The sequence below is a fragment of the Martes martes genome, assembly GCF_963455335.1.
Source record: "Martes martes genome assembly, chromosome: 14".
Taxonomy (NCBI): domain Eukaryota; kingdom Metazoa; phylum Chordata; class Mammalia; order Carnivora; family Mustelidae; genus Martes; species Martes martes.
In genome coordinates, this window is record NC_137902.1 from 78011688 (window position 1) to 78121396 (window position 109709).

At 40.9% G+C, this 109709-nt stretch overlaps 2 protein-coding genes and 1 pseudogene across 5 annotated transcripts; 2 read left to right on the top strand and 1 right to left on the bottom strand.

The window, feature by feature from the left end:
* Positions 1 to 2693: 2693 nt before the first annotated feature.
* On the top strand, positions 2694 to 3626 carry LOC308355041 (glyceraldehyde-3-phosphate dehydrogenase-like; annotated as a pseudogene). The gene has a single exon. The product of its transcript is annotated as a glyceraldehyde-3-phosphate dehydrogenase-like (transcript).
* A 7914-nt stretch (positions 3627 to 11540) lies between these two features.
* On the top strand, positions 11541 to 61810 carry HEATR1 (HEAT repeat containing 1). Its single transcript, XM_080823604.1, has 45 exons — positions 11541 to 11632; positions 11918 to 12091; positions 12641 to 12857; positions 15030 to 15171; positions 16448 to 16549; positions 16965 to 17105; positions 17866 to 18077; positions 18230 to 18363; positions 19766 to 19868; positions 21003 to 21113; positions 21525 to 21642; positions 22705 to 22809; positions 25627 to 25722; positions 26155 to 26243; positions 27143 to 27354; positions 28227 to 28348; positions 28817 to 29008; positions 31071 to 31254; positions 31396 to 31532; positions 32229 to 32421; positions 36852 to 37021; positions 37389 to 37547; positions 38823 to 39065; positions 39339 to 39470; positions 40257 to 40360; positions 40524 to 40667; positions 41312 to 41430; positions 41528 to 41649; positions 43197 to 43325; positions 44940 to 45170; positions 46544 to 46670; positions 48243 to 48403; positions 51484 to 51530; positions 51632 to 51755; positions 52573 to 52713; positions 53219 to 53508; positions 54219 to 54369; positions 55320 to 55478; positions 55637 to 55771; positions 55923 to 56027; positions 56117 to 56285; positions 56779 to 56933; positions 57474 to 57632; positions 59357 to 59465; positions 60432 to 61810. The coding sequence occupies exons 2-45, from the start codon at positions 11950 to 11952 to the stop codon at positions 60518 to 60520; spliced, it is 6426 nt and encodes a 2141-aa protein (XP_080679730.1). The 5' UTR covers positions 11541 to 11632; positions 11918 to 11949; the 3' UTR covers positions 60521 to 61810.
* Positions 61811 to 62650: 840 nt separating this feature from the next.
* LGALS8 (galectin 8) lies at positions 62651 to 101624 on the bottom strand. 3 transcript variants are annotated; one of them, XM_080823607.1, is made up of 11 exons: positions 101493 to 101624; positions 81091 to 81238; positions 72087 to 72175; positions 70952 to 71162; positions 69359 to 69478; positions 68607 to 68663; positions 67848 to 67874; positions 67599 to 67721; positions 67022 to 67110; positions 66113 to 66278; positions 62651 to 63543 (listed from the first exon to the last, which is right to left on the bottom strand). In XM_080823607.1, exons 2-11 carry the CDS (start codon positions 81130 to 81132, stop codon positions 63394 to 63396), a joined length of 1074 nt encoding a protein of 357 aa, XP_080679733.1. In that variant the 5' UTR covers positions 81133 to 81238; positions 101493 to 101624; the 3' UTR covers positions 62651 to 63393. The 3 variants fall into 3 exon arrangements, with proteins under 3 accessions (XP_080679733.1, XP_080679731.1, XP_080679732.1); XM_080823605.1 differs by lacking the exon at positions 67599 to 67721; XM_080823606.1 differs by lacking the exon at positions 67599 to 67721 and having other exon boundaries at positions 101376 to 101507.
* Positions 101625 to 109709: the final 8085 nt, after the last annotated feature.

Consider the following 109709-nt stretch of genomic DNA (forward strand, 5'->3'; position numbering starts at 1 on the left):
GGGTCTGTTTCAATTGATGTTTCTTCATTATGTGTCCTATTTTCTTCCATTTTTGTGGGCCTCATCATTTTTTTTTTCAATACCAGGTATTGTGAAAATTACCTTGTTGGGTGGTGGATATTTTTGTATTCCTTTAGACATTATTGAGTTTTACTCTGGAATGTAGCTAGGTCACTTGCCAACAGTTCTCTCTGTCATGTCTTGCTGTGTTGGGTGGCGCTGGGCAGTGCTTACGTCCAGCCAATTGCTCCAATTACGCCACTTCTGAGGCAAGACTCTCCTGTGAACTCTATCCAGTCACGAGGCTTTCATCTCACTGGGAGGAACAGGCTCTATTCTTGGTGCTGTGTGAATGTGGGCAGTGTTCCCTCTAATCCCTTCAGATGGTTCTTTCTTCATCTTTAGCACACTCTGACCAGGACTCAAGGAGGAATCCCTGCAGATCTCCACAGCTCTCTCACTCTCTCTCTCTCCCTTCTCTCTCTCTGAGGGGCTCTCTCCGTCAGTACTCTGTCCTGCAAACTTTAGCCACCTCGTTCTCCTGGACTCTTAGCTCCTCGTCTTCAACTCAGAGAATCCACTGTGCTCTGCCTGGGTTTCACCTCCCAGGTTTCCTGTCCTCAGTCTCTGGCCAGGAAACTCTCCCAAGATGGTACATATTCACGTCTCTCTGGGATCACTGGTGACTTAGTTGCCTGATGCACAGTGTTTTTAAAACCATTGTTTTGCATGGAGCACTGGGTGTGGTGCATAAACAACGAATTCTGGAACACTGAAAAGAAATTTAAAAAAATAAATAAAAATTTTAAAAAGCCAAAAACATTGTTTCTTACATTTTGTCCATGCTTTGGTTGTTTCCAGCGGGAGTGTTACCATGGTCCCTGATTACTCCATTCTGTTCAGAACTATGATTTCTTTAGGTGTTCTGCAATTCATTCTTGTGTATGGATTGAGGTGAATATCTATTTTGATTTTTTTTACTCCACCCAAATTACCTACCCTAACATCAACTCTAGTGAATATTTTCTTCCTTCTCTTTGATATTTACCTTGTGCTATATATTGGGGTACATTTCTGGATTAGCTCTTTGGTACTGTGGGTCTATTACTCATTTTTGCCCCAGAGCTATACTCTTTTACCTGGAGCTTCTTTGTCATATATTTTTAATACCTGATAACGCTAATCTACCTTATTATATTTTTCCATTAAATTTCCCCCTGAGAATTTTTATTTTATTTTTTTAAGTTTTTTTTTAAAGATCTTATTTATTTATTTGACAGACAGAGATCACAAGTAGGCAGAGAGGCAGTCAGAGAGAGAGAGAGAGAGAGAGGAGGAATCAGGCTCCCTGCTAAGCAGAGAGCCCGATGTGGGGCTCGATCCCAGGACCCTGGGATCATGACCTGAGCCGAAGGCAGAGGCTTAACCCACTGAGCCATCCAGGCGCCCCACCCTCTGGGAACTTTTAAATGTATTCTGTTATACTTATTCTTTTACATCCATTTGGGAAACATTTTGTCAAATCTTTAAAACCATTCTGGGATTTTTCTTAAAACTGAATTATATATGTAAATTAACTTGGAGATGACACATAGACATTTTATATAATATTTGTCTTCTTATCCAGGAGTGTAATATACCTATCAATCTTTACTACTCACTCAAATGAGTTAATTTTTCAGAAGTTTTTATTGTTTCTTCACAAAGATCTTATATATTTCTCTCTCAAGTAACTTAGTGTGTGTGTGTTGTTACTGGAAATGGGCCTTTATTTTGTCAGTTTGCTTTCCTACAATTACAGATAAAAAGCTATGGACAGGGGTGCCTGGGTGGCTCAGTGGGTTGGGCCTCTGCCTTTGCTCAGGTCATGATCTCAGGGTACTGGGATCAAGCCCCGAGTCAGGCTCTCTGCTCAGCAGGGAGCCTGCTTCCCCCCTCTCTCTGCCTGCGTCTCTGCCTACTTGTGATTTTTCGCTCTGTCAAACATATAAAATCTTAAAAAATAAAAAAAAGCTACGGATATCACATGCATGTACATGTGTGTCTGTGTGCTTATACTCGTGCCTATTTAGTTTCCTATATTCCATACTATATCCATGTGTCTCCAGAACTGAGTCCTTGGCTTTTCTAAGTATTTAATCATGTTACTGGGAAATAATGGTATTTTCATTTCTTTATTTGCAATACTTAAATAACCCACATTAAACTAAACTGGTTTATTGAGTCTTGAAACTAGATACAGCATAGTTATACTACAAAAAAATATTAGTCCGGCTCCCGTATAGAACTGAAAATAAACTGAAATCTTTAGAGAAGTCTTTTAAGAATATCAAAGGGAGGAGGGGCGCCTCGGTGGCTCAGTGGGCTAAAGCCTCTGCCTTTGGCTCAGGTCATGATCCCAGGGTCCTGGGATTGAGCCCCACATCTGGCTCTCTGCTCAGCAGGGAGCCTGCTTCCCCCTCTCTCTCTGCCTGCCTCTCTGCCTACTTGTGATCTCTCTCTCTCTCTCTCTCTCTCTCTCTGTCAAATAAATAAATAAAGTCTTAAAAAAAAAAAAAAGAATACCAAAGGGAGGCTCTCTGCTCCTCCCCATTGGACAAATAGGGGCATCTTCTGACACAGTGCCAGCCACCTCCCCGAGACACGATGGTGAGGGTTGGAGTAAACGGATTTGGCTATGTCAAATGATGACCATGTCATCAGGGCTGCTTTTTATTCAGGCAAAAGTGGATATTGTCACCACCAATGACCCCTTCATTAACCTCAACATATTCCAATATGATTCCACCCATGGCAAGTTCAATGGCACAGTCAAGACTGAGAACGGGGAAACTTGTCCTCAACAGAAACTCCAATTCCAACTTCTAGGAGTGAGATCTCGCCGACATCAAATGGAGTGATGCTGGTGCTGAGTGTTTTGTGGAGTCCACTGTGGTCTTCACCACCATGGAGAACGCTGGGGCTCACTTGAAGGGTGGGGCCAACAGGGTCATCATCTCTGCCCCTTCTGCTGATGCCCCCATGTTTGTGATGGGCATGAACCATGAGAAGTATGACAACTCCCTCAAGGTTGTTAGCAACGTCTCCTGCACCACCAACTCCTTGGCCTCTCTGGCCAAGGTCAACCATGACAATTTTGGCATCATGGAAGGACTCATGCTACAGTCCATGCCGTCACTGCCACTCAGATGACCATGGATGGCCCCTCTGGGAAGTTCAAAGGGCTGTCCAGAGCATCATCCCTGTTTCTACTGACACCAAGGAGGTAGATGAGGTCATCTGTAAGCTGAATGGGAAGCTCACTAGCATGGCCCCTGTGTCCCCACCCCTGACCTGTCAGTGGTGGATCTGACCTGCCTCCTGGATAAAGCTGCCATGTACGATGACATCAAGAAGGTGGTGAAGCAGGCATCAGAGAGTCCCCTCAAGGGCACACTGGGCTCCACTGAGGACCAGGCTTGTCTCCTGTGACTTCAAGAGGGGCCCCCTACTCTTCCACCTTCAGTGCTAGGGCTGGCATTGCTCTCAGCGACCACTGTGTCAAGCTCGTTTCCCAGTACGACAATTACTTTGGCTACAGCAACAGGGTGGTAGACCTTCTGTTTCACGTGGCCTCCAAGGAGTAAGCCTGGACCACCAGCCCCAGTGAGAGCAAGAGGAAGAGAGGGGCCCTCAGCTGCTGGAGAGTTCTCACCCCAACTCATACCTAACATGCTGAGAATCTCCTGACCTCTACTACACAGTTTTCTCCCCAGATCCCCGAAGAAGGGCGGCGGTCGGGGGGGGTGGTGTCTCAGAGAGCCCTACCTTGTCATGTACCATCAATAAAGTATATTTTACCCAGCCAAAAAAAGAAGAATACCAAAAGGAGAATACAAATGTAACACAAAGAAAATGTCTAAAAAATTTTTTCTCTGTTTACTTCCTATGCAATACAATCTCACACATGGAGCTGCTCTTTTCTTCAATTTATCACCCAACCTCTTCTCTACCCTCTAATTCTCCAAAGCCAACTCACAGAGAGCTGAATCCTTCCCCTTCATACCAATCATCTAAACTTTCCTGGATTTTCCTGTAACTCTTTGTCATTATGTTTCTATTAATTTCTCCTTGCTGGTTTTCCAGATCTCTACTTCACCACCTGGTTCTCTACTTCTCTGGGACCCTACTCAACACAAGAATCTCCCCCTAGCAAACATTCAAGGGAAATTAACTTAGAATGTGGTGGGGTGGGAGAAAGGGAGTCAAGACATCCATACCTACAGTTTCGTGTGTTTATTAAACAGATGACTGAATAATTCTCATTTACTACGAAAATCTAAACGTTTTCAAATCCTGTGGGTCTCTAAATGTTTGAAGGCCTTCCTTTTATTGCCTTTAATAATATATCGAAAATTACATGAACCAGTGTTTATATAATTTTATACAATTTTCAAATTCAAAAAGTTCGAAAGCTGCTGCTTCACGTTTCCTGGGGATACTGTTTAATGCCTTCTGGGGTCAGGAAAATGCTTCAGTGCCATCTACTGGTTCCTAGAGCTATATCAGGTACTTATTCTAATTGCTTGCCAAATCCTTTTTTTTTTTTTTTTCCTTTAAATTCCCGGTTCTCCTCAACTGTATTTCAAAATAACCAGAAAAATAATTGCCATTTCTGGTGACAGGACCACGAGTAATCAAATTAATAATAATGTAATAACCTTGCCTGGGACAAAATATGGAGAACAAATATTTAACTTCTTGGTTTATGGAACTAATCATGTATTTGTTGCCACTAGACTAAAGTGTAAATTTCACATGCTGAATTGACATCGCTCATTACATACATCTTATTTCATTTCTCACCAATGGATATATTTTCAGGTAGATAGTGTCTCATGTGTTGTGATATATGATGCAAATAATGTACAAACAAAAAAAAAATTGGAAGCTTCTGAATAACTTACTTTTATTACTTTTAGAATATTCTTAAGTCATTCCTATAACAATACTACTTTCATTTACTTACATTCTGATATACATTTCTTGAACAGGAAGGAGATACATACAGAGACAGTTTACATATATTTGTTCAGCCAATAAATATTTACTGTCAACCACACCCGAGGCATGTTACTTCACAGCAGGGATTTAGAAGTAAGCATGAGAACGCCCTGATTTCAAGACCACCCTTGGACCGGGGTAAGATCTGCACCCCACATATCACAAACACATTTTAAAAATTTGCTTAAAAATATGGGAGGTGGGGCACCTGGGTGGCTTAGTGGGTTAAGCCTCTGCCTTCTGCTCAGGTCATGATCTTAGGGTCCTGGGATCAAGCCCCAGAGTTGGGCTCTTTGCTCAGCAGGGAGTCTGCTTCCCTCTCTCTCTCTGCCTGCCTCTCTGCCTACTTGTGATCTCTGTGTGTGTGTGTCAAATAAATTAATAAAATCTTGAAAAAAAGTGTGGGAGGCTGGGACGCCTGGATGGCTCGGTCATTAAATGGCTGCCTTCGGCTCAGGTCATGATCCTAGGGTCCTGGAATTGAGTCCTGCATCGGGCTCACTGATCAGCGGAAAGACTGTTTGTCCCTCCCCCACTCCCCCTGCTTGTATTCCCTCTCTCATTGTCTCTTTCTCTCTCTCTCTCTGTCAAATAAGTAAATAAAATCTTTAAAAAAAAAAAATGTGGGAGGCTGTCTCTCAAAATCTGCCTTTTAGCCCTGCTGTGGCATAACCTGTGAGCCTGAAAATCTATTCTCTGATTTGTGTGTTTAAGCGTCAGGGAAACAGGTCTTTTGTCCTGTGTCCCCAACTAAAAGAAAACCCTGTTTGAATGCAGGGAAGACTTATGAATTGTACTGCTTCTGGACCCTGTGTCATAGTGTAAGGAAGATTTGTATGTAAAAGGGCTTAGGCAAGAAAGGAAAGACAAAGTAATTAACTTGTCACATTCTTCCTTTCAGACTGCATGAACACAATAGACTTCTGCATAATGAAGTGTTATTTCTAAGTAGTTCCAAACGTACCTTGTTGTTTCCTTTTGTTTTCCACTTCATGGGTCTGGATGTACTCATGAACCAGCAAAGTATTCTTAACAATTGGATATGGTAGCTCAAGACTGTTTACAATATTAAATAATTCATATGACACATAAATTTGAAAAAAGGTAGAAATAAATGTAACATGAATGAAGGGTAATACAGATTCTATACATTGGCAACTAGAGGGACATTGAATAACAAGCTTCTGAATAATCAACTCACAATTTTTTGTGCAAAAAATTTATCTATTTAATTATTTATTTATTTGACACAGAGAGAGAGAGAGAGAAAGAGAGAACACGAGCAGGGGAAGGGGAAGAGGGAGAGAGAGAGGCACAAGTAGACTGCCCACTGAGCAGGGAGCACAAGAGGGGGCTCCATCCTAGGACCCTGAGATCAGGACCTGAGCTGAAGTCAGGCACTTACTTTACTGACGGAGCCACCCAGGTGCCCCTTGGGAAAATATTTAATAAGGTAATAATATTTACAAAAAATTTTAAAACTTCAACTTTATTTAATCTTATTTAAAAATTTGTCATTAATTATAATATATTTTGCCTTCTTAAAAGAAAGATAACTGTTGGGGTGCCTGGGTGGCTCAGTTGGTTAGGCATCTGCCTTTGGCTTGGGTAATGATCCCAGGGTCCTGGGTCTGAGCCCCACATGGGGCTCCCTGTTCAGCCAGGAGCCTGCTTCTCCCTCTCCCTCTGTCACTCCTTCTGCTTGTGCTCTCTCTCACGTGTGCTCTCTCTCGCCCTCAAATAAATAAATAAAATCTTAAAAAAAAAAAGAAAAGAAAAAAGATAACTGTTGAAAACAAACGAAAAATAAAATGCATTGGCTTTTTACTTAATTTATATTTTTATGAAAATATATTCAATTTTTGTATACTTGGAATAGAATGAAATTTTATTTTTTAATCTTTTTGATCATTTTTGTCAATAGAACACAATTTATGAAAATTTGGGTGAAATAACGTGATTGGTAATTTTGCTGAAATGAAGGCAAAATTTTATGGAATAAATATATATGGAATGCATTAACTCTACAAGTCTTTTTTTCTTCTTTTTAGCTCTATATGTCCTTATTACTCATTCAAAATCGTCAGCCAATCAACATTATACCCAGATAGATACAATAATTAAGTACTGTCATCTTTTATATTTTGTCATCTTTCATTTATATACAAACATTTTTATTTTGTCATTATAAATGTTTACTTGTCAAAAATAATGGTTGTAACAGTTAACAGTGGAGGAGTTAACAGTGTATTAGGTTGACTTATAACTTTTTTTTTAAGATTTTACTTATTTATTTATCTGGCAGACAGAGATCACAAGTAGTCAGAAAGGCAGGCAGAGAGAGAGGGGGAAGCAGGCTCCCCGCTGAGCAGAGAGCCTGATGCGGGGCTCGATCCTATGACCCTAGGATCATGACCTGAGCCGAAGGCAGAGGCTTTAACCCACTGAGCCACCCAGGTGCCCCTAACTTTTAAATAATTAGGGGCACCTGGATGGCTCAGTCAGCTGAGCATCTCCCTTTGGCTCCGGTCATGATCCCAGGGTCCTGGATCAAGCCCCACATGGGGCTTCTTGCTCATCAGGGGAGTCTGCTTCTCCCTCTTTCTCTGCCTGCCACTCCCCCTGCTTGTGCGCGCTCTCTCTCTCTCTCTCTCTCTCTCTCTCTGTCAAATAAATAAATAAAATCTTTTAAAAAATAAATATTTAGACCAATGCTAGGCGGGTCTCTATTTGCACACTTGCCCAGCTTCCACAATCTGAGGAGCAGATTTAATGTCAGCCTGTATGAAGATAGTATTCAAGAGAGGGGACACAAGAAATAAATAGGCAAACAAATCAGATTGTTCTAGGTAGTCATAAGCCATGGAGAAAATACAAGCTTGGTCTGTTTGATGGATAGAAAGATGCTCTGTTGTGACCAGAGTGGAGTGAAGGTCAAGATCAGTCCTATCTGAGGTGATCTCCATTTTCTCAAGACTTCTCATTCAGGTCTCTGCTTAAATGTCGCCTCCTCAGAGGGTCCTTCTCCAACCACTCAAACTAATGATGCCTTTTCTCAGTCACCCCTAACATATGGCTTTGTAGTAGTGTCATTATAGTACTTACCACATAACTTGACGCTTTTCTGGTTTATCAATTTGCTTACTGCTAGTCTCTTCCTGGTGGAATGTGGGTTCCATGTTCACTACTATATGCCTAGCCTGGCATAAAGTACACATGGAATGAATCAAAGTATTAATACTGGGGATTAAAAGGGGTAGGGTGAAGGAGGGAGGATAGCCTTTAAAAAACAACTTATCCAGGATGCCTGGGTGGCTCAGTGGGTTAAGCCTCTGCCTTCGGCTCGGGTCATAATCTTAGGGTCCTGTGATTGAGCCCCACATCGGGCTCTCTGCTCGGGGGGGATCCTGCTTCCCCTTCTCTCTCTGCCTGCCTCTCTGCCTACTTGTGATCTCTCTCTCTGTCAAATAAATAAATAAATAAAATCTTAAAAACAAAACAAAACAAACAAAAAAACAACTTATTCATTTAAATCACTCTTAGAAACTGTGGGGTGGAATAGAGTCCTTGCCTCAAACAGAATTCATCACTCTACTGTAATGACATCCCTCATCAGATGAAAGAGCATATGGTGAAAATACCGTCTCTGAAAACCATGTTTATCCTTGCATCAAGAAATATTTATCAGCTACAGCTGAAGTTGTGGATTTAATGAATGTAAAGTAGCGAAAGCCATGAAAAGGATTCTTAGACAACTGATATTTTAAATTCAAATAACAACTGAGAAAGTAAGTTTGCTCTGGTCCTCAACTGAATAATCAAACCAGGAGATAGGCATATAATCACAAAAACCAAGGAAGAGATAATCGAAACACAATCAGGAATATATCTAAAAATTATTCTAAAATGGAGGAAAAGATGTAATTCAAGATCATGGTATTTTAAAAAATAAACCCATATTTTATATATATTTTATATTATATATATTTAAATAAACCCATATTTTATATATATTATATATATAAAATGCCTATACATACACATAAATATATGTATATATAAAATGAGTCTCTGACTTGTTTTCTTTCCCAGTTTACTTTCAAAATAAAATTCAACATGGCACCGTGTACCATTGGAGCTGACATAGAAAGGCATAAAATATTTCAAAATGGAACAAGCAAGACTAGCTAAGCCTAGTTCTTTTAAATAGGGTGGAAACACCATGAAGGAGGAGACATTTATGAACATCCTCAATGGAGGAACCATGAACTTTTTTTTTTTTTTTTTTTTGACAGAGAGAGATCACAAGCAGGCCGCTGGGGGGCGGGGTGGGGGAGGGGAAACAGGCTCCCCGCCCAGCAGAGAGCCCGATGCGGGACTCGATCCCAGAACCCCGAGATCATGACCTGAGCCGAAGGCAGAGGCTGTAACCCACTGAGCCACCCAGGTGCCCAGGAACCACGAACTTTTTGCCAGCTGCAAGCCCTCAGCCTGGACTTAATTCCCTCATCATCATGACACCTGAATCTTTCAAATTCTTCACTTTGAAAGGAGGCAACTTGATTTGACAAATTTCAACCCTTCATTTATCTATCTTCATTTATCTATTACTCCAATCAAGCCCAATTAATATACTTTCAATTCCTATTTTGCATAGAGGATCTAAAGGATAAGAGCACTCATGACCTTTCAACTTTACATCTCTCTCCCCTCCTTGTCTTCCTCGGAGCACGTTCAAGTTCCTACCTGAATCCGTCTCCCGAATTGCAATTCTCATTGCCCAAATAAATGCCTGTTTGCTCGAATTCTCAGTGAATAATTTCTTGGTTGACAAAGAGTTGAACCAAACACCTGTAGCACTTTTCTTTTTATTTTCATTTTTATAAAGCTTTAAAATATATATTCAGGGGGCGCCTGGGTGGCTCAGTGGGTTAAAGCCTCTGCCTTCGGCTCAGGTCATGATCCCAGGGTCCTAGGATCAAGCCCCATATTGGGCTCTCTGCTCAGCGGGGAGCCTGCTTCCCTTCCTCTCTCTCTGCCTGCCTCTCTGCCTACTTGTGATCTCTGTCTGTCAAATAAATAAATAAAATCCTTTAAAATATACATATATATTTTCAGGATTTTTAAGTGAAAAAGCAAATTTGTCTTGTGGATAAAATAGTACTGATTTTTCATTTCTTACTACTCTTTAACTTCTCCCTAAGCTGATTGCTCTTATAAAGGTAAAATTCCCTTAACACATAAGGACAAAACAATCTGAGAGATGTGTTTGTGTGGGTAAAGTAGATACCACCAGAATTTTAAACAATCCTGTTATCCTCTTAAGGCAATTAACACCACATGAAAAAGGAGATTATTAACTATCTGTAGGAATAACTGAAGAGATTTTTAGGTTCTTCTGAATGTTGCTGAAGTAAAACAAGAACAAAAGACTGTGTTAAAAGCAGAGAATATGCATTGAGTATAGAAGCAGAGAGCCCCCAAATCTGTAACTGTTTCCAACAAGCTGCAGGGAAGAGGGTTATTGAAAGACTAACACCCGGGCACCGAAAAGTTTCATTTTCTGAGAGAAATGAATGCATCCAACACTTGGGTATATAGGATATCCAACACTTCTGCGCCCGGGGTAGCTTCTTGGAGAGAAGCCCCCATCTGTAGCACATACCACACTGCTTTGGAAATAGACGGTGGTATACCCATATGGGACACTCTTCAGCAACATTAATCTTTAATGATGCCAAGACCCAGCGGTTGCCTGGGGCCTGGAGTGGGAATGGGTATTACAGCGAAGGGGCAAGTGGGAACTTTCAGGGGCCATGGAAACTCTTTGTGTCTGTGTCTTGACTGGGGAGATAGTTAGTTACATCTTCATTTGTTAAAACTCGTAGAACTGTTGAACTGAGGTGATTAGTTCGATTGGTAAGTTGTATCTCAACAGGGTTAACTTTAAAAGAAAAAAAAAAAAATTCAGTATGCGCTCTCCAGGAACGCAAAGTGGTGACAAGCAGGCGCGCACTGCGCGATCTGATCTCCTGAAATCCCCCGCCTTTCCCCAGTTTATTAAGAAGGTAACAGACTCAGAGAGCTGAAGTAATTCGGTGGAGCTCACACAGCACCGGGGCGCCAGCGCCGCGATTTGAGCCCAGCCAACGTGACTTCGCAGCTCACATTTTTAACCCCAGGCGAATCTGCCGGTGCACAGTAAAGGCTGGAAAAATGTATGTCTAATAAATGCTTCCAGTTACAGATCCTTAATGCTCCCAAAAGGCTCGCCCTGAGACTGAACCCTTCAGGCGCAATCCGCGCAGTACGGACGGATAACCCGCAGCTGGGGAGCCCAACGCGACCAGGAACCGCAGCCAGAGCCGGAGCCCGTACGGCGAAGGGGTGGGGCTTCGACGCAGGGAGGTGGAGTCATCGTATCGCCTTTCTGGTAAGCTTGAACCTCTGCTCTTGCCGTAGTGCCTGAAACCGGAAGCTCTCCTTAAGCTTGTTCTGGATTTCCGGGCGAGAGCCGGCCGCTTGGGTACCATGTGCGGACTGCTGTGAAGACCGGTTACTCTGTACGCGCCTCCCGCAGTGATTGCTGGTGAGCAGGAGCTGTAGGGGAGTAGACGATATACCAGCGGAGGGGGAGGTGACCGCGGGTTTTCGAGTGTCGCGGAATCAGGGCTGAAAAAGCGGTAGCGCGGCCCCAAGAGCTTTAACTGTGGTGTCTACACCTTGGAGTCTGAGAGCCAACGGGGCAGGCGGTGTGTGTCCGGGACAGCGCTGAGTGCGAGGAAAGTTACTTGTATGTGAGGCATTAGGGGCTTGTAGTTAACCCACTCTGTAGTTTTTCCTGGAGACTTCTCACGGTGGCTTTGTTTCCTAGCCTGTGTTTCTAGGAATCCGCCGGCGTGAGAGATGACGTCCCTGGCCCAGCAACTCCAGCGCCTCGCCCTCCCTCAGAGTGACCGCAGTCTGTTATCGAGAGATGAAGTTGCTTCTTTGTTGTTTGACCCCAAGGAAGCGGCCACCGTCGACAGGGACACCGCCTTCGCGATCGGTGAGTTACCCGTTAACTAAGAAAAGCTCTGAAGCATTTGTTTTGTAGATGTTGGTGTATCGTTTTTTCTTCTGACTCTTCCTCTTTCTTAGCAGTTTCTAAGAACAGTTTCTGTTCAGGGGTAGAGAATAACAAATAACTATGTGCTAGATGCTTGAAATGTATGTAGGTAGCGGCTTCCTGAATTTCACAGGTTGAAGAAACAAGGAGGTTGACTAATGGGTAAAGTGAAGAACCGCTGAAAAAAGTCTGGAGGCAGTGACGGGGTTCCAGGAGGAATCCTCCTAATCCCTAGGAGGACTGGCCTAGTTACTGAGAGGTGTTTGCTTGTTTTTAAAGGAGTGGCTTCTGCCCTGCAGAACTTTCCTGTTTTTAGTGAGGGAGATAGGATTTATTTTTTATGTTGAAAATTAGAAATCTATGTTTGGGACTATATTACAATTATACCTGCTAAAAGAATACAGAGATTTTGGGGGTAAGTGAAATTGTAAAGGGAGGTAAGATGAGTTTGCTTGCAGATAATTGTTAAATCAGCTGGCCTTTTCCTAGGATGCACTGGCCTGGAAGAGCTACTGGGGATCGACCCTTCCTTTGAGCAGTTTGAGGCACCGTTGTTCAGCCAGCTAGCAAAAACACTGGAGCGCAGCGTTCAGACCAAAGCAGTGAACAAACAGTTGGATGAAAACATTTCATTATTTCTTATTCACTTGTCTCCTTACTTCCTACTGAAGCCAGCACAGAAGTGTCTGGAGTGGTTGATTCACAGGTAACAAATAAAATTACAGAAATAATTATGAGGTAACAGCTTTGATCTTTTAAAAAAAAAAAGTATTGAGAGCACTTAAACATTTTAAAGCTGAGAAATTAGATATATTAAGAGATTAACACCATGTCTGTTGGATAAGATAAGCATGTCTCCGTTAAACTCACTTTTTTTTTTTTTTTTTTTTTAAACTCACTTCTTTTGATAGAACTAGAACTCCTGGAGATCTTGAGTTAGTAGGCCAACTTCAGGGGCACCTGCATGGCTCAGTCATTGATTGTCTGCCTTCAGCTGGGGTCACGATCCCCGGATCCTGAGATTGAACCCCACATTAGGCTCCCTGCTCCACGGGGAGCCTGCTTCTCCCTCTCCTTTTGCTTGCTGCTCCGCCTGTTTGTGCTCCTTCTCGCTAATTAAAAAAAAAAAAAAAGAAAGAAAAGAAAATAGGCCAACTTCATTTGTTGTAAGGAGCTCATGTTACTTCGCCGTTACAAATTATTACTGTATATTTGGAGCAAAGGTGTTCTTAACTACTTTGTTGCTGAAATAACAAAACCAATGCTTGGAGAAGAGGAAACTAGTATCCTCTAAAATACTGTAACTTAAGAAAAATAATAATAGATAATGTGTATTGAACATTTTTGTACAAGGTGCTGTGGTAAGCACTTTGCGTGCACTCAGTGCTTAGAGCATTCCTATGGAAAGATAGTTGTGCTGTCCCCATTTTACAATATACAGAGTTGAGGTATAGTTAAGTTACCTATGTCATGTAACTAGTAAGCTGAGACACAAAATTGTTTCTAGGGTTTAATCTTTTATCCACTCTGGAAATTGTCTTGGTAAGTATACTCAGTTTATATTCCCACTTTATTTCCATCACATAACAGCTTAGACAGTTTTGTTTATTCTGCCATGTGTTATATGTTTTATTTGTTAATTTGTTTATTTAATTCTATTTATTTGACAGAGAGACAGCAAGAGAGGGAACACAAGTAGGGGAAGCAGGCTTCCCATTGAGCAGGGAGTCAGGGCTTGATCCCAGAAACCTGGGATCACAACCTGAGCCGAAGGCAGACGCTTAACAACTGAGCCACCCAGGTGCCCCGTGTAATATGTTTTAAAAGTAGAAAGACCTGCATGTCATTAATTGGAGACATGGGGATAAAGCGATTTCCCTTCTGAAAGCAGTTGAGTCATTGGGAAAACATAAGTTTTACCTGGGTCTTCTGATTATCAGAACATTAGAGTCATCAGATGTAAAACAGTAAGTCTGTAATATTTTCCTCTTTCTTCTAGCATTTAATCTCCCCTCTCCAATAGATCATTAGTGTAAAGAATACTTGTATTTGTGTAACTTATTTACTAAGCAAACATTAAGTTCGATACAAGATGAGTAGGCCGCCCTTGGTTATTGTTTTAAAATAAAGGTGTAGGCAAAGATTGGGGCGTGTTGTGCTACCTGAGGTAGAGAGAAGCTTCATGGAGAAGGTAGCATCTTTGCTAGTAAGTTTATAGAGTTTAGATAGACATGAGGGATCACTTCGCTGGGAGAATTAGGAAAAGCATTCTGAAAAAGGAGGTATTTGAGCTAGGTCTTCAAGGCTAGAAAGGATTTAATGTATCTGATGTAATTAATGAATCACTTATTATGGTAGAGGAGCCAGTACATAGTTCTGTGAAGTTCAGGGACAAATTATGTATGGTTGTAATTTAACAGGTTTTTTTTTAATTCAAAGAAAGTAATGTGATTTTCATCAGTCTTCTGGTTTTAGAATTCTGATAATTAGGGAAGCTGAGGAAGCTGTGGAAGGTGAACTTTAGAGCATGGAAAGGAGCCAAGCTTTGCTGCCTAGTTGACCAGTTGCTTTTCTGTTGGTTTGACCACAGTGATCACATGGTTTTATTAATTTAATAATAGGTTTAAAAAAAAAGCTGAAAGTGAATGGCATGTAAATTTTGGTATTGAATATTAAAAATACTACTGCGTAAGAGTTGACCAAATCCTGCAAAATAGAGAGTTACCATTTAATGCCCTTTATCTTATAGCTATGTGCTTGTTTACACTGATATTTATTCTTAGTAGTTTTAATTCATTGATAAACAATTTGGACATGTAAGGAAATATGTGCTTGTAAGTTTTGTGTCAGTTTGAATTGTTTGCTTTTCTCCCCCCAGGTTCCATATCCATCTTTATAATCAGGATAGCCTCATTGCTTGTGTTCTACCATACCATGAGACAAGAATATTTGTACGGGTTATACAGCTCCTAAAAATTAATAATCCAAAACACAAATGGTTTTGGTTGTCACCAGTTAAGGTATGATTATTGAATGACACATGTTTTACTGAATATTGAGCGTGGCAATTCAGGCTAGGAGGAGGACAAATGGGGACAAAAGTAGACTAACAGGGGCGCCTGGGTGGCTCAGTGGGTTAAAGCCTCTGCCTTCGGCTCAGGTCATGATTCCAGGGTCCTGGGATCGAGTCCCGCATCAGGCTCTCTGCTCAGCAGGGAGCCTGCTTCCCCCCTCTCTCTGACTGCCTCTCTGCCTACTTGTGATCTCTGTCTGTCAAATAAATAAATAAAATCTTTAAAAAAAAAAAAAAAAAAAAAAAAAAAGTAGACTAACAAACTGTAGGACCATGGAAAAAGTTAACCTTATGCATGATATGAGGTCAGTGATCAGAAATACAGTTTAAGAGTTTGAATGTAAAGCACTTGAACTAGAGGGTGTTGAAGAAGAGAAAGCCAAGCATGATAAAGCTTATCACATTACTTCCTCTGCTAATAACATGAAGACCATTTTTGCCCCTACTCTACACACAGACAGTGATGCTCTCTAGACACAGTTGTTTCAGGTATGCAAACCCCACTCACTATTAAAGTTCATTTTAGATTCTCCTTTCTTTGATTTATTCAGTATTTATTAAGCACCCAGTACATGCCATGCATGATGCTAATAAGCAGTACATGCCATGCATGATGCTAATAAGTTTAAGTTTTCTGTGTTTGTTGTCTATTTCTGTTACTAGTGTTGTTGTAAAGTGGAGAGAGCCTGTCACATTGGCTGAAAAAAACGAATCTAACTAGGGGAGGTATTAAGAATCTGGAGAATACAGGGGCGCCTGGGTGGCTCAGTAGGTTAAAGCCTCTGCCTTTGGCTCAGGTCGTGATCCCAGAGTCCTGGGATCGAGCCCTGCATTGGACTCTCTGCTCAGCGGGGAGCCTGCTTCTACCTCTCTCTCTGCCTGCCTCTCTGTCTGCTTGTGATTTCTGTCTGTCAAATAAATAAAGAAAATCTTTAAAAAAAAAAAAGAATCTGGAGAATACAGACAGGTAAATACATAATCAAAATGCAAAACATAAGTAGGCAGTATTCGCTGAGTGTCTGCACCTTTGCTGCTCACCTGGATTTCTAAACTTTGCACAGTTTTATATGTTAATCTCCTATCTACCACAAGCTGTATGGAGAGACTGTATATTTTGTATTTATGAACCGAACCAGTAGGAAGTTGTTACTATGGTAGGTACTTTAAAAAATAATCGTTGATGGATGTCCTTAACAATAGTTGGTTCTTTCTGTCTGTAACAGCAACATGGAGTGCCCTTAGCTAGGGGAACTTTGATTACCCACTGCTACAAAGATCTTGGATTCATGGATTTCATTTGTAGTCTGGTGACAAAATCTGTGAAGGTGAGTAGTATCTTGTTTCATGACTATATAGTTCCATTAAAAGGTTGCTTGTTTGGATTGGGGAAAGCCTGCTAAGGCATTTCCTAATTACTGTACTTTGAAGAAGTTCCTTTTAAGTGAAAGAGCATGAGCAGTTTGATCAGTCTTGCATCACTAAAGGTGTTTTCCTACAAAAACTATTCTGTTTCCTGCCAAATTCTCTTTATAGTGACTGTTTAAATAAAGAAATGGTCTAAAAATGTCAGGATTGTTCATTCTTGTCATATTTAATTGAACTGTTGCATTTGTGTATTTAATGTATGTGGTAAAAATAAACATGTCAGCCTGAAGTAGTTGAGGAGAGCTGTAAATATTCTTACACTTTTATCTAATTGGGCTTCCACTTTTATATGTGCTTTGTGTTTTTTTGTTCTAGGTGTTTGCTGAGTATCCTGGGAGTTCAGCTCAGTTGAGGGTGCTCTTAACTTTTTATGCTTCTACCATAGTGTCTGCTCTAGTGACTGCTGAGGACAAATTGGATAATATAGTTGCCAAGCTGTTTCCATACATCCAAAAGGTTGGTCTTGCTCATATGTAAAGTAGATTATTTTGTACTTGAAGGAATTTCCTGGCTTTTAAAAATTTCACTTGACCATAAATATTTTAAAATTGGTCGTTGGTAAGATTTAATTTTTTGATTAAAAAAAAATTGACTTGTCTTAAAAAGTAACCAAAGTGGGATCTTAATAAGGGTTCCTTAAGAATTAATGTTGGCTATTTGGCCCTGCCGCTGTCTTCCAGATCTGGTTTTTTAGCAGTCATGTTAATTCACTGGAAAAGGAATGGATTTAAAAATCTCATCAAGGCATAGGCTCTTTTATTCTTTTTGCAATGACTGACTTATACTTCTCAATGTTTCTTCTTCTCAAGTGCCTTGTTGCCTATCACCCTTCCAAATCCCTCATGGATTTACTGCTTTCACTTCCTACCGGTGTCCCAAAATTATTACCTTTAATCAGACACTGTTTTGTTTCTGAAGTCTCCTTTACAGTGGTGGGTGTTTGCCTTTAGAAGAGCCTGTTGCCTGGCCCCTGTTATCATAAATAGTGGATGTTTGAGTTGGGATACCTTCTGAGATCCCTCCCTTCATCCAGGAGACTTATCTCTATGTGCTCAGGAAAGGAGGTTGATTTCTGAGGAGTGGTTGACTCTGTTTGTGTTAGGTAGTATTAATCTCTAATTTATGGCATTTTCAATTTGTCAAGGTAAAGTGACATTTTAAGTAGAATTCAATGCTATAGTTTATAATTTTTCCTTGTATCTTAAAAATTATTTAGGGATTGAAATCATCTTTACCAGATTACAGAGCTGCCACATATATGATAATATGTCAGATTTCTGTGAAAGTGACAATGGAAGATACCTTCGTTAATTCGTTGGCCTCACAGATCATCAAAACACTGACCAAAATTCCCTCTTTGATCAAGGATGGATTAGGTTGCTTGATAGTGCTCATGCAGAGACAGAAGCCAGAGAGCCTTGGAAAGAAGTATGTACAATTGAATTGAAAAATGATAGTAATTAAAGGAGAAAGAAGTTATTTTGAATAATTCTTTCAAAGATAAATTTTATACTGGGTTGTTTTTCTTTAAATTGCCGTATATTTGACTTCTGAAGTTAACATGTACTTATTTCTCAAAGGCCATTTCCTCACTTGTGCAATATTCCTGATCTCATTACAATACTTCATGGGATTTCTGAAATATATGACATCAGTCCTCTTCTGCGTTACATGCTTCCCCATCTGGTTGTCTCCATTGTTAATCATGTTTCAGGTATGTGGTTTTACATTTTGTGTTGAGAAACTTAGTGTCTAAGATCTGACTCTCTTAAAATAGGAATAACATTCATGTTATTATCTTTAAGATATTTAAAGGTTCTAATTGTTCTGTGTCATTTATTGTTCTGTGTAAATTATTCTTATGTGAAAAACATTTGAGGTGGGGAGTAGGTTGGTTGACGGGAGAGCCTTCCTTGTTCATTGAAGGATATACTCAGAATTCTGTTTTTGTTTTTTAATGTGTGTTGTGTTTTGTTTTTTACCAATCTGTACGTGAAGACGACTATGGAATTATTTTAAAATGATTAATGTATGTTGCCAAGTAAAACTTTCCTTTCTCATTTAGATATTTAATGAACTTCAGTGACTCATTTATAATAAATACTCAGTTGCCAAAAAAGTTTTTCTCCTTTGAGTCTTTGACCATAGACCAAGAAAATCTCATACATAAAAATCCAAATTTTAAAAAAGCCTTTAAAGTAATTAAAAGTGATTATTTCCGGGGCACCTGGGTGGCTCAGTTGGTTGGGCGACTGCCTTCAGCTCAGGTCATGATCCCAGAGTCGTGGGATCGAGTCCCACATCAGGCTCCCAGCTCTATGGGAAGTCTGCTTCTCCCTCTGACCTCCCCTCTCATGCTCTCTCACTCTGTCTCTCTCTCAAATAAATAAATAAAATTAAATTTAAAAAAAAAAAAAAAGTGATTATTTCCATTGTGTGCTTTTTATCCTTCAATAAATACAGAAAGACAAGAAGAAATGCTTGGTCCTATTACCACTTAGGCTAAGAAAGACATACTAAGAAAGACATCTCTAAATTATGGCAGTCTGTTGAAAATTAAGTTTGCTTACCCAGATCTTGGTTTACATATGTGTTTCAGAAACATGACTAACATGTATAAAAGTATATTTTCCTATTTTGGTGGTGATGAGTAATGTCCCAATCTTTGAAGGCCAGCATCTGATTCATAATACATCTATGGTCAGTCTGGAATATTAGATGACAGCTCTTGGTTCAGTAAGGTGTATCAAGATGATGATTGAGCTTATTTTCAGAGCTTTAAGACCTAGGCTTGGGTCCCAACTTCAGCCCCTTCTAATATGACCTGGAATGACTGTTTTTTGGACTTCTGTTTTAGTAAGATAGGCATGAAAAACTTGTTAAAAATAAAGAGAATTTCAGGTAAAGCATAAGTGAGGGTAATGTATACAAAAATGTAAAAATATATAAATGGCTAAATAGGTAAAATACACTTTTATAAACAGGTAAAAAGCTGGTTTCAGATGAATATGGTTTAAAGTTATTCCTATAGGAGGGTTTTCTGCTGTAAATAAATTTAATAATGTAAGTGCAAAAAACTTTTCCCAATCAATTTTAATTTATGTTGTACACTAAAGGAGAAGAAACCGAAGGGATGGATGGTCAAATCTACAGGAGACATTTAGAAGCTATACTTACAAATATTTCACTGAAGAACAACTTAGACCATTTGTTGGCTAGGTAAGAAGGTATTATTTCTGACATGCTTTTGATTTGTATTTTTGTGGTTTTGTATACTTTTTAGAATTGCCTAGCTGTTTTCCAGTATGTCTTTATGATGTGCTTCTTGATTTGCTAGTATCATTTCACTAATTAAAAGTACTTTAGTGCAATAATGGTGACACTAGAAGGAAAAAGTAATTTTTCTGTAGTGCTTATGTGTGATCATGGAAAGTTAATAGTTAAGCTAAATTTGGGTTATAGCTACATGTAACTAGTGACTGTTTAGAGTTTCCTATTAATAAATGATCAAAATGGGCGCCTGGGTGGCTCAGTGGGTTGAGCCCCTGCCTTCGGCTCAGGTTGTGATCTCAGGGGTCCTGGGATCGAGTCCTGTGTCGGGCTCTCTGCTCGGCGGGGAGCCTGCTTCCCTCCCTCTCTTCCTCTCTCTGCCTGCCTCTCTGCCTACTTGTGATCTCTCTCTGTCAAATAAATCAATAAAATCTTTTTAAAAAATAAAAATAAAACAAAAATAAATGATCAAAATGCCTGAAGCAATACCTCACAGTTGGCATTTAGTAAATATCAATTAGAAACTTAATACTGAGGGTTGGTGTGAAGTGAGGATTATTTCTTATTTTTCTGTAAAGATAGTTGTTTCCCATTTTCTTTTTCTACTTAAAGGGCAACTTGATATAAATGCAAAGAATGTAGGCATTGCATTCAGACATGGGCTTGAATCCTGCCTCTCTCATTTCCAGGAGAGTAGAGTAGTAAGTTCTGAAAGTTAGACTGCCTGGATCTGGTTTTGCTGTTGTGTAACATTGGCTTGTCTGCTGGTGTGTGTCATTCGTGCCCCTTGCTCACACAGTTGTCTTATGAATTACATGATAGTATACATGGGAAGTACTGTGGAGAGTTTGGCCCCCGGATCAGACGGGTTGAAAATACACAGTAGGGCTCACTAAGTGTTGGCCATGGTGCTTCTCCTCCTTCGATCGCAGGCAAATTACAAGAATTCTTAGCCCTGGTTTTTGTCTAAAGTAAGAATGACTTCCACCTTGTGGAAGTGTGGCAGATAATATCTCTAAAGCATCTAGAACATAATGGGTACTCAGTAAATAGCTCTCATGTCTGCTGGTACTTGTTTTGCAGCCTTCTTTTTGAAGAGTATATTTCATATAGTTCACAGGAAGAAATCGATCCTGATAAAGTATCTTTGCTTAATGAACAGTTTCTTCCACTTATCAGACTTCTAGAAAGCAAGTAAGTTGTGTGTTTGTGCTGTTCTCTGATGTGCGCCTCTTGATTTATAAAAAGATTCACAGGTCACGTTGAAAGAAAGTGAATGAATTCTAAAGAGGCTGTCCTTTTTTTCCCCCTTGAGGAAGAGGTGAGGGATTTAGGTATATTTGAAATTTGACTTTCATATAGGGAATAGGGGCTATGTGGAGACTATAGAGAGTATAATTTTTTTTTACAGAGAGACTTTGTTGCAAGAGCCATAGTTACAAACTTGATTAACATCACTGGATTTTACGTATACCATTTTATGTATACCATTTATTAAAATTATAAGTAACCAGTAATTTTTGAAGTTTTATTTTTTTTTTATGTGTAAGGTGCATGTGGTCAGTAACTTTACCAAGAATAATTAACTCATTACTTTCTTCCTAGATATCCCAGAACATTAGATGTTGTACTAGAGGAACGCCTAAAAGAAATTACAGATCTAAAAAAACAAGAACTTTTTCATCAGTTTATCTCTCTTTCCACAAGTGGAGGAAAGTATCAGGTAAGTTTTTTTTTTTTTTTCCCAGAGAAATTACTACAATTATGGGTATATTTGTGTGGTTCTTTGAAGAGCTCTGGAAGGAAGTTTGCTGCTTCATGCCTTTCTTTGGAAAATTTTATGGACAGGTGAGATTTAATACAATTTACCTAGTTCCCTGAAGTAAGGCGTGAGGCGGGGGTTGAATCATTGGAAAAGGCACAGTAATTTAAATAACTGAAGGGATATGTATTTCAGGAAGAGTATTGTTTGGAAATGTTACAAATGATCATCAGCAATCACTGAAAGGTGGCTTCACTTAGTTTCCAGCATGTTCTTATTTTTGTCCCATATCTGTACTTTCCAGTGCAATACCCACTAGCTGTATATGGCTATTTAAGTCATTGATTTAGAAAAAGGGAGGTAGATTTTAATTTCATGAGCATGTTAGAACTTAGAAATCTCCGGTTGAGTCACCCTAAATCTTTCTACTAAAAGTTAGGCAGTTCTTACAGTTAGCCTTGAAAATAAATATGAAGAAAAACTTGATTGTTTTTTTTTCTCTTCCAATAATTAGACTTTCATCTTTAATGTCATTTCATTTCCAAATCTTAGAATGATAGATTTCCTTCTTAGTCTGATTACATAAGTGAAGTAAGTTGTCATAAATCTGTCACTGTTGTATCATTTAGATGAATTGCTTTCTGTCTTCAGTGACCAATTTTTTAAATTTCTATTTTCATTTAGGTGCTACTACAATGATTTATTTTAGGTACTTCTCAGTCTGGAGTCAGATCTACATAAAGAATGCAAAGTTACTTCATAGAATTGCTTCACTAAATAAACCTACCCATAGACATGAGGGTACTCAAAATCACATTAACAATATACATTTTGTTCATCTATTGTAACTCATACCCTGTTCTAGAGACAAAGATTTTACTTTATTTCATGGTGTCTGAAGTTAGATGGTTGTTATCAAATATGTTGGGCATTTTGGGATGGTTTTCTCTAGTTTTTATTCTTGATCAGATGCTGTTCATATTTAATGGTGAAATAATTTGGTGATTGTGATGAATCCTATAGTTTCTAGCAGATTCCGATACCTCCTTGATGCTCAGTCTGAATCATCCACTTGCTCCTGTGAGACTTCTGGCCACTAATCATCTGAAAAATATGAAAACATCAGAGGTTTGTATCAAATAGCTTCATTTGTGATATTTTTATCCTTATGGTGAACAGTGTCATTCTAGAATAAGAAATTGAAGTTACCAACTATAATATTGTGTAATTACAGACATAAGATGAATAAAGTAGAGAAGAGTGTACAGGACAAAGATTTAGGACCATACATGCCAGCAGGCAGCACTTTTAACTTGCATATGCTCTAATAACAAATGTCTTCACATGTTTCCACGTTGCAGATTATTATTTAGCTTAGTGTATTTCAGACTAGAATTTCTAGATTATTTACAGAGGCTCACAAATTATCTGAGAATGTTTTAGTTTTGAAATTTGACTTTGGTAGTCTCAAGTTCAACATGAGTGTATTTGGGGACATGGGAATGAGAGCTTTTGGGACACCGTTCATGATCTCAGTACCTGCAGTTGTATTTGTGTTTCACATTTTGGTGACTGAGAGAAGTAAGTACAAAGGCTGACTTACTTTGTAAGTAATGTCTTTATACCAAAATGGTATTTTAGAAGACTTTGTAATGATTCAAATGAAGCAGTATTTTTCAGACGTCAGCCATTCAAACAATACCGTCACGATTTTTGCTTTGTTTGCTTACTGTTGATACTATGTTCTTAAAATTTTTCTCCCACTTTTAAATGGACTCATTTTTACATAGCCATCAAATCATGGGTTTGAAGAGCTAATTGGTATAGATATTTTAGTGTAGTTACTATAATTGAAATGGGAGTGTTCATCGCTGTGATATCTGAAATCCTCTTGTATATGTACTACTATTAGCATATTTGGAAAATTTCTGGAATAAAAAAAGTGGTCCTAGAGTTGTTTCCCCATGGCATGTAGTAATACAAACATGCGGAACTCAAACTTGTGTCATGGTTGGTAGATCCAGATTCATGTCACAAGTAGAATTTAATTTTAGCTAATCATAATTACCCTAATAAATACATTTCAATTTGAGTTTTATTGGTTTTATAGGGTTTTTAAATATTGGACTTCAAATTTTTTGTTTTATATTTTTGAGTTATTTAATTTTAAAATGATCTGTAAATAATAAAAGTATTAGGATCTGTGAGACTGTTTCTTTAAAAATGGTTGATGTAGTATTCAGTTTTATAATCTATTGATTTTGATTCATTTCTGATCTGGCATAAGGTTATGTTTCACAAACGGCTGATAAGTATGTGCTATTGATTTTCTTTTTTTTTTTTTTAATTAAACTACTGAATTCTGGTCTTTGTTTTGATGGGAAGATTCCAGTGTCTAGAATGAAAAAGGGATTCCTGGAAGCTCCTAATACTCCTGAAGCTGTTCTCAGCCTTCTTTTACTCTTAATCCCTACCTCCCCTGTCCTTTTCTGGATCTGGTTAGATTTTCAGTAAAAGGCACTGTATACATCTGCCTTTTAGGTTCAAGTATTATCATTATAGTTACTGTCTTTCTCTGTATGCTTTGATTTCACTTTCCCTTCTCCATCAGTGACAGAACATAGATCCTATTCTAGAATTTCAGATTGGGATATTTGGCTACTTGTTAGCTCGAGAGAAAATTTTGGTAACATTTGGTACATGAGATTTGAACTTCAGTTTTGTGAGTTCTAGGGATTTGGGTTTTATCTCCCAACAGAGAGCCCTGTTACTTTTTTAAAACATTATAAAAAATGCCACCTACAGGTAGGGATATATTTAGGTTGGCTTGTAGTCTTACTTTTCTGTTACTTTGAATGATTATATGCTTTATTTTTTTTTGTTAAGAAAAATAGGATCTCTTTTGACAGACTGGCAACTAGCTTCTCAGCAGATGTCCTTATCCTTATAAAAATCTTGATAATGATAGCTAACTTTTAACAGTACTTACATTGTGTAAGGCCTTGTTCTATGCACTGACAGGTATTGTTTCATTTTGTGGCAGTCCTTTGAGATAGGTGATATTATTAGCTGTCTTTGATAGATGAGAACAGTGAGACCTGGAAAGGTTAAGTAACTTGCTACAGGTCACACAGTTGGTAAGTGGTCGAGCTAGGATTTAAACCAGACGTTCTGGTTCTTTAGTCTATGCACTCTTGATATCTGGGCTCTTGTTTAACAAGATGAACTTCTTTTTTTTTTTTTTTTTAATGTATTTATTTGTTAGAGAGCGAGCAAGCACAGGCAGACAGAGTGGTAGGCAGAGGCAGAGGCAGAGGGAGAAGCAGGCTCCCCGCCGAGCAAGGAGCCCGATGTGGGACGCGATCCCAGGACGCTGGGATCATGACCTGAGCCAAAGGCAGAGGCTTAACCAACTGAGCCACCCAGGCGTCCCATAACAAGATGAACTTCTTTTTTTTTTTTTTTTTTTAAAGATTTTATTTATTTGACAGAGAGAGAGAGGGAGAGATGACAAGTAGGAAGAGAGGCAAGCAGAGAGAGGAGGAAGCAGGCTCCCCACTGAGCAGAGAGCCCGATGTGGGGCTCGATCCCAGGACCCTGGGACCGTGACCTGAGCCGAAGGCAGAGGCTTTAACCTGCTGAGCCACCCAGGCGCCCCCAAGATGAACTTCTTAATGCAAAAATTACATTTGGATTATACATATTCTATGGTTTTTCAGTAGAAACTGGGAAAAGTTTGTGCCAAATAATTACTCATCTAAAAAGACCCTTTAGAGATTATCAAGTTCAGTGCAAGTATGCTTAGAGTGTTTGAGTTTGTGTCTAGGGTAGAGCCTTTATTTCTTGACTGATAATGAGTGCTTTTCATAAAACTCTTTCTTTTTAGTGTAAACTCTTAGGAGGCTTTAGCAACAACCAAATTTATGTATTTTTTCTCTTGCTTAGGAGAGTGTTGATGAGTCTTTCATAAAAGAAGCTGTTTTAACCCGATTAGGTGATGATAGCATAGATGTTGTTTTGTCAGCTATAAATGCATTTAAGGTGAGTGAATTTGTTTGTTGAAATACACAATTTGTAAGTATTTTCTTTTCGTTCCCAGGTGATTCTCTGCTCTAGGCAGGAACATATTTGGAAATTATTCCTTCATTGGGAATATGTTCTCCTGAGAGCATAGACTTAAGCCTGATTAAGGAAAGCTCATGGGAAAAACTAGACTGCAGAGTTTTATGTATATGGAAGTTCTTCAAGAGGGAAACGTGCTTTGTGAATTTTTATCAATAGTAAATACCGTGGGATCATGGAAGATTGTCTCTTAAATGCCACTTTTGAGAAACTGTTCTCATAAAGCTTTGAAATTATATGAGGACTGTTGGGAGATAAATTCTTTATAATTCATTATTTTTTTAAAGTTCATTTAACAAGCACCATATGTATCTGAAGCAAGTGAAAATTTACCTATGTATGTTTCTTTAGATTTTCAAACAATATTTTAGTTCAGAAGTGACGGTTTCAAATCTTCTCAACCTCTTTCGAAGAGCAGAACTTTCAAAAAATAGGGAATGGTATGTATTCATTTCTCCTGTTTTGAATTGACAGAATTCTACATCAGTTTCAATTCTTTTTTTTTTTTAAAGATTTTATTTATTTATTTGACAGGCAGAGATCACAAGTAGACAGAGAGGCAGACAGAGAGAGAGGAAGGGAAGCAGGCTCCCCAGACGTGGGGCTCCATCCCAGGACCCTGAGATCATGACCTGAGCCGAAGGCAGAGGCTTTAACCCACTGAGCCACCCAGGCGCCCCCAAAAAACAGACTCTTAACTACAGAGAACAAACAGATGGTTACCAGAGGGGAAGGGCTGGAATATGGGTTAAAGAAGTAGTAGTTGAATTTTCTGTTTTATGTAATTCTATTTGATTTTATAAGGATAGTATATTACTTTATAATTAAAAGTGAACATATTAAAATAAGCTCAGAGGCACATGGTCACCTTCTGTAGTGTTTGATGCGCTTTAGTTAGTTCATTTTTTGCATCTAAGCTTTTCGCACTGAAAAAAATGACCTAAGCTCCTGGGGGGAGGAAAGCATGTCTTACAGATTTGTGTATCTGTCATATTTAGTTCTTAGCACATAGTATGTGTTTAGATATTTTTTTAACCTATGAGTGAATCCTTCATTTCTAGTGGAGTTGAGATACATTGTGAGATACATATTTTATGTTATAGATAACCTAGTGATTTCTCAAAAAAAAAAAAAAAATTTGATAGAGTTAGCAGTTTACTGTCCTAAATAGCTCCCTATTAGCATGGATTTTGAGTGATTGTCTAGGTCTCTCTGAATAACGTGTTTGGTGAGGAGATCAGGATAGTGTCAGTTGAGTGGGAACAATGTAATAATTTTTTTTTTTTTCCTGAATTTAAGTTTCTAATGGGTCCCTCAACCAAATGTGTTTGTGTTTCAGGTACAAGGTACTTGAGGTAGCAGCAGACATATTAATTAAGGAAGAGATACTGAGTGAAAATGATCCATTGTCAAATCAGGTAATGGTGCATCTGCTGCCATTTATGATTATTGTCAATGATGATATGGAATCTGCTGATACAAAGATCGCTATATATTTATCGAAATCCGGAATTTGCTCTCTGCACCCTGTATTAAGAGGCTGGAAAGAAGGTAAGAAATTTGGTTGCCTTTGGAGGTGGGGGGGACCAAAAACACTTTAAATACTTTTTAAAAAGAGGGGCATCTGAGTGGCCCCGGGGGTTAAGCCTCTGCCTTCAGCTCAGGTCATGATCTTAGGGTCCTGGGATCGAATTCCACGTCGGGCTCTCTGCTCAGCAGGGAGCCTGCTTTCCCTTCTCTCTCTGCCTGCAGCTCTGCCTACTTGTGATCTCTCTCTCTGTCAAATAAAAATCTTTTAAAAATAAATAAATAAATACTTTAAAAAGAAAAGTACAATTAAAAGTTGGTTCTAATCATTATTCAAATCATGTTTGCTATAATCTTGTCAGCAAGATTTTTTAAGAATTTTTGCCAAGGTCAAAAACCTATGGTTGACTCTTGAACAGCATAGGGTTGAATGACATGAATTCACTTAAATGCAGGTATTTTTTGATAAATATAATACTCTAAATACATTTTCTTTTCTTTATGATTATTTAAATGCTACTATTTTTTTTTCTGTACTACAGTATTATAAGAATACGGTATATGACACATATAACATTAAAGGTGTGTTAACTGTTATGTGAAGGCTTCTGGTCCATAGTAGGCTATTAGTAGTTAAGTTTTTGAGGATATATGCAGATTTTCTCCTGTGTTAGAGAGGGGCATTGGCAACCCTGTTCCTCACGTTTTTCGATAGTCAACGACAGTGAAAATGAAGCTGACCCAGAGATAGATTCAGAATTGGATAAAAGGAAAAATACAGAGCAAACCTTCATAGGAAAACTGAAACTTTTGCCTAAATTTCTTACTCTACAGAATTCTTGAGGCAAGTATTGGTGATACAAGGGTCCTCTGTGTTCGTGTTTTTTTTTTAACAGTTCTTGAAAATGTGATTAAAAGCACAGAGTCAGGAAAACTAATTGGTGTAGCAAATCAGAAGATGATTGCATTATTGGCTGACAATATAAGTTCAGGGGATCCTTCTTCAATGTTAAAGATGGTATGTATGCTGTCAAAGACCACCTCTGGACTTCCTAAAATTTTATTAGGTTCTCAGTGTTTGGTTTACTAGATTTTTAAAAATAACTTTTGCATTTTTTACTACTTTGTTATGCTTTAGACATGTATAGTGTTACACAGTATGTTCTGCAGAGTGTTTGAAATCTTCTACATTTTATATAATTTTTTGTGGTTTTACATTGGACTATAAGAATAGTGTGTACTTTTTTGCTTTCCTGTTTCATTTAAAATATAAAGTCATATTTTTTTGAATAACAATCTCTAAAAGGATTTTTTTTCTATTTTGCTTTAGTAAGTAAACCTTTGTCAAGGTTTTAGTATAATTTTAAAGCATTTATCCAGTTGCCAGATGCAATTATGTTCATTATAATTCTGAAATTATTTAATTTTATTATTACTTAGAAATCAGTGAAGAGCTACCAGTAATGGAGTATGTTTATTTTTCAAGGTGGAGGATTTAATAAGCATTGGGGAGAAGGAGTGCTTTAGCCTGAAGCAGAAAGTGACATTTCACATGATCATGGCTGTGCTTGTTTCTTGCTGTTCATCTTTAAAAGAAACTCACTTCCCGTTTGCGATCAGAGTCTTCAGTTTGTTGCAGAAAAAAATAAAGAAGCTTGAGAGTGTGATTACTGCAGTGGTAAGGAGTGCAAAGTTTTTGGAACATTGAGTAAAGTGGCAGCCCGGCTTGTTAATCAGGGCAGCACTGAAAATTGGGGGCTGAAATGATATGAAATGATATGATATATGATATGATATGAGTCTTTGGATATGAGGGATGAATGTAAAGCAGCCTTGGGTAGCAATAGGTAGAGAGTTAGAAAATTTAATTGAATTATAGAATTTCGGGGTTGTGATGTTCTGTACCTGATAGTTGACTCTTCCCTGTATTATCTTTATTAATTACTGGAGTTATACTTAACTACTCCTTGTGATAAAGAATTCACAAGGCATGTTATTGCTTGAACAAAATATTTACTTCATTCTGTTGTTTACTAAGAATTGATTTTTTTTAAAGGATTTTTTAAATTTATTTGACAGAGATTACAAGTAGGCAGAGAGGCAGGCAGAGAGAGAGGGCGAAGCAGGCTCCCCGCTGAGCAGAGAGCATGACACGGGGCTCGATCCTAGGACCCCAAGATCATGACATGAGCCAAAGCCTGAGACTTAACCCACTGAGCCACCCAGGTGCCCCAAGTATTGATTATTTTTAAAATAATTTGAGAGAGAGAATACACTTGAGAGGGGCATGAAGGGAGAGGGAGAGGGAAAGAATTTCAAGCAGACTCCCTGAAAAGCACAGAGCCCTACGTGGCATGGTCGTACAATCCTGTAGTCATGACCTGAGCCGAAACCAAGAGTCAGACGTTTAACTGAGCCACCCAGGTGCCCCAGGAATTGATCTTTTGTTTTATTTTAATATTACATCAGATTTAGATCTCACCAGCTTACTATTATCTTTGACAGTATTGGCTAAAGAGCATGTTTCAGTTGTATTTTTACCTAGTATCACATCTTGAGATAATAAGATGATTTCTTTTAATATTTTTAATAGTATTTTGTTTTTATTTGTCTTCCAACAATCAGAGGGCTCCTCATTTTAGGGTTCGCTGAAATGAATCACATCTTTCTTACATTTACATATACCCTGAGGATTTTACAAGTTCTAGCCTAGTCATTGTTACCTAAAATTATGTAAACTTGAAAAGCATGAATTTTTCAGACCTTCTGGATGGCTCATTCAGTCAAGCATCTGGCTCTTGGTTTTGTCTCAGGTCACGATCTCAGGTCATGGGATCGAGCCCCACCTCGGCTTCTATTCTCAGTGCGGAGTCTGCTTAGATTCTGTCTGCCTCCCTCTTGCTCACGTGTGCTCTCTTTCTCTCTCACTCCCAAATACATAAATAAAAATCATAGAAAAAAATAGAAGAGTGGTGGATCTTTATATTTTAAAAAGTAGCCCAGATAAGCCCTTCTTAATTTCTTTCTTTTGTAGACTGTAATAACCTGAATGGTGTTTGCCCTTGGTGTTAAAAGTATGGACAAATGGATTGTTTTTTATATGTGCAGATAACATGCTGTTTTATATCTAGTACTGAGTCCTGAGTCTCTTTCTGGCTGCAGCAGCACACTGAGCCAATGAAATCCCTCACTAGAGACATTTTCTCAAAAGTCTGACTTTGGGTTATTTTCCTTCTAAGTTACTACTTTGCACTCTTCTGTACAAGGTCTTGTTTATCATTTTTCTTCATGTTTTCTCATGCTGCTTTTTAGTATCTGCTGTATAATTTTTAAACACCCTCACATTTTGCTACTTGTGTAGACCTATTTGCACCCCATTAGAAGTATGCGACATGAGAAAGCTCCCTTTAAGGGTCTCCTGGAAATCCAACTCCTTTCTCTATAGAAGTGTGCCATTTAATAAACATAATTTATATGGATAACATTTGTTTTTAGATATGTGTTTCAAGAAAATACAGATAAAATGAAGCTGTGGATAACTTAATCTTTCTGTTGTAAATAGTGGTGGTTAAACCTCCTTACAAATTTGGTTAAAACTATTAATCCTGTCCTCACTTAAATGCTCATAGAGACGAAATTTTGCATATTACCCAATCATATATCCATTGCAGTTCCCCTGTGTATAACCCATGTTCAGAACTCCTTCATATTTATGCTCTTTGTTTCCTTTACTATTTCAGGAAATCCCCTCTGAATGGCATTTTGAGCTGATGATAGACAGAGAGATACCAGTGGAACTGTGGGCCCATTACATAAAGCAGCTCAATATGGCCCAGCGTGTTGCTGTGGAGGACTCTGTTTTACTCATATTTGCACTGAAAAATTTCATTCATGCACTGAAGGGTCCTAAATCTTTTCCTAAAGGTAGGACAAAGTGTGACTTTTGAATGTGATACTCAAGAAAACAATTATTTTCTCCACAACTATTCTTTGTTTTGAGTGAAAAGTTCCAGCATGTGTTCACATAAGTTTATTCACTGTTTCTCTCTCTTCATGTCCATGTAGATGATATATGGTGGAATCCCGAGCAGCTGAAAGAAGACAGCAGAGCCTATCTGCGCTTGCTTATTGGGCTCTTTGAGATGATACTCAGTGGTACTGATGCCACTCATTTTAGGGTTCTGATGAAACTTTTCATAAAGGTACTAGGCTCATCTTTTTCAGGCATACTCTTCCCTTTCAGAAGATACAGCAGAGCATTTTAATTATGACAGTTTTTTAATGAAAACGAAAGTAGATTTTTGAACAGTGCAGAGTATGGGGTAATATACACGGGCCCTGTGAGGAAGTGGTATCATCATGACACCAGTCAGTAGGCCAGAGACTAACATTGCTGCATGCCTAGTAGTGTGTTAGGCCTGTCATGTATTTACTAATCACAGTTCATTACCAGTGAGAAACTGCTGTTCAATGAGGTAAGTTAGCTTGTGCAATTTAGTTAAGAAATTTCATGGACCTCCGTGTTGCTAGGTCCAGCAGTTAAGTCTCTGTTCTTGTCTTAACCCTTTCAGCAGCATTTGGCACCACTGGTGACACTTACTCCATCTTGGAATTCCTTCTTAACAAGGCTTCCCCCTCATCACGAGTCTTGGTTTTCTGCTTGTTTTCACATGTTGTTACTATTGTCCAGTGTGTTCAGAGGCAAAGTTATAGCAAGTCCTTTGGATTCATTTACATACTTCTCATTGATTAAAATAAGTATGGAAAAGTTTAAGTCATGGGACAGGGCAAATCATTGCAACAAAGTGTTTTCTGTAATTGTACACTAGTGAAAAGAGGATTTGGAACCAACTAAATGTGAGTAAAAATTAAACTTCACTGTTGTTTATTTAATTTAGGTGCATCTAGAAGATATTTTTCAGTTATTCAAGTTCTTCTCTGTTTTATGGACATATGGGTCTAGCCTTTCAAATCCACTTAACTGCAGCGTGAAAGCAGCACTGCAGACTCAAGCTCTTTATATAGGTTGTGAGATGCTCTCTGCTCAGAAGGCACAGGATAAACATCAGCTGGCATCTGTATCTTCCCCAGGTATCGTGAGTAGCGTGTTATGTTCTGTCATGACCAACTTTAATGCTTTCTCTATATGTAGTTTATGTGGGTTATAGTTGGGAGAATTTCTTTTTAACTTTTTTTTCTAAAGAGTACTCACAGTGTGTGCACTCTCTCTGCTCTCTACATGTATGTGTAAATTAAGTGTATACATATAAGTTATTATGTATAAACTGTATATACATATATATAAATTATTATTTTTTTTTAGATTTCACTTATTTGAGAAAGAGGGCGTGCACACCAGCAGGTGGGGAAGAGCAGAGGGAAGGGAGCCCGACATAGGAATCGATCCCAGGACCCTGAGATCATGACCCAAGCTGAAGGCAGACACTTAACTGAGGCACCCAGGAGCCCCTATATAAACTACTTTTAATCACCAAAATGGGTTGTTAATATCCAGCTATTTATGTTCTACTTTTCATCAGTAAAGGGTTACATGGAGAAGCCACGCCATTTAATACAGTTCTGTATTCATCTGACTACTTAGAAAATGGGTCTCCAGTCAGACAACCTTTCTGGATTTGTCTCTTTTATCATGTGTAACTCATTTTCAGGTTGGGCACTACTAATAAAACACCCCAAGTTTAAGTTTATTTATTGTTTATTTTTTGATAAAATGAAATTTGCAAATTTCATGAAGTTGATGAACGTGATACTGGAAAATAGGTACTTAAAAGCTGCTGACCAAAAAAAAAAAAAAAGCTACTGACAAATGAGAGGATCTGGCAGAATTAGACCCTTTAGTGATTAAAGATGAGAGAGCTGATAAGGATGATGGATATGATTGATACTTCAAATTGGAATGATTTTAATGTCAAAGGAATAAGAGTGGCCCTTAGGAAATTTGAGGCTTTTCTAGATTTTTTTTTTTAATTCTAAAATTGCCTTTTTTTTTTTTTTTAAAGATTTATTTATTTGACAGAGAGAGACAGTGAGAGAGGGAAAACAAGCTGGGGGAGTGGGGAGGGAGAAGCAGGCTTCCCACAGAGCAGGGAGCCGGATGTGGGGCTTGATCCCAGAACCCCAGGATCACAACCCGAGCCGAAGGCAGATGCTTAACGACTGAGCCACCCAGGCACCCCCTAAAATTGCTTTCTATAAATGTTCTGTGAGGGGCGCCTGGGTGGCTCAGTGGGTTAAGCCTCTGCCTTCGGCTCGGGTCATGATCCCAGGGTCCTGGGATCAAGCCCCGCATCGGGCTCTCTGCTCAGCGGGGAGCCTGCTTCCCTCCCTCTCTCTGCCTGCTAGTGATCTCTCTCTCTGTGTCAAATAAATAAATAAAATCTTAAAAAAAAAAAAAATGTTCTGTGAAAGTAAAGTGAATGATCGTATGTTTTTCCCAAAATAATTTCTGTGTTTATCTTTCATTAGCTCTGTGAAAGAGCACATAATTACAATTGTAACCAAAATTTTGTTAAATACAAGGTAATGTACATACATAGATTTCAAGTTTTACTTACAAAATAAAATCCCATGAATATAATTTCTTTACCACTCACTGTAAAATTGCCTTCCCTTTTTTTAGATAGACTTACTTTAAGAAGGTGGTTTGTTTTTGTTTTTGTTTTTGTTTTTCCAGTTTTTTTTTTTCTGCTTTGGATGAGAAGACTCTCCTGAACATTTTTTTAAACTCTAATTCTTTAATAAAGTATTAAGTATTATAAGTATTCTGTAGTAGTACTTTATATAAGAATTTATTTTAAAATGTCTGCAAATTATTCCATTGTATGGAAGTAGCATGATTTATTAAAATGGATATTTTTGTTAAATTTGGGAGTTTTCATAAAGGTTTGTGTATTTTATTTAGAGGTCATAACTATTTGGATTTCCTCATTAAGTGTGAAATGTCTGTTATCTTTTGGTATCAAAGGCAGTAGTTTCTGAGGAATGGATATCTCCAGGACCCAGAGACTTAACTTTTCCTCAGTTTTGCTGCAAGATAGGCTCCCTGTCTACCCCTGACTTGTCATCTGTCACTTTCCTTCTTCCTAAAGTACTTTTGCATTTATGCTGCTAGAAATGTCACAGTACTCCACTGAAAACAGGAGAGATGCACCTTGTTCTACTGGGAAGCTCAAGGACTGCACACTGGAGTCCCAGGGGGCCTAAAGTGGAAGGTCATTTAGCCATTGCACCTGTCCTCCGTGCTCTCCTCTTTGAGTACACAGTGAGCTTCTATGCATAGCTTGTCTGTGAGGAGTCCAGGAAGTGTTGGCTGATACTTCTTTTAATCTGTTTACAAAAAACGTTATGCCTTTCAAAAGAAAAAGGTATTGGCATATTAATATAGTATGCTGTTATATGAATTAAGTCTTTGTCAGTGGCTTGGGAATCTAACCACCATTTATTACTTTCTGTCCAGATACTTACTCAGTTCAAAATTTGCTTACATACAGCAAATTTTGTTAGATGAATAAATATTTAACTTCATTTGTAAAAAGATGTAGAACTGCCTTTGTTTTTTTAATACCTGATCAATGTAGTAAATTCATTTATATATTTAAAACCAAAGCTCAGTATTTTTTTTTCAATTTCTGTGTAAAATAACTATTTTAAATCTAAGTAAAATTATTCGGGAGAATATAGTCACAGAGATTTTAAATGAAAGAACATTCCTAAAAGCTGATTGTTTAAGGTAGTTTTTGCTTACCTTGAGTTCCAGTATGTTACTGGAACATGGTAACTGTAGTACTTTGTTCTTTGAATTCGTTTTTGAATGATAACAGGGAATTTTAGCAAATAGTATCTTGGCCTGATGCTGCCCCTTGCGTGAATTCTTCTTTTGAGCTGTTTGTTTCTGACTTTATGAGTTAACATTACAGAGACCAGGAAAGATTTCCAGCTTTCAGTTTATCTTCTCAGATTCAAAAGTTTGTTGAGCTGTTTCTTAGCATTCCAGAAATGGAATATATGGAATGGATCATTACTACCAAAATAAAAGTTGGCACAACTCGCCTCAGTAGATAGCACAGAATAAAGCTTAAATAACTAATTACCATAAAAGGATTTTAGGTATTGTTTTATCCCAAAGATATTTTTTCAAAAAACCTCAATCCACTTGAGCTTACAGATACTCTACCAGATTTTTGAAGTTGGTTTTCCAGTGCTGTTGAACTGAGCAGGGCATAGAATGAAGAAAATCTTCCAGGTGCTTTGTCTAAAACAAGTGTAACATTGAAAACTGACAGTTCTTCCAAACAAAAAGAAAACAGTAGGCCATGTTTCTTTGAATAATAATGCAGATTTCTAAAGTATTTGCAAATTGAGTCCAGTATATTTTTAAAAAGCACGTATTTACCCAAATAGAGTTCTTCCAATAATATAAAATTGGTTCAAAATAATGAACTCTTAATATAATTAGCCATATCAATTTGAAAGGAGAAAACCCATATCATTTAAAAAAAAAAAACTGGAAAGGCATTAGATAAAAATCAGTAATTCTAATTAAGTGGCAGCAAAATAAGAGTGATGTAATAAAAATACTTCTCAAATCAAAAGCTAGCATTCTTAACTGCAGAGTTAGGGAAACAAAAGCATTCCTTCTAAATTCATTACATTACTGGGCTTGGTTCTAGAAGTAGTAGTTGGCAGCAGTAGCTGTTTCAGATACTGGCGGAATGTATGAATAATAAAGCTCTAGAATTCTTAGGTGAATTATTAAATGGGACATCTGGCTTGCCATTTGGAGACATTAAAAGTTTGATTCCAATCTTACTCCTTAGAAATTTCATGTGAACTAAAGATTTCACATTAAAAAAACAACACACAACTTAGCTCTAGCGATAGAAGAGAACATGTGGTTCACGTGGCCTCTCAGAATATGGAGATAGACACTTGAACAACTGACTCAGTGTGGGGAGGGCCTCTCTAAGCAATGTATAACACTAGAAGAAAAATTAGACTAATTTCTGCTTTAGAAACTCAAATGTCCACTAAGGACAAAATATTTGCAAAGCCTGATACACAATGGGTAGTTTACTCTGCGTACTTGCAAGGATGTATGTAAAGAGATATTTGTGTTAGCAGTTGTAGTGCTGAGAGATAAGGAACAACTGAGTGACCAGCAAGGTACTGGTTTAAAAAATACAGAAAATACAATGGAGAACCATACAGTTTTAAAGAATGATTTAATTTAGAGACACACACTTATGTAGAAAACACTTCAAAATAAATTGATGTAATCATTCTGTGTGTGTGTATGTACATTGTGTGCTCTGCTCTCATTTGTGTGTTTTCAAAAGGATATAGTAGCATATAGCTAACATTTTGCTAGAATAGTAAACAGTGAATGGTCTTCAGAGAGAATTTCAGTGAGGAGGAAAACTTCGACATACCCTCTGGTACTATTTAAGTTTTGTACTCTTTCAATTCTTTAAATTGCTAAATATTTTCCCCTTTGGTTTTAGTGGTGATATCTCTACTCATTAATCTGGGAAGCCCCATAAAAGAAGTACGAAGGGCCTCCATTCTTTGTCTCCAGGCCCTCAGTGGAGTGGTGTCTCAGTTCCACCTGGTAATAGATCATTTGGTTCCTAAAATAGAGGAGATCACCTCAGATGCCACCTACGTTGCTCAGGTAAACTCATCATCAAAGAAGATTGATCGTGTGCACATGCCTGAGTATACCTGTGAACAGTTTTGTCCTCTTTTGACATTTTGCTTTGTAGGGATTTTGATTGAGTCAAGTCACTGAAATTTGGAAATTGATGTCAATATCTGCACGACTTTTTCTTCCCATTTTTAAAAAAGATAGCATACAGTGTTTCAGTATGTGGCTTTTGACAGTACTTAGAGGTATTCTGCCATTTCCTGTTAAGATTTCAACGGGAAATGAAAAATGATTCACTGTCACGTGATTTGGAAAAGACTCTTCTATGATTAGCACATTTAGCCTTTATAGTTTCTTAACCCTTTTTTATCTGATTTTCTTTTTGGTGTGCTAGGATTTAGCTACTTTATTTGAGGAACTACAGAGAGAAAAGAAGCTGAAATCTCATCAGAAGTTATCTGAAACTTTGAAAAACTTACTCAATTGTGTATATAGTTGTCCATCTTACATTGCAAAAGATTTGGTGAAAGTACTTCAGGAAGTCAACAATGAGGTATGTGCAATTCAGGTGGCTTACACATTCCATGTAATGTTACTAAACACTATTGTATCCGCTCACAAGTGAGGAAGTGTTTGCAGGAGTTACAGATGTGCACTCAGAAGTGAAAATTTTCTTTCTAATTTGGGAGAGGGAAGTGAGATGTAGAAACAGAGGACACAAAAAGCAAGTATTGGTGGTTTTTTTTCTGTTTTAAAATTGTGTGTTATCCCTACTTAATCATTTACTTGAAGTGAATTTAAAAAAGAAAAAACATGGGGAAAAACACTGAAGATGCACTGCTGAGAAAACTGTTGGTTTGTGTCTTCTGGTGGAAGTCCTGCACAAGATAATGTATTTGGACATAGGCATGAACATTCCAGAATCCTTTGTTCATTCATAAAATGTGTGTGTTTGAACATTAATTCTGGGGGAAAATCCGTAGCTTTCATTATGTTGTCAGGGAGGCCTTGGCACAAAGGAGGTTGTGAATCACTGGTTTTTGTGATGGCACGTGTGATCAGACTGTTCCAAAGTGCATGGATGCTTCACCAGTCTCAGTCTGACTGCAACGTGGAGAACTAAAGCAGGGGTCAGTGGAGTGAAAACCACGTGATCAGATTTTCCTGGTGGCAGCCAACAGATGGCATTGAGCAGCTTTGTGTTATCCCTTGTAGTTTAAACTAGGAATTGACTGTCTTGTTCTGTGAAAGACCAAATAGTAAATATTTGTTCTGTGGGCTCCACAGTCTTTCTTCTTGCAGGTGCTTGGCTCTGCCATTGTATTGTGAAAGCTGGAGCCAGTTATGTAAACATGAGCTTGGCTCTATTTCAGTAAATAAAATTTACCAAAACAGGTGGACCTCTGCATTTGGCCCACGAGCCATAATGTGCTGGCATTTGGTTTAGTTGTTAAAGACCTCACATACATAATTTGGAAGTTCTGTTTGAGGAAATATGCAGTGTTTGCTAAAATTTATTTTTGTGGTCGAAAACTTTAGTTTGTGTTTCTTGTTGTCAGAAAATCTTGGGGTACCCACAAATTACTCCTCATTTCTGAAGGGTTTAGAGCTTTTGACCATTATAAACTGAACCATCAGAGGGAACCTGAGTGCTTATTAATTGGATTAAATAGCCTTGCTCCTGTCCAAGAGATCATCTTTAATTGGGTTTTTTCTCCAGGCTAAGCTCCCAGGCTTGCAACATTGTATCTTTGCATGTCTCTGTAAAGCAAGCAAAAATAGGTGTCAGTATAGATAACTGTTTGCTAATAACTTTCTCGAACTTTAGATGGTGCTTTCTCAGCTGTTGCCTATGGCTGAACAACTGTTAGAAAAAATCCAGAAGGAGCCGACAGCTGTCCTAAAAGATGAGGCCTTTATTTTACATCTCACTCTGGGAAAATATAATGAATATTCAGCTTCCCTTTTACATAAGGACCCAAAGAGTCTAGATATATTTATAAAAGCTGTACATACAACAAAGGAACTTTGCACAGGAATGCCAACCATTCAGATAACAGCTCTTGAAAAGGTCAGTGACTTTTTTTCAAAGATTAAAGTATGTTCAAGCTCTTAAAATTGTGTAATGTTTTACTTGGAGAAGCTAAAGTAGACTGGACATGTTTTAAAATGGATATGATCTGTTTGGCCTGCTTTTGCAAAATTGAGTGATACATATGTATGATAAAGCCGCATTTTAGCTGACAAAATGGGAGTAATATTACATCATAAGAAAGAACTGTTTAAAGCTCATTTTTAGGATTCACGTTGTTGAGCTCAATTGCCTTTTTTCTACCTCCTCTAGATTACAAAGCCTTTTTTTGCAGCTATATCAGATGAAAAAGTTCAACAGAAGCTTTTGCACGTGTTGTTTGATTTATTGGTGAACTGTAAAAATTCACATTGTGCTCAGACTGTTAGCAGTGTTTTTAAAGGGGTAAGTTACGCAGTTTCTATAATTTGTTTCTTATTGTTCTCTTCCAAGTACACCATGTTTAACCAACCTCTGATACCCAGTGCTTTTAGAATGTCAGATGTTAGCATTAATAAGAATCATGGACAAGTAGCTTATAGAGAAGTGCAGAGTCAAAATTATAAGTCTTCACCATGATTTTTATTTTGTGAAATATTTATATTTTAACAAGGTTGGGTATAGTGTTAGTTTGGCTCTTACATTAGATGGGATCTGTCTGTTTTATGCAAGGATTTTCAACGGAGTACAGGTTCTACTTAAATAGTTGTTTGATGACATGTATATAATGGAATTGAGCATGTGCTCATTGGTTTGTATGTGTACTAAAATATAGCTGTACATCAGAACAACCACTTAGTTACTTTGTTTTGTTGTTAAAAAAAAAAAAACACAGAAAACAAGTTCACAAAAATAGGTACTAGTACGGGGAAGTCCTAGTATCCAGATTCACCAGCTCTCAGTATATATCATATTTTCTTAGATTTCTAAGATGCAGATTTCTAAGTGAAACAAATTAAGGTACGAGCAGTGTGTATACTACACTCCTGTTTGTGTGTTGTTTTTGTCTTTATACAGCTCTTAGGACATGGAAAAGAATATGGTGGCATTTGCCTTTGGGGTTTGGGATTGGTTTGGGCTCTAAAGTCCTAGGAAAATGTGAAAGTGGACATGGACATTTAAGTCAACATCTGTTTCTCTAATTTTATCCCACGGAAGTGTATCATCAGTCATTCTTCCTTCATATTTCAGATTTCTGTTAATGCTGAACAAATCAGAATAGAACTGGAGCCACCAGACAAAGCAAAGTCCTTGGGCACAATTCAGCAAACGAGAAGACAAAAAATGCAGCAGAAGTAAGAGCTAGGAGTGCAGTGAAAACACGCTGTTTATTCCCCAGGCCTTGAATGTTATGAAACCATTATAAATTTTTGATGCCCATTAATTTGGCATACATAGTATGATAATTTTTACTTCGCATTGATAATGTTTGCTTTTCAAATATTTTCTGTTTCCCAGAAAATCACAAGATCTAGAATCTGTTCAGGAACTCGGAGGTTCTTACTGGCAAAGAGTAACCCTCATCCTAGAATTACTGCAGCACAAAAAGAAACTCAAAAATCCTCAGATACTGATACCAACTCTTTTTAACCTGCTGTCAAGGTACTGACACTTGCCTTTGCATTTGATCTACGAGAGAATAGGATTCTAATTCATACACATCTTATTTAACATTCTTTTTTTAAATATAGTCTTTTCTTAACTAGTCTGTAAAATAAAGCAAGTTAAGTACTGTAGTTGAAAGGTTAAAAGAAAGGTGTTAGGTACCCATTGTTAATGCCCAAATTGATCATCCTCTTGTGTTGAATAGTGAATGACCATTCCCCTTATAGCCTGCTTCTTAACTTTCAGCATTGAGTTCTTGGTGCATCCTTACTTTAAAGATAAAGGGAGAAACCCACTATTTTTTTAGGTATAAATTACCAGATAGCTGTAGTGTTTGCCATTGTATTGTAGATAAAACTTATTTTTGTCTGAAAAGAATGTAATTCTCAAGGTGGTTCTCTAAGATTTCAAATAGGTTGATGGAGAGTGCAACAGAGGAGAGAGATAAAATTTGACATAAAGCACCTACCCATATGAGAAAAAAAATCAGTTAGAATCTTGTTTGTTTTTTATAGGCTGTGTTTAATGTGAATATTTTAGTTATTCCTAATTAAATATGTATGCTGGAGAGTGGTCATTAATGCATAACTGAAATTGTGTAACTTCATTTCCCATTATGTCTTTTCCGGGGGGTCCTGAAGGAGTTTAGAACCTCTGCCACCGGAGCAGGGAAATATGGAATACACCAAACAATTAATTCTTAGTTGTTTGCTCAACATCTGCCAAAAACTCTCTCCAGATGGTAGCAAAATACCAAAGGGTATGTACTTTGTTGCAAAGAAACAATGGAAGGATTACTTGCTTTGTGTGCATATGTACCTACCACTTAAGAGTTTTTTTTTTTCTCCTCACTCTAGATGTTCTGGATGAAGAAAAGTTCAATGTGGAATTGATCGTTCAGTGCATCCGTGTTTCAGAGATGCCGCAGACCCATCACCATGCCCTTTTACTTTTGGGTACTGTTGCTGGAATATTTCCTGTAAGTACTAATGATTTGAGACTTAAGCAGATATTTTGATATTTTCTTTCTTCAGTGGAAATGCTTAAGTGCTCACTGGTCTGAATTCAGTCAACTTTGGGTCTTATTGGTGGGATTCTTAGCCCTGTCTCTTAACAATTGTGGCATTGTAGCTGGTTGATCTTGCTAAGCTTCAGGTTCTCTTCTTGTAAAATGGCAATAATAGTAACCTTTGTAGGATTATTGTGAGGATGTGACTGGGTAGTTTATGGTTTGCACTTAGCACAGAGCCTGGCACCATGTAACTTATAAGCAGTTGTGTTGGTGTTCCTTGACAAAAATTACCATCCCATTGTCTTCAGACAGCTTTCATCCAGTGAGTTGAGAAAAAGTACTTTGATTATAAACTACCTCGGTTAGAGAAATCATGTTCCTTATAGAAGTACATCTTTTGAAGGTAATTGAGATTTTTTTTCCTGTCGGGGATTTAGGTCACAGGTTCTTAACCTGGGGTTCTCTGAGAGCTTTAGCAGTCTTTCAGTATACTAAACATCATGTAGATTTTATGCATATAGGACTTTTTTCCTTGGAAGAGAATCAGTAGCTCTCAGAGGAGTTGATAACTAGAAACAATTAAGAATCACTGATATTTTTTCTTTGCTTTAATTGAAATACAGTTCATATACAATAAAATTCATCCATTTAAATAGGTTCTACTATTCACTGGTTTCAGTATGTTGACAGAGTTGTATAAATATCACCATTCTCTACTTCGAAAACATTTTCATCACCCCCAGAAGAAACCCCATACTCATTAGCCGTCGCTTTTTATTCCCTCTATCACTATAATTTCCACCCCTGGCAAACACTGATCTTCTTTCTCTCTCTGGGTTTACCTGTTCTGGACATTTCATGTTTGTGGAATCCTATTACACGTGTGCTTTTTAATGCTTGACTTTTTTCACTTAGCACAATGTTGTCAAGATCATGAATGTTGAAGCTTGAATCAGTATTTCTTTTTTTTTATGGCCAAATAATATTCCAGTGTATGTATGTGCCAGATTTTGCTTATTTGTTGGTCAGTTGACAGACATTTGTTTCTACGTTCGGGGTATTGTGAATTATGCACCGTGAACATTTATATATGAGGTTTTGTATAAATATGTTTTGGGTTCTCTGGTATATACCGAGGAGTGGAATCTTTGAGTCAGAAGTTAACTTTAATTTTCTTAGAAACAGCCAAACTGTTTTCCAAATCATCTATATAATTTTGTACCCACCAGCAGTTATGAGAATTCTAATTTCTCTAAACCCTCACTGCTAGCTGATTTTTTTTTTTTTAAGTCATCGTAGGGTGTGTGAAGTTTCTTAGGATTTGGATTTTGCATTTCCCTAAATGCCTAATGTTGAGCATCTTTTCATGTGCTCATTGACCATTTCTTTGTCTTTGGGAATCCTTCGCCCATTTTTAAATGGGGTTATGTCTTCTTTTATTGCTAGACTATAATGAATCAGTGATATTTGGTGTGCTTAAAATAGAAAATGTTGAAAAATGTATTTTCTTTCAGGATAAAGTTCTACACAACATCATGTCTATTTTTACATTTATGGGAGCCAATGTCATGCGTCTAGATGATACTTACAGTTTTCAGGTTATTAACAAGACTGTGAAGATGGTTATTCCAGCACTTATTCAGGTAAGCTGTCTTTATACCATCAGTAGTTTTTTATTGTTTAAGTGTGCTCCATACCCAACATGGAGCCCACCACAAGGCTTGAACTCATGTACCTGAGATCAAGACCCAAGCTAGTAAAATCAAGAGTCGGACACTTAACTGACTGAGCCACCAGGTGCCCCAGGTTTGTTTGTTTGTTTGTTTTTGGTCTTTAAATTTTTACATAGTATGAAAGTAGAAGTAAATAAGTGACATTAAAAGCCTTTATGAAATGCTCAGGTATTTGTGCTTCTTACATTTCAAAATGCTGAAGCTAATAATTAGTTTTAGTAACAATGTCTGTTCCAAAAATACGAGTAAACATGCATAACTGGTTTGCTCTGCTAAAAGGGTAGAACTATACCTGGGGCTTAATGTTACTCTGACAAAGTGAATTTAAATTTGCTGTATATTTCAGGACGTTGAACTTGGATAATACCATTATGCAGGTTAGTGGAGGTAGGACATTTTAGAACTACAGTGGCAAATTTGTTCACTCAACAAACATTTTCCAAGTGTTCTCTAAGAGCCATGTATTCAGAGGTGATTGAGTCTCTGCCAGGAAGGATGAACCATTTGAAACTAAAAATCAGCCTTAAAAATGAAAGAGCTAGATCATCTGCATGAATTTTGTTTACCCCCACCTGTTGTTAATGTCTTCTTCACATTATTGGCCATTCCAGGGATGACCATATTCAGCATCCATCTTCTTTTAATCTTGGTATTAGGTGATACTCTCTATGTCCAACAAGTTGGCAAGTACAGGACACAGATGCTAAAAGAAAAATAACTGTATGCATCAGCATCATATATGCCAGTTGAATAGGTCAGTGCTGAAAGAGTTCAGAATAAAAGACAGCACCCATGAGCCAGGAAGACCACAGAGTTTCATTAAGAAATACAATTTGAACTGATAGGAATGAAGGACAGGATTTGCTTTATGAAATGACAAGGTCCGGGAATGTGTACTGTGTGTGTGTGTGTGTGTGTGTGTGTGTGTGTGTGTGTGTGAAGAATGTAAGTTAAGAGTGATGTGTGGAGTGCAGAGTGTTGAGACAGGGAGAAGTGAGGGCATTGGTTCATTCATTCTTGCATTCAACAACCGTATTTGGAGTATCAGTTCCAGAGTTCAGTGGTTTGAACATTAGTCTGAAAGCAACAGGGAGTTGTTGGCCTTTTCTGTGTTCTGCTTGTGTAGGTTAAACCCATTCTTCTCCGGGCAGAACACATATCCTTCTTGTTGCGTGCAGGCTCCCAGTTGGCCTGAGAGCAGACTTGTTCTGAGTGCCACATACTTGGGATCTGTCATTCAATACCTCCAGTTGGTATCTTTCCCCATGTGAATCTTGTTCATACAGATGATAAATCTTCTTTGCGGCGGGGCTCACATCCTACACGTTTTATTCCCCTCAGGGCCATGCAGTCCATGGTATGTAATCTGTACGCACTGAATATTTACTAATAGGTCCTTGATTATTCATGTTCTTTTGATCATTTTTGGGGGGGTACATCTGAAGGCCTTCCCAGGTCTACCTGAAAACTTCCTTGTGAAGGGTTATTTGCTTCTACTCATTGTCTCTGCTTGTTGTTCTGCAGTCCGATGGTGGAGACTCTGTAGAAGTCACGAGAAATGTGGAAGGAATCGTGGTGAAAATCATTAACGTGTTTGTGGACGCGCTGCCGCACGTTCCAGAGCACAGGCGCCTGCCCATCCTTGTTCAGCTTGTCGATACATTAGGTGCAGAAAGATTCCTCTGGGTTCTCCTCCTCCTGCTCTTTGAACAGTATGTCACTAAAACAGTGCTGGTGGCTGCCTATGGAGAAAAGGTCAGAGTACAGGGCGGGGTGACAAAGGAAATGTTGATGTTTCACACACACTTTGTGATACTTTCCAGTTTATGTGTAGGACTGATGATGCTTATGTCTGTTATTTACTTATTTATTTATTTGTTTATTTTTTAAAGATTTTGTTTATTTATTTGATAGAGATCACAAGTAGGCAGAGAGGCAGGCAGAGAGAGAGGGGGAAGCAGGCTCCTGCTGAGCAGAGAGCCTGATGCGGGGCTCGATCCCAGGACTCTGAGATCATGACCTGAGCCGAAGGCAGAGGCTTAACCCACTGAGCCACCCAGGTGCCCTTACTTATTTATTTATTAAAAATTTTTATTTATCCATTTGACAACACAAGCAGGCAGAGTGGCAGGCAGAGGGAGAGAGAGAAGCAGGCTCCCCGCTGAGCAGGGAGCCTGATGTGGGACTCGATCCCAGGACTCGGATCATGACCTGAGCCAAAGGCAGATGCTTAACCGACTGAGCCACCCAGGCGTCCCACTTATGGCCGTTATTTAACAGTACTTGCTCAGAGCTGTTTTAAAAGATGTTTTTGACTTTTTTTTTTTAAGATTTTATTTATTTATCTGACAGACAGAGATCACAAGTAGGCAGAGAGGCAGGCGGAGGGCGGGGGGTTGGGGAGCAGGCTCCCTGCTGAGCAGAGAGCCCAGTGCGGGGCTCAATCCCAAGACCATGACCTGAGCTGAAGGCAGAGGCTTTAAACCACTGAGCCACCTGGTGCCCTGTTTTTGACATTCTTTACAATTGCTTTCAGAGTCTGTGGCACTGCGAATACCCTCAGTAGCAACGGATTATTTGCTGTGGGTGATTGGACTTTCCTGAGAACTGGTCTGTAGTGCCATGCTAGGTGGTTCTGTTTTAAGCCTAACAGAGTACAGCTATAAAGTAATTAAACTGTGTCTCTTGAAAATGGTTTTGAAGGCATTTCATGGGGAAGGGGAGGAGTGTCAGGATCATCAAAATTGTCACACCACTGATGATTATTTTTAAGAGCCCTGTTTGCATAGATGAGGGTAGAACTTCTAGGTCAAGGCTAGGCTTTTAAATGATTTTTTAGACAGAGGATCTGGGATAGGTCTAGACCTACCCTAAGTAAAGGAACATATTCTGTTCTGCTAGAAATCACAATGCAGATTTTCCTGCAATTAGGCCCAATTAATTCTCATAAATTGGCTTTTTTATGTAGGACACTTTGTAACTCATTCATCTGGGATACACATGACCGTAAGGAACAATATGTAATGCCTTTGCATGCTAAGAAATATTTTTAAAACATTTCCCTAACGTGTACTTACTAACAAAGTGGATAGGTATAGTTTTATTACCTATTTCTCTTCTTTGTACAGGATGCTATTTTAGAGGCAGACACTGAATTTTGGATTGCAGTCTGTTGTGAATTTAGTGTCCAACATCAGATACAAAGCTTGATGAATATTCTTCAGTACTTAATAAAGTTGCCAGAAGAAAAAGAAGGTAAGCGTTAAGTGTTACTGTTCCATCTAAAAGAGCAAGAGAAGCAGAAGTCCATGCACATTATCCTTAGAGCACATAGTACGTCTTTAGAAGGGTTTTTGCAAGTAACTTAATAATTTTTATTTTTTTTTTTTTAAGATTTTTTTTATTTATTTGACAGAAATCAGAGCTAGGCAGAGAGGCAGACAGAGAGAGGGGGAAGCAGGCTCCTGCTGAGCAGAGAGCCTGATGCGGGGCTCAATCCCAGGACCCTGAGATCATGACCTGAGCTGAAGGCAGAGGCTTAAACCACTGAGCCACCCAGGCGCCCCAAGTAACTTAATAATTTTTAACTTAAGTATATGATTGTGTGTCTTCTCAAATCCTTGTGGAAAATAGAAAGTAGGACTTCAGCTCACCTCTCCTCACACACTGGCTTTTTTACTGCTGTGCTTCTGCGGATGTGTTGGCTGTGGAGTGTTACCAGGGGCACAGGATGCGTTATGGTAAAATGACAGCAGGTTAGCAGGGACTTATTAGCTGTCTCTTGTCTTCCCATTAAAATATTTGTGAAGAGACGGGAAGAAGAAAAACAACACAACTTTAGTAACTAGGGGCACCTCAGTGGCCGTTGGTTAAGCATCTGGCTTTGACTCAGGTCATGATCCCAGGGTCCTGGGATCAAACCCCATGTCGGGCTCTTGGCTCACTGGGGAGCCTGCTTTTCTCTGTTCCTCTGCCTGCCATGCCTCCTGCTTGTGCGTGCTCTCTCTTACTCTCTGTCAAGTAAATAAATAAGATCTTTAAAAATAAATAAATATTAAAATTTTACTGTATATGTGAGTCTTGAAAAAAATTCCACGGATTGCAGCATCAGTGAGACTGGTTTAAGAAAGGGTTTGATGTGTTCTTCATTCTCTGCCCTTTGAAGCAGAGCAGCAAGGAGTCCATAGGGACTATTTTCTGTATAGCTAGCTGTTTTGGCCCTGCAGCGGCTTGTCTGATCCTTCAGTCTGCTTAGGTCTGGCAGGGACAGACCAGCCTGGAGAGCTGTATATAGTAACCTGTTTATGGAAGAAGTCTTCAAATTGAGTCACTCTAGGACAGTGTTTTCTAAGTGGCCCATTGTGGACTCCCACTTACTGTATCTTCAAACCCTTCTATATTAGATAAATTTGGATATGGGATTCTACAAAGTTTTAGGAGACACATCTGTGAACTTTTAGAATTAAACGTTGAAGCTAGAGGGACCTTTCCTTTTTTCTATCCGGGGCCACTAAGTAAAGCCTCTGTGGCTTCAGCATTGGGAACAGATGCAATACTAAAAGACACATTTTGTAGTGCTTTTGTCTTTCATTTGCTTGTCTCAGTTGCCCTCGGTTTTTTGTTTGTTTTTGTCTTACTCCCAGGGCTCTTGGATATATTAATAAATATACATCTTTCACTAATTCAGAAGATGAAAAACTGGGTGTGACAGATTCACAAATTCCAATCAGAAAATTATATCCCATGTACCGTGCTCCTTATATCCATATCTTTCTAAAGATTTCCATGAGGATGAGTGAGGTCACTTGTCGTCTCATTCTTTTTCAGAAGCTGTTCCCAAAGCTGCATCAACTAAAAGTGAATCACAAGAAGAAATGCTACAGATTTTTAATGTAGACACTCACACTAGCAAGCAACTGCGGCATTTTAAGTTCTTGTCAGTGTCCTTCATGTCTCAGCTCCTGGCTTCCAGCCATTTTATCAGAAAGGTGATGTGTTTTTTAAATGTATTTATGAAAAAATTATTTTTTTGAAGGAACTATTTTGAAAAAAAATTTTTTTTTGAAGGAACTATCATTTAAACAAGTAAAAAGAGATTGGCAAATATAAAAACACGAGGCAGCCCTTAAAGATAATAGAAAAATCAGTAGACTTTACCATAAACTGTTGGGCGTGATCTGTTACGGCTGTACACATGTAAACCCTGCCACTCTGTAGTTCCATTCTCAAGTGGTACACAGGCATACCTCGTTTTACTGTGCTTCACAGGTGCTATGTGTATTTTTTTTTTTTTTTAACAAATTGTAGGCTTGTGGCCTCAAGCAAGTCTTTCAGCACCAGTTTTCCAACAGCAATCGATCACCTCAAACGTTTTCATTTTATTTGGTACAGTGACCTGTGATAAATGATGATGACTTGCTGAGAGCTCAGGGGATGGTTAGCATTTTTTAGCAATAGGGTATTTCTACGGTATGTACATTGTTTTTTTTTTAGATACAACACTATTGCACATGTGATAGACTACAGTTAGCATGAATATAACTTCTATGCCCAGGGAAACTTATATGCCCAGAAAGTTCATTCGACTCACTTTACTGTGATGACTTTATTGTGCTGGTCAGGACCTGAACCTACAGAATCTCTGAGGTACGCCTGTGCACCCAGCAGAAACATACATATGAGCCAACATTTAGCATACTTGCTACAACACATTGAGAAGAACTCTCGTGAGAGCAGTAGCTGTGGTAGCCCAGAACTGGCAGCAAGCCAGGTGTGTGTCAACAATAGATGAAGTGTCCGTCATCATAAATGGACACGAGTGAATCTCAGAAAGGTAATAGTAAAAGCAAGTAGGCAGATAGACAAGAATACGCCCTAATTCCAGTTGTGTAAAGTTCAGAAACAAGCACAACAAAACTGTGGTATTAGAAGTAAGGACAGTGTTTACCTTTGGGAAGGAGGGAAAGGGCAGTAATGAGATCAGGTAGAGGAAGGATTCTGAAGTGCTTCGAATTATAGGCTCTTTCTTGATCTGCATACCGCAAGCTCTGTACCTGTGATTTATATGTCTTCCTGTTTGTGTATTAAACTTTACACACAGGAAGAAGGAAATACAGAAACAAAATGAAGAGAAGGAAGGATTGGGAACATCAGAGTGGTTGAACATTAGAAAGTCTGTTCTGTGTCTACTGCATGAGCAGGTCAACAGGGGAAAACCATATGACAATTGAAGCATTTATAGAGAAATCATTTGATAAATTCAGTACTTATCATGGTTTAAGAAAAATCCTTCTAGCCTCCAACATGGATGGGGACTTCCTTGGCCTAATGAAGATACCAGAAACTGGTTTATATCACTCTTCTTAAGGAAACAGACATTGTAAAGTCTGGAACAAGGTTGTCCTGTCCTGTCCCATTGCCGTTTCTATTCTGCAAAAGAATGGAGCCTAAGAATCAGAATCAGAAAACATGGTCACCAAACTCCTAGAACGAATAATTCCTTTTGCAGGCTTGCTTGATAGGGTTTAGTGTGGACACTCCTGCAGATCCGCTTGCCGAGGACAGTGGTGGTGCACGAGCAGTTGGAGGGGGCACACCCGTGCAAAAGCAAGGGAGGTGATGATGTGGCGGGAGCTTGCGAAGTAGGTGGGGAAAGAGAACTGTCCTGTAACTAGAGCCACCGAGGTTTGTTTTCCATTTGGGGAAGGAAGATTGATCTCATGCTGTATACAAAAGATAATTTTTTTTTTTTAAAGATTTTATTTATTTATTTATTTATTTGACAGACAGAGATCACAAGCAGGCAGAGAGGCAGGCGGGGGGTGGGGGAAGCAGGCTCCCCGTTGAGCAGAGAGCCCAATGCGGGGTTCGATCCCAGGACCCTGAGATTATGACCTGAGCCGAAGGCAGAGGCTTAACGCACTGAGCCACCCAGGTGCCCCTACAAAAGATAATTTTAAGTAGAATGTGAAAAGGAACACTTAGAAGAAAATTGAGAACAGTGTGACCAGAGGATGGAGAATTTTAAAAATTCAGTTCAACAAAAGGCCACCATAAACAAAATGAAAAGAAAGCCACAGATAAAAAGTTCATAAATTCAGTTCCCCTAAGAACATTTGGCAGAGAATATGAATTCACTAAAAAGGGAATAGAAATGGCCAATTAATATGCAACAGAATAACGTTCCTAATAGGGAGGAAATTGCAGATTAAATGGTAATGCCACTCTGATGTCCATCAGATTGGCAAAAATTTAAAAGCTCTTACTACCAAGAAGTGGCAAGGCTGTGGGGACACCGTTATTTGTGTCCACAGTGATGGGTAAGGTCTCTGAACAGGGACTTCAGAAAGCACGCGGCAGTCTCCAGGTTGGAGATGCGCATCTCCTCTGATCTAGCCATTCCCTTTCTTGGGTATGTGCCCTACAGAAAGGGGCCTGCTTGTTCAGGGAGATAAACAAAAATGTTCTTTTCTAACATTCTTACCAGCAGAAAACATGGACATAGACCACAATGTCCGTGGTAAACAGAGGTGGACAAGCAGATATGGCATGGTGTGTCCTGTTGTGTATGCAGGGAGCACCGTGTGCCGTTAAGTGAGCACTAGGATGACAGGAGTTCTCCTAGACAGATCCCAGAATTCCCATATTCCCAGAAAAGCACATTGCTAACTGCTGTGTACTCTGACTGCATTTAACGGCAGGTTCAAGTTTGGTGGGGCTGGGGGTATTGGGAGAAGGGAAGAGGGAGCAGTACACGGGACTACACCTGTATCTGTAGTGTTCAGTGTCTTAAAATCAGCTAAGAGCTAAGGAAAGCATTTCATAAAATTTCATAAAATTAGTATAAAATATAATAAAATATGCACAGAATAGCTAAAGTAAGGGGAACCAGAGTTATTACAGTATGATGGGGATAATCTGAACCTGATTAAATTGCAATGTCAGAAAACAGCCCCTGGGAAGTTTGAATTGAATAGTCTTAGATAGCTGAGTTTTACTACACCTACCTCAAATGATGTTATTGCTAACGTCCAGACTGTTCTGATGATATGTTTTCTTTAAAAATTAGGTAGTTGAAAGTGGTGGTCCTCAGGTTTTAAAAGGCCTTGAACAGAGGTATGTTACTTTTTTTTTTTTAATTGGAAATAATTTCCAACCTTCTATCAAAAAGCCGGGAGTCGTGCACAAAATTCTCCTATGAGTCTCCTTTGTTTTAGGTTGCTGGAAACAGTTCTTGGCTATATTAATGCTGTAGCACAATCCATGGAGAAAAATGCAGACAAACTAACTGTGAAATTTTGGCGGGCACTGCTGAGCAAAGCTTACGACATGTTAGATAAGGTAGGTTTTCATTTCTCCCCATCTGCTGTGTTTTGTTGACTGTGTTTATGTCATCGTGAAATGATCTGACATACAAAGTTTTACTTAAAAAATAAACTTAGCGATAGACTTAATATACTGCAGCTCACATTTTTCTTAAAAAAAAGAATCCCTTGGGGCACCTGGGTGGCTCAGTTGGTTAAGCGACTGCCTTCGGCTCAGGTCATGATCCTGGAGTCCTGGGATCAAGTCCTGCATTGGGCTCCCTGCTCGGCAGGGAGTCTGCTTCTCCCTCTGACCCTTTCCCCTCTCATGCTCTCTCACTCTCTCTCTCCTCTCTCAAGTAAATAAATAAAAATCTTTAAAAAAAAAAAGAAAAAAAAAAAAGAATCCCTTGATGGCTAGAAAGAAATTCATCTGTAAAAGGATTGTTTCCCTACCAATTATGAGAACATGTGTCTCAGTAAATATGCTTTGAATATTCAGTCATCTAATACTATATTATGTTCCACTTTATTCAAATGAAATAGAAAAATACCTCTTTAGGTAGAGTGTTGGGGGGGTACTAGAAATATCACTGGCCTTGACATTAGGATCACTGTTCAAAATCTAACTACAAGGCTTTGAGCAGTTCACTTACTCTTAGCATCAACTTTTTTTCCTTTTTTAAATAAACATGGTTAGTAATGCCTCCCTGAAAGGTTAGTCTAAGAAATAAGAAAAAGGATTTCTAAGTGCCTGGAACCTAGAAGCTCTGCAGTGAATAGAAGTCTTTCTTAATCTGAGTGGATCTTCCTTTTTAAGAAATTTTTTTGTTCATTGTGAAACTGCCGTCTAGGTCAATGCCTTGCTGCCCACAGAGACATTCATTGCTGTGATCAGGGGGCTGCTGGATAACCCATTGCCATCTGTCCGCCGGAAAGCACTGGATCTTTTGAATAATAAGCTACAGCAGAATACGTCCTGGAAAAGGAAAATTGTAAGTGGAGACCATACGCCGGACCCATTTACCATTCTTGGCTTTATCAGAGCACTGCATTTAACTCCCCAAGTTCATCCAGTGGTACAGTTTAAATAAGTGTATCATTATCTGAACATAATGCCGTGAGGTGTGTTTCTAACATGTGATGTTAATAGGAATTGTGATAAGAGTTTTTAGAATGGAATCTCAGCCTAGTGGAATTCTTGGTAATACAGACCAGATGTTGTGGTTTAGCATACTGCTTTAGCATAATTTTAATCCTTTTTTGCTCCAGACGGGTAGGGTGCTTTAGATAAGTATGTCCGAAATTGGTCACAAGCACATTCACTGGCTCAGTGGTAAATAAAGCAGGTGGGGAAACAGTTGCTTGTGTAGAATTGTTTGCCATAGGACCTCCTGGTCTGATTTCCATAGACGGTCTCAAACAGTAAAAGTGGAAAAATGGACTAGTGTTTTATTTTGCAGCTTTTAATTATATGAAAATCTTGGCTGACCTCTTCAGGTTTATCGTTTCCTCAAACTGGTTCCAGTCCTTTTGGCCATTGTGCAGCATAAAAAAAAGACAGTAGAAGAACAAGCAATAAACAGACAGACAGCATTGTATACTCTGAAGCTTCTATGCAAGAATTTTGGTGCAAAAAATCCAGAACATTTTGTCCCAGTGCTGAACACTGCAGTGAAACTGATTGCACCAGAAATGAAAGAAGAGAAGAATGTCTTGGGGAGTGCTCTGCTGTGTGTGGCCGAGGTGGCCTCCACCCTGGAAGCACTGGCCATCCCCCAGCTTCCCAGGTGGGCTGACTGGGACCTGGGACAGGAACCGTCACTTTGGGTTTCTGGTACATGTTGAAAAATACTACGTTAGTGGCTTTTTTGCCTCTAAGTAAAAGTTACATAACATTAGTTACAGACGTGATCTTTGCTTCAAGCTAAAACCTACAGCATTATCATATCATATCATATCATAACATAACATTATCATGTCCCTTGTCCCCTGCTTTTCATTCCCCTTTGGCCTGCTGTAACTAGGAAGTGTAGGGGGTAAAGTCCCTCTAGAGGGCCCCATGTCTTTGGGCAAAAGCTGCATCCTGCTGCCCACATTCTGAAGTTGGATGCTCCTGACTTTGTCCTTGGCTTTGGTATTTCTAGTTGCGCAGCCCTGGGCAGCCCTGCGCAGCCTTAGTCTATTAGAGCTTTGCCATGTCTAAAACCAAGATTGTACCTACCACATGGGATTCTGGTGGGGCCATGAGTGTAAGGGTTTTCACACTGTGCCTGACACATAGCAAATGTTAAATTGAGAGACCCCATTATTTTTAAAAATGACTGCGTAACCATGGGTACTGGGAGATCTCTTGCTCTTGGGCTCATAACGTGCAGTTGCCGTTTTGTGGACTGTGTGGTGAGGTGATGTAGCAGGCCCAGTTTGGGTTTTTTCATGACTTCTACTCCATTCTGTTTTTTCTTAAAGTTACTCTGCAACTCTTGTTTTCTCATTTTAGCCTGATGCCATCATTGTTGACAACAATGAAAAACACCGGCGAACTGGTCTCTGGCGAGGTCTACCTGCTCAGTGCTTTGGCGGCCCTGCAGAAGGTTGTGGAGACCCTCCCACACTTCATCAGCCCTTACCTAGAAGGGGTCCTGTCACAGGTGAGCTACAGTGACCTCAACATGTTGTCTGAGATGGCAGGGGCGGGAGAAGGGGGCAAATTACAAATCTAACGATTTTGTTTATTCTTTAAGTTTTTAGTTTCTGTTTCGTGGAAGGCTCTTATTTCTGAAAGCTGTCTTGCTTTTTTAGTAAAAGTTCCCTTTTTCTCTCCCATTGTCCCACCTGCTTGATTGTGACAGTGATAATGCTTATTGCTGTCTTGTAAGGCTCATCTCTCTTGATTTTGCAGAATGTGTTTTATTGCCTTTCTTCTGCCTCCCCACCATGAGGTTTTTGGCATTAGGCTGGTAGAGCTGCATTTTATTACTTCTTGCAGAAACTAGTGTGCCCTGTTTCTAACATGAAGGACTTTTTAATCGTAAGGTATCTTTCAGAGCAGAATTCCTCTGTCGTAGTTCCCTGCATACTTGGCAGACAGGCAGTGGGCAAGTGACATTTCTAACTGAAAATGCCCCCAAATGATCCTTGTTCTGTTCTGTCATTTGCCATCTATGAGGTTAGGAACCTTAACTGCCATGGTGAAAATTATTTAGCTGATTCACACACTCTGTAGCCAAGATGTAAATTACAGAAAGGGACCACTGCATCTGAGGAGCTTTCTAGATCTCTTTAGTAAGGAAGAACTGGACGTTCTCATGGTCTCTGCATTCCTGTCCTCTAAAAAAAACAGAAACAGAAACAAAAAACACTGGGCGTGTTCTGTGTCCTTCTGCCTTCCCACCATGTACCTACATCCCTGACTCCCACCTGGGAAAGAGGCATCTATTCATTTTTCCCTACAGATGTTCAGGGCTGGCTTTAAAAGGAATTCTGTGTGAAGCGCACTGAGCTTTCAGCAACCACTGGCATCTGAACTGAGTTCTGTAAGTGTGCAGACATTGTCAGTGAGTTCTAATATTGGCTTTGATCACTTTTTGTATTCCTATAGGTGGTTCATTTGGAGAAAATCACTAGTGAAATGGGTTCTGCCTCACAAGCTAATGTCCGTGTCACGTCCCTTAAGACGACACTGGCTACCACACTCTCACCCCGAGTCTTACTGCCAGCAGTCAACAGAACGTACAAGCAAATTGAGAAGAACTGGAAGGTTAGATCATACCGAGTATTAGACTTTGGAGAAGGGAGATACAGTACTAAAATTCTTTAAGTTTTCCCTTAAAGAAGAAGATTAATTCCTTAATGAATGCATTAATGAACTCTGAGAATATTAAAAATTGGCACATCTCTTTACTCTGTTACTGGTAGAACCACATGGGTCCATTTATGAGCATCCTGCAAGAGCACATTGGGGTCATGAAGAAGGAAGAGCTCACCTCCCATCAGTCTCAGCTGACCACGTTTTTCTTGGAAGCCCTGGACTTCCGAGCACAACACCCTGAAGTAAGCTTATTTCCACTTCCTCAAATCCTAAAGTTATCTGCCTGTTTAAGAGCTAGAGAAAAATCTAGCTGTGTAACCTGTCTTATTTGTGGAAGTTATTGAGAGCCAGATGTTAGTAATCTGGCTAATAGATCAGCTCTTTTGTTTTCAGAATGATCTGGAGGAAGTTGGAAAAACAGAAAATTGTATCATTGACTGTCTAGTAGCCATGGTTGTAAAACTTTCTGAAGTCACGTTCAGGCCGCTATTCTTCAAGGTAAGCTTTCTTCTCCCACGTCTCCTTTGTATTCAGATATAAACGGTACAAGATAAATAGAATAAAGTAATCCTACTTTATCTTTTTAGCTGTTTGATTGGGCTAAAACAGAGGATGCCCCAAAGGACAGACTGTTGACATTTTACAACTTGGCGGATTGCATTGCTGAAAAGCTGAAAGGGCTTTTTACTCTGTTTGCTGGCCACTTGGTAAAGCCTTTCGCTGACACCTTGAACCAAGTGAACATCTCCAAAACAGGTTGGTAGCGGACTCTAGTTCAGTGGACACCTTTACTCTTGCTACGTTACACACGGTACAGTAAGTGTAAGTGTAAGGAAGGTGAAGTTTTTACTTCATGGTCAGTTGACAGGCATTGAAGTGTTTGTTTCAGGGTAACAAAAGTGTGTTTTGGTCAACTGACGCACTTGGGGGAGAGAATAAAGCACATGGGCGCTAACTGTAAGTTCCTGAAAGGAACTGTAAGATGTTCAGACTGGTGCACTGCGCACTGCCCAGTGACCCACCTGACAGCTGCTAATTGAACTCGCCAAACTAAGTGATCTCAGCTGAGAATCTTCTCCAGAAGAAGTTATGTATCTGGAGCCATTCATATTGTGCCCTCATCCTGATTGATTTATCATTTTAGAAATACCACTCTGTTTGTGGTGTTAATAGTGATTTGAATTTAAACATTGGAGATTAAATTGTGAAGAAAAATTTTTTTTTCACTTTTATTCTTTCCTATCTACAGATGAAGCGTTTTTTGACTCTGACAAGGACCCTGAAAAGTGTTGCTTGCTCTTACAGTTTATTTTGAACTGTTTATATAAAATCTTCCTTTTTGATACTCAGCATTTTATCAGTAAAGAGAGAGCAGAGGCCTTGATGATGCCCCTGGTGGACCAGGTAACCAAATAGAACCATCTCTTTTTGACAAATGATGAGGAAGCCGCCATCCCTGTTAAAGTGTTACTAGATTTTAACACCTACTAAAAATTACAGCTGCTGGGTTTTAATCTCCAGACTTTTTAATGAAATTTTTATTTCAAAATTGATTTTCATTTTGAATGGAAGGAACTTCTCTTCACAGTGGTGTGTACTAAGTTTTACTTTTGAATTTTTCAAATGAAAGGCATGATATAAGGCATCATGGTTAGATTTTTAATTTTCTAAACTTGAATTTATTGAGAATGTTTTAGGACTTGCTGCTCTCTGGAAGAACTCCTGTCAGCTGTTCTGCTGGAGGGAAAAGAGTGATGCTAAGGGCTAGGAGAGTCTGAGCTCCAAAAGGTGGTAAATTTGTTCTAGAGAGAGTACTAGAATTACACCTGGTTTTTGAGCCTGCTGCCATCATGAGAGAGAGTGAAAAATTACTTATACATTGGGTATTTTTTTAAACAGAAAGGAGACTCGTTGCTCAAAGTCCTTGTCTCTCCCTCTTCATAGCTAGAAAACAAGCTGGGAGGGGACGCACGCTTCCAGGAGCGGGTGACGAAGCACCTGATCCCCTGTATCGCGCAGTTCTCCGTGGCCATGGCAGATGACTCCCTTTGGAAACCACTGAACTACCAGATTCTGCTCAAGACCAGAGACTCCTCACCCAAGGTAGGAACCGTGGTTGACAAGCATTGAAGCTGTGTGTGTTCACCATACAGTCTGAACCACCTTAAAGCAGTCAAGGATATTAGGACCCTGGTAAATCTGCAGGGACACAGCTTGTCTTGTAGAACTAGAGGGTGCTTGTGAGGCAGAAGTTTGAGCCTCACAAATTTTTGGTTTTTACTTAAACACTACTTACAAATAACAGAAGTCCTCTCCCCACCGCAATGTGTTAGACCCAAGTACTAACATTTTGTAAATACTTCTAAATTTTGAGAAAACCTGAATTCCTTTGTGTTTCTTAAGCACTGTTTAAGTGTCTTTGTGTTCCCAGAGACAGTCTTTCAGTTTGCCACGGAACATTCCTTTGAGTTAGAGCAGTGTATTATCTCCACTGTAATTTATCAGGCTTAGGATTTTGTGGAATCATGAAAGGTAAGCAGCTCACTGACCTGCGCGAGGATGAGTGGAAATTAAAATCCCATGTCTGAGTGTCAGTGTTTTCAAACTGGTTAGCAGAGAATCACCATTTCTCTAATTATCATACAGGAGTCTCAGTGAATAAAACAGACCAAAGCAAATTTTATTGAAAGGTTTTGTACTTGAAATTCATAATATTCATTTATTAGAACAAAGAGAGAACAATGAAGCTATTTTCTTGAGCCCCCAGATTTTAAATTGCAGCTTCTTACAAAGTTGCAGCATGAAATTTATTTTAATGTTTTGACTGTATAATACCAAGAAAGTCTGGTTTGAACGTAGGTGGTTACAGATGCTTAAGTCATTTTGCTGTATCCAAATATTTTTTTAAATGATCCAAAACTAGAAAGAGGACTAGTATAGCTTTAATTTTAAGCTGAATCACTGGAGCACCTGGTTGGTGCTCAGTCCATTAAACATGCTTTTGGCCCCTGCATTGGGCTCCCAGCCCAGCAGAGAACCTGCTTTTCCCTCTCCCTCCACCTAGGCAACCCCCCCCCCGGGGGGGGGGGAGGGGGCTGGTGCTCTTGCTCATGCAATAATTAATTAGTTAACAAATCTATTTATCTAATCTTTTGTTTTTTAAAGGTAAATCACTAAGAGTGCCTGACAACCACTTGCATTACTTCTCATAGACCAGTCATGTGAGACACCCAAACTTTAAGTTCCCAGACCAGAACATCGTAATACATTGTTTTTTAATTCTGTGCTGAGCATGAGACCAGAGCCAGTGCCCAGCCCCTCCCACAACTATAGTGGTGACCCAGGGTTCTGAGGGAGGGGCCCTGCCTAAGGTGACCAGGGATGCTCTTCAGCCAGGCCAGCATCATCTCCAACAGCCAGGCGAGCCATTGAGTTCCAGCATACATAAATTTGGGATGACACTCTTGAGTTTGTGTGTAGCATTTTGTTTTTAAAGGAAAATGTGGGGGTGCCTGGGTGGTGCAGTCAGTTAAGCGTCTGACTCGGTTTCAGGTCAGGTCTTGATCTGAAGGTCATGAGACGAGCCCCACGTCAGGCACCCTGCTCAGCACGGAGTCTGCTTAAGATTCTCTTTCTCTACCCCAGCCTCCCACCACCTGCGCTCACACACATGTTCTCTCTCTCTCTCTCCAGTGGGAGGGGGTGGGGAGAAAATGTTATAAAAACAAATTCGCATTGGGCCCTGCAGCACTGGAAGACACTTATAAAACACTGGTTTGTAGAAGGTTGCTCATGTTAAATCATCATTCTTTACCTCTATCCCTCAGGTTCGATTTGCTGCTCTGATTACCGTGTTAGCGCTGGCTGAGAAACTAAAGGAGAATTATATTGTCTTGCTACCGGAGTCCATTCCTTTCTTAGCTGAATTGATGGAAGGTAATTCCTAAACTACTTAAGAAATAATTAGAGTAAAATTCTGTGAAAATGTGCTGAGTGATAATGGGAATGTAGATAGAATGGGATGAGCCCTTGGCTCCCATCTTCCTCCTACACCACATCTCCCGCTGCAGACGCTGGAGGCGGGGTTCCTGTTTTGAGTAGGGTGAGGGAGCGCGTTAGGGGACCACCAGGTGTTCATAAGAAGCTTCGTTTACACTGTAATCACTACCTGTACTTTGGTGTTATGATGGTAAAAACGTCCTAAATGGTTTTTCATCAACCCTTGGATATTTATATCCTTGAGTATCCTGGTCCCCAGACATAAGGCTATTGTAGCAGAGTGTCTAGTGCCATTAAGCTGGCAGTAGATGAGCTGCCTGTTAGTAATAACCATTTACTTCATGCTCTGCATGCAGGATCTCATTTAATCCTCATGATGGGCTATATGCCATTATCCCTGTTCTCATAAAGGAAGAAACTAGAGGCTTTATAAGAATCTGATAAAGTGGGACAGGTAGAAGTAGGGTTGGAATCCAGCTGTGTGCCCTTGTGGACATACGGCACTCGTGCCACCACGCAGCCCGAGAGAGAAGCGTTCAGGTCTTACTCAGCAGGGCCGACAGAGCCAAGTAGACAGATACTTTTTCATGTTAGTGGTTTGCTACTTTTCTAAAAATACATTCACCTCTGTTTCTTATGTACTGGATGAGGGGCATCACTAGGAATTGGGGATTTTCATCAGTGTACCACTACCTTGAGGGCTCCACGTTACTCAGCTTCCAGGTCCAAAACCAAGAAGGGAACAAAGGCAAGAAGGGGGCATGCGGAGGAGGGGTTCCACGATGCTCTCTGCTGCATTTCCCTCTGGTGACTAAACGGTGGCCACAGAATGCAACACCTGAAGTATTAGACGAGTGGTTATTGAAGCAGAAGATTGGTTCAGTTTTTGTTTTTGTTTTTTAGATGAATGTGAAGAAGTAGAACATCAGTGCCAAAAGACTATTCAGCAACTGGAAGCAATACTGGGAGAGCCGCTCCAGAGCTACTTCTAAACTTGAGGCTTTTTGGTGTTTTCTTCTTTCTTCCTCTGTTCAGAGGTCAGATTTATTTTTCATATTTTTTTTTTCATATTTTTATTTTTGGGTGTTTGGTACCATATTACTTTTGGTACCCTGACCCCTATGCGGACTCCTTTATAAAATTCCGGTGCTCCCATAGAGCCTCTCCCACCCCCTGTACAGAATGGCTGTGAGAGTAAATGGTACCCGGTGTTTGTATGCAGTCTGTGTTTCTTTAAACATTTGTTGGAGTCTTCTGATTGAAGTTATTGAAGTTATTGATACTATGGCTGTGTTTAAGTTGGGCACTCAGAGGTGAAAGTACCTCATTTAGACAGTAAAACCTTAACTCTTTCCAGAAAGGGAAGTCCTATGTACATGTGTGCATGTTGTGATCTCACTTACGGTAGCTCTTCAAGAAAAGGACACGCACTCAGCGGCACTTCGGACTGGAAGCTATTTGGAATACTTTTCATTTTGGGTAGATGACACTTCAGCCCTAATTTTTGTGTGTGTGGCCACAGAGGGAATTAGTTCTGGAATGCATTTCCCACTTAGGACTGGGATTGTCTTCTTTACCCTTCAGTCTTTGGGGTGCCGCAGCAATGGGCTGTGGAGGCAGGGCCCAGAAACACTAGGTGGCATGGCTCCTCCAGGATTAGAAGTGATCGCGTTTCCACTGGTGGTGATCCAAGAATTACTTGTATGAGAAAGTATCATTTGTTTCAAAGTTTTGAAGTTTTCTGATCTCTGATGTCATGTGAAGCAAAGGCTTAAAAAAATTAAACCTGCCTTTATTTAAGGCATTTTATTTACTTGTGCCTTTTTTAAAAATTTTTATTTATTTATTTGTTTGACAGACAGAGATCACAAGTAGGCAGAGAGAGAGGAGGAAGCAGACTCCCCGCTGAGGAGAGAGCCCGATGCGGGGCTCGATCCCAGGACCCTGGGATCATGACCTGAGCCGAAGGCAGAGGCTTTAACCCACTAAGCCACCCAGGTCCCCCTTTTTTAAAAAATTTAAAGCATCTAAGAACTTCCCATAGAATGTTTAGTTTGAAAGCCTTTGTTACAGAAATTTAGTGAGGAACTGAGAGAAGCAAAAGGCTGAAATGCAGCTTCAGAGAGATGGCTCGGGAGGACTGGGCACTCCCAACTAAGAAATGTCTTGGTAAGATTAATTTATAAGTGCTAACAGCTTCCTCTTAAAATACTGATTTTCTTTTTCCTGTCACAGAACTTGTCTTATGGCTTAATACCTTGATGTGTAACAAAAGAGCAAACATAAGTATGCTTGGGTATTAGAGAAAACAATATAGGGGCTTTTATTTTTCTCTGAGTGGCCTGTAGTCTGCATATCTTAGTCATACCCTCTGATGTTCTTTTTAAAGGGGGAAAAAAAAAAAAAAAAAAACCCTGGGGGATTCCTTCTACAACTTTCCCAGTGAAAGTCTGGCAAGAGGCAACATAATTAACATGAATAGAAAAGAATTAAGTGTCAGAAACTTCTAAAAAAAAAAAAATCAGATTGCTAGTTTTAGTCTTTTTGGTATATGGGTACAAATAATATCTAACCAAAACCTGTAACGAAAATATTTCTAAATGCTGGCAGCATATTCAGCCCAGCAACTTAACATGATAAAATGATCAAACTGATTCAGCGTTTTTACCTCCTTACGCCCAAGCCTTTGAAATTCCCTGTAACAAGATCTGACCTGTAAGAATTGTACAAAGAACTTCTGCCAACTCACTTCAAAGAATAGAAAAAAAATTACAGAAATGGAATAATTTAACCTGCTGATACAAGTCTGATTTTAATCACTTACAGTGGAACAGTGTTTGGATCTGTCGCTAATGATGAGGGACTAACCTTTACAGGAGCAGAAAGGCAGGGTTCGTTTGCCCGGGGACAAGCAACAGATTGTTACACCCCCTCTCTGCCCCAGTGGTCTCTCTGTATTTACCCTCTGATAATGCCTATTTTATCAAGTCATATCTAATCTTGACTTTGTTTGGTTTAAGTCCTGTCCCTTAAATTTTCTGTTGGGGTATGTGCAGACCTCGGACTCATCCTGAATTCAGGTACGCTAAGCATTTACTGATAGGGACATCATTGGCCTTGAGACTGATATCAAGTTAATTTTAATACGACTGGTTTTGTTTTGCTGCATTTTTTGCCTTAATCTTTGTGCTGTGTTCAGATTTTGTAATGTTAAATTATTTGGCAATCCTTACAGCTAGTAAAGCTAGGTATTTAACATGCTAAAGGAAACTGCGAGATGGAGGGCAACATCAGTCCTTTCCATTATGGGATGTGATTGAACTTTAGGTATGCAAGCGATCGCTGGAGAAGTAGTGTTTCATAAGTTAGTTTATATAGGTGACTTCACAGCTGAGTAATTATCTCTGGGTTACTTTATGTGACTAATTCCTGTGGGAAAAGCAGTGGCATGATGTCAGAGCACAGAAGATTCTGAACTCAAGAACAGGGAATATTGTGCTCCACTGTATACTTCTGTCCCCACACAGTCAGCACAGTGCTTACAGAAAATAAGTACTCCCTGTATGTCAGCTTCTGTACCAACAGATACTTGTTGAATGTGAAGATTTTAAAAAGAAGAGGTCAGGGTGGGAGAGAGAATAGAAAGACCTGAATAATGACTGTACGTAGCTGTTGCCTCAAATTTCCTTATTCTGTGCTAGACAAAGCCACACTGTGTGGCAAGGACTGAGAACACCTAGTAGGACTTCACATTATACAAGCTCATCTTAATATATATATATATACAAATATAACAGATGCATTTTAACAAGGCCAGTGTTACATAAGCCATTTTGTATTTCAGTTTTTGTAGCAAGCAAATCAGCTACCAGCTCCTTACTTCCAGTAAGTGAATATCTCCATCAATTTCCAGTGTGTCGATATCGCTAAGCTCTTTAAATCTGTGTTTGTACTCCAGGCTGTGTACACCATTTACCGCAACCTTGAATTCTCTAGCGTCACAATAAATTATCATCTGGAAGGAAAGTACACACAACATCAGTGGCTCCCCTTGGGTTTGCTTTATACAGATGTTCTCCCAGCCTGCTGCTGTTAAACTTCAGCGTCTTAGAAGTTATCTGGTAGTAGCACCTTCTGCTTTGTCCCACTCAGGGAACTGAGTATGCTTGGAGCTTCACACTGTCCCCAGGGCCTCAGGCCTTCCTTCCCTCAGCACATTACCTCTGCTGTCCCCTTTCCTGCCTGTTGTCTCCCCTTCCCTACCAGTGTTTGGTTACTACTGTAATGACGTAGGAAACTGCCGCCACATTGGCACTCAGAGAAGCAGATTCCAGCTTACAGATGAAAACCAAGGGACCTGAATTAGGACTTTTCTGCCTTAAAGTCTAGGGTCTTAGACAAATCATATAATCAAAAACCAAGTTTTTGCACTCTATAGGATTGCACAGCTGCCTCGTGGCCCTGACTTCCCTCCCAGTTCAGCACCTCTTGGTCTCCATCTGTTTCCCAAAAGCTTAGGCTTCTGTGAATCCATGAAGGAATTCGCATTCCGACAAAGATTCAGTTCCGATTTATGACTAGTGTGAGTCTTTCAGAGACATCTTTGCCTAAAACTCAAAACAGTGAAAACCAAAAGAAACTCCAATCCCTTTAATTCACTTTCACACCTAAAATTCCTACTTCTGATAAGACATTCCTGCTGCCAGTCAGCCACAATTCTGCCATTTGTTCTCCACTCCCACTAAAAGGACCCGTGTGGTGAACCTGCACTATGTTCTCCCGACTGTGTCTTCCCTCTGTCAAGGCTTCAGCAGGGCGGAAAGGAGCAGCCCTGCTGCTAACCCGGCTCCATCCCCAGGGGCCAGGCTGAGGCAAAACCTAAATCTGCAAAGAAGCAAAGAGTGTATTTATTCTTCTGCTCTGACTAGTGCAAAGGTACCTTTGACAAAATCTCAACACAAAATACAGCCTCGTGCCCGGAAGGGGCAGTAGAGGGGTATAGTGGGAAGAGTCCATCAGTCACCACATCGTACCAGAGCATGTGGCACACCGCTGCCTTACCGACAGGCGGGACAAGTCTGCGGCCCGGGGAACACACTGCCGCTACACAAGTACACAACATGCAAAGACAGACCCACAACCTCCAAGAAAACGGAACAACAGAATCCCTCACAACCATTGGATGTTCTAGAACAGTTCATACCAACGTGATTTGATGATTTAAAAAAAAAAATTTACAGAACTGAAATATTTTTTTAAAGACTGTAGTAGTTAGAGTGAATAAATGGATTTTAAACAATGAGGAACAGAAGATACTGGTTAAAATCAAACTAATGACATAATGGAATAATCCGAGAATCTTAAAAAAGGCAGTCATTTGAAGCAGAGAAAAACCAATCACTATAGAAAATTAACAACAGTGGTCTAAGAGGAGGGTAATTACTGTTCCTGAGATACAGAACAAAAGGAAAAAATGGTTATTTAAAAGAATTCTTGTCCTTTTCCATTTTATTACAGAACCAAACTTGGGGTCAGTTCAAAGAACAAGTTACGTCACTGGTTTCCTGTCACCAACCCCAGGTGTCCACTTCCTTCTGGAGCAGTCACCTCTGTGTCCTCCTAGTGAGCCCCCTGTTACCTTTTATACCTGGACTCCTGCCAAGCCAAGAAAACCCCTGTGCTACACTCTCCCCTCCCCATCTTGTTCAAATCATCCCCTCAATCTGGAAAAGCCACCTTTCACTTCACCCTCCTACATCCTCTGAGTTCCAAACCAATATCCACACCTTCCAGGGAACCTCCTACAACTACTTCACATTTCTCACAGCACGCACCGGAAACTTACGAATACATATGAATGTCTGACTGCCGTCTTCTATTCAGCCTTGACGTTCCTGCTGTTAACAGCTACTTTTGATGAGTCCTTAAGAACTCCATGTAATGGTCCAGAGCATGTGACAGTTTGTAGGATGTAGAAGCATGACCTAAATCAGTGACCCTGAATGACCATGTAAGGCAGTGCTTCACCTAAGCTGGTGAGCGGACCTAGCCAGCCACCCAGCATCCACGTCTCATCTGCTCAGCATCCAGAAGCATTTTGGGAATGGCTGTTTGACCATAATATTCACATACTTGGGGGACTCAGGACCGTATATCTTTAAGTTCTAAGGGTCTAAACCTCTTTTCCTCGAATATATATGAACAGGACTAACCTGGAAGAAAGGACTGCCACCTAAAGCTACATATAACCAAGATGGCAGGTGACAGAGCAGACAATTTCATGGTTCCTGTGTCCTCAGGTTCACTTAGCATTAGCCTAAATCTGTCTTGAGGCACAAGGTTCCTGTTAAAATTCCTACAAACTAATACGGCACCACATAGTAATAATTCAATGCAAACAATGTGCTATTCTACTGGCTATGCCATTTATGCCAATCAAAATACTGACTGTATTTTGAATGCCTTTTATATGCAGTCTCCAAATAAAAGCCAAATGCAGTCTCCACATGGACTTGATTTTAAAAGACCATTTATCCTATCCCTCCTCCCAGGGTTCCTTGCCCTGTCCCATAATGTAATCTTACCTCAAAGTACATCCCAGGACTAAATGGGAAACAGGTAATATTTCTCTCTTCTTCTCCCCAGGCGTCGTGAAGAAAAGAATTTCTTACAAATGCTTTAATATTCAGGCGTGGGTTCAAGTGAAGAGCAATATCCTTTGATTTTCCCGATACGAGGTTAACATTAAAGCTTTTGAGAGAATAAAGACAATTAACCGGTAGAAGTCAGCATTGCTCTTCCTATAATTTTAACAATCAGAACTGAGCTCTCTTCACAACTACACAAAACGTGCACACACAGACCCAGGAATGCAGATGAAGGTAGCGTTTTAAATTCGGAGTTAGCATTCCACTGATGTAAATATGCTTTTTGCAAAATAAAAACCTAAAAAACTTGAACATCAGATTTGAAGCTACAGATCTGGGTGGGAAGCAACTGAAGGGTTAGAGCAAGTAACCGAAATGCTTGCTTCAGACTGCGGCCCTCTCAAGTAATGTTCTCGGTCAATGTTTACAGCTGTTCTGTTCTTCAGTCTATGCTTTCTAGGAAATTCAAGCTTTTGAATGCCTCTAGAAAAGGTTCTTCAGAAATTCTACCAAGTCACATGACGTAAGGGGCCCTAACAAGTCAGCGGACCTCCTGGCTGCCCTCAAGTCTTCAAGGCACGGGTGGGCTTCCCGGACAAAAAGGCCACCCTCCTGTGTGGCCACAAAAAGCCTAGCTCAAAACACTGGCCTTCAGTCCCTGATTCTGCCACCAGCTCATTAGCAGTCTTGCTGGCAGCCTGACCTCTCGCTCCTTCGACAACCTCACCTTTCCGGTGAGGATCAGGACAGTAGGCCTGTGCCCGTCTCCCAAGACTGTTAGGGAAAGAAGGCAGGAAGAGACGTGCGTGGAAAGTGTTTGCACTCGTCCTGGTAACTGGTACTGACCCTTTGGCAGTTTTATTCACTTCTCCTTTAATGAAGACGGTTCGTCCAGGGCCCATCGAGGAGTTCAGCCTCGCAGTGAACGGCAGAGTCTGAAGAGAAACCACAGTGAGCACTAGGAAGACTGCAGAAAGCGACCTCATGGGAGAAAACTGCCCGAAGACACGGGGCCATGGTTGAAGGCAGTAAAGGCCTTGCCCCTGTAAGCCCCAGCGGTCAGCACCACCTGGCTCACAGCCAACACTCAAGGAAAGCGTCTCAGAGGAGGAAATGAATAAACATGAAGCGGGGCCTGAAATCCCTCGTGTGAGTCAAACACACTCTGAGAAAGTCGCCTACACTCGGGGCCTGCAGCCGTGCTCCACGTTCTGCCTGAGGGAAGCGGCCCAGGTGGGAGCATTACAGAAACGCACACTCAGCCCAGAGACTCGATGCTCAGCTGACTCTCCTCTGTCCGGGGTCTGCGCGGAAAGGCAGATCGGCTGCTCTGGGCTTCTACTGAGGGCAGAAGTTACACATTACCAGCTAATTCAAACTTAATTGGTTATACAAAATTAAGAAAATTTTTGGTTCTTCAAACCTTTGACAAACAGCTGGTAGGTAGTATTTTGGCGCAAGTCAAAGTGTGATGGGCAGTCGAACCTTTGCTCTTGGTGTAGACAGTTCTGGGTACGATTTTAGAAATGTCTCCTCTATTACTAGGCTGTTGGGGAAAGAGTTCTGCAGTAAGGTGGGGAAGGAATGAAGCTGTCTTCTAAGGTTTAAACTATTCACGTCCTGGGCGATTTTAGAAAATGTTCCCTGTTATAACCTGGGCAGAAATACTTACAAAATGTGGCGTGTCGGACTTCAGTACCTATTGGAAGAGAAAGTCAAAGTGAAGACATTTGAAAGGGAAAAATGCATTTTCTAACATGAGCAGTCAGAGCCTAGTGCTTATAATGGCCAGAGCCGGCTCTTCCTGACGGTGTGGTGCGGAGCTCTGAGCGACAGGCTGCTCAGGCTGGGGGTACAGCCTCATGGCCCTGGTCATCTGAAGCCTGTATCCTCTGGCATAAACTGTTTTGTAGGACTACACGTGAACTTCAGACATATTTTACTTATTCTTTCCAAGGTGCTCCCAAGATGCTGAGCTATTGTATTCCATCTATTAGGTCACACGTTCCGAGACCACTAAGGCATCACTTTGTCCATTAATAACAAAGACTGTACTTGTTCCTACCAGGGAGAAGATACATGTGGGAGTTCATGTGCCAATGCACTGTGTTCAGTATTTATAAATACCGTGTGACAGTTCTCTTCAACAGTTAAGAGTGAGAGGGGTTTTTTGTTGGTTTTTTTTTTTTTTACGTAAGAATGGCAGCTAGTGGGCAGATGCACTGAGAGCTCAAGCATCTGCACAACTAACAGGGCCTGGGACAGAAGGAAATGCCTTAATTTTCAAATGCTTACTTCAAACCTATTAATATTAAAAATAATTTTTCACATTAAAAACATAATTTAAAAAAACTCAGCCTACCACCTGATTTACATGGCAACTAAAAGAACATTTTCAAACTGGTAGTTCATTAAAAGATGTAATATTTACATTTTCTTTACTTATCTCTGTCAGTTCCAGAGTAGATGCTTGGGTACTTCTGAAATCCTGAAGATAAGATTAATTTTTAACATCCATCAGAATTCTAAATACAACCCTCCCTGACATATCAAAAACAATTATAAATAGTACTAAACATGAAAATACACTTGAAAATTACAATCCAAAAATGTACTTAACATAAGGGTCCCCTCCCCCGCCCCCCGCCGCCTCCCACCAATCAGACTGGCAAGCATTAGAGAGACTAAGAATGAGCATCGAGAAGAATGTGAGCGAGCGGGCATGGCTGCTGAGACTGTTACGTTCCTGGAAAGCTTTCTGGAGGGTGAACTCTGAGCTCGCCAGCCCTCCAGCTGCTGTCAGTTGTAACTTAAAATGCAAATACCTTTGACTCAGACTTTCTACTTCTAGGAACTGATCTTTGACAAATCCTCCATTGTATTCCTGTGTCAAGGAATTTGCCCCTTTTAAAAAGGGGTTTTGTTTTGTTTTGTAGTCACTGTTTTGGGTTTTTGGTTTTGTTGTTGTCAGAGCCATACAAGATTTGAGATCCTATAGACACTGAAGCCCTGGCCGGGACACAGCAAACTACCAGTCTGAAAGATTCACTTCCAAGAAATTAATACACTAATGATGGAAACATTTACAGAATTTTTACCTTAACAGAAGACATGAAAGATATTTCCTACCGTTTCATCAGAAGACATCAGCGAAGAAGAGCCCAGCGGTGGAAGGGTACTCACCGAGCTGAAGCTATAACCAACTGAGTGGACATTCACTTTGCCATAAATGCCCAGAGTGTCTACTTTCCCTGGGCTAATCCTGTGGGCATAGAGCAGTATGTGTTTCCCATTTACAGCCACCTACATGGACAGAGAAGACAGCCCAGCACCCCCGGAAAAAAACAACAAAAAACCCAATTAATACATTTACTAACGCATCCAAATTTAAATCATGTTTACTTGGGTTTAGTGTCTTCTCTCATAGGTCTGCACATTCCATGTCTGACCAAACTGACTGGAAGCATCCATAATATTAGCAGTGTTTCTTAACTTCCTCTGAGGAACAACCATGGACCCTCCCCGCCCACCGACAAATTACATATTCATGAATACAGATGTGCATACGCATGTGTGTCCCCATGCATGTATATGAGATACTGGGCTTCAAAGTCGCCCGATCCCCTCGTCCTGCAAGCCTGCCACCCTGCCAGCTGTCCTAGAGGACCACACTCTAAGGAAGACCACCCTGCACACCACAGGGGTTCAGTAAATCTTGTATCTGCTGAATGAACACACATGGGCCAGCTACTCAGTTCAGCTTCAATTCCTACTGTAAGGGGGAAAAGGCTCACCCTCAAGGCAAGGGCTGCTGTTGGGAGGAGACCAGAAAGTCACTCCTGAGCATCCTGCAGCACCGGGCCTGCCAGCAGGGACCCACTCCACTCGGCTCCCCGGCCCTCCCTCCCATACAGGGGATGTCGGGAGAACACGGGCCACATGCAAACCATTCCCCGAACTCCAGGAGCTTAAAATCCCACTGGCAGGTAAAATAAACCCAGAAGAAGGCACCGCAATACAGGAAGGAGTGTTTTGAAGAATGCTGTAGACACCAGTGCTCAGAAAGCCAGGCAAGGGAGGGATAAATGGCGACTGGGCGATTCAGGGGTGGTGTCTTGGTGGGAGCATATCCCAAAGGACAGAAAGGACCTGCACCAGAGATGGGGAATCTTCCCTCTAAGGCGAGCGGATCTCGGGTCTGGGAGGTTCGAGGCTCCATGGGGCTTGCGGGCCAGTGCGCCCTGTCCAAAGCCTCCAGGGCCACCTTCTGCCTCACCCCTACATGCTAGTGCGGGCAGGGTCTTTACCGCTTGAAGCCAGCGCTGGTATTTACTATGCGTAGGACTTCTACGAACTCCTCTGCATCTAAAATCTCATGATCCTAAAGAACTTGTGGCGGGACTTAACTCTGATTCCCTATCCATCTGTGAGTTCCGGAAGCCCCCACATTTGGGTCACATTGATCACGGTTTACTATCCCAGTTAGAGGATGCTGTGCTGATTCGGATCTAAGCTCAGCCATGCTAGCAGAAATAGGATCGAATAAAAAGGTCTGGCTGCCCTGGACCCATATTCTGGATGAAACACCAGAGGCAGACACAGGTGTGCCCCACCTCACATTCAGGTACTCCCCTGGCCCCTGCTTTCGAGCCAAAGGATGGAGCTGCTCTTTTTCTCTGAGTTAAAATAACAAAGGATGAGTTCATGGACGTACAGAGCTGCCCTGGGCGCTTATGGTCATTAGTGAGGATTCCACCTTCTTTCTCCAAAACCTACCTGGAATTTATCTTTCAACACCATAATCACAATTTCAAAAGATTTTTCTTTTTTGAAAGGCACATCATAGGTGATCTCTTCCCATCCCCATTTTTCATTTTTCAGAGTATTGCACACGATGCAGTCAGACCACTTGAAGCGCGGATTGAAATGAAAGGCCACATCGGCGCGCGGCTTCACACTGCTCCCACACTGCAGATCGACCTGGAACCTGCAAGAGCAAGGAGCGAGGGGCCGCGTGGGAGCCCAGACGGAGGCTGCAGGGCAAAGCCCAGCAAGCACAGAACTCCAGCCTCAGAGACCTAGGACTGATCCTCTGTTCACTCACCCAGGTGGCCTAAAACCTTCTTACAGAATCTCCCTTTCCTTCCTCAGTGCAGAGCTCTGAGCTGGGGCTGGGCCCTGTCTATGCAGAGCAAGAGCCCACATTTTCCAGCCTCCCTGGAAGGCAGGTGGCCTCCGGTGCCGGAGGTTCTACTGAGGTGGAGGTGCTCAGGGAAGACTCCTGAGAATGGCCTCAATAAGCCGGCATCTGTCTTTTGTCCACTCCCCTCCCCTGCCCACTCCCCCCAAACCCCACAGGCACCCACCCAGCCACCCAAAATACGGTGTGAGGGCTAGGTTTCTAGCTGCCACGAGCCATGAGAAAAAGGACCCAACCCAAGGAACAGCAGAACCATGAGCTGGGAGAGGCCTGCTTCTCTAGAATCTACGGAACTCCCTAGAAACATGTGGGCTATCTTCTTCAGACTTGACTTTCACTTCTTTCTTAAACCGCTGTCATCTGGGCCTCAGAGCTGGCCCAAGTCGAACTCAAGACAGCCTCATCCAGTTTGTACCAGAGCAAGCACCAGATGACTCGGCCGGAACGGATCATAAGCAATGCTGTGGGAATGTTACACTGCAACTCGACCTTGTCCCTGGGGTCTGACCACGATTCCCATCGTTAACGAGATCTCTAATCCTTTAGAGCAGTAAAATAAAACATCCAAGTGAACTTTATCTCAGCTGCTCATTCCCATCTCCTCAGCACCTGGGCTGTCCATGAAAGCAAAACCAGGCCTCAAAGTACCAAAACAGTCTCCCCACAAAAAGTTCAATCTTGTTCCTTTTTCATCTAACACGATGACTTTACCTGTCCGAATCACAGGGAACATGCCCACGTATTACAATCAAAGTTCCAGGCTCCAACTGCCCAGGAATGGTCCCAACATAGGGGATTACCTAGGAAAAAATAATTTTAACAAGTGGATGTTTACAGATAACAAAAACTTTTGAAAGGATGCATGTAAATCTCAGAATCTAGCATTTCCCAAGTCACTATTCAAACAGGATAGTGACAGGATCTGAAATATCTTGGAGTTCTTTAGAGAAAGACACAGCTGGAAGTTCATAGAACTTTTTATTTGGCTGGGGGTTTTGTGAAATAAAATGTCTACTTAATAGGATAATTCTGCTAACAGAAGAAACAACTTGCTGGAAGTCCTCTCCCTTTCTGCCTCCCTTTCCCCTAAAGTTCCACTAATGATCCGAATGTGGGACTGAGACCACGCAAGGCCCCAAGCCCATGTTGATGGAGGCAGCAACATTCACGTTCTGCCTGGGGAGGGGGCTCCAAACATAGCCCCTTCTCCACGCCTGGGATCCGAGCGTCTAATCTTCCCTGCCAGGCTTCCAGACCCTTGCTGGAAATCAGAACCACGTGATCTTAGGGTGCCTATGGTCTCTCAAGGCCTAGCACCCGCCTGGCCTGGCCTGGTCCAGTCTGCAGACTTAGGTTGTACCACAGTATCCAGGTCTCTGCCTGCCCCCTTATCACCTGGAACTCAGCCTTTCTGTCTGGGTTGGGACATACTATCAGATCTTGTCACTCCCTTTCCCCAGAGCTGACTCCACCATCCTCCCCACCCACTGGCTGTGTCTCCTGCATCACGACCATCACCCCTTCCACTCAGGGGTATCTGAGCAAGACAAGCAGGCCAGACGCCATCATGCCCTACACCAAGCTCACTTCAGTTATGATAAAAATGCTAAAGTCTATCCAAGGTAGCCCTGATCATCAAGAAATAAGACCTATAATGAGAGGGCACATAAAAGTAGTTGTAGAGGGGCACCTGGGTGGCTCAGTAGGTTGGGCCTCTGCCTTTGGCTCAGGTCATGGTCCAAGGGTCTTGGGATCGAGCCCCCGCATCGGGCTCTCTGCTCGGCGGGGAGCCTGCTTCCCCCTCTCTCTCTGCCTGCTTCTCTGCCTACTTGTGATCTCTCTCTGTGTCAAATAAATAAATAAATAAAATCTTTAAAAAAAAAAAAAAAAAGGTAGTTGTAGATTGGTTGCTCTTAAACAGAAAATCTCAGCTCAAGGGCCATCTCTTCCATGAAGCTTTTTTCAGACTCCATGGGCCAACAGACTTAACCCCTCTCCAAGGACCCCTCACAGCACGAGACGCTGCCTCGATTTTAAGCTGCGCAGGGCAGGCCTCAGTCGGCACCTTTAGGCGCCCACAACTGGGGTCAGGAGATGATCAGCGGTTACATGGTGAGGAGTGAGCGCTCGTCAGCCCAGAAACTGGGTTCCGGCAAGCCACACATATGCAGCGGAGCGGCAGCAGCTCAAAAAGCGTGCTGCTGCCTTGACCAGTGAGCCGAGCACAGCAGTAAATGACTGAAGCCAGCTGTCACCTAGTGTCGTGACAACTGCTGAGAGCAAGGTGGGTGGGAGGAACAGAGCCCATCACACCAGAAAACACAACACACGCACAGAAGGAGGCTACTGCCACACACCAGAGTTGCTGGGTTTTCCGTGGAGAGGATACGGAAGGAATTACACTTCCACACTGATCTGGGCCACAGCCAATTCCAGGAACAGCCAACAGCACCCTTCGCAAGGGTCAATCTCTTAATTAACTGAACAGTCTTCGTGACTTCGAATTTTATATACATTTCAACTGTATTTATGCAGAATGATGCAAAAAGGCGGGGATATAAATATTAGTAAGAAAAGAGCCTGTAGAACTAGACTGTCGTATGATCTTAACTAAGTTAATGATAAACATAAAAAAAAACACTGTAATGAAAGAAACCAAGAATGTTAACAATAGTTTTCTTAAGGAATGGGATATTAATTTTCTTCATATATTTTTATATTTTGCAGATCTATATGATAAACATTTATATTTTTATAACAAGTTTTTATTACATATTTAACTTTAGGTTTGGAGACTTTCTGAGACCAGTAATCTATTCCCATCACCGCTAATAAGTTCTCCCCAATTGTTAATAAATTATTCCAGTGTGAGAAACAACAGTGCTGAACACCTTCGTCATCTGCTGTTTCAGCTGCCTGCATGAACGCTTTCTACATAGGAAAGCGCCCTCCACGGTGTCAGTCATACTCAGATGACTGGGACCGTGTGAGTGACACAAAAGGCTCTGCAGCCCACTCCTTGAACTCAGCACTCTGCAGAAAGGGAGAAAGGGATTGTTTTGCAGGCAAATGTCAGGCTTCGGATGTTTCATGAATAATTTATGTAAAAAAATTAAAAGCCAGTTCTGATCACACTGGAGACGATACCGTAAGCCGAAGCCATACTTGGGTTTAGTGTTACCTGTAGGAACGTCCTAGCTGTCTCATCCTGCTCTGCCTGTTGTAGGATTACTTCCGTGACGTCTGCTACCCACAAAGGCCTCTCCTAGGCAGCCACTGCAGCTAAAAGAAGTACATGAGTCCTGTCTGGGAAGAGCTTATAACGCAGCTGGGGAGAAGTCAGAGCCCCGTGGAAATGGGATACTCTGGCTATTCAGAATCACAGTCTTCTCCCATATCTGGAAGATCCTCCCTCAACTTCATCCATATTGCAGGGAAGGGCAAGGGCGTGGGACGAATCCCTGTCACTCGGGACTGCCAGACCTCCCAGATGGGAAGTTAGAACCAGGGCAAGAAGCCAGAATCAGAGTGCTGGCTCGGCCGGTGGGTGGCAGCGCTCCCTGGGGTCAGAGGCACAGCTGGTCCAGGTGGGGTTGCCAGTGCAAGGGGACCATCTTGGGGGAGGAGGGGTAACAGTCGTACAGCACGACTTTGGATGTTGTCTGTGATTCTGTAGTTGCCAAGTGTGATTCTTCAGTCCTGGTAGAGATTCTCAGAACTACTGGGAGTCAGTGAATAATGCCTTTTCTGTTCAGACTGGCTCCTGTGCTTGCAGCTGCAGGCTCGAAGCTCAACACCTTCAAATACAGGGCAGCAGAGGCCAAATCGGTGCTCCAGAAACCATTCCAGGTTGCCCAAATACAGTTTCTAAGGAGGTGTGATGTGAGCTCAGCAGTTAGGAGGGGAAAGCCAGTTCAGGAAGACATGTCCGTCTACAAAAGCAAAGAGGCAGGAAAAGACGAAACAGATCTGGCAGACATAAGCAGTAAGGGGGCAGTACAGAATGCCTGGGTGGCTCGGCTGAATGTCTGCCTTCGGCTCAGGTCATGATACCAGGGTCCTGGGATGGAGTCCTGCATCAGGTTTCTTGCTCAGCAAAGAGCCTGCTGTTCTCTCTGCCCACTGCTTCCCCTGCTTGTGCTCGCTCTCTACTCTGACAAATAAAATCTTTGAAAAAATTAAATGGGGGGGGGGGAGTTCAAGACAGGGTCATACTGTAGAATGAGATCATGAAAGCAGGGTTTGGGGACAGCAGTCCAGTCGGGTACAGTACAGTGGAGTACGGGGCATTCATGGGGAGAGTGGCTACTTTAGGGAGCCAGAGACAAGGACAAGCCAGGCTGATGGCAGCAGACATGGGAAGACATGGGGAGGAAGAGACATACACAAGAACTACTTCCAAGGGAACGATCTACAGAGGGCCACCATCTAACATGGTAAAACTGAGGAGGAAACCAATTTCAGAAGGAAGAGGAGTATGGTTTTGAACATGTCTCGTGTGACAGGTTGGGAAAACAGCTAAGAGCACATACACCGAAAGGAATAGTGGATACAGGGCCACACGGGATGTGAGAGGCCAGGACTCATGCTCTGAGTCCAAGAAGAGAGAGTTACTGAAGGTATCAAGGCATGGAACCTAAGAGAATGGAAAAGCTGGGGCAAAGGTTTATAAAATGGTTTGTAAACTGAGGGACTATGCAGAAAGGAGTTCACAGACAGACTGCCAGCGCTGCAAGGCCTCCTGACGAGGTTGGCCCTTGGCTGGGGTCTAGAAACTTGGATCTGGGGAGTGCACCCATCACCCAGATGGCTAAGGGTGGTCTCCTGTACCTAAACTGCAAGCCATGTACAAGCTTCCCCGGTGGGCGGCATTTCACGTGCACTGTCACAGCTTGTTGCTGGGGGGTTTCAGTGGGTCCACGGGAGCCCACCGGGGGAGGGCCTGAGGAACCTGGCACCTGGTTTCCCCTGGACTTCGCCCTAGGTGCCTTTCCCTTAGTGACGTTGCTCTGTATCGTTTCACTGCAATATATCACAGCCGTGAGTAGGACTCTGTCCCGGTCAGTCATCATGCCTGGGTGTGTGTGTCGGGGACCTCGATGCGGGGGATGGGAAGAGAAAGGAGAGAAGGCCCAGTCAGCTAGACACAGCAAGGAGGTCAATTTCCACATGGGAAGGCTGTCAAAATCCTTAACATGGATAAATAAGATTTTTTTAAAAGATAACGAAGTGGGTATCATGCCCCTTGATCCAGTGATTCCACTTTTACAGACTGACCCTGTAAAATTCAGGCATACACCAGGCTGTACCCCACAGCACTAAATCCCATTACAAAAGCCAACAGTACTTTAAAGGGAACTGGCTGAATAAGCGACAGTACACCCATACCACGGGCCAGTCGTGCAGCCAGGAAGATACACGAGGCAGTGCCACGTGTACTGAAATCTCCGAAACGCGTTCACTGGGGAAAGCAGCACACAGAGCAGTATCTATGCAGGCACACTCGGAGAGACTGCGGGCTCGGCTTCCGGGCCACTTCGGTAAAGTGCACAGGGCAGTAAAGCTCTTCAGATATGCTGTTTGGTTTCCCAGTGCAGGAAGAAGTTATATTTATATGATAACACAGTCTATTAAGTGTGCAATGGCACTACAACTAAAACAAAAAGTACTTTTTTAAATTTAAAAATACTGCTACGGGGGCACCTGGTGGTTCAGTGGGTTAAAGCCTCTGCCTTCGGCTCAGGTCACGATCTCAGGGTCCTGGGATCGAGCCCCGCATCGGGCTCTCTGCTCAGCGGGGAGCTTGCTTCCCCCTTGCTCTCCGCCTGCCTCTCTGCCTACTTGTGATCTGTCAAATAAATAAATAAAATCTTAAAAAAAAAACCTTTAAAAAATAAAAACAAAAAATAAAAATGCTGCTACAAAATGCAAACCATCATCTGAGCTTTCAGCAGGTTGTAATCACTTATCATTGGAACTGAAATGATAATAATGAAAAAGTCTGAAGTGTTCCAAGAATTTCCAACCTGTGACACACACAAATGCTGTTGGGAAAATGATGCTGACAGGCCTGACGTGGGCCTGCCACAGACCCTCACTTTGCGAGAAGCACCACCAAATGAGGTCTGTAGTGAAGAAACAGGATCAACAAAAGTGATACAATACACACTCCGGGATATTCACGTGTACCCTCAGGAAAGATATACAAAAAACTGGCAAATATGGTTGCCTTCAGGGAGGGGAACTGAGCACTAGGGCAGAAGGAAAATTTATGGCTTAATGTAACCCTTAAAACAGTTTGAATTTTTTTTTTTTTTTAGATTTCTTATTTATTTGACAGAGATCACAAGTAGGCAGAGAGGCAGGCAGAGAGAGAGGAAGGGAAGCAGGCTCTCTGCTGAGCAGAGAGCCCAATGCGGGGCTCGATCCCAGGACCCTGAGATCATGACCTGAGCCGAAGGCTGAGGCTTTAACCCACTGAGCCACCCAGGCGCCCCAAAACAGTTTGAATTTTTAAAAATGATTTACACATACTGTCATTAGATTTTTAAAATAATAATAAAAAAAGGAAAAGCCACTGGGTTTGACATAAATGAAATTAAATTTGGAACACAGATTATCCTTAAACTATTCAGGGCTTGGCGGCATGGGAGAAGGCATAGTTAAACAGCAGAAAGGCATGGAAAGAAATGGAAACCCGCAAAAGGGAAGCTGATTCGGGGAGGAAGACATGACTTTAGTTATAAACTCCTCAGTCCTGAAAGGCCGGCAGAGCATCTAAGAGCATTAGGTAAAAGGCTCACACACTGTGTACATACTCAGAAGGTCTAACAGTGATCAGTAAAGACACAAAATGGAAAAGACATGACTAGTAAAGATGAAGAGGAAATTAAGAAAGAGTTAAACAAAAAAATCAGAGGGCAGAGCTGTGGTGAGGGAATGAAGACTGCAGAACGGATGCTGTCTCAGGACACTAGTCTGCAAGGGGAGAACAAGGAGGACACGGGGCTGGATGAGACCACAGAGGTTAAGATTTTACTCTTTTGGGGCACCTGGGTGGCTCAGTGGGTTAAGCCTCTGCCTTCAGCTCAGGTCATGATTTCAGGGTCCTGGGATTGAGTCCCACATCCGGCTCTCTGCTCAACAGGGAGCCTGCTTCCCGCACCCCCACGCCCGCCTCTCTGCCTACTTGTGATCTCTGTCAAATAAATAAATAAAATCTTAAAAAAAAACTATTAAAAAAAAAAAGACTTTACTCTTGTGTTTTAAGATTCAGTGGTAAGGCAGAAAGGGGGCTACTCAGAATACGAAGGAGGGAAGGATAAACGTGGAAGCGAGTTTCCCAAGGAGACTGGAAGGGTGTTTGGCACCAGGTGGAATGAATGTTAACCACCAGTGTGAGTCACTGCTAAACAGTGTCTTAACCAGCTCACACTCGGTCACAGATTAAGAACTGCGTAAACAGCAATCAGTGAAATGAATTAGGTATGAGAAAGCACACAGAACAGTTACACAGCACACTTTGCTTTTTCCAAGAAGACAATGTGGATAGAATTTGCTGCCAATGTGGATGGAAACTTCAGAAACATTAAGAAAAATTAAAAGGCAGTAGTTTCTGTGTCTTCCTGATAAGTCAACAAACACATGAGTGTCCACACTGCTTAAGCTCTTCTCCCATCTGCAGCTAGCTGCCCTTCCAATGTTCAAAACACAATGGGTAAAAGAAATAGAGGCTGCCAAGTAATTTAGAGATTTTAAGTCAATCGATTAGGATATTGTACAAACTAGACTTGAACTATTTTCTTGCATTACAGTTATTTTGTTAGTGAGCATAGCAGTGTGAGCACTTGGTGCTATGAATATTTCTTTAATAAGTCAAAGACGGAGCACAATGTCATTTTTTTTTTAAAGATTTACTTATTTTAGAGAGACTGAGAGACAGAAATAGAGAAAGGCACGGGGCGGGGGGGGGGGGGGATAGGGGATAGGGAGAGAGAGAATCCCAAGCAGACTCTGCACCGAGCACAGAGCCCAACGCAGAGCTTGATCTCATGACCCTGAGATCACAACCTGAGCCAAAATCAAGAGTAGGACGTGTTGCCCCAGCAAAATGTCATTTTTGCTATTCAAGTCAATCTTTCTATCTCTACCCTTTTCTGCTTGTGAAAACAGACTATAAAACAGAAAAGCTTAAAAAAAAAAAAAAAAAGGAAAAGAAAGAAAGGCTATCTGCCAAAAATCTTTACTGTGGAAGAATGTGTCACCATAAACTACCCTCAGAGCAGCAGCGAGGCCGTGTGGACACCCTGGCTGTTTCCCGCCCTGAAGCAGCACTGTCTCTGGACCCCTCGGCAGGAAATGAACATCAGCGTACTCGTTTCGACCCTTCAGCTGAATGTGCTAAACCCAGAAATTACAGGAATCATCAGCATGCTTGTACCAAGATACACGGGGATTTTAATCTAAAAAAATGACTCTAAATCACACTCAGATGAGGCACCTTCGTACAGGAAGAGCAGAACTGCAGAGCGTCACCCGACCATCCCTTCCGCCTCCTGGCAGGAGCCAGGACTGTACTCCAGGCACCCTTGCGGACAGCTTTTTTTTTTTTAATCTTTGCAAAAAGTCCATCTACAACCTTCAGATGTTGTTGCTGTTGTTTTTTAAGTAGGCCCCACGCCCAGCATGGAGCCCAGTGTGGGGCTTGAACTCACGACCCTGAGATCAAGACCTGAGCTGAGATCAAGACACTTAACCAACTGAACTACCCGGGCATCCCCAACCTTGAGATGTTTTTAACTCGAAGATACAGAAAATCATTTTAAATGTCTCACTGACTTCAAACTCAGTCTTCCTTTTTAAAGGACGCCTACTACTGAAGGCTATTTCTTCTAAAATGGAACTTGCTTGAGTGCTGGTTGTCCCTGCTTTGCACAATGACATCAAAACCTGGATAAAAAAGAGTTACAACTAGAAAGGAAGTAACAAAAAAAGGGGACCACAAACACTAATGAGACTGGCTTACCTGCTTCAAGGACTCACACCCTGTCTCTCTTGCCCACCAGTCTTCTGGGGGGATGGTTACAAAAGAAAAGCAGCAACTCTATCTCAGACTTAAATTCAGGATTCAGCTTCAGATATGTGGAAACCAGACATTTCTAAAGACTGTTGCCACCACATAAAACTAAAACAAGTTCATTACTTCCCAGGATGTTCCTGAAACTTCTAGCAATTGCATCACTGGGGCTCTTGGACCACAAGACCCTAATTCCTCTTTCGCCATCTTGCCCCTAGCTTTTGACCTTTTCCCCATACAAGTACGAAACAGTATTTGAAAGGCAGAGGGAAAAGCTGAGACATTTACTTCTCATGATCCGGGTCTAATGAAAAAAGAAAATTAAAAATTTGTAGAGCAATGAATCCATTTTCCTTTGAAAATTATGTCTTGTGATTATCTTCCCAGCACCACCAAAGTTGGCTTCGCCACACTATACCCCCATGCTCTCCATTCAGAACACGTCCTCACCACCCTGTACTGTCACCGTGACTTCGTCCTCCACTGGACTGAGCTCCACCACAGTAAATGTCACAGTCCTTTTCCATATGTTTACTAAATTTGATGGTCTCTTCTCTCCAGCAATGGACAATTACTATCCAATTGGATTTGCTCTAAATCCTGCCACAGATAAAAAGTGATTGTATAGCAATCACTTACCGGGTTATAGATGATATTCTGCAGGTTTGTCAAGGACAACATCACTCTTTTCCACCTTACTGTTGGTTGAGGTCTCTCCTCTGTAGGATCTAAGATTTTAAGTAAGTTTCATTTAAAGGCTTCCCAGATTGAAACTGATGCTCTTGCCCTGTGTAAAATTAAAAGACAGAAAGAAAAATTAGCATGCACTGTTTTTCTTTTTAACTGTTTTTAAGTTACAAATTATTTTACTTATATCTACCAAATAATAGGATATTACAATCAAAGCTGTGACCCCAATTCTTTCATTGGGTATGTGCACACTAGATAATTTTGTTCTCGAGTGCACATGGAACCTTCTCCAAAACAGACCACATACTGGGTCACGAATCAGGGCTCAACTAATGCCGAAAGATAGAGATTATTCCCTGCATATTCTCAGATCACAATGCTTTGAAACTGGAACTGAACCACAAGGAAAAGTTTGGAAGGAACTCAAACACCTGGAAGCTAAAGACCACCTTGCTTAAGAACTCTTGGATCAACCAGGAAAACAAAGAAGAACTTAAACAATTCATGGACACCACTGAGAATGAAGACGATTCGGTACAAAACCTATGGGATATAGCAAAGGCGGTCCTAAGGGGGAAGTACATAGCCATCCAAGCCTCCCTTCAAAAAATGGAAAAATCCAGGGGCGCCTAGCTGGCTCAGGGGGTTAAAGTCTCTGCCTTCGGCTCAGGTCATGATCCCAGGGTCCTGGGATCGAGTCCCGCATCAGGCTCTCTGCTCCGCGGGGAGCCTGCTTCCTCCTCTCTCTCTCTGCCTGCCTCTCTGCCTCCTGTGATCTCTGTCAAATAAATAAATAAAATCTTTTAAAAAAAAAAAGGAAAAATCCAGAATATACCAGCTATCTCTACACCTTAAAGAACTGGAGAATCAACAACGAATGAAGCCAACTCCAAACACAAGAAGGGAAATAATCAAGATTAGAGCAGAGATCAATGAGATAGAAACTAGAGAAACAGTAGAACATATCAATGAAACTAGAAGCTGGTTTTCTAAAAGAATCAATAATATCGATAAACCACTGGCCAAACTAACCCAAAAGAAAAGAGAAAAGACCCAAATTAATAAAATTATGAATGAAAAGGGAGAGATCACAACTAACACCAAGGAAATAGAAACATCATCAGAAATTATTATCAACAGTTATATGCCAATAAGTTAAGCAACCTAGAAGAAATGGATGCATTCCTGGAAAACTATAAACTTCCAAAATTGAACCAGGGAGAAATTGACAACTGAATAGACTGACATCTAGTAACCAGATTGAAACAGGGATCAAAAACCTCCCAAAAAACAAGAGCCCAGGACCTGATGGATTCCCTGGGGAATTCTACCAAACTTTCAAAGAAGAAATAACACCTATTCTCCTGAAGCTGTTTCAAAAAATTGAAGCAGAAGGAAAACTTCCAGACTCTTCTTATGAAGCCAGCATTACCCTGATCCCCAAACCAGGCATAGACCCCACCAAAAAGGAGAATTTCAGACCAATATCACTGATGAATATGGACACTAAGATTCTCAACAAGATCCTAGCTAATAGGATCCAACAGCACATTAAAAAGATTATCTACCATGACCAGGTGGGATTCATCCCTGGGTTGCAAGGACGGTTCAACATTTGCAAATCAATCAATGTGATAGAACAAATCAATAAGAGAAGAGAGAAGAACCACATGGTCCTCTCCATTGATGTAGAAAAAGCATTTGACAAAATCCAGCATCCGTTCCTGATTAAAACACTTCAAAATATAGGGATAGAGGGAACATTCCTGAACTTCATAAAAGCTATCTATGAAAACCCCACAGCAAATATCATCCTCAATGGGAAAAAGCTCACAGCCTTCCCGTTGAGATCAGGAACACAAGAAGGAAGTTCTCTCACCACTCTTGTTCAACATAGTATTAGAAGTACTAGCAACAGCAATCAGACAACAAAGAAATAAAAGGTATCTAAATTGGCAGTGAAGACGTCAAACTCTCTCTCTTCGCAGACGACATGATACTTTATATGGAAAACCCAAAAGACTCCACCCCCAAACTACTAGAACTCATACAACAATTCAGTAAGGTGGCAGGATACAAAGTCAATGTACAGAAATCAGCTGCTTTCTTATACACTAACAACGAAAACACAGAAAGGGAAATTAGAGAATCGATTCCATTTACTATAGCACCAAGAGCCATAAGATACCTGGGAATAAACCTAACCAAAGAGGTAAAGGATCTGTACTTGAGGAACTACAGAACACTCATGAAAGAAATTGAAGAAGACACAAAAAGATGGAAGACCATTCCATGCTCTTGGATCTGTAGAATAAACATTGTTAAAACGTCTATACTGCCTAGAACAATCTATACTTTTAATGCCATTCTGATCAAAATTCCACCAGTACTTTTCAAAGAGCTGGAGCAAATAATCCTAAAATTTGTATGGAATCAGAAGAGACCCCGAATTGCTAAGGAGATGTTGAAAAAGAAAAACAAAACTGGTGGCATCACATTGCCTGATTTCAAGCTTTCTACAAAGCTGTGATCACCAAGACAGCATGGTACTGGCATAAAAACAGACACACAGACCAGTGGAACAGAGTAGAGAGCCCAGATATGGACCCTCAACTCTATGGTCAAGTAATATTCGACAAAGCAGGAAAAAATATACAGTTGAAAAAAGACAGTCTCTTCAATAAATGGTACTGGGAAAATTGGACAGCTATATGGAGAAGAATGAAACTCGACCATTTTCTTACACTGTACACAAAGATAAAATCGAAATGGATAAAAGACCTCAAGGTGAGGCAGGAATCCATCAGAATCCTAGAGGAGAACATAGGCAGTAACCTCTTCGATATCACCCACAGCAACTTCTTTCAAGATATGTCTCCAAAGGCAAAGGAAACAAAAGCAAAAATGAACTTTTGGGACTTCATCAAGATCAAAAGCTTCTGCACAGCAAAGGACACAGTCAACAAAACAAAGAGGCAACCCATGGTGGGAGAAGATAATTGCAAATGACAGTACAGACAAAAGGCTGATATCCAGGATCTATAAAGAACTTCTCAAACTCAACACACACAAAACAGGTAATCATGTCAAAAAATGGGCAGAAGACATGAACAGACACTTCTCCAATGAAGACATACAAATGGCTATCAGACACATGAAAAAATGTTCATCATCACTAGCCATCAGAGAGATTCAAATTAAAACCACATCGAGATACCACCTTACACCAGTTAGAATGGCCAAAATTAACAAGACAAAAAACAACGTGTGTTGGACAGGATGATGGAGAAAGGGGAACCCTGTTACACTGTTGGTGGGAATGCAAGTTGGTGCAGCCACTTTGGAGAACAGTGTGGAGAGTCCTTAAGAAATTAAAAATAGAGCTTCCCTATGACCCCGCAATTACACTACTGGGTATTCACCCCAAAGATACAGAGGTAGTGAAAAGAAGGGCCATCTGTACCCCAATGTTCATAGCAGCAATGGCCACGGTCAGCAAACTGTGGAAAGAACCAAGATCCCCTTCAACAGACAAATGGATAAGGAAGATGTGGTCCATATATATATACTATGGAGTATTATGGCTCCATCAGAAAGGATGAATACACAACTTTTGTATCAACATGGATGGGACTGGAGGAGATTATGCTGAATGAAATAAGTCAAGCAGAGAGAGTCAATTATCATATGGTTTCACTTATTTGTGGAGCATAAAAAATAACATGGAGGACATAGGGAGATGGAGAAGGGAGTTGAGGGAAATTGGAGGGGGAGACGAACCATGAGAGACTATGGACTCTGAAAAACAATCTGAGGGTTTTGAAGGGGCTGGGGGTGGGAGGTTGGGTGAGCTTGGTGATGGGTATTGTGGAAGGCACGTATTGCATGGAGCACTGGGTGTGGTGCATAAACAATGAATTCTAGAACACTGAAAAGTAATTTAAAAAATTAAAAATTTAAATAAAATAAATGATTTTGGATCATTGGTGCAGGAAATAGTGATTTAAAACATACATTAGTAGAGAAGATGGTTCAAAATGGCCACATAGGCAGATCAGGAGCTCACCTCCTCCCAAGGACACAACAAACCTACAACTACATATAGCAAACCTCCTTCTAAAGGGGGACTTGGAAACTGGATGAACAGCACTTCCACAACAAGACACAGCCTGAGACAGGTAGACGAGGCAGAAATCTTGTCTCACTAATGGAAAAACCACACCCAGGTATGGTATTGCACAGTCCAGACAGATCTCAAAGGTATGGAAATTTTCCCAGAGGAGTGAGAAATTCAAACTCACATCAGGCTTTATATCCTGCACAGATGAGACGGCCCCTCAAACAACTGGCTTTCAAAACCAACAGGGAATCACCCATACAAACTATAGGAATCTAGGGAGGGAAAACCCATTCTTAAAGGGCCTGTGCAGACTCATTTGACCCAGAAACCAGCACCACAATACCAGACAAGAAGCAGAGAGACTACAGGTGAAGGACACCCGCTATTAACCTTGGGCCATCTGTTGGAGAGGCAGGGGACAGCTGGGTCTCTCCCCGGGACTGAGACACCAGTGGCCAGCCATTTTTGCTGTCTCCTCCTGTCATGCTGATCCGCCCTCTAGACTGCTAGTGTCAGGGGGTGCACACTGCTGAGAGCCCCACACGACCCTGTGCTTCTGTGTGGCCTTGCAACCAAGGGGGGCAATAACCCCGCCCACCAGAGCAACCTGGCAGCCAGGTGGCTGGGAGGACAATTGCAGTCCAAGCACTGCCACACAGGAGGTCACCTGCAGCCCACACAGGGGAAAGCCCTGGAGCAACCGTCTATGGAGGCCGAGGGGACTGTGTTTCTGTGCCCCACAGGACATCTACATACAGTCGCTCCTTCAAAACCAGGAGACATAGCAAACTACCTAATACACAGAACCAGAGACAGGCAAAATGAGGAGACAGGAAAATATGTACCAAACAAAAGAACAACAACAACAAAGAATAAATAAAAATAAATAAAAATGTAACAACGAGACAAAACTTCAGAAAAAGAACAAAACAGAAATAAGCAATCTACCCAATAAACAGTTCAAAGTAATGGCCAAAAAGACACTTACCTAGGGAGAAGAAATGAGTGAACACATTGAGAACTTCAACAAACAGAAAATATAAGAAAGTACCAAGCATAGTTGAAGAATACAATAATAGAAATGAAAAATACACTAGAGGGAATAAACAGCAGATTAGATACACAAAGATGGATCAGAGGTCTGGAAGACAGAGGTCTGGAAGATTTAGTGGAAATCATCCATAATGAACAGCAAAAAAAGAAAATAATAATAAGTTTAAGTACAAGACAGTTTAAGGGACCTCTAGGACAACATCAAGTATCCTAACATTCACATTATAGGGGGTCCCAGAAAAAAAAAAGAGAGAAGGCAAACAACTTTTTAAAGAAATAATGGCCAAAAATTTCCCAAACCTGAGGAAGGGAACAGACATCCAGGTCCAAGAAGCACAGAGAGTCCCCCGAAAATGAACCCAGATAAATCCACGCAAAGTCATGTTCCAATTAAAAGGTTAAAAATAAAGTGAGAATCTTAAAAAGCACCAAGAGGGAAAAAAAGGGTGGAACCCCCTCCCCCATTGGATTGGATTATCAGCTGATTTTTTCAGCAAAAACTTCTCAGGCCAGGATCGAGAAACACAATATATTCAAAATGCTAAAAGGAAAAACTAACAAACAAGAATACTCTACCCAGCAAGGTTATCATTCAGAACTGAAGGGGAGGTAAAGAGTTTCCCAGAAAAGCAAAAGCTAAGGAACTTACTGCATCACCACTAAACTGGCTCTACAAGAAATATTAAAGGGACTTCTTTAAGCAGAAAACACCATAACGAGAAGTAAGAAATATATTTTAAAAATCTCTCTGGTAAAGGCAAACATATGGTACAGATAGCAGATCAATAACAGAAAGTTAGTATGAAGGTTAAAAGAAAAAGCAGTAAAACCAGTTCTATCTACAATAATTAGTCAAGGGACACACAAAATAAAAGGATGTAAGACATGACATTAAAAAGACACGGAACGAGAGTAAAAATGTAGTGCTTTTACAACATGCGCCAACTTATGCAACCACCAACTTAAAACAGACTGCTATATACGAGGTTGTTATATATGAACCTCATGGTAACCACAAACTAAAAGCCTATAATAGACAAACACGCATAAAAGAGAAAGGAATCCAAACATCACATGGAAGAAAGTCATAAAATCACAAGAGAAGAAAAGGGAACTACAAAATCAACCAGGAAACAATCAATAAAATGACAATAAAAACATACTTTTCAATAATTATTTTTAATGTAAATGGACTAAATGCTCATTAAAAGACTTAAGATGGCTGAGTACATTTCACAAAACTAAACTAAACTAAACGGAAAAAAAAAAAAACAAAAACCCAAAACAATAAGGTGGACTGTAAGGGCCTATTTATTTAGCCAGAGCAGCTCCACCTCGGTTGAACAGCCATTTTGTTGTTTACGCAGTAAAACTTAAACTGACCCTGCCCCCCCACAGGGGACTTACTTAAAAGCAAGTCCCGGAAACCAGTAAAAGGTGGTCGACCAGTCCCTGGTAACAGAGCCCAAATACTAGGGCGGGTCAGGTCAGGTGGAGATAACAGAGCCCAAATGCAGGGATGAGTCCGGCCAGGTGGAAACATCCAATCAGTGGGGGCGCATACTGTCTCCCTAGCTACCAAGAAGTGTGGGCCTCGCCTTTTGGGTGCCAATTCTGACCAAGGAGATAGGCTAGTTCAAAATAGCTACTATGGGGTGAGTTGTAATTCAATTGGGCACCCGTGTGTGACCGAGCATGACTGTGCAGCTTTCTCTGTATGTTGCAATCTCAATGGCCACCTGTGCGTGGCCAGGCTCAACCACATGGCCTTTGCTCTATAAAAGTTAGTCTGTGAGGCTGGGAGGGGTCACTCTCTTTGTAAAAGGTGGCCCCGAAACGGGTCAGGTTTGATTCTCGATGCTTGGCGCGAAATAAAGCTTTGCTTAACCTTCGCTTTGTATCAGTCTCCTCCTTTGATTACGGACCTCTCAGGAGGAATGCTGGGAAGATGGCGCAGTAGGAGAACCCTCAGCCCACCCTGTTCCACAGACAGAATTAGACAACACCCATATCAGCATAAAAAAAAAAAACAGAAAACAACCTGAAGGCAGAACAAACTCCAGAACTAAATGCAGAGAAAAGGCCACAAGGAAGGGGGCAGGAAGGGTGGAAACACAGTGAGGAGCTAAACAGACTATGAGCTTCCCAAAGATGGGAGCAACGCGCAGGCCGGGAGAAGAGGAACAGACTATCACACTAAGATCACACGGGGAAGACGAATTCCCTTAATATTTGGCTTTGAAAGCCAGAGGGGCTGACTTTTGTGAGTCTGTTCAACCAGCGGGACTTTAAGTCTAGAATTCTAAAAATCAGTGGGCCCAGTTGTGGAAGAGCCCCGAGAATGAGCAGCTCAGTCCTTGCCCTTAAAGAAAGAGCCCAACAAACAGCCTAGAGAGATACAGAACAGAAGCAGCACTTTGAAAAACGCTTGGGGCCCATGGGAGGGAGATTTATTTACTAATCTCAGAGCAGGTCCTAGAGGGGCAGGGGTCACTGGGGTACTCAACCAGGAACAAAGAAACTGACAAGCACCATTTCCCTCCCCCACCCACCCCCCAGCATAAATACGGAGCAATCTGTGGGAACCAGCGCTGTGCTGACTTTCACTACCTAACTTGCTTCCATTGCTCCCCGCCTCCTGGGCTTCGGGAATATGCCCCTTTCAGCCAGGCGTGCTTCAGTTCACTTCTGGACCTCTTCTGTAGAAAACCAGCAGTGTGCAAACCTTGCTAATAACACTGTTGCCCATCACACACACTCACACACACCCCGCCCCCCATGCTGCAGATCTACAGCCTCCAATACACTCCTGGATGGGGCCCATTCAAAGCCAGGCCACAAGCCGGGCAGTGTGCAAGCAGCCCTGGCAGGGGCTGGCCCGACTCCCAGTGACTACTGCCCCGGGGCGAGGGGAATATGACCACACACACCAGTCTGCCTGCTGACCCAGCAGAGGAGTGGAGGCAGACATCTGCTCTGACTGCAGGTCCCACCCACCAACTAAAGCTTCCCAGGGAACAACACAGAGCATCCAGAAGTTCAGAGCTACCACAGCTCTGGCAAATGCTTGTTCTGACTCAACTCAAGCCCTGGCAGCCCAAGTTGGGTCCACTCACACTGCAAGGACCAAACACCGCCCACAACAAAAAGAGCCACTGAGGATGAATGGACTGAAGTCACAAGGGGCTCAGCCACCACAGCAGGGTGCCTGTAACACACACAGGACACACCCCTGAGGCACCAGGTTCCAGAACAGGGACACCGCACTAGAGGACACTACAGGAACTCCTCATAACGCCACGACTTTCAAGACCAGGAGACATAGGTGACTCCTAACACACAGAAACAGAGACAGAGAGACAAAATGAGGAGACAGAGAAATAGTTCCCAAATGAAAGAACAGGACCAAACCACAGCAAGAGACCTAACCAAAATGGAGATAAGTCATATGCCTGACAGAGAATCTAAAGTAATAATCGCATCACTGGATTTGAGAAAAAAGTGGAGGATGTCAGTGAGACCCTGAACAGAGATAAAGAAGATCCAAGCAAAGATGAAGTACAAAACAAATGAGATTAAAAATACGCTAATGGAATAGACAGCAGGGTACCAAAGCAGAAGAATGAATCAGTGACCTGGAAGACAGAGTAATGGAAAGTAATCAAGCTGAGCAGTTAAGAGAAGAAAAAATGCAAAATGAGAATAGACTCAGAGAACTCAGTGACTCCATCAAGCATAACATTTGCAGTATAGAAATCTTAGAAGAAGAAGAGAGAAATAGGGGGCAGAAAATTTATTTGAAGTAATAGCTGAAATCTTCCCAAGTCTGGGCAAGGAAACAGATATCCAGATCTATGGGACACAGAGATCCCCCAACAAAATCAACCCAAAGTGGCCCACACCACGACACAAAGTAATTAAAATGGCACAAAAGTAGTGATAATGAGAGCATTTAGAAGTAGCAAGAGACGGGGCGCCTGGGTGGCTCAGTAGGTTAAGCCTCTGCCTTCAGCTAAGGTCATGATCTCAGGGTCCTGGGATCAAGCCCCACATCCGGCTCTCTGCTCAGCGGGGAGCCTGCTTCCCCCCCTCTCTCTCTGCCTGCCTCTCTGCCTATTTGTGATCTCTGCCTGTCAAATAAATAAATAAAATCTTAAAAAAAAAAAAAAGTAGCAAGAGAAAGAGAACTCCATAAGCCTATCAGCTAATTCTTCAGCAGAAACCAGGCAGGCCAGAATAGAGAAGAATGATATATTTAAAGCACTTAAAGGAAAAAAATCTGCAGCCAATAATACTCTATCAAGCAAGGCTGTCATTCAGAATAAAAGGAGAGGTAAGAGTGCATGACCACTAAGCCAATCCTAGAGGAGAACAAAGGCAGTAACCTCTTTGACATTGGCCACAGCAACTCCTTTCAAGATATGTCTCCAAAGGCAAAGGAAACAAAAGCGAAAATAAACTTTTGGGACCTCATCAAGAGCAAAAGCTTCTTTCTGCACGGCAAAGGAAACAGTCAACAAAGGGTAACCCATGGAATGGGAGAAGATATTCGCAAATGATAGTACAGACAAAGGGCTGATATCCAAGATCAATAAAGAACTCCTCAAACTCAACACACACAGAACAGATAATCACATAAAAAAATGCGCAGAAGACATCAACAGACACTTCTCCAATGAAGACATACAAAGGGCTAACAGACACATGAAAAAAGGTTCATCATCATTAGCCATCAGGGAGATTCCCATCAAAACCACACTGAGATACCACCTTACAGCAGTTAGAATGGCCAAAATCAATGAGACAGTAAACAACATGTGTTGAAGATGATGTGGATAAAGGAGAAGAGTTAATACCTATTCTAATACTGTTACACTGTTGGTAGGAATGCAAGTTGGTGCAGCCACTTTGGAAAACAGTGTGGAGATTCCTTAAGAAATTAAAAATAGAGCTTCCCTATGACCCTGCAATTGTACTACTGGGTATTTACCCCAAAGATACAGATGTAGTGAAAAGAAAGGCCATCTGTACCCCAATGTTCATAGCAGCAATGGCCACGGTCATCAAACTGTGGGAAGAACCAAGATGCCCTTCAACAGACGAATGGATAAGGAAGATATGGTCCATATATACAATGGAGTATTATGCCTCCATCAGAAAGGACAAATACCCAACTTTTGTATCAACATGTACGGGACTGGAGGAGATTATGCTGAGTGAAATAAGTCAAGCAGAGACAGTCAATTATCATATGATTTCCCTTACTTGTGGAGCATAAGGAATAATATGGAGGACATTGGGAGATGGAGAGGAAAAGTGAGTTGGGGGAAATCGGAGGGGGAGATGAACCATGAGACTGTGGACTCTGAGAAACAAACTGAGGGTTTTGGAGGGGAGGGGGATAGGGGTGAGCCTGGTGGTGGGTATTAAGGAGGGTGTGTATTGCATGGAGCGCTGGGTGTGGTGCATAAACAATGAATTCTGGAACACTGAAAAGAAATAAAAAAAAAAGAATATGCAATAAGAAAAAGACATTCTCTTCAATAAATGGTGTCTGGAAAACTGGACATGCAAAAGAATGAAACTAGACAACTTTCTGACACCATACACACAAATAAACTCTAAATGGATTAAGTACCTAAATGTGAGACCTGAGACTATAAAAATCCTTGAAGAGCACACAGGCAGTAATTTCTCTTACATAGGCCATAACAATGTCTTTCTAGATATGCTTCCTGAGGCAAGGGAAAGAAAAGCAAAAATAAACTATTGAGACTACATCAAAATAAAAAGCTTCTGCACAGCAAAGGAACCAACCAACAAAACTAAAAGATAACCTAATGAATGGGAGAAGATATCTGCAAATGACATATCTGATCAAGGGTTAGCATCCAAAACATAATACAGAACTTACACAACTCAACACCAAAACCCCACAAATAATCCAATTTAAAAATAGGCAGAAGAGGGGCGCCTGGGTGGCTCAGTGGGTTAAAGCCTCTGCCTTCGGCTCAGGTCATGATCCCAGGGTCCTGGGATCGAGCCCCGCATCGGGCTCTGTGCTTGGCCGGAAGCCTGCTTCCTCCTCTCTGCCTGCCTCTCTGCCTACTTGTGATCTCTCTCTGTCAAATAAATAAATAAAATCTTAAAAAAAAAAATAGGCAGAAGACATGAACAGACATTTTTCCAAAGACGACATCCAGATGGCCAACAGACACCTGAAGAGATGCTCAACATCACTCATATCAAGGAAATGCAAATCAAAACCACAATAAGATATAGAAAAATCAAATACACAAGAAATAACAAGTGTTGGCAAGGATGTGGAGAAAAAGGAACCCTCGTGGTGGAAATGCAAACTGGTACAGCCACTGTGGGAGACAGTACAGAAGTTTCTCAAAAAATAAAAAATAGAACTATTCTATGATCCAGTATTCGCACTACTGGATGTTTATCCAAAGAATACAAAAACAATTTGAAAGGATATATGCACCCCTACGTTCACTGCAGCGTTATTTACAATAGCCAAATTTTGGAAGCAACCCAAGTATCATCAATAGTTCATCAATAGATGAACAGATAAAGAAGATGTGGTGTGTGTGTGTGTGTGTATGTGTGTGTGTGTGTGTGTGTGTGTGTGTGTGTGTAATGGAGTATTATTCAGCCATAAAAAAAATAAAATCCTGCCATCTGCAACATAATGGATCTAGAGAGTATAATGCTAAGTGAAATAAGTCGAAGAAAAATACCATATGATTTCACTCATATGTGGAATTTAAGAAACAAACAAAGGAAAAAATAAGAGACAAACCAAAAAACAGACTTTTTTTTTTTAAAGATTTTATTTATTTACTTGACAGACAGATCACAAGTAGGTATAGAGGCAGGTAGAGAGAGAAGGGAGGAAGCAGGCTCCCCGCTGAGCAGAGAGCCCGATGCGGGGCTCCATCCCAGGACGCTGGGATCATGACCTGAGCCGAAGGCAGCGGCTTTAACCCACTGAGCCACCCAGGCGCCCCCAAAAAACAGACTCTTAACTACAGATAACAAACAGATGGTTACCAGAGGGGAAGGGCTGGAATATGGGTTAAAGAAGTGAAGGGAATTAGAGTACACTTATCTTCATGAGCACTGAGTACTACAGGGAATTGTACTGTACACCTGGAATTAATATACCACTGTACATTAACCATACTGGAATTAAAATAAAATTTTTAAATAAATAAATAAACAAGCAAGACCTATCCATATACTGCCTACAGGAGACTCACACTAAAGACACACACCAATTCAAAGTGAAAGGATGGAAAAATATATTCCACACAAACAGGAAAGAAAAGAAATGTGGCATAGCAATAATTATTTTAGACAAAATAGATTTTAAAACAAAGACTGTAACAAGAGACAAGGGCATTACATAATGATAAATCAACCCAACAAGAAGATGTAACAATTGTAAATACTTATTCACCCAACATAGGTGCTCCTAAATATATAAAGCAAATATTAACAAACACAAATGAATAAATTAACAGCAATACAGTAACAGTGGGGAACTTTAACACCCACTTACATCCCTGGAGAGACCACCCAACCAGAAAACTAATAAGAAAACACTGGCCTTAGAAGATACATTAGACCAGGTGGACAGAATAGATATATACATAATATCCAATCCCAACACAGCAGATACTAATTCTTTTCAAGTACACATGGAAATTCTCTAGGAAAGACCACACATTAGGCCAAAAAATAAGTCTCAATGTATTTAAAAAGACTGAAATCGTATCAAGCAACTTTTCCAAACACAATGGAATGAAACCAGAAATCACTTACAGGAAGAAGAAAAAAAAAAACAAAAAAAACCTCCACAAACATGTTAAGACAAAGAACATGCTACTAAATAACCAATGGATCCATGAAAAAAATCAGAGAAAATTAAAAAATACCTTTAGACAAATGAAAACACAACATTCTAAAACATACAGGATGTAGCAAAAGCAGTTCTAAGAGGAAAGTCCATAGCCTACCTCAAGAAAAAGAAAAACAAAAAAATAAAACAATCCAACCCTACACCTCGGGAGAATAGGAAAAAAAAAAAAAAAAAGAAAGGGCGCCTGGGTGGCTCATGGCTCAGTGGGTTAAGCCGCTGCCTTTGGCTTGGGTCATGATCTCAGGGTCCTGGGATCGAGCCCTGCATCGGGCTCTCTGCTCAGCAGGGAGCCTGCTTCCTCCTCTCTCTCTCTGCCTGCCTCTCTGCCTACATGTGATCTCTGTCAAATAAATAAATAAAATCTTTAAGAAAAAAAAAAAAAAGAAGTACAAAATTAGTAAAAGGAAGGAAATAATAAATATCAGAGCAGAAATAAATGGAGACAAAAAATGGTAAAGTTCGATGAAATGGGTTCTTTGAAAGAAACAGTATCAATAAACCTTTAACTGGACTCATCAAGAAAAAGACAGGGTCCAATAAGTAGAATCAGAAATGAAAGAAGATACAACTGATACCATAGAAATACATGGGTCATAAGAGACTACTACAAATGATTATATGCCAACAAACTGGACAACCTAGAAGAAATAGATAAATTCTTAGAAACATACCATCTTTCAAGATTCAATCAGCAAAGGTGCCTGGGTGGCTCAATGGGTTAAGCCGCTGCCTTCGGCTCAGGTCATGATCTCAGGGTCCTGGGATCTAGTCCCGCATTGGGCTCCCTGCTCAGCAGGGAGCCTGCTTCCCTCTCTCTCTCTCTGCCTGCCTCTCTGCCTACTTGTGGTCTCTGTCTGTCAAATAAATAAATCAAAATCTTAAAAAAAAAAAAAAAAAGATTCAATCAGCAAGAAACTAAAAATCTGAAGAAACCAATCACTTGTGAATGAAATTGAATCAGTAATCAAAAAACTAATAAACTGAGAAGCAATGTGGGGGTGATGAGGGAGCGGGAGGCTGGCTGAGGACAAAGCAAAAGCTGGCACCTTGCACCCCCTCTCCATCCGCTCCCCTCGGTGATGTGTGTGGCATTCCTCAGGTACCCCTGACTGCCAAAACAAATAGTTAACTTGCTGAGATCACAATCCCGCAAGACAGGAGTCTCCCTTGGTTTAACAAAGAAGTTACATTATCAATAGCACAATTTCCAGAGGCAAATGACTCAGTTCCTCAAGCCTTAATGTTACCCTCCCCTCCATAAACAAAACTGGAGGAGGCTGGGGTAGAAGGAAGTTAAGTTTCTTCTATACCTAAATCTCACTAACAAAGATGCTTGATAGCAGGATTATGACATTCCACCAGGAATCTCCCAACCATCTTGATGTTAATGGCTTGCCAAAAGACAACATTGATCAAGCCTCTGGTATCCCTGCGCCTTGGAGGCCTCCTTTAGCATATGAAAGCTCCGTTGAAACCTCCCTTTCTCACCTTCCCCCAACTGCAGGGTACATAACCTGCCATCCCTCACAACCCGGGGCAGCAGCTCTTCCTGCCCACGGGTCCTGTCCCCGTGCTTTAATAAACCACCATTTTGCACCAAAGATGTCTCAAGAATTCTTTCTTGGTCATCGGCTCCGGACCTCAGCCCACGGAACCTCACCCAGGTTCTAGAACTTCATCAGGGGCTTTGGGAGGTAGGAAAGGAATAAATGAAACAAGAGGGATCTGGAGGAAGACAAACTATATGAGACTCTTAATCTCACAAAACAAACTGAGGGTTGGTGGGTGGGAGGTTGGGTTATGCACACCGGGGAGAGTATGTGCTATGGTGAGAACTGTGAAGTGTAAACCTGGCAATTCACAGACCTGTACCCCTGGGGCTAATAATACATTATATGTTAATTAAAAAAAAAAAACTCCTAATAAAAGTCCAGGACTTAGAAACCTTCACAGGTGAATTCTACGAAACATTTCAAGAACTGTTAATGGCTATTCTTCTCAAACTCCTCCAAAAAACTGTAGACGAAAGAATGCTTCTACTCCAAACACATTCTACAAGGCCAACATTACCCTGATACCAAAACCATACAAAGACACTACCAAAAAATTACAGGCCAATATCCCTGATGACCATAGTTGTAAAAATCCTCAACAAAATATTAATAAACTGAATTCAGCAATACATTAAAAAGATCATACATGTGCTCAGGTGGGATTTATTCTAGGGATGCAAGGTTCTTTCAATACCTGCAAATCATTTAACACGCTGTACCACATTAACAAAGCAGGATGAAAATCATATGAACATCTCGATAGATGCAAAAAAAGCATTTGCTTAAATTCAATATCCACTTTTTTCTTCTAAGATTTTATTTATTTGACAGAGATCACAAGTAGGCAGAGAGGCAGGCGGTGGCGGGGGCGGGGGGGGGGGAAGCAGGCTCCCCACCAAGCAGAGAGCCCAATGCGGGGCTCGATCCCAGGACCCTGAGATCATGACCTGAGCCAAAGGCAGAGGCTTAACCCACTCAGCCACCCAGGCGTCCCTCAATATCCACTTTTGAAAAAAACTCTCAACAAAGTGAGTACAGAGGAAACATACCTCAACATAATAGAGGTCATGTATATGACAAACCCACAGCTAACAACCTACTCAAATGGTGAAAAGCTGAAAGCTTCTCTCAAATCAGGAACAAATCTGCCCACTTGCACCATTTGTATTCAACACAGTACTAGTCCTAGTCCTAGTCACAGCCATTAAGCAAGAAAAAGAAATAAAAGGCATCCAAATTGGACAGGAAGAAGTAAAACTGTTGCTATTTGCAGATGATATACTATGTATAAAAAACCCTAAAGTCTCCACTAAAAAACTATTAGAATAAATGAATTCAGTAAAGTTGCAGGATATAAAACCAATATACAGAAATGAGTGTATTTCTATACGCTAATAGTGAATTCTCAGAAACAGATATTAACAATCCCATTTACCATTACATCAAGAAGAATAAAGTACCTAGAGATACATTTAATCAAGGCGGTGAAAGACCTAGAATCTCAAAACTATAAGACACTGATGAAAGAAACTGAAGAGGGCACAAATAAATAGAAAGATATACCATGTTCACCAACTGGAAGAATTAATAATGTCAAAATATCCAAACTATCCTAAGCAATCAAAAGATGTGAGGCAGGGCACTGGGTGGCTCAGCGGGTTATAGCCTCTGCCTTGGGCTCAGGTCCTGGGATTGAGCCCCGCATCAATCTCTCTGCTCAGCAGGGAGCCTGCTTCCCCCTCTCTCTACCTGCCTTTCCTCTCTGCCTACTTGTGATCTCTCTGTCAAATAAATAAATAAAATCTTTAAAAAAAAATCTGATGCAATCCCCATCAAAATACCAATGGCATTTTTCACAGAACTAGAAAATATAATCCTAAAATCTGTATGGAACCACAAACAAACAGAAACAAAAAACAAATAGCCAAAGCAATCCTGACAAGAAGAACAAAGCTGGAGGTATCATGCTCCCAGATTTCGAAGTACACTACAAGGTAGAGTAATAAAAAACAAACAGATGAACAGAACACAATAGAGAGCTCAGAAATAAGCCCATGGTTACACGGTCAATTAATTTACGACGAAGGAGGCAACAATGGGGAAAAGACAGTCTCTTTAATAACTGATGTTAAAAACGTGGACAGCTACATGCAAAAGAGAAACTGGGCCACCTTCTTGTAACAAATACAAAGATAAACTTAAATCGGATTAAAAACTTATAAAATATAGGACCCGAAACCATAAAACTCATACAACAAAGGCAGTAAGCTCTTTGACATCAGTGTCAAACAGCATGTTTTTGGCTCTGTCTCCTCAGGCAAGGACAAAACAGTAACAAATGGGCCAACAACAAAATAAAAAGCTTTTGCACAGTGAAGGAAACCATCAACAAAACAAAAGGGAAACCTACTGAATGGGAGAAGATATTTGCAAATTATACCCCAATCAGGGTTAACAACCAAAATACATAAAATACATACATAAAACATCCAAAATACATAAAATAATAACTCAGTATCAAGCAAACAGTATGATTAAAAAATGAGCAGAACACCTGAATAGGCCTGTTCCAAAGAAGACATACAGATAAGCACCAGGTACAAGAAAAGATGCTCAACATCACTAATCACCGGGGAAATGCAAACCAAACCCACAATGAGAGATCACCTCACACCTGTCAGAATGACTAAAATCAAAAAGACAAGAAATTACAAGTGTTGACAAGGATGTGGAGAAAAGGGAATCCTGGTGCACTGATGGTGGGAATGTAAACTGGTATAGCCACTGTGGGAAAAAGTATGGAAGTTCCTCAAAAAATCAAAAATAGAACTGTCATATGGTCCAGCAATTCCACTTCTTGATATTTACCCAAGAAAATGAAAAACACTAATTAGGAAAGGCATATATAATCCTATGTTCATAGCAGGATTTACAATAGCTAAGATACGGAAGCAACCTAATGCCCATCGTAGTTGAACTGGTAAAGATGTGGTTTATATGTATAATGGAATATAACTCAGACATAAGAAATAATGAAATCTTGACATCTGTAACAAACATGGATGGATCTAGACGGTGTTAGGCTAAGTGAAGTAAGTAACAAAACAGAAGAGAGACTCATGTTGCCAGAAGGAACAGGGGTAGGAGGGATGGAGGAAACAGGTGAAGGAAATGAAGAGACAGAATCTTTCAGTTATAAAGTAAATAATAAAAGGGATATAATGGGGAATATAGTCACTAATATTGTAACAATCTTGTAGAGTGACGTCACCAACTAGACCCCCAAGACATGACCTTTACCACCCACCTCCTTCTACCCACCAACCTTGGTATCCTGCATTTTTCCTTAAGCTCTTCTTTACAACTTATGTCTTAATTCAGGCAAAAGACCCTGTGGGCATAACATCCCATGATGGAAACATCTCAATCAATAATGACCAAAGGGGCGCCTGGGTGGCTCAGCTGGTTAAGAGACTGCCTTGGACTCAAGTCATGATCCTGGAGTCCCAGGAGTGAGTCGCGCATTGGGCTCCCTGCTCTGCAGGGAGTCTGCTTCTCCCGCTGAACTCTCTCCTCTCATTCTCTCTCTCTAATAAATAAATAAAAATAAAAATAATAATGACCAGAGGAAGAACTCTGGTGGCCCTAAACCCCTGACTCAGGCTTGTACAGATGGACCAAGGAGTGACCTCCAGAATAACCAACAATTACCTTGACCTCATTATAATACTAATGTAATACCCAGGAGAAGCACAAACTTCACTTACATAACAACCCATTCACCTTGCCTAGGGGAGTCCCAGCTTTGATTCCCCAGGATCTCCTTATTCATGCAAATAAAGCTTCCTTTGTGGGACAACTCACCCGGGTGTAGTTTCTATCTCTGACTCCTGTTGGTTCCCTTATAGTAACAGACGTTTACTACATATACATATAGTCAATAATACTGTAACAACTTTGTGGTGATAGATGTTCATTAGATTTATTGTGATCATTTCATAAATAACATATATAAACTTTATAAATACAGACTCAATGTTACACCTGAAACTAACACAATATATGTCAATTATTCTTCAATTAAAAAAGAAGACCAAGTTTATCGGATCATGCAGGCAAGTTAGTAACAGCAGGAGGAAAGATGACGTTAATTGTGATAAGCAAAATTAGCATTAACTGTTCCTTATTTATGCCACCCAAATCCTAAAGTTGCTCAAACAAAAATAAAACCAAATAATAAATTTGACTACATGCATAGAAAATCTCTAATTTGGAATTTATTACTAAAAATAAAGTAACAGCAAAGAGTCCTGTACAATTACCAAAGATACTCATTTAACTCTTCTCACCTGTAAGTGAGAATAAGAATAGCATTCACCTTACAGGTTTGTTCCGATTAAATGAATTAATAAAACAGTGGAATAGTAAGTGCTTTACAAATTCTTGCTCTTATTTTAATAGGAGCCATTGCTCTTCCTCCTCATTAAACAAGTCAAAAAGGAAAAAAAAAAAAAAAATCCAGGGGCGCCTGGGTGACTTAGTCAGTTAAGCTCTGACTCTGGCTGGGGTCCTGATCTGGGCTCCCGGCTCCCCGGAGAGTCTGCTTGTCCCTCTCCCTCCGTCCCTTCCCCGGGCTCATGCTCCCGCGCTCTCTCTCTCAAATAAATGAATAAATAAAATCTGAAAAAAGAAAAAAACCCAATCCCTTCGATAACAATGATATAGTCTCCCTTGTGGCTTAAAACAACAACTACTACCGGCGGGGAGGGCCGGGGGCTGCTGTGCCTCAGCCGCAGCTTTAAAGATAAAAGTACTCATTGATAGAAGTTCACATTAACCAGCTCCAGGGAAGCCTTAAAGTCGCCAAGCAGAACTAAGAGAAACGAAAGTGAAGCTTCCTACATTTACTTCCGCCAATTCTGTCATTACACCGCACCATAAATACGCAGTAACCGCATCTACGAGTTTCTATGAACAAAATACTGCCTCCCTCTTGGTTTACCACCTAAATGTAACCCCAGCCTGCCATCAATTTAGACATTAGTCAAAACCTCAAAACCCTTCCGCTCCGTCAAATTCAGGAAGGGTGAATCCGAGCAAACAGAAAGGACAGAGATGCCACGGCCACGCTGATAATTTACATCAAGACCAGAGAGTAACCCGGTTTAAACCACAGGCTTGCGTGAAACCAGTCATTCCCAAAGGGACGGGTCCCTCTGTTTATTCGCTTCACTAAAAGCCACCATCACGTTTCACCGACAAAGCTACTACGCTCCCAACTTTTTAACACTGCAGTCAAATGACTCGGCATCTTGAACGAACGTGTCTGCGGAGAGTCGGGAGAGCAGAGGAGGTCCGTCCCCAAGTGTCCAGACCCCGTCCTCCCCCGGGGGTAGGCGGTGCTCGGATGGGGCTGGGAGCCAGCAGGCGCGCAGGGGAGGGGAGGGTCTGCGGCGGGGTATCCGGCAGCCGCCAGCCGCCGCCGGGAGGGCCGGGCGGGAAGGGCCACAGGTCCCGCGGCGAGTCCCTCCCGGGAGCCTCCCGCCACCCCGCCCCACGCGGCCGCGGAGAGAACCTGTGGAACGGGTGCCCCCCAGACGCCCCAGCCACCAAACTCCGACTCGCAGACGGCGACGTCCGCGGCCCCTCCTCGGCCGCCGCGCCCCCAGCAAACCGCCGTCGACCGACTCACCCCGGGACTGGCGTCGCAGGCGTCCGGCGCGCACCGGGCTGTTCCTCTGCCGCAGCGCGTCCCCGGGACCCCGGGAGGCGTGGGCCACTACGGCAAGCCAGAGGAGTCAGCCCGCCTCCGTTTCGCCGTTCGCAGGCCCCGGGGGGCGTCGCCGGCGGCCCCGCCTCCGTGTGTCGGGCGCGGTCAGGGCTCTGCGCGCGTGTGGCAGCGGATCGCCCCCAGGCGGACCTTCCACCCTCGGCTTGCTGCGGGACTGACGGGGAGGGAGGACAGCAGGGTATGTTTTAAAAATTCTTGAGCGCGCCCGCCTGCCTCTGCCGGGCTCGCCTGCCCCGTGGTCGGGGTGGGAGGGCGAGGAAATGGGCTGGAAAGGAGAAAACTGGAGCGCCCTGGGCCCCGCGTGCTCCGCCTGCGCACGAGTCCCGGCTTCTGCCTCGGGTCAGAGTGCAGATGGTGCTGTGAAAGATAACCCGACCTGGAGGCGCCCCTTTTTGCCGTACACAACCTGGGTACCCGTGAAATGGGCGGGGAGCGGGTCCGGTACGGCTGCACCGCGCCCAGCCCCGCGCGCCGCGTCGGGCTACTTTAACTCGAGCTTGCCGCACCTGTGGACGACTCGCCAAGTACTTGACGAGTTGGTTTCCTAAGTTACACGCCTCCCCTAGGGAACAGTGCCAGCAGGATGGGGCACAGTTACGAGCAGACTTAGATGTCCAGTAAATAACCGATTTCTCAGTCAGGGACCCACACTGGCCGCTGGTTTGCTGTAAAAACAAATGCAAATCAAGTTATGTAAGCTACTTGAACAGCGGGGGCTTGCCATCTGTTTTCTATTAGGCACCGCAAAGATTTCACGTTCAAGCAATCGGCGTGGAGTCCGCTTGTCTCTCGCTCTCCCTTTGCCCCTCCTTCCCACTCTCCCACCCCACGTCACGCACTACTCTCCCCTCCCCTCCCCCCCATTTCATGCACACTCGTGCGCACTCTCTCTCTCTCAAATTTAAATTTAATTAATTAAATTTAATTAATTAGATCTTTATTTAAATTTAAATTTAATTAATTAAATTAATTAATTTAAATTTAATTAATTAATTAAATTTAATTAATTAAATCTTTTAAAAAAGAAGGTACTACAGTGGTGCCTTGTAGACTCAATGAGTAAGCCACAATAAGAACTACGTGTACATTGTAACTTGTCGCATACATATTTAAAATTATGAAAAAAACTTTGCAAAACAATACTTTTGTTATGCAAAGCACTCTAATTTTTCATTTAAAAAATGCTGCCACTAAAATGTTTGCAAGACCCATTAGCGCGTTATCAACTGAGGTTTGAAAAACATTTTCAGGGATATATTGGAGCTGGATCATACTGGCTTGGGAGACCCAATTTTGCACCTCATTTCCATGCTGGTATCTTGAAATTGGCCACACCACACCACTACCACCTAAGGCTTTCCCCCATTCACCCCACCCCCCAAAGCTGGATATTAAACATTTATCACCACACTACTGACTCTACTCCTATGAATGATACAGTACAGCGGAGAACGCTAGTAATGGAGGAGAAAGGGGATAATTACAAGAGTGGTTCTTGAGATGATTTTGCCCCCAAAACACAGCGATAAACATTCAGAATATCAGTTCAAAACAAGATGTTACAAATTATTTGCAGACAGTTGCCTTAGAGTTCCAAAGCTGAAGGGATCATTTCTAGTTGCATCAATGTCTTTTCATCACTTTATTGACCTCTTTCCTCACCCGAGAAGACGCATTTAAGAGGGGCTGCCAATTTAGAATGTGTACGATATAAAAATAGTGTCTTAGAAACAAAATGTGAACAAATGTATAGTGCCCCAATTTTTTAAAAAGCAGTAAAAAATAATTTTAGTTTTATGAGTTGAAACTATGCTCTTCTGGCTCCTTAGTAGGATTAACACCTTAGAAAGAAACACCTGCCACAGTTTGTTAATGATGTGAATCGTGTTGTTTGCAGGTAGGAAGCACTTCTGGTGGTGATTTTGTTTGTTAATGGTGTTGCTGTGTTTTGTATTATAGTTAAAATTTTTTAATCTCCAAGCATTGATTGGATGGTGGTGCCAGGGCTGGGAAAATAGGCCTCAAATCAATAATTTTGGAATACAAGGGGCGCCTGGGTGGCTCAGTGGGTTAAAGCCTCTGCTTTCAGCTCAGGTCATGGTCCCAGGGTCCTGGGATCGAGCCCCGCATCAGGCTCTCTGCTCAGCAGGGAGCCTGCTTCCCTCTCTCTCTGCCTGCCTCTCTGCCTACTTGTGATCTCTGTCTGTCAAATAAATAAAATCTTTAAAAACAAAAAAAAAACAAGTTCCTAGTGACTTAATTTAAAAAAAATAATAATAATTTTGGAATACAAGTCAGGTGTGCTAAAACACTGTAAAGAACTTTAAGTAAAAACTTTGATAGGGGCGCCTGTGTGGCTCAGTGGGTTAAAGCCTCTGCCTTTGGCTCAGGTCATGATCCCAGTGTACTGGGATGGAGCCCCACATCAGTCTCCCTGCTCAGCGGGGAGCCTGCTTCCTCCTTTCTCTCTGCCTGCCTCTCTGCCTACTTGTGATCTCTGTCAAATAAATAAATAAAATCTTAAAAAAAAAAAAAACTTTGATAGATCACACTGTGCATTTAGAAGTCAAAACTCTAGAACAAGAATAATGATATATTCTAGCAAGAATAATGATATATATAAAAGCACTATTTTAAAAAATCTGCCATGGGGCGCCTGGGTGGCTCAGTGGGTTGAGCCTCTGCCTTTGGCTCAGGTCATGATCTCAGGGTCCTGGGATTGAGCCCCACGGCGGGCTCTCTGCTCAGCAGGGAGCCTTCTTCCCCCTCTCTCTCTGCCTGCCTCTCTGTGTACTTGTGATCTCTCTCTCTCTGTGTCAAATAAATAAATAAAATCTTTAAAAAAAAATCTGCCACAATAGTTACAGATTTATAAGCTCTGAGAACATACACCTGCTTTTCATCTAGTCCCGTGAGAAAATTAGTCCTGAATTATGCAGATTTTAAATGATGCTGTCTTTAGTTGTCTTTAGGAGTGCATTATTTTGATTTTTTTTTAAAGTAATCTCTATACCCAATGTGGGGCTCAAACTCATGACCCCAGGGATCAAGAGTTGTATGCTCTATGGACTGAGCCAGCCAGGTACTCCAGGAGTACATTCTTCATGAAACCACAGCACTTATATTGCTTATACATAGGTCTACTTCCTAGGAAAATTTCATGGTTGGTGTCATCAACCTCTTCTGAATATCCCCTCTTTCTGTATACGTGCTGCCGAAGCGAGCACGCCCCCCCTTTCTGTAAATGGACTCATTTCTTCTTTGAATTCTCTTGCTTTGAACTAACCTCTCTCACATCCCACTACTAACACCACCCATGAGCACTCAGCCTTTTTTCCCAACCTTCAGATCCCCCTGTGTTCAGTTTCATCAGGCTTACCTCTTCTGTTCTACAGGATCATGTTCCTTATCCAGTCTTTTCAGGTGTGAGGAACAAGCTTCTAGAACTATGATTTTGTCATAAAATAAAAGAACCTTGAAGATGTGAGAGATCTGCAGAGGAATATAAATTAAATCAATTCATCCCAATGGCCCAAAGAATGAGATGCTGTCCTATTTTTAAACTACTTCTCTTGAAAGACTTGGCAGATGATGGTATGTTAATGAAAGAATAGGGTATTGTTATTCTACATCAGAACATATCTGAAATTATGTAAATTTTTAAAGTGGAAACACAATAGAATACTTAAGCTATGTATATTAAGTAGGTAACATTTTAGACACTAGGGATACAATGGGTAAAAAATATTGCTTTCCAAATGACAGTACAGACAAAAGGCTGATATCCAGGACTATAAAGAACTTCTCAAACTAACACACACAAAACAGGTAATCATGTCAAAAAATGGTCAGAAGACATGAACAGACACTTCTCCAATGAAGACATACAAATGGCTATCAGACACATGAAAAAATGTTCATCATCACTAGCCATCAGAGAGATTCAAATTAAAACCACATTGAGATACCACCTTACACCAGTTAGAATGGCCAAAATTAACAAGACAGGAAACAACGTGTGTTGGAAAGGATGTGGAGAAAGGGGAACCCTCTTACACTGTTGGTAGGAATGCAAGTTGGTGTAGCCACTTTGGAAAACAGTGTGGAGATTCCTCAAAAAATTAAAAATAGAGCTTCCCTATGACCCGCAATTGCACTACTGGGTATTCACCCCAAAGATACAGAGGTAGTGAAAAGACAGGCCATCTGTACCCTAATGTTCACAGCAGCAATGGCCACGGTCGGCAAACTGTGGAAAGAACCAAGATCCCCTTCAACGGACAAATGGATAAGGAACATGTGGTCCATATATACTATGGAGTATTATGGCTCCATCAGAAAGAATGAACACCCAACTTTTGTATCAACATGGATGGGACTGGAGGAGATTATGCTGAATGAAATAAGTCAAGCAGAGAGAGTCAATTATCATATGGTTTCACTTATTTGTGGAGCATAAGAAATAACATGGAGGACATGGGGAGATGGAGAAGGGAGTTGAGGGAAATTGGAGGGGGAGACGAACCATGAGAGACTATGGACTCTGAAAAACAATCTGAGGGTTTTGAAGGGGCTGGGGGTGGGAGGTTGGGTGAGCTTGGTGATGGGTATTGTGGAAGGCACGTATTGCATGGAGCACTGGGTGTGGTGCATAAACAATGAATCCTGGTACACTGAAAAGAAATTTAAAAAATTAAAAATTAAAAAAAAATTGCTTTCCTGGAGCTTACATCTAGTGGGAATTAGACAATAAGTAATTATGCATATGTATTTTAAAATGCAGAAGAATGATGTCAGTAACTGTTAATGCCCCTTGTGATCTTTGTGCAAAGGAGCAGAGATTCTTAATGCTGTTGGAAGGCATCCCTCAGCTTTGCACTGTGGCCAATGAGCTTTATCTGAGGCTCAATTACTGCTAATTGCAAAGGCCTCCCTGAGCAACCCAATCTGAATATTTAACCAATCCTTCTTGTGCATGGCTAATCCTCTTCTAGCTAGTATTTACACAGCTCATTGTAAAATAAAGTAACAAGGGAAACCTCAGAGGAAGAATTTCTGAGACTGGTTAGAGCAAGCAAGAAATCCAGATGGTTTTCTCCGACTAGAAAAATGTGATTGAGTCCACATACTAAAACCCCTTTTTATTTGGAAATGTAAAAACATACACATCACTTGAGAGATGACAGGATGAATTTCCACTTGCTCATTGTCCAGTTCCAGCAACGTACAAGATGGCCTGTCTTATCTTGTCTGCACTCCCTCCCCACCACCGGCTCATTTAGAAGCAAATCTTCAGACTTCATTTAATCACTAAAAATCTACACGTTTCCTAAGATCCAGGTTCACATTTTTGGCCAGAAGACCTCCTAAGTGATACGTACTTTCAATTTGCAAGTATCAGGAGGCACTTAATGTCTGTTTTTTCTTTTTATGCTGTCAAGACTTGCCAGTGATTTCAGATGATGTCAGCCTGACTCATCTGTTACAAAGTTCTCATCAGTTTTTGATCAAATATTTTTAGCAGCTACCTGTTGATGGGCATTGCCTAGATCCATTATTTCGTTAGGAAGTGAAAACTGGTGGTAGATTAATTCCATCATTTCTCCTACGTTTATGAGTTGGAATTCTTGTATAAGGAAATACAGTTCAGTGATCCCAAGGTGAAGTTCATACCAGAAAGGCAAGTGTTCGATTCTTTCCCTTTATGTAGAGAATTTCATATTTCACTCAACTCCCTAGCCTCCACAAAAGGTAACCAATGAATCATCTTTTTTAAAAGGCCATTATGAATTGATGAATATTAATATTCTTGGTGTGTTTCTAAATTTTTTCTGATACTTAAATTATCCCATAATTTATCCTACAATCATACAGGATATGCATAATTATCCCATTATCCCCTCAGAGAGAACCCCTTTGAATTGACTTCTGGGTTCTTTTGACACAACCTGGTAATCTTAGTTTCCTTGCTTTGGGCTATGACAAGATGTCCCAAGCTACCATCGTTATTTCCTGCTAAACCCAGACTTAGCAGTTTCTCCAAGAAAACTTTCAGGGGGAAACGGTATATAGAGGTCACAAATTTGACTGGGGATGATTATAGCCACTGGGGTGGTTTCTAGATTTCCTCAGTAGGTGAAGCCGGAAAAATGTCTTTAAAAAAAAAAAGTAAATATTATATAAATTTAAATAGTAAATGTTATATAAAATATATATATAAAATATTAAAATGTATAAATCTATTTTTAAAAACATACTTAAATATATAAACATATAATTAAAATATATATTTAATTAAAAATATATAAAATATAGGGGCACCTGGGTGGCTCAGTCGGTTAAGCATCTGGCTTTTGCTCAGGTCATGATCCTGGGGTGCTGGGATTGAGTCCCGCATCGAGCCCCACACGGGGCTCCCTGCTCGGTGGGAAGCTTCCTTCTCCCTCTCCCGCTCCCCCCCTGCTTGTGTTCCCTCTGTGTCTGTCTCCCTCTCTGTCAAATAAATAAATAAAATCTTTAAAATAAAAATATATATGTATAAAATATAAATATATATCTGAGTTTATACTGATTTCATACAATTTAGGATTACAATGTTTTCATTTAGTGTTTTTATATTTATACCACATTTTAAAAGCTTGGTAAAAAATAAAATAAAAATCTTAGTTTCTAACAACGTTAACATATTTATTTGCTTTACTCTTTTTTTTCTTTATATTTGTTATATATAAGGGTTTGGGGATAAAAAGTTAAATATTGTAACAATATGATTGCAAAACAAAATGAAGGATTATTTGCAGTTGTTTTCTGTCTTTAAGCTATATCTCACAAGCAATGTGTAATATTTCTGTGTTTTAAAATAATTTCATAATACAAAATGATCTCCTGATCCACCACAATCCCTATCAAAATTCCAACAGGGCTTTTAAAAAAAAAAATTCTTTTGGGCGCCTGCATGGCTCAGTGGTTAAGTGACTGCCTTCGGCTCAGGTCATGATCCCAGAGTCCTGGGATCGAGTCCCGCATGGGGCTCCCAACTCCACGGGGAGTCTGCTTCTCCCTCTCACCTTCTCCTCGCTCATGCTCTCTCTCACTGTCTCTCTCTCAAATAAATAAATAAAATCTAAAAAAAAAAAAAATTCTTTCTTTTTCTTTTAAGATTTTATTTATTTATTTGTCAGAAAGAGAGAGAGAGAGAGAGCACAAGCAGGGGGAGTGGCAGGCAGAAGGAGAAGCAGGCTCCCTGCTGAGCAAGGATTCCAAACTTGGGGCTCATTCCCAAGACCCTGGGATCATGACCTGAGCTGAAGGCAGACACCTAATAGACTGAGCCACCTAGGCATCCCTCTAACAGTGCTTTTTGCAGAAATAGAAAAAAAAAAATCCTAAAATTCATCAGGAATCTCAAGAGACTGAAAAATATGACAAAGCTCGAGGTCTCATACTTCCTGATTTCAAAACATCTTACAAAGCTAGTAAGCAAATAGTGTAGTGGTGGCAAAAAGGACAGCCATACAGACCAACAGAACATAATAGAGAGCCCTGAAATAAACTCTTATGCATATGGTAAAATAATCTTCAAGGAGGGTGCCAAGACTACTCAGTGGGGAAAAGACAGCTTCTTCCACAAATGATGTTGGGAAATTTAGTTATTCACATGCAAAATTGGACCTTTACCTTACACATTATACAAAAATTAACTCAAAATGGATTAAAGATTTAAACATTAAACCTAAAACTATACAATTCCTAGAAGGAAACAGAGGGGGGAAAACTTCATGACTTTGGATTTTGGCAATGATTTTTTGGATATGACACCCAAAGCACAGATAACAAATTAAGAAATAGACAAACAGGGCCATATCAAACTTAAAAATTCTGTGCATAAAGGTCACAATCAACAGAGTGAAAAGGCAACCCATGGAAGGGGGAAAAATATTTGCAAATAATATATCTGATAAGGGGTGAATATCCAAAACAGATATATAAGAACTCCTACAACTCAACAACAACAAAAAACAAATAACCCAAATCAAAGATGTTCAAAGACTCTAAACAGACATTTGTCCAAAGCTGATACATAAATGACCAACAAGTTCAACATCACTAATCATTAAA

What these genes read in the sequence shown, in the direction of transcription:
- HEATR1 (XM_080823604.1), top strand. Translation starts at nt 11,950, where the DNA reads ATGACGTCCCTGGCCCAGCAACTCCAGCGCCTCGCCCTCCCTCAGAGT. An exon ending in TGGTAGCAAAATACCAAAGG is followed by an intron (nt 41,431 to 41,527) that starts GTATGTACTTTG and finishes TCCTCACTCTAG; the next exon opens with ATGTTCTGGATGAAGAAAAG. An exon ending in GTTGCCAGAAGAAAAAGAAG is followed by an intron (nt 46,671 to 48,242) that starts GTAAGCGTTAAG and finishes ATTCTTTTTCAG; the next exon opens with AAGCTGTTCCCAAAGCTGCA.
- LGALS8 (XM_080823607.1), bottom strand. Translation starts at nt 81,132, where the DNA reads ATGTTGTCCTTGACAAACCTGCAGAATATCATCTATAACCCG. An exon ending in AGAATATCATCTATAACCCG is followed by an intron (nt 72,176 to 81,090) that starts GTAAGTGATTGC and finishes ATTTTTTCCTAG; the next exon opens with GTAATCCCCTATGTTGGGAC. An exon ending in TTGGTTATAGCTTCAGCTCG is followed by an intron (nt 68,664 to 69,358) that starts GTGAGTACCCTT and finishes TCTTATCTTCAG; the next exon opens with GATTTCAGAAGTACCCAAGC.